Source organism: Pipistrellus hanaki, assembly GCF_964339955.1.
Source record: "Pipistrellus hanaki genome assembly, chromosome: 5".
In the NCBI taxonomy this organism is placed as follows: Eukaryota; Metazoa; Chordata; class Mammalia; order Chiroptera; family Vespertilionidae; genus Pipistrellus; species Pipistrellus hanaki.
Window position 1 is genome coordinate 99,620,106 of NC_140507.1, and position 141,159 is coordinate 99,761,264.

General features: G+C 50.4%; 4 protein-coding genes across 17 annotated transcripts; 2 read left to right on the forward strand and 2 right to left on the reverse strand.

Annotated features, from left to right (window-relative positions):
• The first annotated feature begins 2,132 nt into the window (after positions 1–2,132).
• On the forward strand, positions 2,133–35,276 carry AP1AR (adaptor related protein complex 1 associated regulatory protein). Of its 4 annotated transcripts, none has more exons than XM_084883340.1 (10): positions 2,133–2,347; positions 13,124–13,172; positions 14,615–14,641; positions 18,263–18,288; positions 20,005–20,101; positions 21,375–21,473; positions 23,308–23,366; positions 23,964–24,037; positions 25,346–25,474; positions 33,536–35,276. In XM_084883340.1, exons 1-10 carry the CDS (start codon positions 2,223–2,225, stop codon positions 33,811–33,813), a joined length of 963 nt encoding a protein of 320 aa, XP_084739466.1. In that variant the 5' UTR covers positions 2,133–2,222; the 3' UTR covers positions 33,814–35,276. The 4 variants fall into 4 exon arrangements, with proteins under 4 accessions (XP_084739466.1, XP_084739468.1, XP_084739467.1 ...); XM_084883341.1 differs by having other exon boundaries at positions 2,134–2,347; positions 23,311–23,366; XM_084883342.1 differs by lacking the exon at positions 21,375–21,473.
• A 1,985-nt stretch (positions 35,277–37,261) lies between these two features.
• TIFA (TRAF interacting protein with forkhead associated domain) lies at positions 37,262–43,302 on the reverse strand. 2 transcript variants are annotated; one of them, XM_084883344.1, is made up of 3 exons: positions 39,823–42,317; positions 39,226–39,776; positions 37,262–38,391 (listed from the first exon to the last, which is right to left on the reverse strand). In XM_084883344.1, exon 3 carries the CDS (start codon positions 38,374–38,376, stop codon positions 37,807–37,809), a length of 570 nt encoding a protein of 189 aa, XP_084739470.1. In that variant the 5' UTR covers positions 38,377–38,391; positions 39,226–39,776; positions 39,823–42,317; the 3' UTR covers positions 37,262–37,806. The 2 variants fall into 2 exon arrangements, with proteins under 2 accessions (XP_084739470.1, XP_084739471.1); XM_084883345.1 differs by lacking the exons at positions 39,226–39,776; positions 39,823–42,317 and adding an exon at positions 43,145–43,302.
• Positions 43,303–48,660: 5,358 nt separating this feature from the next.
• On the reverse strand, positions 48,661–49,525 carry LOC311622295 (small ribosomal subunit protein uS3-like). The gene is given in 2 exon segments (XM_084883268.1): positions 48,661–49,085; positions 49,087–49,525. Coding segments are annotated over 2 exon segments (750 nt in total). The 5' UTR covers positions 49,513–49,525; the 3' UTR covers positions 48,661–48,761.
• Positions 49,526–59,098: 9,573 nt separating this feature from the next.
• Positions 59,099–118,332, forward strand: ALPK1 (alpha kinase 1). 10 transcript variants are annotated; one of them, XM_084883324.1, is made up of 15 exons: positions 59,107–59,208; positions 73,778–73,875; positions 85,942–86,113; positions 89,067–89,221; positions 98,697–98,895; positions 103,483–103,542; positions 104,669–104,755; positions 105,547–105,623; positions 106,229–106,324; positions 107,705–107,809; positions 110,134–112,147; positions 114,039–114,192; positions 114,713–114,875; positions 115,382–115,568; positions 117,390–118,331. In XM_084883324.1, exons 3-15 carry the CDS (start codon positions 85,990–85,992, stop codon positions 117,587–117,589), a joined length of 3,621 nt encoding a protein of 1,206 aa, XP_084739450.1. In that variant the 5' UTR covers positions 59,107–59,208; positions 73,778–73,875; positions 85,942–85,989; the 3' UTR covers positions 117,590–118,331. The 10 variants fall into 10 exon arrangements, with proteins under 10 accessions (XP_084739448.1, XP_084739451.1, XP_084739456.1 ...); XM_084883322.1 differs by lacking the exon at positions 73,778–73,875 and having other exon boundaries at positions 59,099–59,208; XM_084883326.1 differs by lacking the exon at positions 89,067–89,221 and having other exon boundaries at positions 117,390–118,332.
• The last annotated feature ends 22,827 nt before the right edge of the window (positions 118,333–141,159 follow it).

The window sequence follows — 141,159 nt, forward strand, 5'->3', positions numbered from 1 at the left end:
AGTCAATTTTTTAATTATTTCTATTGATTCTGAGAATCATTCATAACTTTAACTGAGACAAAATTGACCTTTAATAAAGGTTTATAAAAATGTATAGGATCCACACCAGAGATATTGGATAGTCAAGGCCTTGTTCTTAGTACACCCGATGGCCAAGGCCACTTTGAATGTGGGAATTTTAGTCAGAATGTCCAAGGCTAAGATGCCACATGCAGGTGCAAGGACAGAAGTCTCATGGTACATTGCACACATGCACCTTTCCGTAGATAAAATGATTGATGTATCTTGGCAGGAGGCTCTTTTGTCTAAGTGATGTAGTACATTACTGACCAGCCAGTGTGCTGTGTGCAGGAAAGGCTGCAGAGGTTGGAAAATCTGCTGAGGCAGAGAGCTCAGGCGCTGCTCCTGATGGGGGAAATGAGACATTTTCCGGGGGTTAGCAATCCGAATCTGTGCCAGTAACATAACGCACATTCTTGTTAGCCTATAGTCTAGTCACTGCCCCTTCTTTAATTATCTGGTCCTGTAAGATCTGTTTACCTAAGTACTGCTCCCATTTTAGAGAGGCCTTAAACCATGAACAATACACAACCCCCAGACAGAGTTATCAGTGCTGGCGCCAGGCCAGGCCTTTAGGTGTGGTCTCATGGCCCCCACCCCAGCACGTGGGGCTTTTTGCAAAGCCTATGACAAGTCCAGAAGTATGATCCATATTTGGGGTATAAAGAAGCCAAAGGGGAGTAAAGGGAAAGCTTCCTCCGTATTGGCTTGCTCAGGATTTGGAGAGAAACAGCCTCCCCTTAGTCCTGTACTAGTCCATGAGAAACATCTAAAAATAAATAGTTTTTTCCTGTGCCTCCAGTAATCCTGTGTATTTTTTGGTCCCCTTTTGTAAATTCTCTACACTCCTATGTGGGGCAATGAGCCTAGGGGCAGGATGTGGCTGCTCAGATAATAACTGGGTGCAGAGACTGCTACGCCTGTGTGGGAAAGATGTATTCTTTTACTAGTATCAGCTGATGTGTAGCTGAATGTTTTATGGACTGTATAAGGTTCTCCCTCCTCCCAACTGGTGGGCGGTTATGGCATTACTGGCATCTGTCACAGAGACATCCCCAAGACATTGAACCACCAATCAGTGCATGCCAAAGTGTCCTGGAACCCACCCCTTTCTGTTCCTCCCTGGGTCCAACCCTCTCCTGTTCCTCCCCTTTAAAAGACCCCCAGACCAGCCCACGTGCTGCTGGTCCTCCATGTCCAGGTGGCAGTCCGGCTGGATCCATCTCCCCTCCCAAGTCCTTCAATTCTGATTTCTCTACTTTACTTTAAAATGTCTTGGTGGTCAGTTTCCTGTGCCTCAAACCTTACAGACTGCTTAAAGAACTGTCTTATCTGATGGCTATGTGGCCATTGGAATCTGAAATAAAGACTCCTCACAACTCCTCATGGCTTCTAAGACCAGGTATCCAAGAAGGTCCAGCCCTAGGCAGAGGGGCTGGGACCCAACAGTTCGTGCAGTGAGCAGAGTTCAAGAAGGGATCTCCCCTGACAATTGGCTAGTCCTTAGCAGAATTATTGGACTCGGAGCAGCAGTGCTCTGGCTGCTCTGACAGAATGCCTATTGGAACACGTGTTCATCGAATGCCCATAGTTGCATTTTTTAAAATTAAGGTGTTTTTTTTTTTTTACACATGCAGTTGTAAAAAATAAGAGAGAAATCACCTGTGCCTTTCCCCCTGTTTCTCACAATGGTGACAGCTTGGAAAACTACAGGCAATATCACAAATAGGAAATTGACACGGGCTCAACAGGGGCGACAGGTTTTCCCTCGGGCAGGGACCCACCCCCACTGCCTGGCTCCTTTCTATAGTTTTGTTATTTCCGGGAGAAGAGAGCTCCCCATCCGGTCAAGGTCCAACCAAACAGCCACCACCAGGCATCACGCGCGTCGCAGGGCGCCGGTTGCCCAATCAGGAGCGTGAGGAAATGACGTCATGTAATTGACGGAAAAGGCAGGGCATCCGTGGCCGCGCGCCCAATCAGGGTTCCGGAGAGACAGGGGGCGGAGCCTGGCAACCTTCGGCGGTGGGAGCGGCCCGCGGCGCGACTGAGGCCGCGGCGAGCCCGGCCCCGGCGTGCGGCTCAGCGGCCCGGCGGCGGCGGCTGGGCGGCCGCGGGAGGAGCGCCGCCTCTGCCCGGAGTCCCGCGTGGCCCCGGCGCGAATGCGGCTGCGGCCGGGCCTGCAGCGGGCGCGGGGGCGCCGGGCGGCCGCCATGGGGAACTGCTGCTGGGCGCGGTGCTTCGGGCGGCTCCGCCGGGAGGCGGGGCGGCTGCCGCGGGGCGGAGGGTAAGGGGGCTTCGCCGCCGCGGGGGCGAGGCGGGCGCGGAGGCCTGCGGGGCCCCGGGGAGGCGGGACCGGGCGTGGCCGCAGACGCCCTGCGGGAGGGGTTTCCGCGCCCGATTCGCCAGGTGACCGGCCCCTCCGGGAGCGGGAGGACCGGCCTGGGGCGCGGGCGGCCTGGCGCGGGGCTGGGTCTCCGCGTCGTCCGCCTCTTTGCCGACAGGGGCCGCGCAGCCTTGTCCCGTGGGTTTGCGGGGTTTGGAGAGGAGTGGCCGCTCCGGGAGTCCCATCCGCCAGGGACTGGAACTCCAGGGTCGTCCATTTGTGTGGCTTTGCTTTGGTAAGCTGCTGAGAAGGCCAGAGCAGAGCCCTTTGAAGTCAGCTTTGTTGTCGAATAAATGTGTCCCGGAACTCAAACTTGGAAATGTGAGCCCAGCCACGTTGTGTAGGAAGCAGGTGCTGACGCTCTCTGGAAGATATCACGAAGCTTTCGGCATCTGTCCCATTTAACCAACGTTATTAGGTAATAAGGTGGTGTAGCATGAGCCCTTGGAGGCCAAACGGCTTCTAAGTTGGGTCTTTGGACTCTGGATTCTGATGACGTAAGCCCATGCTTCCCTCCGGTCCGTCCTGCATCATGTCCCCTCCTGTGTCCCTGAATGGAAACCCGGGACTTAAATCCGTGGTGCCCATTTAGGTTTGGGCGTTCCTGTCCCCACAGCCGTGCTGTTGCAGAGGAAGGCGGCCAGTCACTGCGTTTACTTTCATGAGGTCTCGCCTAAGGACCACATGCGCAAAGTCTTCGGCTTGGGTCGCATTTTATTTGTGTTTTTGTTGCCGGGTGTTAAATTCTAACTGTAGTACGGGGATCTAATTATTAGATAGGTAAGCAGATATCAGGTACAGCGTGAGGCCAGGTAGGTGTACAGCTGTGAGACCTCAAACCTATTTATTCTTGTGGTATTATTGTTAACTAGAGGCCCAGTGCGCGAAATTTGTGCACAGGGGTGGGGGGGGGGGTCCCTCAGCAGGTGCTGACGGGACTGCACCCTCTCCAGTCTGGGGGGGGAGGGGGAGCATCCAACTAAACTGCAGTATGCTGTCCCTCTCACAATCCAGGACGACTGGCTCTTAACCGTTCACCAGCCTGCCTGCCTAATGCCCCCAACTGCCCTCCCCTGCCAGCCTGATCTTGCCCCTAAATGCCTCTGCCTCGACCCCCACCACCATGGCTTTGTCCAGAAGGAAGTGGGACATCTAGAAGGTGGCCGGTTGACCTGGTTTAATTAGCATGTTACCCTTTTATTATATAGATTACTGCATTTTCCATAGGAACCACTGTTAACCTACGTTTGCCCCCCTTCCCCCCCTCCCCCCCAATTGGACATTGGACTGCGTTGGTGTCTGGGATTTTTGTGCTCTCAAGTTGATTTTACAAACTGATTTCCTAGGGAATAGCAGTGACATTGCAGACTGCTCCCTGAGTCCGGGAGCTGACAGCGCAGGGAGCCCTGCAACCTGTGTCGCTGTCTGTGGGTGTGTGTGCAAACTGAGCCGTTGGGTCTGCTTTCTGCTTGTGGTCGGAACTCCTGTGACAGACTGCCCTGTTGTGGCCGCGGAGCTGGAAAGTCGGACGGTGCCCCCTGGCTGTTGCTCAGTTGGTGACAGAGCACCCTCCCGGCCAAGTGGGTTTCATCCTGGTCGGGGCATATGCAAGAATCAACTGATCAATGCATAAGTGGAACAGCACATGGATGCTTTACTCTCTGCTTAAAACTCAGTCAGTAAAATACATGGTCACATGATGCTGGTATTGATCTGTTTCTTTAATCCATGAATGTAGGTTTGCACAAGTTCCCTAACTTGAGTCTTCTAGTTAACATATTGTTTTACATCAGTTTTAATATTCTTTTAGCAACTTCTAGTAAGCATGCAGTAAGGTTAGGTTAAATTTGCCTCTCAATTTAAGAAAATATATTTTATTGATTTTTACAGAGAGGAAGAGTGAGGGATAGAGTTAGAAACATCGATGAGAGAAATGTGCCCGCAACCAAGGTACATGCCCTTGACCGGAATCGAGCCTGGGACCTTTCAGTCACAGGCCAACACTATCTACTGAGCTAAGATGGTTTTGGTTACCTCTCATTTTCATTACTATTTTTTTCCACCTGGTAGTTTTGGGTTTTTTTTCCAGTACTAGGTCTAGCTAGCTAACATATAAGGGCCAAAACTTCGAGGAGTAATAAAACTTGATGTGATTTATATTTGTCTAATAGCTCTCTATTCTGTAGATAGGTATTCAGTTGCCATTATCTCTCAGCGCATTATCTTGTACTTTGCCACTGGAGGATCTTAATGTATATGCTTGTTGACAGAACTAAGGAGTGCGGTTTCTTAAGTGTATCTTGGTCTTTTCACCTTCCCTTGCCTTTGGCACTTAATATTCCTTAAAGCATTCCTTTAACTCCTCAGAGGCATGATTGATGCCTCACTCAGGCTGACTTTGCTGACCCTCATTTGAACTTTCCTTCTCAGATCATGGTAGTTCTTAACTCGCTAGTGTCTGCCCTGTGACACTGCAATTCTCTTAGGTATATTGCTCAATTTTTATTCATTTGGTATTTAAATACATAGCTATGTCTCATTCAGTAACCCAGGGAAGTAAGAACTATCGGGTCTAGTAATAATTAATGTCTTTTTTAACATTCGTTTAAAATCTTGCTTGGCGTTGACTTGTATTGACATAACCTTCAAACACGTGGTATCTACAGAACGTGTGAAGTGCAATTAACAAGTTTTGCTTGAAAAAGTTTGTGTTTGGTTTGGTTTTTGTTGCAAAACTAGGGCTAAGAAGATGGCAGATGAAGAGCATATTCGCACTGCATGCTTTAAGAGTTCCAATTAGGAAGAAAAGCAAGTGAGGCTGCAAAAAACATCTGTAGTGCTCTTGGTCAAGATGCGGTTAGCGCCAGAAAATGCCAGCGTTGGTTTGAGAAATTTCGCGAGGGAAATTTTTCGTTAGATGACAAGAGTGGTCGAGGCCGTGTGTCCAATTTTGATCAAGAAGCTCTTCAAGCTCTTTTGGTGCAAAATCCTCAAATTACCCAACAAGAGCTTGCGACGACTTTAAATTGTTCACAAAAAACAATTTCCAATCAATTGCGTGCACTTGGCAAAGTCCAAAAGTTTGGAAAATGGGTTCCTCATGAGTTGACCGACAACAACCGTAATCAAAGAGTCACAATTTGCAGTTCGCTCCTCTCTCGTCAAAACCGTTTGCCGTTTTTAGAGCAAATTGTTACCGGAGATGAAGAATGGGTGCTGTATGTTAATTTGAAAAGGCGGCCTCAATGGTTGGACAAAAATGAGGCTCCGCAGCCCACGCCAAAACCTGACTTGCATGCGAAAAAAGTGATGTTGTGTGTTTGGTGGAATTTTAAAGGAATTCTTCATTATGAACTTTTACCATCTACCCAAACCATTACAAGTGCAGTGTATAGTGCCCAATTGGAAAGGTTAGCCCAAGCTTTAAGATAGGGGTGTCGAACTCAATCAGAGAAGGGGCCAAAATCTAAAATCCAGCCTAAATCGTGGGCCGAATGGTTTACTGAACAGTCATAAACTGACAATGTCATAAACTGACAGCGGAGTGCAGTGATGACAGCGCGGTGCGGGCCACATTGCAAGGCCTGTCAGGCTGGATTTGGCCCGCGGGCCTTGTGTTTGACACATGTGCTTTAAGAGAAAAAGAACCCACGCTGATTAATCGGAAGGGCGTAATTCTTCACCATGATAACGCACGACCGCATACCGCAAGAATCACTGCTGAAAAACTGCGCCAGTTGGAATGGGAAGTTCTCCCTCAACCTGCATATTCTCCTGATATTGCCTCTTCCGATTACCATTTGTTTCGTTCTTTGCAAAACTTTCTTCTTGGAAAAAAATTTAATAATGAAGAATGCCTCAAAAATGCATTGACCGAATTTTTTGCATCAAAATCACAAGACTTTTACAACAGAGGGATTAAAATGCTTCCTGAGCGTTGGGCACAAGTAGTAGAAAACAATGGCAACTATATTGTTGATTAAATTTTGTTGTATTGTTTAAATAAATTCGATTTTAAAAACTATTAGGAAACGACATTAATTATTACTAGACCTAATAGAAGGTTCATCTAGGTGCCAACATTCTAAAAGCAGAGGGTGGTCAAGGGTGTGATCAGAGCAGGGAGCCCGATCTTTTTACAACATCCTCTGTTTACAGCACATCCAATAGGAATGTGGGATACTCCTCACGGGGGGCAGAACACTCTGACCTTCCTGTGACATGATACCCTATATATGGAAGGAATAAGAGAAAAGATGCTGCACACAGATTGCAGGGATAAGTAAAAAGGAAATAGACATTTAACATCCTGTCTATTTCCCTCTAAGTCAGGCTCCTCTTGTAGGGCAATGGCTTTTTAAATCCATGTTTTCTGTCTTGGACATGTTTAGAAAGAAGATTTCTCTCTTCCTGGGCATAAAATAAGTTTCTGAACATCTGTTCTTCCTAAATTTGCCTTCATCAGAGAGGGGTTTGTTAAACAGTAAATGTTACCACTTTATTATTACCTCCTATGTCAAGGCTACACCTACTTGGAAAACCTGTTGATGGGTCATCCCTTGAGATTTGAATGGTTAAACCTCCTTTCAAGTATTGGATACTAATTGTAAAACGGTCTGTATATCATCTTTATTGTAATAATTTTTGCCAGGAATCTGATTGGTAACCTTTTCAATCTTTAGTTCAGACAAAAAGAGTCTTGGGAAGCTTTTGATTTTTAATAGATTTTGGAACAGTTTACTAAGGTTCTTCATCATTTGTTTATAACGTCAAACAGAAGGTAGAGGGAAAGACTTTCCTATTTTATTTTAACAATATATAGGAGAATATGAAGAAAAGGAACAATACTAATGGGTGATTTGTAAGAAATTTTCAGTTATATTTTACTTAAGTCATTTTGGTGTAAAAGAGTATTTACCTTCTATGCAAAGTAACATAGAACACAAAAGCCTGCATTTTTCAGCCTATTCTTGACAAGACTGATTTTATCCTTCATAAAACATGATCTTGACACCTGCCTGGATAATATGGAGGCACGAGTCACATTCGCATCACATTTGCAGATGTCTTTATAGCCACGTCATTCTGAGTTTGAGAGGCTGCTTTCCTGCCTTTCTGACATCCTTCCCATGTGGGAGTCGTGTTCACATGTCGCAGTAGCAGAGCAGACACAAAAACTTAGTCTGTTTCATTTAGAGATATCTCTCCGAACATAAGGTTAATGCATAAAGAAATGTCCATAGATGACTTTAGGCTGTTAAGAAAGATGGAAGATACTCTTTTTTTTTTTTTTTTTTTTTAAAGATCTTTATTGTTGCGAGTATTACAGATGTCCCCCTTTTCCCCCTTCATCGCCCCCCCCTCCTCCCAGTTCAAGCCTTCACCACCCTACTGTCTATGTCCTTAGGTAAGATCTTTGGTAATCTCTTTCTGCCCCACTCCCAAGCTGTGAGATTCATCTGTCTGTTCCACGCTTTCATGCCTTTGATTCTATTTTATTCAACAGCTTAGTTTGTTCATTAGATTTCTTTGTTTATTTGGATTTTTAGATTCAATGGTTGATAAATATGTGTTCATTGCCATTTTATTGTTCATACTTTTCCTCTTTCTTGTTCTTCCTCTTGGTAAATAATACCCTTCAACATTTCATGTAATGCTTTGGTGGTGATGAACTCCTTTAGCTTATTCTTGTTTGTGAAGCTCTTTATCTAACCCTCAGTTCTAAATGAGAGCTTTTCTGGGTAGAGTAATCTTGGTTGTTGGTCCTTGCCATTCATCACTGAATATTTCTTGCCACTCCCTTCTGGCCTGTAAAATTTCTATTGATAAATCAGCTGACAGTTATATGGGCACTTCCTTGTAGGTAGCTAACTGTTTTTCTCTTGCTGCTTCTGAGATTTTCCCTTTGTCTTTAACCTTTGTCATGTTAATTGTGATGTGTTTTGGTGTGGGCCTCTCTGGGTTCATCTTGTTTGGGGTTCTTCAAATAGGTTTTTAATATCTTGCTCTCCTCCTGGAACTCCTATAACATGATTGTTGGTACACTTGAAGTTGTCCCAGAGATTCCTTACACTATTTTCATGGTTTTGGATTCTTTTTTCTTTTTGCTCTTCTGCTTGGGTGTTTATTGTTTTCTCATATTCCAAATTGTTGATTAGATTCTTGGTGTCCTCTATATTGTACAATCCATGTAAATTATTCTTTATATTAGTAAGTGTATGCTTAATTTCTGACTGGTCCTTTTTTATGTCTTTGAAATTCTCACTAAGATCCTTGAAAGTCTCAGGAAGATCCTTGAGTAACACTATAACCATGGTTTTTGAACTCTGTATTCAGTAATATGTCCATTTCTTTTATTTTGATATTTGGCTGCTTTCCTATATTTGTTCCTATGTTTTAGGTAGAGCTGCTGTTTCTCCTGGAATTGTAGAATGGCCTTGTGTAATATGTGTCCTGTAGGGTCTTGTGGCTCAGCCTCTCCAGTCACCAGAGCTGGGCACTCTAGGTGCCCCTGTTTGTGGGCTGTGTGCACACTATCGTCGTTGAGCTTTGCTGTTGATGTCACTGGGAGGAGTTGACCTCCAGGCCAGTTGGCTGTGAAGACCAGCTACACTACTACAATGGGAAAGCTTCTGTGCAGGAGACACCCATGTGGAGCAGGATTCATTTCAGTGGAGCTTTAGTGCTTACTGAGTCTGCTCCTTAGTGTGTCCCTTGTGGATGTGTAGAGTTGTAATCTTTTATGGTCTGAAGCTATCCACTGGGTACAATGGCTCTGGGACCATTCAGCAGGAGCTACAGAGAGATCTGCAGATGGCTGCAACTTACATTGGTCTTGCAAGTGTCCTGGTGAGGCCCAACTGTGAAGTAAGGCAGGCTGGTACTAGTGCTGAGTCTTGGGCCTTTTATTGATTCTTAAGTTTGGGGCATGATGTCACCAGCTGCAGCTTGTTTAAGAGATTTTAGCAAAGTCTGAACCCTGAGTTGGGACAGGCCATTAAGATGAAAACACTGATGCAAACAGCTTGAGTAGGGCTGCAAATTGGGTGGGGTGGTATCTCAGGGAATCACCAGGGCAGAGCAAACAGTTTGAGCCAGGTTGATGGAGACTCAGATATGGCCCCTGCCAGTCAGCTCTGTGACCTGGGAGGTCCCAGCCCAGGAACAGTGACTGCTATGAGCACCTCTGTCTGGGAGAAAGCTGCCCTCGAGTTCCTGCCTTGACGCTAGAAAATCCATTTTCTCCTCATATGTCTGGGTCCTCCAAAGCCACTGGGTGTTGGGAGTTCAAGTAAGTCCATTTACTGACCCTTTAAATGGAACTGCCTGTGTCTCCAGCAGTCTCCATCTCACTCAGCACAGTCCCCACTGGTTTTTACAGCCTGAAATTATGGGGACTTCTCTTCCCAGCTCTGGAACCCTGGGCTAGGAGTACCGGGACTCTTGGTCCTCACAGATGACCTCCACAGAGACTATCCCCCAGTTATAAAAATGGCACATGTGGGTGTTAGGCCAGCCGTTCCTCCCCTCTGTCCCTCCTTCCAATCTCAGTGTTGCTTTCTTTGTTACTTCTCTAGTTGTACGCCTTCTATTCAGCCAGCTTTCAGGTGATTCTGAATGATGGTGGTTCTGTATTTTAGTTGTAATTTTGATGTGGGTAAGGGATGCGGTACATACCGTCATTTACCTATGCTGCCATCTTGGTTCTCTCCACTTGTATTTTTTTTAATCGTTGTTTGTGCAGTGTGTTTGTTTCATCAGTTCAGCTCTCCTCATAATTAGTGTACTTGAATGTATATATGTACAGGGTTGCTTTCCTCACCCAGTAGGAGCCCTCGGGCAGAAGAGATAGTGACTGAAACTCTGCAGGTGACACCATCTGATGGTCAAAGGAGCAATAATTCTTAAAGTGAAGGACACAAGTGGCCAAGCAGGACGGCGTCTGACCAACAAGAAGACAGGAGTCACGACTGCAGGAGAAACCACACTTCAGCGTAAATGATGAACACACGAAGCTCTCGCTGACTTTGGCTCCGTCCTCACTCAGGTCAAGTGCAGGCAGCAGCCAGCAAGTCAGGAGGCAGCTGAGGCTGGAAAGGCAGCCGAGGGAGAATCAGAAAAGGTCATCAGGAGCCCTGACGGGCCACAGAGACCAAGGCCGAGATCAAGGTGGGAAGGCCAGACAGTGGAGAGGCTGATGGGAAAAGCTGGTTCGTTTTAATCTGGTGCTAGAGAAGGCCCGGGACCACGAGAAAGATGAACAAGTGGGTCTTAGAGCAAAGACATGTCCGGAACAGATGACACATTGATGCTGTCCTGCTTCAGACGCCATGTGAGGAGGCAGGGTCTTTGGAAAAGACAACGATGCTGGGGCAGAGGCAGAGGAGAATAAGAGCCCAAACAGGAGGTGGAGGGACTCACGAAGGAGCCACAGGCTGAGCCTCCAGGCTCAGCAGGACCGTGAAGGATGGACACTGGACGGCACCATTCCAGTGTCCCTGGGAGTCCAGCTCAGTGGCACATCGACAAGTGCAGGGAGAGAAGGGCGGGGGTTGGGGTGGATGGAGAGTGCTCTCCTGCATCAGTTTTGGCAGCTGTAACAGAAACCACATTAAGTGAAAGTCATAATCTCCTTGTCCCTCGCTTAGGAAAGGACTTGAGTGGTTTGTCCTGTACTTATACTAAGTGGTTTTACAGTGTGGTTGTGTCTGGGGGGCAGATACAACAAACATGTTTGTTTTACTAATAGCAGAAGAGAATGATTCCTTTTTTAAAATGTCAACTTCATTGAGTGATAATTGAGAAAATTGTAAGATATTTAGAGTGGAGAACCACAATGGCATACACCTGTACTTGCTGCCTCTCACAACCACATCAAAACTACAACTAAAAGACAAAACAACTATAATCCAGAACTGCAGGAAAGCTGGCTGACTGGAAGTTCTGTAACTAGAAGGAAAGAAAAAAGCACATTGAGACTGGTAGGAGGTGCAGAGGCACGCATGGAACTGCCTGGCAACCAGTGCACTGTTGTTGTTTTTCAATCAGGAGGGAGATATAAGATCCTGATTGATATGAACTCCAGTTCCAGGCAAGACTCTAGGAACCCAGACTCCTCTGGGGAGAAACTGGACTGTCTGGCATCGGGCCAGAGCACCAGGGCAGCGCTCTCTCAGAGGTGCTCGCAGTGGTCACTGTGTATGTGTTCCTGCATGGGGACACAGGGCATGGAGATGCGGGGGCCTCTCTGGTGCAAGGCTGACTGGCAGCCATTGCTGTTTGCTCTGCTTTGGTGATTCCCTGAGACCCCACCCCACCAAATTTACAACCCCACCCAAGCTGTGCACAGCAGCTTTTGCATATGAATGGCCTGGCCTTTCTCAGCTTAAAACCTGTCAAACTGTAGCTGGGTCAGAGAGCCCCAAAGTTTCCAAAAGAAGGCCCAAGTCCTGGCAGCATCAGCCTTTCTTGTTTTACAGCTGGGTCTCATCTGGGCACTTTTAAACCCCATACAAAGAGGAGGAATCTGCAGATCTCTCTGTAGCTCCTGCTGGGTGGCCTCAGGCAGTGGATTACTTTGCACCTCCTTGGAGATCCAAGAGCCAGTGTACCCAATGGTCAGTGTGAGACCACACCAGATTATAACTCTTCAGATCCATAAGCAACACACTCAAGGGGCAGACTCAGTGAGCACCAAAGCCCTACTGAAGCAAGTCCTACCCTATAAGGGTGTCTCCTGCACAGCATTTCTTCCATTGTAGACACAGCTGAAAGCAGCAAGAGAAAAACTGTTACCTACAATATAAGGGAGTACCCATAGGATCATCAGCTGATTTCTCAACAGAAACTATGCAGGCCAGACAGGAATGGCAAGAAATATTCAAAGTGATGAATAGCAAGAACCTACAACCAAGATTACTCTAAACAACAAAGCTGTCACTCAGAATTGAATGTCAGACAAAGAGCTTCACAGATAAGAAAAAGCTAAAAGAGTTCATCGCCACCAAACCAATATTATATGAAATGCTGAAAGGTATTCTTTAAGAAGAGGAGGACGAAGAAAAATGTAAAGATAAAAGTTATGAACAACAAAGTGAAAACAAATACATATCAACAAGTGAATCTAAAAATCAAATGAATAAAAAATCTGATGAACAGAATAAACTGATGAATATAATAGAATCAGGGGCATAGAAAGGTAGTGGACTGACAGTTCTCAGGGGGAAAGGGATGAGGGGGTGCGGGAAGAGACTGGACAAAAATCTTACACCCATGGACGAGAATAGTTGGGGGTGAGGGCATGGGGTTGGAAGGTGGAGTGGGAACCAGGTGGAGGGGAACTATGGGGAAAAAGCACCTGCAATCTGACAATCTGTAATAACCTCAAGATTAAAAAATATATATTTAAAGTGTACATCATGGTGATTTGATATATGTATACACTGTGAATAGAACGGTTAAAATTAAAGTCATTATTTGGCCCTAGTTGGAAAAATTAACTCATAACTATCTGGACTATATTTATAGGTAAATTTGGTAGTTCGTTTTTATAAATATAAGGTACTATATGTTAAAGAATTTAAAGTTGCTCTAGAGAAAATGTTATTACCCCATCATATTAATTCAGTTTTAGGATTAAATTTGATTTTAAAGTTGTTTTTCTGTCTTTCTTCCCAGATCCAAATATTTTAGAACATGCTCAAGAGGTGAGCATTTAACAATAGAGGTAAGTAGAGTGAGTAATTTGATTGGCTATAGTGCTTTCAGGAGGGTGTTTTTTTTTAATTAAGGAGGAAAGATCAGGACTGTATATTTAAGTGTTATTGATGCTGGTGAAGAGGAAATAATTGCTTGGGGGGAGGGGTGTGCAAGGAAATGTGGACAACAGATTCATTTCTACTCAAAAAGTAGTTCCTTTTCCACTTCATGGCACAAGGCCAGATGCCCTCTTGTCAGTAAGGCAGTGGCTGCCAGGAGGTACAGGCCTGCCCCGTGCAGAGGGCCCTGGAATTAGAGCTCGTTCAGCAACTCCACCGTAGAATCCCTGAGTCACTTTGTCTTTGTGTGTAAAACATAATAATAGTGGAATCTACCTTGGACTCTGCCCTCCTATATACCAGCTACTCCACCACGGAGTTGAGTGTCATTGCTCCTAACCCTTAGTACTATCATAGTAAACATGTGGCAGTCATCCCATTTTATGGTTGGGAATTGGAGGCTTAGGCAGGTGAAGACAGTGGGCTCGCACACACAGCCTATAAGTGGCAGAATTTAAATTCCAGTCCTAACTGCTTGGCTCCAAAGCTTTGAGCACTGTACTTGACTTTTTTCTAGTCCTGAATTTTCTGAACCTTTCATGGTTTTCTTTTGTATTATTATTAATGTATTTTTATGGATTTCAGAGAGGAAGGTAGAGGGAGAGAGAGAAAGAAGCATTGTGATGAGACAGAATCATTGATGGTCTCCTCCTGCACACCCACATTGGGGATCGAGCCCACAAGCTAGGCATGTGCCCTGACTGGGCATCTCACTGTGACCCTCTGGTTCATAAGTTGATATTTAACCACTGAGCCACGCTAGCCAGGAAAAGCTTTATTCTTTCAAGTGATTATCAATTATTTATACTTAAAATACAATTATTTTTATGGTAATGACTTTCATTAGGTAATTTGACGGGGTCATTTCTATCTCTAGAAAGAGTATTGGGAGCTGTGACTCCCGCCTAGTAAATCTTCAGCAAATACTTATATGAATAAATAGATGAGTAAATATAAACATTATAAAATAAATTCTTGTTTGGGTATCTTTTCAGTCCCTATTTTTTGAATAATTTTCCTTCTAATAACATTGAGTTCATCTGAACTCAAGTGGAAATTCTAGCTGTGTGGGTTTAAAACATCTGTATGAAATGTTCAATTCAGATGAAAGTTTTGCTTATCTGTTTCTCTATGTAAAAACTTGCTGTGAGTCTCCTTTTTGTTTTTTATGTAAATTCATAAATGAAAAAGATAGCTTATCTTGGCTGTCTTGTAGGACTGTTAAATATATATCAAATGAACTGATGTATAAAAAGATATTTACTTTTTAGGTGAAAATGTGACATCATTATTTGTGGGATATGTACCTTAGACAGATATCTCTCCTAACATTGCTTTTTTGTTCTTTCAGTTTGAGAATCTAGTAGAAAGTGATGAAGTAAGTATTTCCATAATAATGCAAAGTCCATATCAATCTCATTGGTCATCTAATTAGTTCTAACAATTCAGGTTTTTTTCCTCAGTTTAATGTAAGTTTTAAAAATATGTTTTTATTGATTTTAGAGAGAGGAAGGGAAGGCCAGAGAGGAACATGATGAGAGAAAAACATTAATTAGCTGTCTTCTGAATGTCCCCTACTGGGGATCAAGTCCACAACCTGGGCATGTGCCTTGACTGGGACTCAAAGCAGTGACCTCTTTGTTCAACCATTGAGCCACACCAGTCGGGCAATTAATTCATTTTTATTTTTTATTTATTGTTTTAATATATTTTATTGATTTTTTTACAGAGAGGAAGAGAGAGGGATAGAGAGTTAGAAACATTGATGAGAGACATCGATCAGCTGCCTCTTGCACACCCCCTACTGGGGATGTGTCCGCAACCAAGGTACATGCCTTTGACAGGAATCGAACCTGGGACCTTTCAGTCCACAGGCCAATGCTCTATCCACTGAGGTTTCAGCTCATTTTTAAATAGTATTTACATCATTTACTTTTAAATTAGGATTTTTCTTTTATTTCTGCTGTTCTTTATTTTTGTCTTTCACTAATTTATATCAGCAAATAATTCAGAATTTTCTACTATAGAACATGTGTAATGCTATATATAATTTAATTTTTATATAGTTATGCATATTATAATATCAGCTATGTAACACAGGTTTTAAAAGCATTCTTTAGAACTCAAGGAACTTTAAAAAGGGATATTTCCAGCCTCTTGCCATAAGGTAAATTCCTCACAATCCAGAGTAGACTTATTCTTTAACCATTGTTCTCATGAATTTCTGAGGGTGAAATTTATACATGTTCATTCTACAATCAGTTTCTGACTTTTGCTGTTATCTTTTCTTTCAGTTACTTTTGGTTGATTTTTTGCTTTTTATCTCATCTAAAACTCGTCACTTTTAAGGTGCAGTCCAAGTACAGAAACATTATCCTATTTTTTTTAAGTACATTGTAGGGCTAGTGAAGCGGGGTGTCTGTCGGTGTGCTGGGGCAGTGAGAAGAGTTTAATTTACTGATGTTCATCCTCCCGAAGTGAATTGCGTGAGTTTGTGCCCATTACTTGCCCTCCCGCGGCCCCCACCCCACGCCTCTGAAATGAGTGAGGCTAGAAGAGCCTGCAGGCTCTGACCTGCTGTCCATTTTGTTTTCTAAGAAAAGAGGAAAATGTGTCGAACCACATTCAAGTCATTTCTCAGCCCAGCCTTTCCCAGCGTGTGTGGAGGCCAGTCTCGGAGTGCATGCTGGCTGTTGAGGGTCCTGAGGAGAGCTGTTGTGAAAGAGATCACTGAAGTCTGTTCACCTCAGCATTTCCCAGAGCAATCTGGTCTAAGTCCTTTTATAAATAGCAATACATACTAGTCATAGGATAGAACACATTTAGGAAGCTCTTCCCTCTGCTTTCCCAGTAAAATTTCCCCCTGATATTTGAATGTTTCATAGAACCTAGTTTCTTTTCCTTGTCATACGTCACTTTCATCTCCATGTTTGTTTGTTTGTTTGTTTTTATTAACACAGTGAAGGCCAACATCTAACCTGATATTTTTAAAGTTCTGACAAATGTTAAATGTACGAGTTCCTTCAACCTTCAGTATAGTTCAATATAGTTTTAAAATCAGCATCATACTGATTTTAAAATGTTTCTGAGAGAGAAGGGAGATATCTGTTGTTCACTTCTTGATGCATCCGTTGGGTGATTCTCCTTTGTGCCCTGATCAGGGATTGAGCCTGCAGCTTTGGCGCGTCAGGACCCAATGACAGCAGCCCCTGAGCTGCCTGCAGGGCCGCACTGCGCTTCAAAGGCATCTGTGGTCCCGTTTGTGCTGAAGTGCTTGTGTTTGGCTGCTTTTGTTTTTTGCTAAAAGCCTTTTCTCGCATCATAGTTTATGTTGGGTTTGGTTGAACTGTTTTGCAGTGCTATTTCCTAAATTTGTTTGGAACATGTAGAATTTTATTTCTGCTCTTCCTTAGCCATATATTGTAACTCTCAGATGTGAATAGTTTAACTATGTAAGACGGACACATGAGCCCAAATCAGTTTTGAAATCAGTTTTGAAATCAGTTGGGGTTTCCTTTGGAGGGGAAAAAAAAAGCTATAGCTAATTTCAGATCCTGTGGAAGAAAATGAAGACAGTGGATTCTCATTTGTGAGAATGAACTGAACCTGCAGGAACCAGAACACTCCTCCTCGGGGATATAACAGAATTAGGTGCCAAGGGTTCTCCCACAGTTTCATCTGTTAATCAGTGTGTAACCTTGTTTTATGTCTCTGCATGACACCTTATTTTAATACTACGGGCCCGGTGTACGAAATTTGTGCACAGGGGTGTTGGGGTGGGGAAGTGTCCCTCAGCCCAACCTGCACCCTCTCCAATCTGGGGCCCCTCGAGGGATGTCCAACAGGATCGGGCCTAAACGTGTAGTTGGACATCCCTCTCACAATCCAGGACTGCTGGCTCCCAACTGCTTGCCTGCCTACCTGATTGCCCCTAACCGCTTCTGCCTACCAGCCTGATCACCCCCATAAACATTTCCCTGCCAGCCTGATTGATGCCTAACTGTTCCCCTGCAAGCCTGTTTGTCCCTAACTGCCCTCCCCTGGGGGCCTGGTCACCCCTAACTGCCCTTCTCTGCAGGCCTGGTCACCCCTAACTGCTCTCCCCTGCAGGCCTGGGCCCCCCCCCCCCCCCCAACTGCCCTTCCCTGCAGGCCTGGTCACCCCCAACTTCCTTCCTCTGCCAGACTGGTCACCCCTAACTGCCCTCCCCTATAGGCTTGATTACCACCAACTGTCCTCCCTTAAAGGCCTGGTCCCTCCCAACTACCCTCCTCTGCTGGCTATCTTGTGTCCACATGGGGGCAGCCATCTTTTGTGTTGGAGTGATGGTCAATTTGCATATTACTCTTTTATTCAGATATGATCTCTGAAGACATAATAGTCTGGGCACTCAGTGTATATACCTATATAATGTGTGTGTGTATTAATATTTATTAGAGGCCCGGTGCATGAATTTGTGCATGGGTGGGGTGAACACTGTGGCATGTAATAGCTGTAAAAGGAACATAGCTGAGAGAGAGCTGAAAACAGAGGGCGAACCCTGTATACCCTGTCCTCCCCTCCTCCCCTTATGTGCATGCGGGCGTCCGTGGTGGTTGCTTTGCATGAGCCTGGGAGTCCTGCAGATGCAGGTGAGCTGGTTGAGAGGCTTCTGATGATTTGACCTGGGAGGTGAGCTTATACCCAGGGTCCATGAGGGATGAAGGCATGGAGAGCATGTCTGGTCCGAGTCATGGGTGTAGCGTAAATATTTGTTAGAAAATTTTTAAGAAATGTCCAGTAATTTATTGTTATATAATTAAGCTAGGTTATTAAACTGAATTTTTGCCTTTGCAAAATAGTAAAATTTTAAAGCTCTTAAATAACCAAACTTGTTCACCATGATAAATAAAAAAAAAGGTAAGTGGAATATTTTGGTTAAGTAAAGTTTTTATTGGCTTGTCTGAAATAGAATTAAGCTGATGAAGCATTTTGATTGTCTGATTCCTTTTCTGTACAGGGGGAAAGCCCAGGAAGCAGGCGCAGGTAAGGCGGGTTTTCCTCAGGAACTTGGGTTTGTGCTGCAGGAGCTCTGAGGGCCAGGCTGTCATCTGTGTGCTCTGAACGGCTTCCCACAGACCTGGCTCTTCTCCTGCCAGATTCAGGCAAATAACGCCCATCATGAAGGATGGCTGTGGGCATGAATGTAATGCACATAAGTGCTAGGTGCTTTCTTGTTGAACCTAAGTTGTTTTGTGTTTGTTTTTTAAAAACCATTTATATTTTCTCTAATTTTTTAAACTTTATCCTTTTATTTATGATGTTCTAAAGCTTCTCTTACTAATTACAGTTTTAAAAATCTAATTTATTTAAAATTAGTTGAGCTAAGTACTTGAAAAGAGCCATTTATCTTTAACTTGAATTCAAGAGTTCCTAACATCAAGAGAACATTTAAATGCGTTTCATATTTGAATGTGTATTCCTTTACCTTGTGCCGTTTAGCGAACGCTTATTAAGCACTGTCCTATGGCCGGCCACTGTGCTAGGCGCCAGATTAAAGAGTCCGTTCAGTATGGGGCAGGAAGGGCTGTCAGCATTGAAGGAGGCCTGGAGGAAAGGCGCTTTGTCCCCATGGGGAAGGAGGGCGAGTTCGGGATTCTGAGGAGGCACATCTGGCTCTCCTTGAAGGGTGACCGGTGGCTGTCCGCAGGGGGAGCCTTCCAGGAGAGAAGCTGAAGGGCAGTCATGAGCATTGACTGAGAAGAGGCTCGAGGCAACCTGGTGGAGATGGAAGGGTTCTCCTGGTGTTGGCAGCTACAGAGTGTACGGTTGTCCCACTGAACATGGAACATTTGTATTTTGTTTCCTATAAGTTAGACCTCCAAACAAACAAGCACACGCACATGCCCTGGCAGAGGAAAAGAAGTGAGGGACGTCACCTGTTGGGCTGGCTGAGACCGCGATCGGTCTTGGCATTGGCATCACCTGCCAGAGTGGGGGCCGAGGAGGGTGGGCTGAGGAGCCTGGGGGAGGCAGGGCACCAGCACGTGCTTGAGCCGAGGGAGCAGGTGTTCCCGCGCGGCCTTGGTGCGGGTCAGGAGTGAGGGCAGCGTGGCCTGGGCCAGGCCGGTGCTGCAGTGGGAGGAAGAGGGCAGGACATGGGGGGAGCGGCGGCGCTGCCGTTTCCCAGTCGCGTGAGGCTGAGTGCGGAGAGGAAGGCGCTGGGGTGAGGAGCAGGGAGTGTGTGGATGCCCATGGCCAGCGTGGACGGGAGGCAGGCGACCAGTGTAAGTGAGGGTCGCCGGCCGAGCTCAGGCATGCCGGGCCTTCTGTGTAGCTCTCAGCCTCTGCGTGTGCAAGGTGGTGGGGGCGGAGGGCGGCGTGCGTGCAGACGGGGAGTGCTGGGGAGAAAGCGCCTCAGCCCCACGTGGGCACGCACTGGCTGGAAGTGACCTTGGCCGGCACCTGATCAGACGGCAGCGAGGGGTGCTGTGGAGCACAGTGAGGAGGGCTTGGGTGCAGCAGAGCCAGGGCGAAGGCCCTGGAGGCCACATTTCTTCCCAGAGCACTCTGATAATGTGCCATCTTCCTCAGCTTCCACCACACGTGGCGTGTTAGGACGTGTGCTCTTTAACACAAGTTACAACATCAAATTGCGTTAATACACTTTGATAGTAAATTTCAGAATTTCCATTTTTGAGCGTTTTATTTGGACTCAGAGTCATCAGAAGTTTTCTTTTTCTCCCTCATTTTTCTGTGTAGGCCTCTGACTGAGGAAGAAATCATTGATCTGAGAGAGAGGCATTATGATTCTATTGCTGAGAAACAGAAAGATCTTGATAGGAAAATTCAAAAGGAGGTTAGTAGTCTTATATTGCTTTTATATATGTTACTATAAAGGGTCTTTTAATAGGGGAAAGTTGTCATTGACTAATATATTGGACCTATATTTAGATATATACACATGAAATTATTTAAAAGTTAAAAATTATTTCAGCCTATTATAATTTATTTCAGTTTAATTTAATTTATCAGCAACCATATACAGCCAAAAATGAAGAGAATACATGCACCTAAAGATAATATCCTAATTCATAAGTAGGGACTCCGGCAGGACAGACACATGCACCTGTGTGTTTAAAACGAACTTTTAAATTTTACTGCTTCACAGTAAGTGTGGTTTCTGAAAAGTCTTTTTGTTTGTCTCAGATTTATGTATTCTTCATTATAAACTGATGAACAAATAGATACAGAGACAGTAAATCATCAAACAGACTGTCAGATTACAGCGACAGACTGTCAGATTACAGCGGCATGGTTAGGGAGAGGTGGGGGAGATAAGAGATCAACCGAAGGACTTGTGTGCATGCATATAAGCATGACCAATGGACGCAAAACACTGGGGGTGAGGGATGTATGGGGGGGGAGAGACAATGGTAAGATATGTACACATATAATACCTTAATAAAAAATGAAAAATAAATAAATAAATAAATAAAAAGATGTATGTGTTCTTAGTGAATCAACTGCTTCGAACAGTCATAAATGCTGTATTATTTTAATGTACTCACAGAATGGCCTGTAATTACAATAGGTAATCTATACTAGAGAATATTAGCTTTAAAGAAAAAAAATGGTGTTGAAATGTGATGCTTAAGCTTTATTTGAAATGCAGTTGGTGGTCACTAGGGCAGTCAGTGTGCTGTTGGGGACGGCGGGACGGAGATGTGAGCATCGAGGAGTGATCGTCAGGAGGGGCTGGGCGCAGAGCCCTGGCTCCTGCCATTCTCGTGGCAGACGTCAGAGGACTGGCCTTGGACCAGACCCTCACCCCATCAGGGCCAATAGGCAGGAGACTGTTGGTGAGAATTCTGAGAAAGAAGCATTTCCATGTTTATGCAAATTACATGCTGCTGCTGCATGATTTTAGCTTCTAGAGAATTCTGTAATATGATTGGCTTCATTTGGGTTATTTTATAAAAGGAGAAGTTGAAACGAGAAATCACAAAAGTTTGAGTTCTGCCATGCTTTGAAGGGATCAATGTTTTATTTTTATGAGTAGAAGCATTTTGTTTTGAAAGCAGTTAGACAGGTTCTGATTCTGTTAATCCTCATGTTTTGTTCATGCACAGTTAGCCTTACAAGAGGAGAAGCTAAGACTAGAAGAGGAGGCTGTGTACGCTGCCCAGCGAGAAGCAGCCAGGGCAGCAAAGCAGCGAAAGCTCTTGGAGGTGAGGGACCCTTGCGATAGGGCGGCTCTTGTCCTGCTTCTCTCTGACCAGCCGTAGCCGAGCTCTTCTGTCCCCAACAGTTGGGGCTTCTGTGTAACAAATGTACCTCTGCCTGCATTTCTAGGAATTTAAGGCAAATTAGTTGAACTTTAACAGGTAGAAATGACATCCAATGATGCGCTTGATGCTGAGTGCTGTTTGCCTTCGGGTAGCAGGCGTAGCTCTTGTCTATCCCAAAGATCAGCTTCAGTTTTCTAAAACCCAGTATTCTTTTGGAAAAATAAACATACTCTTAGAAATGGGGCAAAACTAGCCTTTTTAAGTTTAATTTTGTCAAGTTTTTTTGTTTTGTTTTTGTTTTTGTTTTCAAAACAAGGCCTCGAGTTGCTAGAATTTCCTATCCTTCCTAGATGAGGTAAGCTGGCAGTTTTGCCCCCCGGGGATATTGTATATTTCTCATCTTCATTCTGTGTCTTTGGGAGATTGGGAGTTTGGCCTTGAGAAGACTTTAGCATGTTATTAGAGAAGGCAGGAGATTCGCCATACCTTACCAGTGCTCATGGTGTTTGGCAAGCATGTCAAACTCAGAGGCTAACACGGGGCCAAATAAACGAGGCATGAGGCCCATGGGCCATGAGTTTGTCATGCTTTGTATACGGCACTATACTGCCGGGAACTCACAGCAGCATTCACGGAGCCTGGCTGAGTGTCCGGAACTGTCCTCAGCAGGTCACAAGTCTTACCTGTTCAATCCTCCCAACAATCGAAGTATTAGGTCTAATGTTGTTATATGTTGAGTCCCATAGCAGAGGAAGCGGAGGGACAGAGATGAGGTGTATCGGCTGGGATCCTACAGCTCAGGGACTGCAGAGCCCAAGGTCAGCTCAGCAGACTCGGCCAGTGTCCCGCTCAGTGTCTCCCACACGCTTTGCCTGGATGGTGCTGTCTGCTCACAACCGGGGCAGAGGTCATGTCACAGACAATGACTGTAGCTCAGAGAAGCCAAAGCGCCGTGCCCGTGAAGGGCTGTGGGATTTCTGTGTGACCTGTGTCTTTTATCTTACTCGCACATGTGTGTTTCAGCAGAATAATAAACAGGAGAATGTCTTTTTTTTTTTTTTCTTCCATTTCTAAATAGTGTGAAAGTTTAAAAATAAACTCACCTCTACTAAGAATTAAAAGTATTTTTCTGGTTATAATATAGGCAACTCTTTTTACTGTAATCCTTATCTGCTCGCCTTTTAAAGACAAAGCATTGCATATGCAGCAGCTGGCGTTTCTCTTCCCAGACTGAACATTGCTACAGGAACACGTACAGACTCCACAGCCTACACAGCACACGCCCACACAGAAAGGTTCAGGGGCACGCGGTGCAGCAGGTCTTCACGGCAGCCTGGAAGTGTGCTGGGTGTTACAGCCTCTGTCATTTACAGATGAACAAACAGGAAGTCAGGGACTCCCAGGGACACAGCTAATCACTGTCAGCTCGCAGTCTGCCCCAGAACAGAGCTTCCTGCACTGTGCATGGTCCCTCCTGCCCGCAGCCCTCCCCACACTGGAAGTTCCTCAGGTGTGAAAGACTGTGAAGGATGTATCTTTTTAAAACACTGAATGTTAAAGATTATACACGGATGAATAAATTTAGAGACATAATCATAAATATGAGAATGTAGAAGTAACGGGTGAATTTAAGGGGAAAGACTTCAATAGAATAACTTCCTAAGTTTCTGTGTTTTTTTTTACAAACTACAAAAAAGCGCATCTTGGCATCGCATGGCTGGTCTTAACGCTCTGCTTGTGCGGCAGTGACTTTGTTCCGCTTCGTGTTTCCAAGCAGGAGAGGCTGGGCGCCGGTCCTGGATGCCGCCCCTCCAGCGGAGCCTCGTGCCACAGGTACAGCCGCGCATGCTCGGGTAGGAAGCGCTATCGGCACTGCGTGTCTGTGGACATCCCCACCTGCCTGCCCCCCAGGGATCGTTGCTTGTCAAAGACACGCTTTTGCAAGAATGCCAAGGACATTGCCTTATGTTGAAAAGTGATCCACTTCTTCAAATGGATTTTGTGGCAGTTTTAAGAGTGGCCACGTCTTGTGTATAGAAATGATGCCACAACACTGAATGCCTTTGTATCAGCCTTTTATGCCTGTTGTTTGTGTATCTCCTGAACCCCTCTGCTCTTACAATCTGATCATTTTTGGAGGAGTGTTTCCTACTCATTCTGAGCTCCTTTCCCACAGTGCATTCTCGTACATTGTGAAGTGGGAATTATGGCCAAGCTTGGAGATGTGACATCAGAATTAGCCAAAATCTTAGTTTCAATTCATTGCTAACATTAAGAAAATTAAGACCTCTTTTCATTGTTATTCTAATGGTGCAGTAATTATGAGTTTGTGTGGGACAGACCGTCAAGCCAAAATGGCAACATTAATTTAAACATGCATATGTTCCATCTACTATGAATATGCACAACAAGTGTTCCACTTTATTACAGCTCAGGACCAGAAGACAACTTTGAATCTTGTTTGCGAAATACAAAGTCACAGTATGAAGTTTTTCAAAGTAGCAGTAAGTCCTTAAAGCTTTCTGTGTACGTTTACATCTCCATCCCAGCTCTGTTTTGGGGAACTCCCACCTTTGGTTCCTGTTGCCCAGATGGTCAGTGCGAGTCCTTAATACACAACAGGAGTTGGAGAGAGCAGTCTCTGGCCCTTTCTGCAAATCTCTGTGTGGAGTCAGGACCTCGTGTTGTAGTTCTACTCTGACCCCAGCCTCCCCCGGAAAGAGGAAAGAGGTGGGGAGATGTAACTCGGGATTCCTGAGGGAAAGGCTGTTCTCCATGTTGCAGAGGGACACTCCCAGGAATGGCAGCATCGGAGTGTCCATCTTAAATACAGACTGCCTTTTTCACTTGCTTTGTCATTTTTATCTTTTCATTTGTTTTTGCCCTCCTTTGTAATGGATTATTATGAACTGGGGGTGGGGCATCCCTCAGCCTGCCTGTACCCCTCTGACTGCCTCTCACAATCCGGGACTGCTGGCTCCTAACCACTTGCCTGCCTGCCTGATCTCCCCTAACTGTTCCCCTGCTGGCCTGATTGCCCTTAACCACCTCTGCCTCACCCCACACCCAGAAGCCATGATTCCCTCCTCTGGCAAGTTGCAGGTACCCAGGACCCGGGTTTCCTTCCCTCTGCCTGGCCACAGGCACCCAGGTTCCAGGGCCAGCTTTGCCGAGGCTGCTGTAGCCATAGGGTACCATAGGCGGGCGGCTTTGCCTGGGCCACAGCTGCAGGCACCCGGGACCACGGGTGGATGGCTTGTCCCTCTCCAGGGCTGCAGGCGCTGGCTCTAGGGACGGTGGGGCAGGCGGCTTGTCCCTCTCCAGGCCACAGGCGCAGGTGCAGCCACTGGTGCCCAGCACCATGGGGACCGTGGGGTGTGAGGATTGTCCTTCTCTCAGGCCACAGGCTCAAGTGCAGCCGCTGGCTCCCAGGACCTCTCCTGGGCCGCAGTCTGGCTGGCCCTCATTCCTCTCGCCTCAGTGTTGAGTGTCTGAGCAGCATGGTGGCGTGATGACCATAGCATATTAGCTCTTTATTATATAGGATAATACATAGACTTCATTATATTTGAAAAGTTTATAATTTGTTTACATTTGCATATTTGCTGTGCTGCTAGATGGCAGAAACACAAAAAACAAAGGGGGGCTGTATGTTATTCTAAACAAGCTTACAGATGTAATGGTTTGTCCTTGTTTCTGTAATAATAAAAGGCATAGAAGTGTTTGGGGAGAGAGATTCCTGCAGAGTAAGTGGTTGTGGTAATGAGTACAGACGACCGATCACACTTAATTATATTTGGTGTATATTCCAGGACTCTCATCAGATGCCACCGTTTTGACACCAAATACAGAAAGCAGTTGTGACTTAATGACCAAAACCAAATCGACGAGTGGAAATGATGACAGCACGTCCTTGGATCTGGAGTGGGAAGATGAGGAAGGTATCTGACATTCACCATTTACCTGACATGCACAGTTTAATCTGTTAATTTATAGAAATCAACTTGGTATTTTACTTTTACTTTTAATTTGAATTATTTTTTATTGAAAGTATTACATGTCTCCTTTTTCCCCAATTGACCTCTCCCCAGCTGCTTCCCCTCCCCAGCACATGTCCCCGCCCCTTACTGTCTGTGTCCTTTGGTTTTACTTCTATGCATGCATACAAGTCCTTTGGTTGATCTCATATCTTCTCCTTCCCTCCCTGGCTTGATGGATGCTTCTGTGTCTCTGGATCTATTTTAATTCATCAGTTTATGTTGTTCTTTATATTCCACAAATGAGTGAGTTCATGTGATATTTATCTTTCTCTGACTGGCTTGTTTCTCTTAGCATAATATTCTGCAGGTCTATTCGTGCTGTTGCAAATAGTAAGAGTTCTTTTTTACCACAGCGTATTGCATTGTGTAGATGTACCACAGTTTTATAATCCACTTGTCTGCTGATGGGCACTTAGGCTGTTTTCAAACCTTAGCTTTGGTGAATTGTGCTGCTATGAACATAGGGATGCATGTATCCTTTCTGATTGGTGTTTCTAGTTTATTGGGATATATTCCTAGAAGTGGGATCACTAGGTCAAATGGCAGTTCCATTTTTAATTGTTTGAGGAAATCCATACTGTTCTCCACAGCGGCTGCCCCAGTCTGCACTCCCACCAGCAGTGTACGAGGCTCCCTTTCTCCGCATCCTCACCAGCACTTGTCGTTTGTTGATTTGTTGATGATAGCCGTTCTGACAGGTGTGAGGTAGGACCTCGTTGTTGTTTTGATTTGCATCTCTCTGATGATCAGTGACTTTGAGCAGGTTTTCATGTGTCTGTTGTCCTTTTGTATGTTTACTGTCAAAGTATCTATTTAGGTCTTTTGCCCATATTTTGATTGGATTGTTTATCTTCCTTTTATTAAGTTGTATGAGTTCCTTATAAATTTTGAAGATTAAACCCTTATCGGATGTATCATTGGCAAATATGTTCTCCCATGCAGTGGGCTCTCTTGTTTTGTTGATGGTTTCTTTTGCTGTGCAGAAGCTTTTTATTTTGATGTAGTTCCATTTGTTTATTTTCTTAGTTTCCATTGTCTTAGGACTGTGGTCGGCAAACTGCAGCTCTCGAGCCACATGCGGCTCTGTAGCCCCTTGAGTGTGGCTCTTCCACGAAATACCATGACCTGGGAGATTCTATTTTGAAGAAGTGGCATTAGAAGAAATTTAGGTTTTAAAAAATGTGGCTCTCAAAAGAAATTTCAATCGTTGTACTGTTGATATTTGGCTCTGTTTACTAATGAGTTTGCAAACCACTGTCCGAGGAGATGTATTGGTAAAGATATTGCTATGACATACAGCTGATATTTTGCTGCCTATGGTTTCTTCTAAGATTTTTATGGTTTCTTGTCTTACGGTTAAGTCCTTTAGCCATTTTGAGTTTACTTTTATGTATGGTGCAAGTTGGTGATTTACTTTCTTTTATTTACATGTATCTGTCCAGTTTTCTCAACACCATTTATTGAAGAGACTGTCTGGCCTCCTTTGTCAAATATTAATTGAGCATAATGGCTTGGGTCGATTTCTGGGTTTTCTGTTTTGTTCCATTGGTCTATATGCCTATTCTTGTTCCAGTACCAGGCAGTTTTGAGAACAGTGGCTTTGTAATATATCTGGTATTGTGATTCCTCCAATGTTCTTCTTAAGATTGCTGCAGCTATTTGGGGTCTTTTTTTATTCCATATAAAATTTTGGAGAGTTTGTTCTAGGTCTGTGAAATATGCTGTTGGTATTTAATGGTATAGGGGCCTGATGTGGCTGGGGCCAGGCATGGCGGGGATCTCCCTTTTCCAGCGTCCCACACGGAAAGAGAGATGAACAAACCGATTCTAAGCGGAGGCGGCCAGGGATTGAGAAATAATAGAAATAAAGGAAGAAGACGCAGAAATAGATTTAAAGCTGGGAGCTGGGCCTCCATTCTCTCTGATGGAGAGGCTGCTACAAGCCACACAGCATGTTTATTTTTATAGGCATAGATTTACATATTCTGTTGAAGTGTGGTCCCTCTATTCCCACTTTACTGAGAGTTTTTATCAAAAAAGGGTGCTGTATTTTGTCAAATGCTTTTTCTACATCTACTGGTATTGATATGATCATGTAGTTTTTATCTTTCAGTTTGTTTATGTGATGTATCACATTTGTTGATTTGAGAATATTGTACCAGCCTTGCATCTCTAGAATAAATCCCACTTGATCATGATGTATGATCTTTGTAATATTTTGCTGGATCTGATTTGCTAATATTTTGTTAAGGATTTTAGCTTCTGTGTTCATCAGGGATATTGGCCTGTAATTCTCTTTCTTTGTAATGTCTTTATCTGGCTTGGGGATTAGGGTAATGCTGGCTTCATAGAAAGAACTTGGAAATGTTTCTTCCTCTTGAAGTTTCTGGAATATTTTGAGGAGGGTAGGTGTTAGTTCTTCTTTGAATGTTTGTAAAATTCACCTGTAAATCCATCTCGTCCAGGGTTTATGTTTGCTGAAAGTTTTTAAGTTATTGCTTTATTTATTTGGTTGTTATTGACCTACTCAGGTTTTATTATTCTTCCTGTTTGAATTTTGGAAGATTGTATGTTTCTAGAAATTTATCCATTTCACCCAGATTGTCCAGTTTGTTGGCATAGTATTTGCTTACAATCCTTTATCTCTGTATTGTCCATTTTTATATCACCTCTTTCACCTCTGATTTTACTTATTTGTGTCCTCTCTATTTGTTTCTTGATAAGTCTGGCTAAAGGTTCATCAAGCTTGTTTATCTTTTCAAAGAACTAGCTCTTGGATTTGTTGTTCTTTTGTACTGTTTTTTTTTTGGGGGGGGGGGGTTGTCTATGTCATTTATTTCTGCTCTGATCTTTATTTCCTTCTACTTCTGGGTTTTTCTTGCTGTTCTCTTTCTAATTCATTTAGTTTTGGGGTTAGATAGTTTATTAGTCCTTTTTCTTGTTTCTAGAGGGAGACCGGTAGTGCTGTGAACTTCCCTCTTAGGACTACTTTCACTGTGTCCCATAGGTTTGGGGTGGTTGTGTGTTTATTTTCATTTGATTCCAGGAAGTTTTTAAGTTCTTGCTTGATCTCATTGATGACCCATTCATTGTTTAATAACATGCTAGTTAGCCTCCATGTATTTGAGTGTTTTTGAGTTTTTTAAATTGTAGTTGATTTCTGTGATTGTGATTTGAGAAGATGCTTGATATTATATTAATCTTCTTGAATTTGCATAAACTTGTTTTGTGCCCTAACATGTGGTCAGTCTTTAAGAATGTTCCATGTGCACTTGAGAAGAATGTGTATTCTGTTGCTTTGGGGTGAAATGTTCTGTAAATGTCAGTTAGATCCATCTGATCTGGTGTGTCATTTAAGGCCTCTGTATCCTTGTTACTTTTTTGTCTGAAAGATCTATCCAATGAAGTCAGTTGTGTATTAATGTCCCCACTATGACTATTGCTTTCAGTCTCTCCCTTAAGGTCCATCAAGAGTTCTTTAACCACCAAAACCGGTTTGGCTCAGTAGTAGAACGTCGGTCTGTGGACTGAAATGTCCCGGGTTCGATTCCGGTCAAGGGCATGTGCATTGGTTGTGGGCATATCACCAGTAGGGGGTGTGCAAGAGGCAGCTGGTTGATGTTTCTCTCTCATCAACGTTTCTAGCTCTGTCTCTCTCCCTTCCTCTCTGTAAGAAATCAATAAAATATATTTTTTAAAAAAAAAAGAGTTCTTTAAGGTCCTGGTGGGTGCAGCTGAGTGATGGTTAATTTGCATATCACTCTTTTATTAGGTAGGGTGGGTATTTATTGCCATTAATTTTTTTTGTTTTCTTTATGCCAATGATCCTCGTTCTCCCTTCCTTTTTCTTAAAGCAGTCCCTTTAACATTTATTGCGTTGCTGGTTTGGTTTAGTGGTAATGTACTCCTTTAACCTTTTTTTGTCCGGAAAACTTTTTATTTGACCTTCAATTTTATTTTTTTTTATTTTTTTTTTATTTTTTTATATAAATCTTTATTGTTCATATTATTACAGATGTCCCTCTTTTTTCCCCCTCTCCATTGCTCCCCTCCACCAGGTTCCCACCCCACCCTCTGCCCTTTCCCCACCCATCATTGTCCTCATCCATAGGTGCACAGTTTATGTTCAGTCTCTTCCTACACCCCCATCTCCCTTTTCCCCGAGAATCGTCATTTCACTCCCCTTCCATACCTCTGATTCTGTTATATTCAACAGTTAATATTCTTCATAAGATTTTTTTTTAATTTTTTTGGTTTTTAGATTCACTTGTTGATAGTTACGTATTTGTTGTTCATAGTTTTTATCTTTATTTACTTTCTCTTCCAAAAGAACCCCCTTCAGCAATTCATATAATTCTGGTTTGGTGGTGATGAACTCCTTTAGCTTTTTTTTATTGGTGAAGCTCTTTACCTGGCCTTCGATTCTGAGTGATAGCTTTGCTGGGTAGATTATTTTTGGCTGTATAACCTTCAATTTTAAATGATAGCTCCACTGAATACCGTAGTCTCGGATTTAGGCCCTTGCTTTTCATTACTTCAAGTACTTCATGCCATTCCCTCAGGCCTGAAGTGTTTTCATTGAGAAGTCAGCTAACATTCTATTGGGAGCTTCTTTGTAGGTAATTTTCTGCTTCTCTTGCTGCCTTTAAGTTTCTTTCTTTGTCTTTAATATTTGCCATTTTAATTATGTGTCTAGGTGTGGGCCTCTTTGGGTTCATCTTGAGCGGGACTCGCTGTGCCTTCTGAACATGTGTGACAGTTTACTTCACCAGATTGGGCAAGTTTTCTGTCTCTCTTTCTTTAAACAGATTATCTGTTCCTTGCTCACCTTCTTCCCTTTCCTGTGTTCCTGTAATTCGAATGTTGTTACATTTCATGTTGTCCCAGAGCTCTCTTAAGCTACCTTTCTGCTTTTTAATTATTTTTTCTATTTGCTGCTCTAATCTTTAAAATCTCTGATTCGGTCCTCAGCTTCATCCAGTTCTACTTTTAATTCCTTCCAGTGTGTTCTTCATGTCAGATACCATATTTTCCGGCGTATAAGACAACCCCCTAATTTTACAGTTAAAACATAGGTTTAGGCCTATATTCGCTATATAAGACTACCCCCCACTTCAAAGAAAAGACTTACTTTGCCGTCAAGATCTGCAGGTAATTTTTGTGCAATTTTGGTCTTTTGCCCCCGATTTTCGGTTGACTTTTTTTCGTTTCAAAAGTTGTCTTATACGCCGGAAAATACAGGTATATCATTCGGCATTTCTGTCTGGTTCCTGTTAATGGCCTCTATTTCCCTTCTCTTGTGTTGTAATTTGCACTAAGTTCCTTAAGCACCTTTATGATCATTGCTTGTCTCCATCTCACTTAGTTCTTTTTCTGAAGTCCTTCTTTTCTCTGATTTAGAAGCTGTTTCGTTGTCTCCCAATTTTATGTCTCTATTTGCTTCTATGTATTAGACAGGACTGCTATGCCTCCCCATCTTAGTGGGATGGCCTAATGTAGAAAGTGTCACCACTTTGAGGGATCAAGTGGTGCAGTCTCTTCATTTCCCTGAGCTGGATGCTCTAGGAATGCCCCTTGTGTGCATTGTTTGGGCTCCCCTGTTGTAATTGGGACTTGATTGTTGACGTCCCAGGTGTGGGAGGGATCCCCCCTCCAACTTGCTGCCAGTGAGGTTCAACCCCAGTGTCTTCGTGCCAGCTGTCCAGTCGTCGGGGCTCCTTACCTCAGGCTGGTTCTGCCTTGACTATCTTGATTGACATTGTTCTGGGTTCCTTCTCCCACACAGCTACTCCCACAGGTGTCAGCTGCAGGCACTTGGGCTCTTTTTCTTTTTGGTTAATCCTCACTCAAGGATATTTTTCCACTGATTTTGTTAGAGAGAGTGAAAGAGAGAGAAACATCCATGTGAGAGAAACACATCAATTGGTTGGCTCTTGCATACACCCTGGCCAGAGCCCAGACCCAGGGAGGAGCCTGCAACTAAGGTACATGCCCATGACTGGAATCTAACTCAGCACCCTTCGGTCCACAGGCTGACGCTCTATCCACTGAGCCAAAACCGGCTAGGGCTTAAATATTAATTTTTCAATCTAAGGGTTTTGTAATCCTTCCCATTGATCCTCAGTCAGAAGATTTGCTGCCCCCTTGTGGGCAACCTAAAGCCAACAGTTAATTATCTTGGTTCATGATCAAGAGCAGTTTGTAGTTCTCCTGGTATAAAAGTTGTGACATGGACTCAACTTTGATTTAAGCTGCATGGCTTCCTAGCTGTGGTGCTTTAGGCAGATTTCTCAATCTCTGCAAGCTGCAGTTTGTTTACCTAAAAGGGAGTAATCTACTTTAAAGAGTGATTTATTCCCTGCTTTGTCCTCACTACCTGGCAATAATAGGCAGCTGATAAATATTTGAAAAAAAAAAAAAAAGAAGATATTGTTGTGAAGATTAAATAAAATTTTTATAAAACACCCAGTACAGGGTGTTGCAAATAGTAAATACTCAAAATTAGAGCTAAATGTGGATTTGTTTTAAAAAGGGCTATTTCACTGCATAAAGCCCAAGTTTTCATTTTCATTTAAAGAAATAATCCAAACAGAAGAACCAATTATAGAACATAGGACTTTAAGAAAAATAATAAACATTAAATTCTTCAAAGGGTTTTGAGAAGAAGTGGACTTTAGATATCTTCCCATCAAAGCCTTTTGTTTCATTAATAAAGAAACAGATATGTCAGCACTCAGATAATGTTACCAAGGATTGCTTCTTCTCAGCTGAGTCCTGTTTCCCTGCTCCTGGACTGCGGTTATTGCATATTTGAATTCCAATCAGCAAACTTTATTTTTTTACTGTAGCATCTTGTTCAATCTGACCCAGAGCCTTTCAGTTATTTTATTCCTATTCTGTCATCCATGCTGCATGCTAATCAGATTTGTAGGTGACATGACTTTGGAGGTTATTCAGGTCATTAACTGCATTATTAATCATGTAGAGGTCAGGCAGAGCCCACTAGAAGCCTGCTTGTACACCCCAGCTTCCTCTGGCCAGTGCCATCCCATGGAATCCAAGCCCTCAGAGTCCTGTTAGCATCATCTCTGGTTTGTGTCTGGTCTGTAGAAATGACTTGCTCTGCTATGTTGAGCCTTTGTGATTTTTTATGAGTGACAGACAACAGTGATATGCATCTATATTTAAATGTTCTTCTGTTACGTAGGGTTTGATTTGTTACGGTCAGAAAACAAAATTATTGAATGTGTCTAGGGGAATTTTTCTAGTCCTAGATGTTAATTCTTTTTAAGTATGTTGGTGCTACACTTACAAATTTGAATTTCTGTCTTCCCTCCCTCCCTTCTGCCAATAGAGTTACATTGTTTTTCTCCTAAGAATATGGGACTTTCCGTTTACTGGCCAGTTTCTTTCTGTTCAGAATGAGGTGTAGTCCCTGGCCCGCCTCTGCTCGGTTGTGTGGCAGAGCCGGGAGCCCGGCTTGGAGCCCTGACACAGGCCCCCATCTTCCTACCAAGTTCCCAGCTGTGAACAGAGCAGGGGGTGCCGTGTGCAACACACGTGCGTAATACACGAGAACATTAACGGGAAGCAGGCGGTGCTGGGCTAGGATGTTGTCATTATCCTTGGAGCCACTGCTCCCTCCGGGAAAGGAAGTTATTGCCTGGGGCGGAGAGGATTGGCAGGTGCACGGATTATATGACTAATGACCATTGAGGTCCTGCGTTCCTTCTGTGTGATTTATGGCTCCTAAGACATTCATCTCCTTAGTCCCAGCTGCCCTTGGGTGAGTGAGTGCATTTCTCTAAGGCGCGCTCCAGGGTGAGCCTTCATGGTGCTGGCTCTTCAACTCACAGATCAGGTCTGATTGTTAAATACAAACTAGACTGTTACCCTGGGAAGCCTTTTCACGTAGCTTTTTCATCTTCGCTGAGATGTTTAATCATCTTGGCCCCATCCCAGGCATGACTCGGATGCTCCCAGTGCGAGAGCGCTCTCGGACGGAGGAGGACATCCTGCGGGCGGCGCTCAGAGGTGGCCGGAGGCCTGGGAGCCACACTGCATCCGCCTCCGACGACTCCAACGGGCTGGAGTGGGAGAGCGACTTCGTGAGCGCCGACATGGATGACAACGGCAACTCCGAGTTCTCCGGCTTCGTGAACCCCGTGCTGGACCTGTCGGAGCCTGGTGGGAAGCCGGTGGGCGGAGAGCCACAGACGCGAGGGGGTCAGGTCTTGTGAACCTGCGTGGCGGGGGACCCGTGCTAACCCAGCGAGAAGGTGTAAATCCCGCTGAGCCTTTCCACTGGCGGCGGGAGCCCGTGTACGTGCTGTCAGGAAGGACCAGGTGGTGGCTGTATCTGAATTGCTTCAGAATAAGTGCAATTTCATCATCTACCTTCGCTTTTCAAACAAGTTCATGGTTCTGTCATAGTATCAATTACCTTCCTGTTTGCAATTTGTAGGTGTTCTTTTTAGAATAACTTTGTTGGTTTTACTTAGTATGTTTGCAGAATCTTATTTCAGTGTCTGGCTGAGAGTACTAAGGCTTTTGGTGTTATGTTCAGCAGACAGGAGGGAGCAGAGGACGGAGCATCCAGCTCAGACTCAGAATAACGGTCCCGCTCCGCATGTCTGTCCCACAGCCCACACTCACCACCAGTCGTAGCAGTTACTCTAGGAGGTAACTCAGAATGCTCACGTGTCATTCTCTGTCTACACTGACTACATATCCAAGTAGGACACTGTGAATCAGTCTGAAACAAAGGGAATGACATGACAAAGGAAGCTTCCAGAGTTTGGACACTTGAAATTGGTCATCAAGAGTAATTGAAGAAAATAAACATCCACTTCCTTTTACATGTGCTATAAATGAATTTTGACTTTAATTGATATATTAAATTTCTAGACATCTTTTTTTTTTTTTTTTTCTAGTGACTGGCTTTAGAAAGATTTTCTGTGCATCATTTAGTGAGAAAGGAAAACCTAACAAGGAAATACGGGTATTTCAAAGTAAGTAAATCCTTTCTGTTGGAAGGATCTGCTGCTTCTATTAAGTTTCCTTTGCCTTGTGTTACAAGGTGCACTAATGGGGTAGAATTATGTGTATCAATAAATACAGCCACTTTGTGTGGTAGACAGTGAGCTCTTTTCTCTAAGGGTTAGGCATCAACTTAAAAGGCCGAGGAGAGTCCTAGTGGCTTGTCTCAGTTTTGCTGAGGACTGACATGATTTTAATCAGCAAACTTTTTTTCCTAGTGCTTTTTCTTTTTCTTGTAACAATGACAGTGCATGTTCTCAAAATTATAGGAAGGTCCAGGTGTAAATAGTAACTCAGATTCTTGCTGCACTTAAAGCATCACATGGTCCTTTCAGTGTCCGAGCTGCTCGGCAATGGCATCTACGGCTCTTCCCTTTTATCTCCTAGATCTAAACGCAACACTAAATATGTAAACAGGGCCAGTCACCCTCTTCTTTATGTCTGTGTCACTAATTCACATTGCAGCTGTCTTGGCAGTATTGTAAAGGTAATCTATGTTCACACTGCCAGTTGTTTTCTGAAGTTTATATATATCGGATGTATATTGGTTTGGCATAACCTACTATTGTAATTTTTTTGACATTTTGTTCATAAAGAATTTTTTGAAGGGATGGCAGCTTGTTGAGGATTGTGAATAAACACATTTTTACATTTAAAAAACTAATTTTTAAAAATGACTGTATTCCATAAACATGCAATAATTCTTTATTTTATTTTTTTAATTGTTTAAGGTATTACAAATAGTAGCACATTTGTCTCCTAACTTTATTAAACCTGCTATGAAGATAAAAAGGAGTAAATTAAGAAAACAGGCTGGAACTACACTTGAAATGTTTGTTTTAGCTGCTATGAAAGGGATATTCAAATTTTTTTGTTGTTGTTAATCCTCACCTGAGAATATTTTCCCAATGATTTTTTAGAGTGAGTGGAACAGAGAGAGAGAGAGAGTCAGAGAGAGACACACACATCGATTGGTTGCCTCCCACACCTGCTCTTGACTGGAATTGAATCCAAGACCCTTCAGTCTGTAGGCCAACACTCTGAGCCCAGCGGGCTAGGACTAATTTCTTTATATGCTTATTTAAAACACTGGAAATAACTGGTTTATTCAGCAAATATCGGAGAGTCTGGCAGGGAGTTTGGGGGCTTGCAGGGAAAAGTTCCTGCTGTTTTGTTTACCTTGTGGCAAGAGAGACAAGACAATAACAAGCAACGGGAAATCACAGCTGGCAGCAGGACACACACAGAGGACAGGCAGCGAGGGGCTGAGGGGCTGGGTGTCACCAATCTGAGTCTTCAGTGAGGAGACAGGCCAGCCAGGGTCAAGGCCTGAGAAGGGTGTGAGAAGCAAAGGGAACCGCATGTGCAAGGTGAGGTGGGAGGGAGTTTGAATGTTCTGAGCATAAAAGACCACTTGGACTCAAGCATTATGGGGGCCAGTTATGTGAGGCCTATAGGCAATGGAGAAGGGTGAGTTTTCAAGAAACTAAACATTTTATCCTATCTAATAAGTGTAACATGCAAATTAACCATCACTCTGTTACACCCACAAGTCATGCCCACCAGCCCATCAGGAGTGAGTATGCAAATTAGCCCAACCAAGATAACTATGGCCGGAGTGAGCAGGAGGCTTGGGTTTCCCTGGCAATGGAGGAAGACAAGCTTTCCGCCTGACCTGGCTGGCCCAGGCCTCTGCTCAAGGCTACAAAGTTTCAATTATAGAAGATAAATAAGTCCCAGATACCAGGGCCTGGGGGAGGGGGGCGGCCAGCCTGCAAAACACCATAGGCCTCTTGCCCCAGGCCACCCCACACTCCAAGGTGACCCCCCTACCCTGATCCGGGACACCGTTCAAGGGCAAGCCAGCTGGCCCCCACCTGTGCACTAGACCTCTATCCTATCTAATTCTATCTTAATAAAAGAATATGCAAATTGACCATCACTCCAACACATAAGATGGCTGCCCCAATGTGGACAGAAGATGGCCTCCACAAGATGGCCAGCAGGGGAGGGCAGTTGGGAAGGATCAGGCCTGCAAGGGAGAGCAGTTGGGGGGAACCAGGCCTGCAGGGGAGGGCAGTTAGGGGTGACCAGGCTGGCAGGGGAGGGCAGTTGGGGGCAAACAGACTGACAGGGGAGCAGTTGGGCATCAATCAGGCTGGCAGGCAGAAGTGGTTAGAGGCAACCAGGCAGGCAGGCAGGTTGAGGGAACCCCTCGTGGGATGAGGTGGGGCCGAGGCGGGAACGGCTGTGGAACGCAGAGCAGACATTTCAGAAGTGGCACCAACAAGGTGGTCTTTTGGGTCAGACATGGGGTAGGAGAGGGATCAGAGACAGCTTAGCTGCAACACCTCCTGTCAAACACCTTATGCAGCAGGCAGTCTCGAAGGAGAGCTGACTGGCAGAGGGCAGGCCCCTGGCCCTTGGGAGATCGGGTTCTCTGATGGATCCTGGCATCCGGTGGCCCTGAGTCAGCATGCAGAGTGAGGAGGCGGGGGAATGGCTAGGCCACACTCGGGCAGAGCTGTGTGTCTGAGTGCACAGCCTCGGCTCGGCTGCACTGGTCCTGTCCTTAGAGTTTCCAAGAAAATGGTTAGAGAATTAAAGTTAGATTTTATTAGTTGCACTGGTGCTGTTAACATTTGGAATTCGTGGAATTAAACATTTTAATAGGACATAAAAATCAGTTTAAAATTGGGTAAGAAAACATACTTCTGCATGTAGCACAGTGGTTCATTAAAATGTTTTAACTACTGATTATAGACAAGAACTTTATTCTTGAGAACGCTAAGCCATATTAAAGCCACAGCGATGCGCAGACACTATCACACACGCTCCCACCATGCCTGGTGCCCAGCGACCCGCAGGCTGCGTGCAACACCAGCAGCGATCACAGCCACCCTCCTGTAGCTTTGGCCTTAAAACCAACAGGTGCTGTGAGATAACGTTCCCAAGAGATGGTTCTTACAAAGCAAAGCATGGGACTAACATGAGGTGTAAAGAGAAAACACTGCCACCCTATTGGTCAGCACTCATCACAACACGCCGTGTGCACCAACCCTCAGTCCATCCAGTAAGCACCAGGCGACCAAGTCGGTGCCTCCCACGAGGGACAGGCCCCGGGCATCAGCAGGCCGCCGCCAGGCGCAGGCAGCTCAGTCTGCGTCCGCGCAGCGCTCCCGCCTCTAGTCTCGCTAATACTCGTTCTCATCCATTTCCGTGGGACAAGCGCTCAGGCAAGTGCTCTGGGCGGACCATGGCAGGGGCCTGCAGAGCTCGGGGGTGGGCTTGCCTGCGGGCCAGCCGTGTTCCTGCAGGAGGGGTCTGGGAGACATGGTGAAGAGAGTCTCGAAAAACTCCAGGGACTCCCCGTCTTGCTTCTCCACCAGGAGCTGGTACTCGCCAAAGCGGACCACGCACCTGTAGGGCAGCTCCACCTTGTTGAGGTAGCCCAGCTCCGTGCCGCCCACCAGCAGGCCGGTCCTCCTGCTCATGTTCTTAATTTCTAGAGAGAGGACGGAGCTGTCGAACTTTTTAAACAGCTGCAGTGAGAACTGAACTCGGGAAACCTGCTTGTCCTGAAAAGTATAGCGACAAACGGTGGAATTTCGGCCGAATTTCACCACTTCGCTGGAAGGGAGCTTCTCCGGGTTAGAAAACCTTATCGATTGGAATATCCCACTTTGCGTCTGGCCAGGATGGTAAATGGTGACCCGCAGACTCGTCACTGTCTCTTCCGTGTCCGCGTCTTCGAAACTGGACATGGCGGCGGCACCAGTCTGCAAGTCAGCAGCACATTAGTTCACGTCCCCCTCTGGGTCCTGAGACCTTTTCTTAAATAAATAAATGTGTGTTTGTGAGTGTGTGAGAGTGTGTGTGTGTGTGTGTGTGTGTGTGTGTATATATATATATATATATATATATTTTTTTTTTTTTTTTAACTTGAGAGATAGAAACATCAGTGATGAGAGAATCATTGGTCAGCTGCCATCCCCACATTGGGGATGGCAACCCAGGGTGTGCCCTGCCCGGAACTGAATCGTGACCACCTGGTTCACAGGTCGATGCTCCACCACTGAGTCATGCCAGCAGGGCGAGGCAATGAGATCCTGATGTTTGATGAAAATATTCTGATAGGTCATTTAGATTTTAAGTTAAGAAAACAATACATAGAATCATTTCAATCAGATGTGAAACTGTATTCCAGCTCTGTAAATTGGTGTGTTACCCTTTCCTACATCTTTATTTTTCATTTCTAGTTTGATGAGACCATACATGTAATCCAACAACAAAAGAAATAATCGTTGATAATACAGTGGTTTGTGGGGGCATAATGACACCTCGGTTTCCTTCTCATTTAAATGGAGCTGCTGGGCCCAGACACACGAGGGCAGCTGTGCTTGAAGGGCATCGGGAACCAAGAGGCTTCCCTTCGGTCTGTGTCCTCTGAGAAAGCTATCCTTCATTTACTGTTAAAATTAGATGTGACTTGTAAAGCCTGACTGAAGGAAGATTAAAAAGTCATAATTGCAACAGTTACCTTGATCATTTGTACTTCTAGCAGGTAAATGGTTCAAGATAGTAAGCTATTTAAAAGGTTATTTTACTCTTACCGTTTTAAAATGTAGACATCACATAACTTTAAAAAGTCACTCTGACGTAGTTCTGAATAGTCGCTACTCCACGCGAGTTGTTTGTTTTGTCAGGACCCCAACGGCTGGACAGCTGTCAGGAACCACGGGCGGCGCCCAGTGCTGTGACCACCCAGCCACACCTGCGCCCGGCCCCTCCCTGCGGGACAGCATCAGGGGGAGTGTATTCACAGGGCAGGAGGGTTGTTACCAAAACCCCTGGAGGTTATTTTGAAATGCCGTTTTAAAACTTTAAAAAGGGTTACATGCACATGATTTCAAAATTCAAACAGTAAAGGCTTTTTTAAAAAGTATCTTCCCTCCACCCTCATCCTGTTTCCTCTTCTAGAATCAGCAGCTGTAAAGTTGCTTTTACCCTTACAAAAATCCTTTACACATACTAGGCCTTGCATTTTTCAATCAATAATAGAGGGATGTTTTTTCCACTCTACACGTCAGTGCAGCGCATTCTTCAGCAGCAGCATCGGATCCTCTGAGTCAGTGCTGGGAAGCCCCCGGCGGCGGCGGGCTCGCTGCCTGCCTCCTTCACGCCCTGGGCTGGCTGCGGCTCTGTCTTACGGGAGGCTGGTGTGTGACAAGTGTTCTGTCTGCCGCCTGTGTTAATGTTAACATCAGAGCTGTTAAAAGACAGTGCTTTCGTTCCTTTCTATGGCTCCTGGTACTAACAGACCAAGGTTTTGTTTGTTTCACAAAGTCATGCTGCTAAAAATCAAATTGTCAACTTACTCAACAAATGACATAGCTAAGCAGATTTCATTTTTATTCATTTGGAATCATGTTATCTAACTTTTGTAACCGATTCTTCATGAAGGTTTTTACACCCTATTGCATTAGTGACAGAGACATTTTAAAATGGTAAGAGTAAAATAAGCTTTTAAATAACTTACTATCTCGAACCATTTACCTGCTAGAAGTGCACATACATTACCTGCCAAGAGACACATACATTAGCTGGAAACAGGAAAAGTGAAAGGAACCCTTAAGATCACGGGCCCATGTGAGGTAAAAATTACAATGAAATCAAAGACAGCAAGAATCAGCCCACAACGCTGTCGGTGAACCCACCCTAGGCTGTGATTTGAAGACACTGCAGTTGTGACACTGGCGGGGAAGGGAGCAGGAAGGCGTGTGTGTGAGAATCAGCTGGACACCAGCTGGAACCTGGCACCGGGAGGGACCTGCTGGGTCCACTCCCGGGTGTGAGGATCTGGTTCCTACTCGCTAGTGATGGGGCAGGTTGTTAGGGTAAATCATGGTCTCTGACCTCAGCCCAGAGTCACCCAGGGGGCCATGCATGCCAGCAGTTCCCATGCTTTCAGCGTGGCCTTCAAGGTGGCCTGCGCCCTGCCATTTCAGATGTCAGTGGAAAAAAGAGAGAAGACAGAAACTAGCCAAAAACCACCCTGAAAGTTAAACTAGGTGGGTCTTTTCTTTAAAACACGTACTAGCCCTAACGGTTATCTCAGTGGATAAAGAGTAGGCCTGTGGACTGAAGAGTCCTGGGTTCGATTCTGGTCAAGGGGACATGCCCAGGTTGTGAGCTCATCCCGAGTGGGGGGCATGCAGGAGGCAGCCAGTCAATGATTCTCACCATTGATGTTTCTATCTTCCTCTTCCTCTCTGAAATCAATAAAAAAAAAAAATATCCTATATGATAAAAGTCTAATATGCAAATTGTCCCCTCATCATTCGACCAGGAGTTCAACCACTATGATGTGCACTGACCACCAGAGGGTGGCACAGAACATGGCAGGTGTTGGCGACACAGCGCTGGCAAAGGGTGGCAGCGGAGGTGTTGCTGGCCCCAAGGAGCCCCAACGAGAGTGGGACCATGGCGGGATGTATGAGCAGGGGCCCAATCGCCCTGCCAAACACCCAGCAGACTGACCAGCGCTGCCAGGCTCCCAGACACTGAGGGACTCAGGCAGGGGCCCTGGCCCCAATCAATTGTCACACAGGCGAATGGTGGAGCAGGTGAGGGGGTAGCACCAGGCCAAAGTGGGGTGCCAGGCAGGGCTGTAGGGGTGCGAGCTGGGGCCCCGATCCCCAAGGGACCCCACCCATACATGAATCCATGCATGGGGCCTCTAGTATTTAAAATAAATAGCACACACTAGTGGCCAGGCGCTCAAAACAGCCTTTGTGCCATGTGCACTTAACATCTATTCAAGATTTCACAAATATTTTCTTTACAAAGTCGCAAACCATCTGATTTTATGGAATTACATGAAGTTGGAGATAGCTAAGTTTCATTCAAGTTGTAATCTGGTATTGGGTATGGGAAGGCTTGATACACAGGAATGATATCCCTCAGCAATGTCTGTGTCAGCAAATGAACTGGAATAAATAGATGAACAGAAATAAGGAAGTGGGCAGGAGGCAGCTGATCCATAATTCTCATCATTCCTCTCCCTCTCCCTTCCTCTCTGCAATCAATAAAAATATCTTACCTAATAATAGACAAAAATGTAAATTGACCGTACCTTTGCTATCCCCATAGCCAATCAGTGAGTATGCAAATTAACCCAAAAAAGATGGTGCTTAATTTGCATACATAGGCGCCCAGCACCTGTGTCCCAGGAACATCCTGGCACCCAGGTCACTGTGAGATAAGGCCACGTAGGCCCACAGCAGCCTGGGCAGGGCCAACCTGCAATCAGAACGAGGGGGCAGGGGCGGAGCCTGTGTTCACAGGGAGCTGGGGGTCCCCTCCCCAGGCCTAAAGCTTCGGCCAGGGCCCCACCCGCGATTGGTTTGAACTACAGAGGAAACACCTTTTCTGAGTGCTCATTGGCTAAGCTCCCTGTATGCCACTGGTAATATTCTTAGTAACTTGGGTAATAAGAACCCAAAAAGGTGATCTGGGGTTTTACCACCACACTTCTGGAGAAAAAAGCGAAGTCCCGCTGCCGGCTGAGAAATGTCATATCCTGCCCCAACCGGTTTGTGGATAATGCCTCAGCCTGCCGACCGCAGGGTCCGGTTAGATTCTGATCAAGGGCATGTACCTAGGTTGCAGGCTCCGCCCTGGCCAGGGCCCAGATCAGGGCTCATGCAGGAGGCAACCAATCAAAGTGTTCCTCTCACTTTGATGTTTCTCTCCGTCTTTCCCTTTCTCTTCCACACTCTCTAAAAATCAATGGAAACATATCCTCAGGTGAGGGGAAGGAAGGAAGGAAGGAAGGAAGGAAGGAAGGAAGGAAGGAAGGAAGGAAGGAAGGAAGGAAGGAAGAGAAAGAGAGAGAGAAAGACAGGCATATCCTATGAAAGACACATCTTGAAAACGCCTAAAGAAAGTTGTCATTTTTTCTTGCTGAAGGGACTGGGGTCCGTGTTGATGAAAACACCTTGGTGGCTGCAGCAGCAGGGTGATGGGCTGGTGCCTTCCCCTGATCAGCCCACTCGCCTCCCACAGAGGGAAGCCAGACTGCGGCTTAGGACATCCCCTGAGGGCTCCCAGTATGTGAGAGGGGGCAGGTTGGGCTGAGGGACCCCACCCCCAGTGCACAAATTTCGTGCACTGGGCCCCTAGTTTATATATAAAAGAGCGGCCTCCGTCCCAGAAAGCACCGCCCAGAAGCAGCGGCTGTGCCCCGGCGGCGGCACCGGCCTGGGATCTGGGGCTGGACGGGTCCGGCCTGCTGGCCGCGGCCTGGGCACCGGGCGGGCAGGGCGGGGAGAGCAGACCCGCGGCCCCGCGGAGGACGCTTCTGGTCAAAGGAGCCGGTTCATCGCTGCTAACGGACCGGGGGCAGCAGATTCCCGCGCTCCCCGCGTTCGCGGTGAGAAACGAGGGGCCGCGCCCAGGACTGCGCCCGGGAGGCCGCTCACTCCCCGCCCAGGCGGCTCCCGCGGGCCGCGCGGCCTCCGCCCGACTCACCGGCCTCCGGGCGCTGCGCGGGCTCCGCGTCTCCGCCTCGGCTCCGGCTCTGCAGGCCGTCCCGGAGGGCAGGCCGCCGCCTCCGCCGGAAGCGGGAGGTCCCCGAAAAGCCGCGGCGCCGCCTCTGCGTCCGCCCCACCGCGTGCGTCTGGCACCCCACGTCCTCCCACCCTTACCGCCACCCTCACCGCCACCCCTAAGCCCCACCCCCACCCCTAACTCCCACCCCTAAGCCCCACCCCCACCCCTAACCCCCACCTACACCCCCACCCCCACCCCTAGCCCCCACCCCTAACTCCCACCCCTAAGCCCCACCCCCACCCCTAACCCCCACCCCCACCCCACTTCCCGAGGCCCCGCGCTCCTCCTGTCCGTGACCGACCCCCGCGCCGCCTCCCCGCTCCAGGCTGGTGCGCAGTGACCAGCGCGGAGCAGTCCGGGGCTGTGGCCTGAGAGCTGGTCTTTGGAGGGAGCCGGTCACTTCCCTGAGGACGGCCCAGGGCGCAGGGGCGGGGGGAGCGCAGCTGTGCCGCAGGCGGTCCCCGCCTCCGGGCCGGGAGGGGCCCTGACAGGTGAGCCCCTGCCTCTCCCTGCCTGCAGTCTGCGGGCCTGGCCCGGAGGACCCGAGCACCTGGGTGTCCGGCCGCGGGGAGAAGGGGACTGAGAGCCTGGGAGGCCTCCGCTCCACTCCCCCGGGGACTCTCCAGTTCAGGGACAGGTCCGCGGAGGCCCTGCTCCTGGGGTCCGTGCTGGCTCCGGACAGCAGTGATGGGACACTGGGCAAAGGGGGTCTGAACTCTCAGGTCCACAGCGTGGACATGGACTTGGATCCTATCAACAAACTACAATAAAAAAGTCAGAACTGGAGTTTCTGATCTCTAACCTTTAAAATGCAATGTGTGACAATGCTCTATACCAGCGTTTTTCAACCGCTGTTCCGCGGCACAGATGTTGCCTGGTGTGCCGTAGGTGCAGACAAGACAAGAATTTTATAATTTTTCACTATTTTGTTTACTTAATATTTCATAATAAAGTAATTATAAAATACTTTCTTTGTGTTTATTTGATTCCTATTCAAGAGAATTACTTTATATATAGTCAATATAGGCACAGAGTTAAATTTTTTAACATTTTCTAATGGTGGTGTGCCTCGTGATTTTTTTCATGAAACAAGTGTGCCTTTGCCCAAAAAAGGTTGAAAAACACTGCTCTATACGCTGCAAAGAACTGGTTAGTAGGTGTCAATATATATAAAAGCCTAAGCGACTGTTAGGACCAGAAAGACCAGAACCCGTCCACCAGTCACTATGATGGGCACTGACCACCGGGGGGCAGACACTCAATGCAGGAGCTGCCTCCTGGTGGTCAGTGCGCTCCCACAGCTGGAGCGCGGTTCAGCCCAAAGCTAGACTCCTCCCTAGCCGCCTGACGCTTTGTGGGTTTTTTTGTAATTTCTTCATTGATTAAGGTATCACATATTTGTCCTCAATGCTCCATTCCAATCCCCCACTCCTCCCCACTCATGCCCCCACCCCATTGTCCTTGACCACTGGTTAGGCTCATATGTATGCATGTAAGTCCTTTGGGTGATCTCTCCCTTTTATCCCCACCCTCCCTCTGAGGTCCAACAGTCTGACCCATGGCTCCTTATCTCTGGGACTGTTCTTGTTCATCAGTCTGTGTTGTTCACCATTTCCCCTAGATGAGTGAGATCATGTCCTATTGGAAATATACTTATAAGAATCAAAAATGAGACAAGCAATAATTGTTGTGCTGAAAAGCAAATGAATCAGTCTGTAGTGAGTTTCTTTCTGGGCCAACAGTTCTTTTGAGACCCAATTTCAATGTCAAACAGTTCCTTATGTGTACATGTCAGCAATGATATTTCAGTTCTGGATGGTGGACAAATGGTGGTAATGCAGTCCACCCTTTGTCTGCTTTGGTCAGGGGCAACCTGCAGTGACACACAGCTGCTGACTGCTAGTATGGCAAGGTGTCGTCAGCGTCTTCCATCTCTGGGCTGCTTCTCTTCTGTCTTCATGGCTGGAGGAGTCCTGTCAATTCCTCTCTATTGCTGGAATCCACATGGTCTCAGAGTTGTTTCCTGAAAATATACAAACATATTCTAGACCAAAAGTTAATAAATGGATATTTTCTATAAATTTGACTTGGGATCCTTTCTCATTTTTTGCCCAAATGATTTTCTTCTGTCTTATTTGGACACCATGTGTGTTTTTCATGGGTGTCTTGCTGTTAGCATTACAATTATTTTTCTAAAGTACAAATTTTCTAGATGTATCTACAGGATATTTTTCCTTACATGATATTCTTCTACTTTCCCCCCTTTTTTATTTAAATATTAGGAGGCTTTTGAAAATTTTATAATGTAGTCTTGATAGCTTTTAAATTTTATTTTTTTTGCACTATAATATGACTGCTGTAGGTTCATTTCCTGTTGTTCAATTTTATCATGAGATGAACTACCAATAGAAATTTTAGTTAACAATTTAGGAACAGCTTTTTGTCCAGTACAATTAATTTTTCTAGAATATTCACTTATTTCAATTAGCCTATTTAAATTAGCCTGGAAACTTGTCTACTATTTTACTGTCAAATTTGTTATTCTAAAACAATCTTATTTTACTCTGTAAATATTAGTGAAAAGGATTATTTGCCTTCTTGAGTAGGCCCTGACCATTCCTAGTGGTAGGCTGGATTTAGATATCAAAAACCCACTTCCTCACACCATGGGTACAAGACAACAGAAACAAGTCTTGTTGTAGTGCGAGGGCAGCTGCTGTCGGCCAAGTCTTTGTCTGTTATCTGGGCCCGGTTTGAGCTGGGCATGGGAAGTTAATCAGCCATGGCCGCCTGCCGCTTTGGCACTGCTGTGTCCCTTGGGGGGATGTCAAACTGCCAGTTTCGGCCTGATTTGGCAGTCTGACTTCCCAGAAGGGATCCTGGATTGTGAGAGGGCGCAGGCCAGACCTCTAGTTAGTACCAATGGAGCAGGTGCTACGATTGCTAAAATGCATGATGCTGTGGTTTTGTTTCCCTTGAGTGACTCGAAATGAGACTTGAATGAGCTTTCAATTCTAGATCAGAATCTACTCTCCCTCTGATGTCTGCTTCTGGCACCTGGGTAAGCATCATGGCCTTAACGCTAACAGCACTTTGTGGCAGTTGAGAAACATCCAAGTGTGCCCACGCGAAGTTTCTGTTCCCTAAAGCCTTGAGTGACACTGGACAGGGTCTGAAGCTACTTAACTCTCTATTTCCCTTTCCCTTTTATCCTTACCGAAGGATATATTTTACTCATTTTAGAGAGCAGAGAGAGAAAAAACACACACACATCCATTTGGGCTGTCTCCCACATCTGTCCCCACTGGGGATGGAGCCCACAACCCAGGTATGTGCCGGACAGGAATCCATGCACAGGGCAATCCTCCAACCAGTGAGCCACACGGCCAGGGCTTGTATTCCCCTTTAAAACTCTGAGGCACAGACGTTCGCAGCCTTGGCTTACCCACCTTCCTGAAACGTAGCAGAAGGCCGAGGACCTCTAACAGCTTGGAAGAGCCTGAGCCAAAGAGATGGGTGCCCATTTCTTTCTGGTGATTTCTCCTTGTGAGTTTGCTGAAGATAATCAAGAAATATTTTTAAAAGAAGTGATTTTTAAATCCCTAATATTGTAACCAGGCAAAGTAATTTGTAACATATGCTTTATTTTATTACTGTTTCATTTTGTGTAAAACCACTAAAGATATTTTAGCCTGGCTGCTGTGGCTCAGTGGTTGAGCATCAAACCAGGAACCAAGAGGCTGCCAGTTCGATTCCCCATCAGGGCACATGCCCGGGTTGTGGGCTCCATCCTCCATCCCTCATTGATGTTTCTATCTCTCTCTTTCTCTGCCTTCCTCTCTCTCTAAAAATCAGTAAAAATATATTTAAATAAAAAATAAAAATATTTAAAAAATAAGATTATTTTGCAGTTTACTGCAGAGTTTACTTGTTTTATTCAAGGTGAAAGTGTAAACATCTAGAGTGATGATAGCATCGTAGGAGGATGTAAACAGCAAGCTTAGGGAATGTGAATGTTGGCTGGGGCCGCAGCAGTCGGACTTTGTTAGCAAGAAGTTCCTGGACGTAGCAGCCTTCCAGGTCTGTGTTACTACCCAGACCTGCTGAGGCCACAGGCTGCGGACACCCATTATGAATCCCAATCTGCAAGTTTTCTTTTTGAAAAGGAACAACACCCTTCTCCCCACCCTCCCCCCACCTGCCTACCTCGGGTGGTGTGTGGTTATATCATTTGACAAATCCATCCTTTGACCTGAAGTGGCAAAAACTTTTGCACTCAGGCCTTGTTTCAGTGGGGCTTTGGTGCTCACTGAGTCCGCCTCCCGAATGTGTCACTTATGGATGTGAGGAGCTGAAATCTGGTCTTACACTGACCACTAGGAACACTGGCTTCTGGATCTCCAATGGGGTGCAGTTCAGCTACTGTCTGAGGCCACCCTGCAGGAGCTACAGCGAGAACCACAGTCCTCTCCTCCCTGCTTGGAGCATCGAGGGTTTGGAGATGTCTGCACCAGGTTGCAAGTTTGCTAGGTTGAACTGCAATAGAGAAGGCCATTCATATGCAAAAGCCACTGCTGGGGGCTTGGATGTGTTCATAGAGTGTGTTTACCTAAGCCTCCATCTTGGATCCCCTGTTTTTCTTTTTATATATTTGTATTGATTTCAGAGATGAAGGGAGAGAAAGATATTGAAACATCAGTGATGAGAAAGAATAATGGATTGCTGCTTCTTGTATGCTCCCTACTGGAGATTAAGCCTGCAACCCAGGCATGTGCTCTGACCAGGAATCATACCATGAGCCTCACCAGCCAGGCCATCCCATTTTTTAAAAATAAATCTTTAATGTTCAGATTATTACAATTGCTTCTCTTTTTTCCCCCCTGCATCCGGTTCCCACTGCACCCTCTGCCCTTACCTTCCTGCCACTGTCCTCATCCATGGGTGTACTATTTTTGTCCAGTCTCTTCCCGCATCCCCTCACCCTTTTCCCCCTGAGAATTGTCAGTCCATTCCCTTTCTATGCCCCTGATTCTATTATATTCACCAGTTTATTCTGTTCATCAGATTTTTTATTCAATTGATTTTTAGATTCACTTGTTCATAGATATGTATTTGTTGTTCATAATTTTTATCTTTACATTTTTCTTCGTCCTCCTCTTCTTAAAGAATACCTTTCAACATTTCATATAATACTGGTTTGGTGGTGAATAACTCCTTTAGCCTTTTCTTATCTGTGAAACTCTTTATCTGATCATCAATTCTTGGTTGTAGGTTCTTGCTATTCATCACTTTGAATATTTCTTGCCATTCTTGTCTGGCCTACATAGTTTCTGTTTAGAAATCAGCTGACAATTGTATGGGTACTCCCTTGTAGGTAACTAACTGTTTTTCTCTTGCTCCTTTTAATATTCTCTCTTTGTCTTTTGCTCTTGGCATTTTATTTATTTATTTTTTTTCTTTTCTTTTAAAAAGATTTTATTAAAGATCTTTATAGAACAACATCCAGACTCCAGATCCAGCTGCCAAGGAGACCCTGTTATGCTGTGGGTACTGGCTGGGGCATGGCTGGCGGCTCTGGCTTCCCACCCTTCTGTTCCGAGATGGGGGTGGTGGGCAGAATCTCGTCTTTGGGTTCCACAATGCTCACATGGTCAGGCAGGGGCTTCTTAGGACCTATCTTACCACTTGGGTCCCAAGGAAGCATGATCTTCACTTTGATGCCCAGCACACCTTGCCTGAGCAGCACATGATGCACCGCAGTGTCAACATAGTAGTTAACAGGGTCCCCACTGTGGATCATCAGACCATCAACAAACTTCATGGATTTAGCCCTCTGACCTCGGAGTTTCCCAGACACCACAGACAACCTCACAGCCTTTGGCGCCGCTCTCCATGATGAACCGAAGCACACCATAGCAGGCCCTCCGCACAGCAAGGCCCCCTAGGAGTTTGTAACACAGAGACTCCGCCTGGGCAATGGCACACAGACCTCTTGTGGCCACCTTTTCAGCATAAAGTTCTACACTGCCCTCAGGGAAGCCGAACCTCTTCTGAACCACAGCAGTCAATTCCCGGATGTGCCGGCCCTTCTCACCAAGAACATTCTGTGTCCTGGTGGCCAGAATAATAATTTCTGTCCTGTTTGGTGTAACTCGGACCTCAACCCCGGAGTAGCCATCTTCAGCCAGCTCCCGGGTGAGAAACTCGTTCAGTTTGGCTTTGAAGATGCCATCAGCAACAAACTTCCTCTTCTTGGAAATTTGCACTGCCATCTTGCCGCCGTGCATCGCCGCAGAGAAAAAAAGTGCTCTTGGCATTTTAATTATTCTGTATGTTGGTGTGGTTCTCTTTGAATTCCTCTTGGGGTTTGGGGTTCTGTGCACTTCCTGGACTTGTAAGTCTATTTCTTTCATCAGATGGGGGGAGTTTTCTGTCATTATTTCTCCAAATAGGTTTTCAGTATCTTGCTCTCTTCTTATGGCACCCCCATAATTCGGATGTTGGTACACTTGTAGTTGTCCCAGAGGCTCCTTACACTATCTTCATATTTTTGGATTCTTTTTTCTTCTTGCTTTTTCTGTTAGGTGTTTTTTGCTTCTTTGTATTTCAAATCTTTGACTTGATTCTTGAGATCCTCTAGTCCGCTGTTGAATCTCTGTATATTATTTTTTTATTTTAGTTGGGTGTATGCTTAATTTCCAGTTTGTTCTTTTTCATATTCTTGAGGATCTCACTAAATTTATCGGCCTTTTCTAGAAAATTCCTGAAAAACCTTATAATCGTGGTTTTGAACTCTATATCCTCAATTTTTCATTTGTGACCTGTTTTTTGTCTCTGAATTTTAGCTGCTTCCCTGTGTTGATAGAGTGGATTTGTATGCTAGGAGTCCTATAAGACCCAGTGGCTCAGCCTCCCCAGTTACCTGAGGTGGACACTCTTGGTGCACCCCTTTGTGGACTGTGTGCACAGTCTTGTTGTAGTTAAGCCTTGATTGTTGTTGGTATCACTGGGAGGAATTGACCACCAGGCCAATTGGCTATGAGAATAAGCTGTGTCTACACTGGGAGAACTTCTGTGCTGGAGACACCCTTATGAGACAAGACTTGCAAATGCCTCTGTGCTCAGCTTGGATGGAGCGGAGTCTCGGGGCAGAGCAGACAGCAATGTCTTCCCATCAGCCATATCCTAAGAGGCCCCTGGGTCTCAGTGTCCCTTGGTAATCACTGCAAGCACCTCTGAGAGAAAGCTTCCCTTGAGTTTCACCAGCTGCCAGATAGTCCAGTTTTTCCCCAAATGAGTCTGGGTCCACAGAGTCTCACCCAGAACTGGAGTTTAGACAAGTCGGGAGCTTTTGTCTCCCTCCTGATTGAGAAAGCGAGCCACGTACTCAGTTGACAATCCTCTCCATGTGCACGCCTCCGTACCTCTGCCTTCCACAGCTCCTGTGAGTCTAAAAGTGCTTTTTTCTCTTTCCTTCTAGTTGTAGACTGTCAACTCAGCCAGCCTTCCTTTGGTTCTGGATGTTGCCCATTTTGTCTTTTAGTTATAGTTTTGAAATTGTTGTGCGAGGCAGCAGTTTAGGTGTTTACCTCTGCCACCATCTTGGTTTCTCCTCAGGCCATCCCATTTTTAAAGCGTTGTTTTCTCATGGTTTCTCTACTCCTGTCCTGGGCATTGTTTCCACACCTCCTCTGTGGGACCCTCTTTTTCTGCCTGAACCCGGAATTCCCACATTTTCTCTGTGGTCTTCCTTTCACACTCTGCCTTGGTCACCTCTACTACAAATATCATTGTGTTACTGCCTCTCTGTCTACCACCAGACACTGGTGAGAGGTGTGCCTCTGTCACCTAATGGTTCTCCCCTTCCCTTTATTTCTGACATTTCTCGCACTAATTAAGCCTGGTCATTACCTCTGTCTAGATGACAGCAGTGTTTTTTCTCTTGTTTTCCTAACTCTCCTCTTTTCTTCTAACCCATCTACCACCATGATCTCTCCCAATACAAACTTTGTTCCATAATCCAACCTTCTTACCACAATGATCTCTTTCTAAAATAGTTATATGGTTTTATTATCATTGTTAGGATTTGGTGGGTGATGTGGGCTGTGAAAGAAGTCAAACTAAAAGAAGGGAAGCAGCGAGGAAGTTTATTTACAGGCTGGCAATAAAGAGCAACCTATTCTTTAAGTCCAGGCAGTTGCTAAGCAACAAGGAAGGCAAGGGAATTCTGTTAAAGTGGAACAGATATCTGGGGCTGCCTTGAAAAGTTACAGTTTGTTTACTTTCCAGGGAACAGTCTGGAAGATGTCCTAAGGACCTGTCTTATCAGTATTTTTTTCCCAAGACTATAAATCATTCTTAGAGCAAAAGAGTTTGAAAGGGAGAAAGGGAGCTTGGATTTGAAAGGGAGGGGGAAGGGCACTTTTTAAAAAATATATATTTTATTGATATTTTAAAGAGAGGAAGGGAGAGAGACAGAGAGCTAGAAATATCGATGGGAGAGAAACATCAACCAGCCGCCTCTTGCACACCCCCTACCGGGGATGTGCCCACAACCAATGTACATGCTCTTGACTGGAATCGAACGTGGGACCCTTCAGTCCGCAGACTGATGCTCTACCACTGAGCCAAACAGGTTTCGGCGGAAGGGCACTTTTTGCTAAAGAGAGATTCCTTGGTGTGAGTTAGCCCTGAGTTGTGGAAACAGCAGGGAGGAGAGGGGTGCAAGAATGCAGGCTTGAGAGTATCTTACCTTGCAGTTTGAACAGAGGGGTTGTCAGAATCAGAGGAGCCAACAATCTTGGGGTTTAATTGCCAGGAGCTTCTCATAAATTGTGGAAGGCCACAGCAAGGAAAAAGAAAGACCTTTTTTCTTATCCTTATAATCATAATCCTTAATATTTTCTATTTCCCCAGTGTTTTCAAGATAAAAGCCACAAATCCTAATTCCTTTGAGTGAAACACAAAGCCCTGATATTATGAGCTAATGCCTTTTTTCTAGCTAATTTCTAGCTGTGTCTCCATGACCCACTCATCACTATGGTTTCTTCAGAAGTATTGCTTTTGTAGTCAGTCTGAATCCATGTAGCACTTGGCACAAAATAAATGCTCTCAACAGGAATAAATAATATCAGCTTGTTTCAGCAATTTATATTTGAGATGATAAAGCCTAGACAATAAAAATGAATATGATGATGCAACCATGTTTTATTTTTTATTTAAATATTTTTTTATTGATTTCTGAAAGAAGAAGGGAGAGGGAGAGAGAGAAACATCAGTGTTAAAAGACAATCATTGATCAGCTGCCTCCTGCACGCCCCCTACTGGAGATCAAGCCTGAAACCTGGGTATGTGCCCTGACTGGGAATGAAACCATGACTTCCTGGTTCATAGGTCGATGCTCAACCCCTGAGCCACACTGGTCGGGCATGCAACCATGTTTTCAGAGTGGTCACAATGTACTTCTTTTATGCATGTGTGTATCTCAATTACTTATTCCAGCATGGCTTTGAGATATGTCTAGAGCTCAGCATTGTGATTCTAAGGGAGACATTCTTTCTTTAGGTTTCCGTGAGTCTGGGGGCTTTCCCAGCCTGCTCTGTTAGAAGAGGCTCAACTGTCCAGATGGTAAGAAAGGTAACCGTCTCCTTATTGCATTTCCCAGTAAGGATGATGGCAATACCAACACTCTTTTCCCTCTCTTCCCAGGATCTTATGTGAGGCCCTAGAACAGGGGTCCTCAAACTTTTTAAAGTGAGGGCCAGATCACGGTCCCTCAGAGAGCTGGAGGGCCGGACTATATGAACTACTAATTCCTACCCACACTGCACATATCTTATTTCGCAAAAAGGTAACAAATACAATATAAATAAAATGAAGAACATTTATAAATAAACAGATCACTTACCAGTATTTCAATGGGAACTGTGGGCCTGCTTTTGGCTAATGAGATGGTCAATGTCTGGTTCCATATTTGTCACTGCTAGTCATAACAAGTGATGCAAGTGGGCATCAGTCAATCTTGATCTGGTTGGAGATTTCAGATGTTTCATTCTTGAAAAAGTCTGTTCACAGACATAAGTGCTACCAAAGATGGTTACCATTTTGAGTGCATGGTTCCTGATATTTGGATATGTCTCAGAGGGGAGAGATGCATAGAAATTCAGAAGGCTACTTGACTTGAATGCGTCTTTCAGAGAGTCACAATTCTGCAGTTCAGCCAGTTCCATTTGGTAAATTGTAAGGACATTTTCAATCTCAATAGAAAATGGGTTACGAAAAAGCTGTATGTCCTGTTCATGGAGATGAAGCTCTTTGAATCTAAATTGAAACTCCTTTTGCAACAATTCCAGTGAATCCACACATGTTTTCTTTGGGAATGCAACCAATGGTTTGTCCGCTGACAGGTTTTGAATTGTTGGGAGATGGCTGAAGTTTTCCTCCTTTACTTGTTTGATGAGAAGGCCTAATTTTACTTCAAATGCTTTCACATGCGATGCCATATCACAGATGAGCTTCCCCTTTCCTTGAAGTTGCAGATTGAAACTGTTGAGTAGTTCTGTTATATCTGTCAGAAAGGCAAGGTGCCATTTCCATTCTGCATCATTGAGCTCTGGTACTTCTTTGTTTTTTGAAAGTAGAAAAGCTGTAATCTACGGAAGTAAGTCATAGAAACATTTCAAAACTCTCCCTCTACTCAGCCAATGGACTTCTGTGTGGTACAGAACATCCTCATGGGCAACATTTAGCTCAGACAGAAATTCCTGAAATTGTCTGTGGTTTAGTGCATGAACTCTAATGAAATTAATACAAGATACCACAATTTTCATAACAGAGTCCCACTTCAGTGATTTAAAACACAGCGCTTGTTGGTGGATGAGGCAGTGTATGGCAATTGGATGAGGATGGTTATGTTTGTCCATCTCTTGTTTAATGTGAGCAATTACTCCTCTCTTAGACCCCACCATGCTAGGAGCACCATCAGTTGTCACACTGGCTAGTTTAGCCCAGTCCAGCTCCAAACCATTCACAGTTTGGCAAACCTTTTCATATATATCCACTCCTGTGGTTGTACCTTTGATACTTTGCAGTGCAGCAAGCTCTTCTGTGACTTCAAAATACTCATTTTTCCCACGCATAAAAATGAGAAGTTGGGCAGAATCACGAACATCATTGCTTTCGTCGAGTGCCAAGGAAAAATAGCAAAGTTTTTTTGCAGAGTTTTGCAAATGGTGCTGCAAATTGTCTCCCATTTCTTCAATCCTTCGTGTCATTGTAGCTCCTGAAAGACTCACTGTACTAAATAAATCGGCCTTCTCTGGACACATCTCTTTGGCAACAGAAAGAAGGCATTCTTTAACAAATTCTCCCTCCACAAGTGGTCTGCCATTGCGCGCTATTAGCTTGGCAACTTGAAAACTTGCCCGCAGTGATGAAATATTTAGCTGCTTCTGCTTCACAAAAGTATTTTGCTGAGTTGTCAGTGTGTTTCAGTTTTAATATTTTATCTTTTCTCACTTCTCCGACCAAACAATCATATTTATTTTTATGTCGAGTTTGATAGTGGCATCGCAAATTGTATTCTTTGAACACAGCAACTATATTCTGGCATATCAGACACACAGCTTTTTCTTTGTACTGCGTGAAAAAGTAATCATAAGTCCACAGTTCTTTGAATATCCTACACTCGGAGTCAATTTTTCTTTTTCTTGACATCATTGTTTCCTAGGGATTCCAAGTTGCTATTAGTAAAATACTAATATGTGTGTGTGTGTATATATATATATATATATATATACACACACACACACACAGTGTATGAACTCCCATTAGTAGGTCTCTGCCCCCGAGGTGGACACTTACCTCTTGCAGGCTTTTCTAAGCAGACCAGCTCAGTCCCTTTTGGGGTTCGGTTATATCTCCCTATATAATGGCCAAATTGATATGTTCGGAATCAGCATGTGAACACTGAAAAGGAAATGCAAAATGCATATAAAATTTTTAATGTAAACCCCTTTAAAAGGCTTTAATCGTCTTTTTACACTGGAGTTGACTTTCTGGTTTGGAATGGGCCTGGCTATATTAGTAGGAAGATGCTATCAGGGTTGCCTCATGGAAAAAAAAAAGGCTGTTGGCTGGGGCGGCATGCTGTCAGTCTCAATTCTTCCACAAAGAGACTTGGTCCAAGTCCCCCCCCCCCCCACCTGGCAGAATTTTGATTTCTCATATCAGCACCGAACACCTTCCCCCCAAAACTGGCAGAATTTTCCATATGGGCAATTCAGCACCGAAGCCCTGACCTCCCAACCACCCCCCACCGCCCACCCCCCAACTGGCAGAATTTTGATTTCAGCACCGAATGCCCCACCCCCCCCCCAAAGGGGAATTTTCATATGAGTCACCAACCCCCCACCCCCCAATCAGGCAGAAACCCCCCATCTGGCAAAAATTTCTTTCTATGGCACTTTTGACCGACCTTTGGTGAAGGCAGTGGAGGGAGAGGAGGAGAACCTCACTGACAGGCAGGCACAGCACACAGACACCACGTTGCCTGGGGGTGAAGCGGGCGCCTTTTTACATCATTGCTGCGCAGCACAGCACAGACGTGCCTGTGCGGCGGCACGTCGCACGCTCTGAGCCCCAGCAGGCACTGTGCTCTTAAAGAGGCAGAGGGGTCAGAGCGGCCGTGCAGTGACAGTGTATATGCAGGTCCTGGCGGCCGAACTGTAACACCTTGGCTGCGCTCACTGCCCAAAAAACCTGGCGGGCCGGATCAGACTCCTCTGCGGGCCGCATGTGGCCCGCAGGCCGTAGTTTGAAGACCCCTGCCCTAGAACATTCAGCCCCACTCCAAAACCCTGAATGTCTAACATTTTTGCCCACCAAACAGAATTTTACAAAAACAATAACTCTCTCACACATTTTTAAAGTTATTATTCACCTTTTATCATGTTTAAATCGTTGCAAATGATCTAATTCAGTTGCTTAATAACTTCTAAATGTATCCAAAGGAAGTTATATATGATAGTGATTTGCTGCCCAGTCAAACAATATATAATATGTACAAATTCTTGTACACATAAAAGTTTAACAATTGGACCTATTATTTCTTTATCTCCTTAAACTTGTATTTTCATTCCACTTTCGCCATAGAATTTCCTCATAATATCATTAGATTAAATGCTTGTAAGTTTTTTTAACTATATTTTAAAAAATATTTTATTGATTTTTTACAGAGAGAAAGGGAGAGGGATAGGGAGTTAGAAACATCGATGAGAGAGACACATCGATCAGCTGCACCTCCTTCTGGGGATGTGCCTGCAACCAATGTACATGCCCTTGACCGGAATCGAACCTGGAACCCTTCAGTCCACAGAATGCTGCTCTATCCACTGAGTCAAACCAATTAGGGCATTTACCATATTTTTTTACATTAAAAACAAGTGGACATTGAAATGAAACATTTTTATTTCCACTAGCCATGACTCCTATGTATTAAAATTTTTAAATACTGACTTATACAAGTATTATAAATTCATAATTGAAAGATAGAAATAAATATTTTTAGGAATAACTACTTATGGAAAATGTATTTCTTTCTTAATGAGATTTAGGGGGTTTAAAGAAATTAAATTGGATGAATGTTACTGGTAGCTAAAATAAAACACCATCCACAGAAACACACAGACAGAGGCTTCACATAAATAGATGAAGAGAGTTTTGTTACAGCAATGCCATTTGGTTATTTTAACTTCTAAGGACATGTGTTAAGAATTACAAAGTGCTGAAACCGGTTTGGCTCAGTGGTAGAGCGTCGGTCTGCGGACTGAAAGGTCCCAGGTTCGATTCTGTTCAGAGGCATGTACGTTTTTTGCGGGCACATCCCCGGTAGGGGGTGTGCAAGAAGCAGCTGGTTGATGTTTCTCTCTTATCGACGTTTCTAGCTCTCTATCTCTCTCCCTTTCTCTCTGTAAAAAATCAATAAAATAAATAAAAAAGAATTACAAAGTGCTCGGCCAGCGTGGCTCAGTGGTGAGCCAGGAGTCATGGTTGGATTCCCAGTCAGACACACGCCTGGGCTGTGGGCTTAATCTCCAGTACAGGAGGCAGCTGATCCATGATTCTCTCATCATTGATGTTTCTTCTCTCTCTCTCTCCCCCTTCCTCTTTGAAATCAATAACGAATATATTTTTTTAAAGAGTTGCAAAGTGCACTATTATAAAATAATTAAGTGGTATGCTAAGTAGTGTTTGTAGTGCTTCAGTGTCTATCCACCCGCTGGCATATTCCTTCTTTCTTTGTTTGGAGGAAGAATTAGAAACCATCTGAGTTGCCATAGGATCCGTCCCCATTATTAGAGCCGTTGGGGGAAATGTACCAGAAAGCTTTCCCAAGACTTATCCCGTTACACAGAGCAACCCTCCCCCTCCACCAGGGGGCCTTTCTAACGCAGGCTCCGAAAGGACCGGGAAAGTAAAACACTGTGGACGTCAATAACTCCTCCGTGGATAAAGATCCCTGAGGGGGAATGTGGTGGGCCGTTAGCCACGTGCAAGCAGAGCAGGAACATCGACCAGGTACAGCAGTCACCAGGTGGAGAGCCCGGTGCCTAGCTACAGGCAAAACTGAGAAAACAGGACCTCACCCCATGGCGATCTTCCCTCCCCTGTCACAGTTAGACCGTCCCTGGCCTTTCACAGCGCTGTCACGGGGTTCGGACCCTGCCCTGGCCTTTCCTCCCTGGCATGTTGCTAGTCCTGTGGGTGAGACCCCTTAGGGTGGAACAAACAAGGGGGTGGAGCGTAGTCCTTAATCATCAAGCCCCAGGACATGAGGTTCTGACCCACATCAGATCCATCCAGGCCTCAGTTTTGTCTCAGCTCCAGGCCCAGGAAAGCAGCAAAGCCAGGAGAGGGATGGCTGACCTCAGGACTAGTGACCTTGCCCTGGGGCAGAGACCCACCTGAAAGGCACCCTGGGAGCTGCTGAGTGGACGTTCTGCCTGAGGCTTCCAGGTCAATCCTCTCTCCATGGGGACCTGGAGCAGCTCTCTGTGAGCAAGCCTGCCCCCTCCTAACAAACAACTTTTCCAATAAAATGTGTTAAACTTATACAAATATTTCCATGCACTTTTTCTTTTTTCTTTTTTTGTCAAAATGTGGAGCTGCAGATTCAGACGGTTGGACTGGGGATCACGCCCACCATGTAACCCTGTCTAGTCAGTTCAGTGAGATTTTTCATAAGAGAAATCCTGGCTTCATCGTTCAGTTCAAACAAACCTGGTAGCTCATGTGATCTGTGCCATCGCGCTCCTGCCTGCACTCTGGCTCCATCGTGTTCTGCAGCAGGGAGGCCCAGCAAGCCAGCTCAGGGTCTGTCTTTTGTTTTGGTTTTTGTTAACCCTCACCCTCGGACATTTCCCATTGATTTTTGGCGAGAGTGGAAGAGAGAGGGAAAGACAGAGAGAAACATCAATGTGAGAGAGACACATCGACTGGTTGCCTCCTGCACCAGCCCTGACCAAGACCCAGGCCGGGTAGGAGACTGGAACTGAGGTACATGCCCTTGACTGGAATCGAACCCAGGACCCTTCAGTCTGCAGACCGGCGCTCCATCCACTGAGCATGCTGGCCAGGGTCGCATGGCTCTGATGCTGCATTAGAACATGGTTCCTCCCTGACCCCTGCTCGCCGTGGCTCCCAGGGCACGGTTCTCTATTCTAAGTCCAAATAAGGAGTTTTCTTGCACTTTTCTTTAACAGAAAGAATTTTCTGTAGTAACACAACTCCCAGAATACCCTGCACCGAGGGGTTCCTACAGGGGTGTGTCCAACAGTGCCAAATTGCTGAGCATTGCACAATCCGGAGGCTGTGGCCGGTTTCCTGCTTCCTGAAACGGAGGCCGTTTCTGAGAAGCAGCGTTGCCAGGAGGCCAGGCCAAAGGGTGACGGTTCGGAGTGCTCTCCATCTCCTGCGAGGAAAAGGTGAGTACCGGCTTCGCACGTCCAACCAAGCTCGGCAGATGTGGGTGCAGAGAAAAAAGGCATGACATGTGTGATACGCAAACTACTGTCAGGCGGCTCCCCCCAGACTTTGAGGTGATACCGGCCTGGGATGTGGGGTCGGGGATGTGCGAACAGGGTACCGGGCCGGGGATGGGTGGCAGGGAGCGGCTGGGAGGTGTCCGGGAAGGGCTGAGGTGTGGGCACTGGTGTGGGAGACGGGCGTCTCTGGCCAGGGCCGGGGGGGTGGGGGGTGTCTTGAGTTTCGCTGGTCCTGGGTCACAGGGCTTAATTGGTAACACAATCTGCTGGTTTTCTTGACTATAGACGTGCAGCATATTTGTAGATAACTGTTTTACCAAACGCTCACCAGGCTGAGCTGCTTCGTATTTCATTACAAATTGTCACAAAATCAGAGGTGCAGACGCTGGCCACACTGTGAAATGAGGCAGAGAGCAGGCGTGTTGTCCAGGGGACCCTGCTCCTTCCTGCCAGTCAGACGGCTCTCTGGACCTCAAGGAGCACCGAGGTCAAGGCCATAACCATCATGCTGTGTGCCAATGGCCGCCAACACGCTCATGGTGGTCATTTCCTCTCGGGAATCCGTTCTAGGGAGGAGATGGTTGTGGAGATGGAGCACACACAGTCTCGTCACGAAGGTGTGTGAGGAGAGAGAACTGCAGGGCCCTGACAAAGAGGAAAAGCTAAGCGGGGCGGGAGTGAGACAGCTTCGACACAGACGGTGCTCACAGGCCCAGCTACCACCTTTTTAAAATATATTGTTATTATTGATTTCAGAGTAGAAGGGAGAGAGAAAAACAACAATGATGAGAGAAAATCATTGATTGGCTACCTCCCGCACGCCCCACACTAGGAATCAAACTGGAAACCGGAATCAAACCTCAGACCCTTCAATCTGCAGGCCAGTTCTCTATCCACTGAGCAAAACTGGCCAGAACTTCAGCCAGGATTCTTACAGCTACTCATGTAAAATGGGGAAAGTGTAACAGATCTTCTGAAGTGGATGGCATGTTCCAGTGGCAGGCTATTTCTCTCCCTCTGCTTCTCTCTCTCTCATTTCTCTCTCTCTCTTTCTCATTACTATCTCTCTCGTTACTCTCTCTGTCTTTCTCTCTTATTTCTATCTCTCTCTCCCCCTCTCTCTCCTCCATCACCGATGTCTATGTCGGTATGTGAACCTGAACCCATGTCTTTGTCTATATACTGTGATTGGCTGATTATATAACTACTAGAGGCCTGGTGTATAAAATTTGTTTACTGGGGGGTGGGGTGGGAGTGTCCCTCAGCCCAGCCTGCACCCTCTCCAATATGGGACCCCTTGAGGGATATCCAACTGCCGGTTTAGGCCTGATCCTTCTCACAATCCGGGACTGCTGGCTCCCAACCTGCTCCCAACCACTCCCCTGCCAGCCTGATCAATCCCCTGCCGCCCAGTTGCCCCCAACAGTCCTCCCCTATCCTTCCTCACTCTCTTTGGGACACATTTTTTAAATCTATTTCCACTCAGGAAAGTGGCCTCTGCTCACCTTATCCAAACCAAAGGCCACTTGGTGGACTTCACCTCTTTCTCCAGTCTTCATGCTGGATGGGTCTGTCTCACCACACACCCTGGCTTCCCCTGCATCTGGCTGCTGACCACTCAGATCCTCTTCCTGTCTGTTGAACACAACACCTGTTCCAGGTGCCCTATCCCATGTGGTGGGAGCCCAGGGGCGTGTGCTTTCTGCTGCCCTGTCAGAACCACCTGCTCCTTGGCTGTGGGACCTGACAGGGCCCTGACCCCTGGGCTCAGTATTCTCACCCCAACATGAGTCTCAGGAGGTAACTCTCCCATGTGGCTTCTACAAAAATCAAATGAGCTTTTGCATGGAGGGCCTCATGCCAGGACTTGATCATGACAAATGCTGCTGTTTTTAAGTCCTGTGGCATCCATGCAGATCACACGAGGCTGACACAGTCCTCGGTCTGTCCCACTGAATTTCACGAGGGTAAAGAGAGCATCATAGACTGTGCGTTGGAAGGGACTGTAGAGACCTTCCTGTTTGGCTGGGAATGAATTGGGAATGAATAGGTCACGGGCAGGAGTTCACGGAAGGCAGGACTGAAAGGTTGAATTCATTGTGGTACTGATTTGGTTAGCAAACATGCCATAGATGGCCACGTGTAGCTTTTATCATTGTTACTTGGAAACATCACCATTTTGAGATAATAGATTAGTGAATTTTTTTCCTAGGGTGAGTTCCAAAAAGATTCATGTATTTTTACTGAAATAGAGTTCAATTTACTGGTCAGGCAAATATGCATCACTGTTTCAATGTGTTTTTGTTTTGTTTTGTTTATTGTCAATTTTAACATTTCACGGCTTCTCCGGCTGCGCAGGCTCAGGACCTGAGCTCTTTGTCCTCCTTGGAGAATGTGTCTTTTCTCACAATGCTGCTTTGGGTGGGAGGTCCCCCCAGACAGCCTCACGCAGCAGGGGGCGTGGGAGATCAGGGCGCCATGCGGGGCTGGGCGTGGGCACGGGCGGCCCGGAGGCCGCGTGGCCCTTCTGTCCTGAGGACCAGCGCCTGTTCGCTGTGCTGGCCCAGGCGCCTCCGCCGTGCTAGGCGAGGCCTCCATTCAGCTCAGGGCCCCGCCAGCTGCTCCCAGCGGCACGGAAAGAGCTGGAGACCAAACACGTGTGCTGGGGGCACAGCGGGCAGGGAGGGGGGAGACAACGTGGGGGACGACGGAGAAAAGCCAGCTCGGCGAGGACAGCCCCGACTCACACAAACCTCCTCAGAGGAGGGAGAGGAGGGGCCGGTGTGGACAAGTCTCAAGGGGACCCCACGGCCTGCACACTCAGTCCCGCCCTGCCTCAGCACCCGGCTGTGAGCTGGCCATGGGCGCACCCTGCCCGGCCTCATCCTCCTGGGGCCCCACGTCCAGCTCGAGGAGGGCAGCTGCCTTCGGGGAGAGGCCACCGGTCACTGAGATGTGGCAACTGGAGACGCTACCGAGCACGAGCTGGTCACATCTCCGCTGAGCGTGCGCGTGGGCTGGACGGGACCCGCGTGGAAGGGGGCCCGAGGGCCGGAGGAGCTGGCAGTGGGGATGGCCGGGCCGGCCAGACAGCGGCAACCGGAGGCGGCGGGCACGGCACATGGGTGCTCGGAGAAACCGTGTGGCCAACCTGCTTGGCTACAGGCAGGTGTGTTTCGTTCACTCACAGGGGAGCCTCCGTGTGCGAGAAAGGGCGGCGAGTGATGAAAACGAGGAGCTGGTAGGAAGGGTACCGTGAGCAGCGCTGACCGGGAACCACTCAGAAGACAGCGGAAAGGCAGGGCCTGGGGGCGGTGGCCGCGCCCGGATGGTCAGAGCCCCGGCTTCCTGGCGGCCGGGTCCCCCTGCAGCAGGGGCGCCCTTGTCCCCGCAGCTTCATCCTGGAAAGAAGCTGTTGCTTGGACACTTACGTGCGAGAAAGCAGAGACTTCATAACAGTTTTGTGCAAGCTGCACACAGGGCAGGGCAGAGCAGGTTTACAGGAGTGAGTGCGCAGAATGGCGTTTACTCTTTTCTTCTGTATTTTTGCTGAGGAAGGGAGAGCGGGAGAGAAACATCAATGGTGAGACAGTCATGGATCAGCTGTCTCCTGCACAATCCATACGCCCTGACTGGGAATCCAACTGTGACCTCCAAGTTCATAGGTGGACGCTCGGCCACTGAGTGTTATTAGTTATTGTTGTTGTATTCTTTTTTTAATTTTAAATAAATCTTTATTGTTCAGATTATTACAAATGTTCCTCACTTTTTTCCCCTCTATATTGCTCCCCTCCACCAGGTTTCCACCCCACCCTCTGCCGTTTCCCCAACCCCCATTGTCCTCATCCATAGTGCACAGTCTATGTTCAGTCTCTTCCCACACCCCCACTCCCCTTTTCCCCGAGAATCGTCAATCCACTCCCCTTCCATACCTCTGATTCTATTATATTCAACAGTTAATATTGTTCATCAGATTTTTTAATTCCCTTGGTTTTTAGATTCACTTGTTGATAATTACGTATTTGTTGTTCATAATTTTTCTTTATTTTCTTCCTCTTCCTAAAGAACCCCCTTCAGCAATTCATATAATTCTGGTTTGGCAGTGATGAACTCCTTTAGCTTTTTTTTTTATTTGTGAAGCTCTTTATGTGGCCTTCAATTCTGAGTGATAGCTTTGCTGGGTAGAGTATTTTTGGTTATAGGTTCTTGCTATTCCTCACCTTGAATATTTCTTGCCATTCCCATCTGGCCTGCATGGTTTCTGTTGAGAAATCAGCTGATAATTGTATAGGTGCTCTTTTATAGGTAACTACCTGCTTTTCTCTTGCTGCTTTTAATATTCTCTCTTTGTCTTTTGCTCTTGAAATTTTAATTATGATGTGTCTTGGTGTGGTCCTGTTGGGGTTCTGTGCGCTTCCTGGACTTGTAAGTCTATTTCTTTCACCAGGTGGGGGAAGTTTTCTGTCACTATTTCTTCCAATATGTTTTCAGAATCTTGCTCTCTCTCTTCTTCTGGGATCCCCATAATTCTGATGTTAGTTCTCTTGAAGTTGTCCCAGAGGTTTCTTACATTATTTTCAACTTTCTGGATTCTCTTGTCTTCTTGCTTCTGAGGAGGAGTGTCTTCTAGCTTTTTATGTTCCAAATCTTTGACTTGATTCTTGCAATCTTCCATTCTGTTTTTAGGACTCTGTATAATATTTTTTATTTCAGAATGTATTCTTTATTTCTAGTTGATCCCTTTTTATTTCTAGTTGATCCCTTTTTATATCCTCATAGGTCTCATTTATTTTATCAGCCTTTTCTAGGAAATTCTTGAAAAACCTTATAAGCGTGGTTTTGAACTCTATATCGAGTCGCTTTTTGTCCTCCATTTCTTTTGTTTGTGATCTGTTTCCTTGTCTCAGCATTTTCAAAGCTTCCCTGAGTTGGTAGGGTGGCTTTGTGTGCTAAGGTCTCCTATTATATATGGTTCAGTGGGTCAGCTTCCCAGTTACCTGAGGTGGACACTCTTGGTGCACCCCTTTGTGGAGTGTGTGTACAGCCTTATTGTAGTTAAGCCTTAATTGTTGTTGGTATCACTGGGAGGAACTGACCTCCAGGCCAATTGGTTGTGAGGATCAGCTGTGTCTATGCCGGGAGACAACCTTATTCGACTAGACTTGGAAAATTGCAAAAGCCTCTGTGTTCAGCTTGGATGGGTCAGAGTTTCAGGGTGGAGCCTAAAGCCTTGGCTTCCTGTCAGCCCCACCCTATGAGGTTCCTGAGTCTCAGTGTTCCTCAGTGTCCTTTGGTACTCGCTGCTTTGGTACTCACTGCAAGGACCTCTGAGAGAAAGGTGCCCTTGAGTTTCGCCCACTACCAGACAGGCTAATCTCTCCTCCAATGAGCCAGGAACTGGGGTTCAGTGCAGTTAGGAGTGGGGTTGGAAGTGGGGTTCAGTGCAGTCTGGAGCTTTTGTCTCCTTCCCACTAGGGCAATCCAGCGGCACAGTCAACAGTCCATCCTCTGCGTGCAATGTGCGCACCTCCGGGACTCTGCCTTTGGCCGCTCCCCTGAGTTTCCGCCTTACAGCCCAGATTCCCTCTGTATGAGCCTGGGTCCCCAGGGTCTGGCCTAGAACTGGGGTTCAATGCAGTCGAAACTGGGGCTCAGCACAGTCCGAAGCTTTTATCTCCTTCCCGCTAGGGAACGCCAGCCAGGCACTCAGCCGCCCCTCCTCTCTGGCTCCATCCTCTCCACACGCGCGCAATGTGTCTCTGTACCTTAGGCTTTTACGGCTCCTCTTATTTTTCTTCTGGTTTTCTCTTTCCTTCTAGTTGTAGAATTTCCAGTCAGTCAACTTTCCTGTAGTTCTGGATAATGTCCATTTTGTATTTTAGTTGTATTTTTTTGAAATTGTTGTGTGAGGCTGCAGTTAGGCATTTACCTATGCCGCCATCTTGGTTTCCGAGTGGTTGTTGTATTCTTTTCCATGGGAGCCACTGTAACCCTACTTTGCCCTCCCCTGTGCATGTCACTCATGGACTAGACTGTAAGGTGCCACCACCAAACAACCTACGTGGTGTAGAGGGACAGGGAGGCAGTATGGCGGGGCGGTGTGGGCTGCCTCTGGGGAACCAGCTGTGTAGCTGTGCTCTCAAGAAGGGGCAAGAGCAGGGAGTGAAGGGGGGAGGCCCGTCTTTCCAGCCATGTGTCCTTGGTGGAAACCACACCAGGCATTGGTTATTGATTTGGCGCAGATATCTTCTCTGGGCCAGGGACCCACCTCCGTGCACCCCCTGTGGGCTCTGGGCTGAGTGCTCCTTGGCAAGCGCCCACCACAACAGCCAGCTGCTCTGGGCTGTGGTGCCAACGGTGAACTGTGGAAGCGCCCAGCACATCCTTAGGGCAATGCTGTGTGTGTCGCTGTGGGTGAAAGGAGCCTTTGGTACGTCCGAGGGAGGAGACACTGCTGTCGCGGGAGGGGACACTGCCAATAAAAGCCTGGAAGGTGGCTCAGGTCTCAGGCTCAGGCCATTTCCCACAGAGACACCTGGTCTCTCCCAGGCCCAACACAAAGCAGGGGCTTTTCTCAAGAAAGAGGTGTTTGTCCCAGAGGCCCGATGGCTCTGCTCGGCTCTGGCTGCACTGGGCCGTCTTCCCAGAGCTCAGAGCTGTGACGACTGTGCACACTGAGCCCTGGGCCACAGGTTCTCCCTGACCACTGTGCACACTGTGCCCTGGGCCACATGGTCTCCCTGACCACTGTGCACACTGTGCCCCGGGCCACATGGTCTCCCTGACCACTGTGCACACTGTGCCCCAAACCACATGGTCTCCCTGACCACTGTGCACACTGTGCTCCAGGCCACATTGACCCCCTGACCACTGTGCACACTGTGCTCCGGGCCACATGGTCCCCCTGACCACTGTGCACACTGTGCCCCGGGCCACATGGTCCCCCTGACCACTGTGCACACTGTGTCCTGGGCCACATGGTCCCCCGGACCACTGTGCACACTGTGCCCCGGGCCACAGGGTCCCTCTGACCACTGTGCACACTGTGCCCTGGGCCATTGAGTCTCCCTGACCACTGTGCACACTGTGCCCCAGGCCACAGGGTCCCTCTGACCACTGTGCACACTGTGCCCCAGGCCACAAGGTCCCTCTGACCACTGTGCACACTGTGCCCCGGGCCACATGGTCTCCCTGACCACTGTGCACACTGTGCCCCGGACCACATGGTCTCCCTGACCACTGTGCACACTGTGCTCCAGGCCACATTGACCCCCTGACCACTGTGCACACTGTGCTCCGGGCCACATGGTCCCCCTGACCACTGTGCACACTGTGCCCCGGGCCACATGGTCCCCCTGACCACTGTGCACACTGTGTCCTGGGCCACATGGTCCCCCGGACCACTGTGCACACTGTGCCCCGGGCCACAGGGTCCCTCTGACCACTGTGCACACTGTGCCCTGGGCCATTGAGTCTCCCTGACCACTGTGCACACTGTGCCCCAGGCCACAGGGTCCCTCTGACCACTGTGCACACTGTGCCCCGGGCCACAGGGTCCCTCTGACCACTGTTCACACTGTGCCCCGGGCCACAGGGTCCCTCTGACCACTGTGCACACTGTGCCCCAGGCCACAAGGTCCCTCTGACCACTGTGCACACTGTGCCCCGGGCCACATGGTCTCCCTGACCACTGTGCACACTGTGCCCCGGACCACATGGTCTCCCTGACCACTGTGCACACTGTGCTCCAGGCCACATTGACCCCCTGACCACTGTGCACACTGTGCTCCGGGCCACATGGTCCCCCTGACCACTGTGCACACTGTGCCCCGGGCCACATGGTCCCCCTGACCACTGTGCACACTGTGTCCTGGGCCACATGGTCCCCCGGACCACTGTGCACACTGTGCCCCGGGCCACAGGGTCCCTCTGACCACTGTGCACACTGTGCCCTGGGCCATTGAGTCTCCCTGACCACTGTGCACACTGTGCCCCAGGCCACAGGGTCCCTCTGACCACTGTGCACACTGTGCCCCAGGCCACAAGGTCCCTCTGACCACTGTGCACACTGTGCCCCGGGCCACATGGTCTCCCTGACCACTGTGCACACTGTGCCCCGGACCACATGGTCTCCCTGACCACTGTGCACACTGTGCTCCAGGCCACATTGACCCCCTGACCACTGTGCACACTGTGCTCCGGGCCACATGGTCCCCCTGACCACTGTGCACACTGTGCCCCGGGCCACATGGTCCCCCTGACCACTGTGCACACTGTGTCCTGGGCCACATGGTCCCCCGGACCACTGTGCACACTGTGCCCCGGGCCACAGGGTCCCTCTGACCACTGTGCACACTGTGCCCTGGGCCATTGAGTCTCCCTGACCACTGTGCACACTGTGCCCCAGGCCACAGGGTCCCTCTGACCACTGTGCACACTGTGCCCCGGGCCACAGGGTCCCTCTGACCACTGTTCACACTGTGCCCCGGGCCACAGGGTCCCTCTGACCACTGTGCACACTGTGCCCCAGGCCACAAGGTCCCTCTGACCACTGTGCACACTGTGCCCCGGGCCACATGGTCTCCCTGACCACTGTGCACACTGTGCCCCGGACCACATGGTCTCCCTGACCACTGTGCACACTGTGCTCCAGGCCACATTGACCCCCTGACCACTGTGCACACTGTGCTCCGGGCCACATGGTCCCCCTGACCACTGTGCACACTGTGCCCCGGGCCACATGGTCCCCCTGACCACTGTGCACACTGTGTCCTGGGCCACATGGTCCCCCGGACCACTGTGCACACTGTGCCCCGGGCCACAGGGTCCCTCTGACCACTGTGCACACTGTGCCCCGGGCCACATGGTCCCCCTGACCACTGTGCACACTGTGTCCTGGGCCACATGGTCCCCCTGACCACTGTGCACACTGTGCCCCGGGCCACAGGGTCCCTCTGACCACTGTGCACACTGTGCCCCGGGCCACAGGGTCCCTCTGACCACTGTGCACACTGTGCCCTGGGCCATTGAGTCTCCCTGACCACTGTGCACACTGTGCCCTGGGCCATTGAGTCTCCCTGACCACTGTGCACACTGTGCCCCGGGCCACAGGGTCCCTCTGACCACTGTGCACACTGTGCCCCGGGCCACAGGGTCCCTCTGACCACTGTGCACACTGTGCCCCGGGCCACATGGTCCCCCTGACCACTGTGCACACAGTGCCCTGGGCCACAGGGTCCCTCTGACCACTGTGCACACTGTGCCCCGGGCCACAGGGTCCCTCTGACCACTGTGCACACTGTGCCCTGGGCCATTGAGTCTCCCTGACCACTGTGCACACTGTGCCCTGGGCCATTGAGTCTCCCTGACCACTGTGCACACTGTGCCCCGGGCCACAGGGTCCCTCTGACCACTGTGCACACTGTGCCCCGGGCCACAGGGTCCCTCTGACCACTGTGCACACTGTGCCCCGGGCCACAGGGTCCCTCTGACCACTGTGCACACTGTGCCCTGGGCCACATGGTCTCCCTGACCACTGTGCACACTGTGCTCCAGGCCACATAGTCTCCCTGACCACTGTGCACACTGTGCCCTGGGCCACGGGGTCTCCCTGACCACTGTGCACACTGTGCTCCAGGCCACATGGTCTCCCTGACCACTGTGCACACTGTGCTCCAGGCCACATGGTTTCTCTGACCACTGTGCACACTGTTTCCTGGGCTACGGGGTCTCCCTGACCACTGTGCACACGGCGCCCCGGGCCACGGGGTCTCCATGGCAAGAGCAGCTTATTATCTAAACAATTTTTATATACTATTAAAATGACCATGTGGCTTCATGGCTGAATGTCAACCTATGGGCCAGGAGGTCAGGGTTCAATTCCCAGTCAGTGCACAGGCCGGATTATGAGCTCAATCCCCAGTGTGGTGAGTGCAGGAGGCAGCAGATCCATGGTTCTTTTTCATCATTGATGTTTCTCTCTCTCCCTCTCCCTCTCCTTTCCTCTCTTGAAATCAATAAAAGTATTTAAAACAAAACAAAAAGCTGAAGAAAAGCCTAAGACCTAATTAAGACTGAGTATGTGAAAAGATTGCCTATTATTTTTAAGTCATGCTCCCCAAAGTCATCGACACCTTTAATAAGCAGTAAAAATGCCATCAGGTAGGGTGCCAGAAGAAGAGAGAGAGCAAGATACTGAAAACCTACTTGAAGAAATAATGTCCGAAAACTTCCCCCACCTGGTATAGAAATAGACTTACAAGTCCAAGAAGCACAGAGAACACCGAACAAGAGGAATCCAAAAAGGACCACACCAAGACACAGCATAATTAAAATGCCAAAAGCAAAAAATAAGAGAAAATATTAAAAGGAGCAAGAGAAAAACAGTTACCTATAAGGAAGTACCACAGGATTGTCAGCTGATTCTTAACAGAAACTATGCAGAATGGGAGTGGCCGGGCTCTCAACCAGGAGTTCTGGAAGACAGTGGTTGGATGCAAGCTCCTCCTCCCCTCCTCTCTGAAATCTGAAAAATGGTGATTTATGAGACAGTAGATACATCAAAATGGTGGTTATTTGAAAAGGCCAATGAGTTGGCTTTTAATCTAAGGGATGACAGGAGAGAGAAGAATGTGGAAAATGGGATAAAGGCCATCACAGATGAGATCTTAGAAGGATGTGAGACTAATGAACAAGCCCACCTTATGTATCTGCTTCTAAAAAAAAAAAAACACAAGTTAAAACATTTACCAGCTTTAACTGTTTTTGGGGTTTTGTTTTTGGGTTTTTGAAATTGGATGCTGGCTCGTCTGCCTGCTGCTTCGTTGGGTATGTCCACGGTGTCTGTAGAAAATGAGCTACCAGAACTGTCGTCCCTAAATGCCACGTTGTCCCGTGGAGATGCGAGTAAAGGAAGAGGTCTGTGACCAGCCTCTGTCCTTGACGAGCGAGGACGCCAGGGCCCGGCCTGCGTGTGGCGTCCCCCCTCTTCACAGGAGCCACAGTGCAGGGCCATCTCCTGGTCATCTCCGAGGAGCAGACAGCAGACGGAAGGGACATTGAGGAAGATGAGACCAGCCAGCTCTCCCTGCACACAGGGACTCTCCTGGGCACCGGCCTCCTGCTCCTTGCAGCCGGGAGTCACCAGGGAGCACAAGGGGACTCTTCCCGCGCAGAGGTGAGCAGAGCTGTGCAAGGGGATTAGCCTAGCGGGCTGGCTCAGAGCCGGCTCCCTTCTGGCAGGAGGTTATGCTAATGAGGCGGGAAGGCTAGGAACACTGGGAATATTCCAAACCCCCTCCCGCTTTGTCTCGCGCAGTGGAAACCAGCTTTCTCTCTCAGAAGGAGAGCAGAAAAGGAACAAGCACGAACGCAGCCGCCTCTCGGATATGCTTCTGTGAAAAGTTCACTTAAATTTAGGTTTACATTTTGACTACGTTACATTTCAAAGTTGGCAGCAAAACCAAAGCCCAGCCCTTCGAAAACACCCTATGGGTCGCCACGAGACAGCCCGTCTTTGTGGAGAAGGATGCGCACAGGACAGGACAGGGCCTTCTGAGCCGTTCTGGTGACAGCACAGGTTTCCGCCATTTCACCCCAAAATTGCTTATTTGCAACTTTCACTTTTTCCTGCACAATGACCTTCTGCTCAATATGGAAAGCCCTGTGCCTTCATCAGAACATCTGCCTCCTGTTAACGCCTCACAGGAGGCGAGAGTGAGGCCTGATCCGTTTCTTAGAGCCGCGCATGTATTTAGTTCACGGGGTGCTATTCTCCCACACTCTGAACTGCAGCCCCGCGTCCACACGGGGCGGGGCTCACTGTCTGGTGTGTGACTCGCATGTTAGGATCCACACCGTGGCTCCTTGCACTGAAATCCCCGTCAGATCTCCCCTCCATCCCCACAGTCGGGCTGCAGCGTGTCCGGCGTGACCTGCCCTGGTGGCCAGCATGTCTGGCTGAGTCGCTCTGGGTCCAGGGGTTTGGCTGTTCGGGGTGTGCGTGTCCTGTCTCTGGGATTTGGGGGGCCTGTCTCTTCCTGACATAATGCACATCCATGACCGAGCACCTGCAGGCCCCAAGCTCGCACAGAGCGGGCGCTGCGACTGTGGGCCAGGGCCCTGCACACAGCCAGCCCCTGGCTCCTCAGGCCTGGCCTCCCCACACGTCCCCCCATGCTGTGCCAGTGCGGGTGCCGGTGCCGGTGTCACTGGGGCGAGGCTCCCTGCGGCCTTGTCCAGATAAAGATAGTTTCCTGAACGTGCGTTTATTTGCCCATGGGCTTGCAGGCCTAGGGGAAGTGCCTGGTCGTTGGCGGATTAGGGTTTTGTCACTTCAAAGGCATCTTTGATCTAGAAATATGTGCTGTACCAAATTCATTATGTCTGTCCCTGAAGAGCTCTGAAATTTATGTGTCTTCCCCTCAATTACCCCCCTTTCACACCCAGTGAGGATGGGGGAGCGGTGGTGGGGGCCCGGGAGAGCGGGCGCTGCCTGCGGTCACTTCTGAGGCCGCAGAGGGAACAACAGGTGCCTTTGTTCCTCGGCCTCTCCTCCCGCCGGTGGAGACAAAGGGCTCTGCGGCTGGCCCGGCAGGACAGCGTGCAGGGCTGCAGCCCGGGAAGGCAGGCTCTGCCACTGGTGAGAACACGGTGCCACACTCGCTCTTGTCCCGGTCCGTCCACGGTGACAGGAAGTTGGGGAGCGGGGCCTGTCAGTGGACCTGCTTCCCGAGAAGCAGCCGCAGACGGCGCCAGGCTCTGCTCACTCATCGAGGCTCACACTTGGGTCCTTCAAAAGTCACACGGAACCAGGCCGGTGTGGCTCAGGGGCTGAGCATCGACCTTGAACCAGGAGATCAGGTTCCGTTCCCGGTCAGGGCACAGGCCCGGGTTGCAGGCTCCATCCCCAGTGTGGGGTGTGCAGAAGGCAGCCGATCCACGATTTCCTCTCATCATGGATGTCTCCCTCTCTCTTCCTCTCCCTCTCTCTCTGAAGTCAATAAAAAGACATATTTTTTAAAGTCACACAGAGCAGAGGATACGGATGGGAGTAACCCTGCAGGGTGAGCTTTCCCAGCGGGAGGGCCTCCGGGCGGAGGCTGTACTTTTCCTGCAGCTGCTGTCTGAGCAGTTGTTGCACGAATTTCGGGACAAAGCTGGAGAAGCCTGCATCCAACTACTGTCTTCCAGAACTTCCCAGCGAGAGCCCGGCCACTCCCATTCTGCACCAAGAAGAGAGGCTAAAAATGTGGCTCAGCCCCGGCCAGTGTGGCTCACTGGATAGAGCGCTGGCCTGCGGACTGAAGGGTCCCAGGTTTGATTCCAAACAAGGGCATGTACCTTGGTTGAGGTACATCCCCAGTGGGAGGTGTGCAGGAGGCAGCTGGTCGATGTTTCTCTCTCATTGATGTTTCTAACTCTCTATCCCTCTCCCTTTCCCTTCCTCTCTTAAAAAAAAAAAAAAAAAAAAAATCAATAAAATATATTTTAAAATATGGCTTGACCCTCTCTTCTTCATCTAAATGTTTTTATTTTATTAGCCTCCCAGCAGGCTATGTCATAATTTAGCGACACCCAGCTGCTTTTGATAATTAGCAAGTTCATTACAGCAAATCATAGTTTCATTATAAAAAGAATGCAATTTTTTCTTTAATAGTCACCCAAGGAGTGAGGATATTTTTCCCATTGATTTCTTTAGAGAGAGTGAGCAGGGGAGAAACATTGATGTGAGAGAGACATTGATTGGTTGCCTCCTGCACGTGCCCCAACTGTGGGTGGGAACAAACCCAAAACCCAGGCATGTGCCCTTGACTGGGAATCAAACCTGAGACCCTTGGTAGAACACCGCAGTTCAGTGTTCTACCCACTGAGCAACGTTGCCAGGGCTGAAAAGCATGTAATTTTAAAATATAACCTTAGGTTTCTAGAAGAAGAAAAAAAAAAGTGTTTTTTGAAAAGTTCATTTTCTGAATTTCCACGAACATGTGGAGCACAGTGCTGTTCATTTTAAAAGACTGGGTGAGAGGCTGGGCTCTGCCCGGGGCCTCTGGACCCCTCTCCTCACAGTGCGGTGAGAGCGGCCTGGAAGCCATGCCAGAGGCACTTCCCCTCGGGACAGGATTCCAGGCTGAGTGCAAGGTAGACACTGCTTTGTTCTGTCCCACAGCCTGGGACACAGGCACACGCCTCGCCCCCCGCCCCCGGCCCGGGGCCAGCAGACATGGGCACTTGAATCCTGAGCCTCGGTTCTTGCTGTCGGGGCTGCAGGCCTGGGAGGCCTTCCCTCCTCCCTCTGGGACTAGAGAGCACATCCTGGACTCCTCACCTTGCCTCCCAGCATTCGCCCAGGCCCACCCATCCTGGTCCCTCAAGGAGAGTGGAGAGCGTGGGGAGAGGGGTGTGTGGATGGGGCAGGGTCCTGGTCTGGCCAGGCCGGGCCAGCTGCTCTCCTCTTGCCCGCCTCCCTCCGTCTCCAGGAGCCCCCTCACCCCCTCGGGTCGCCTTTCAGGGTCGCGGTTGTCACGACTCTTGACTTGGACTCAACCAGGAAACTGACTGAAACTTCCTCGTGAAAACGGGACGCCCCTTCGAGGAGGAAATGCACAGGTTTGGAGGAAGGATGTCCTGGGGAAGGGTCTCTGCGTTGGCCATACGTGAACGCACCCCATCACCGGCAGGCGGCAGCGCCCTCCGCCCGGACAGGGAAGTGGGCCTGGTCGCCAAGAGGCTGCCCTGAAAGACGGTCTCAGCACCAGGGCCGCTCCCAGGTCAAACCAGGAGCTGGCACACAGGCGGCAGCACACGCTCTCCCTCTGATGGTGGCCCAGGGCCGAGCCCCTCGGCCACGGCTCCAGCACACACGCACACACACACACTCACACACGTGCCCACACATGCACACACACCCACGTGCACACACCCAGCACACGAATGCACACCCACGCACACACGCACACACACGCGCGCGCGCACATTCAGCACATGCACACACACGCGCACATGTACACACACGTGCTCACATGCACACGCACATACATGCACACACCCACACACCCACACGCACACCCAGCACACACACACACACGCTCGCTCCCCCAGCCCCGGCCCCCAGGAAGTGGAGGCCACAGATGTCGCGGTGGCTTTCCAGGAGCACAGTCAGGCCCATCTGTTGCCGCCTCCAAGGCCCTCATTTAATTCTCATCAGAAAGCGATACAAATCCCGTTCCCTCGGAGGTCGCGGTGAGCTGTGTGCGGGCCGTTTACCCTCCACGGGGGATGAAAAGGACCTTTCATGTGGCCGTGCTGGCGCCCGCGGAGCGCCTCCAGTGGGGCTTCAGAGAGAAAACCCTAATCTCCCTCGTTTCTTCTTGGACAAGAGGGAAGCCGAGGGCCATCCTGGGAAGTGCGTCGCTGTTTTTAATTTCTGTAGGAGGCAGACACCCTCGCTGGAGAGGACAGAGCGGGGTTCTGGCCCAGGTTCCCGTTCAGGCCCGGGAGACCTGGTGGCACCCGCCCTGAGAACAGTGGCGCCGGCAGGCTTCGCCGCTCCTTTCAGTCGCCTCCTGGTCTGCGTGGAGGAAATTCAAGCGTCCGATGAACTTTCTTCGGCCCAGGCTGGGCAGGAGCTGGTTGACTAGTGAAGTGAGAGAGGACATGGGTCATGTATGTGTGTGTTTACAGACCGCTTTGCTGGAAGCTGAGAGTCCTGGAACCTCCGTTCGGCCTGTCTGTGCACACGGATGTGTTTGGAAGTATTCAGGGTTGTCGGTAGCTGGAAGGCAATGGTTTTAGAAACCCTGTGGGTTCTGACCCTGATGCCCTCATCTCTCCACTGGGAAGCCCGGAGCCTGCCTCTCCGAGTGCTGTGCGCAGGCTCGAGCCCCCCCAGGGGCTCCCACGGACAGTGCCCCCCATTACCCCCCCCCCCCGCCTGGTGTCTGTGATGATAAACTGGAATTTAAAATGTTATTGGGTCGGCAGCTAAGTAATTGCGGGTTTCACACATATATGGCTTCAGTTGAATTTTTAGTTTGCAGACGTAGTACAAATGTAAAACACATTTTGTTATTTGATAGTTGGCTATTCAGCTGTTAATCAGTAAAAAAAGTTTTTTGATCTGTTTTGTAGTTTTCGTTTGGCGTTCGTTGAAAAATGGAAAATCAAAAGGAACATTTTCGTCATATTTTGCTTTTTTATTTCCGCAAAGGGAAAACGCATCGCAAGCTCATAAAAAGTTATGTGCTGTTTATGGTGACGAAGCCTTAAAAGAACGGCAGTGTCAAAATTGGTTTGCCAAATTTCGTTCTGGTGATTTTTCACTCAAAGATGAAAAACGCTCTGGTCGTCCAGTTGAAGTTGATGACGCCCTAATCAAAGCAATAATCAATTCGGACTGTCACAGTACAACACGTGAGATTGCAGAGAAGCTTCATGTATCACATACATGCATTGAAAATCACTTAAAACAACTTAGCTATGTTCAAAAACTCGATACATGGGTTCCTCACGAACTGAAAGAATCACAGTTAACGCAACGCATTAGCAGCTGCAATTTGCTAAAGAAACGTAATGAAAATGATCCATTTTTAAAACGACTGATAACTGGCGATGAAAAATGGGTTGTTTACAACAATATCAAGCGGAAAAGATCGTGGAGCAGGCCAGGTGAACCAACTCAAACAACATCAAAAGCTGATATTCATCAAAAGAAGGTTTTGTTATCAGTTTGGTGGGATTACAAAGGAATTGTCTACTTTGAACTCTTACCACCCAACCGAACGATCAATTCTGATGTCTACATTGAACAACTAACGAAATTAAACAATGCAGTTGAAGAAAAGTGGCCCGAATTGACAAATCGAAAAGGTGTTGTATTCCATCATGACAATGCAAGGCCACACACATCTTTGGTCACTCGGCAAAAATTAATGGAGCTTGGTTGGGATGTTTTGCCACATCCACCATATAGTCCTGACCTTGCACCATCTGATTACTTTTTGTTTCGATCTTTACAAAACTCCTTGAATGGTAAAAATTTCAATAATGATGATGATGTCAAATCGTACCTGATTCAGTTTTTTGCTAATAAAAACCAGAAGTTTTTTGAACGTGGGATTATGATGCTGCCTGAAAGATGGCAAAAGGTCATTGATCAAAATGGGCAATACATTACAGAATAAAGTTATTTAGTTCCATGAAAAAATTGTCTTTGATTTTCTTTAAAAAATCCGCAATTACTTAGTTGCCGACCCAATACGTAGCTCTGGAGCCCTGGCCAGTTTGGCTCAGTCGCCTGTGACTGAAGGGACCCGGGTTTGATTCCGGTCAAGAGCATGGACCTTGGTTGTAGGCTCCTCCCCACCCGGACCCTGGTCGATGCACATGCAGGAGGCAACCAATGGATGTGTTTCTGTCACATCTCTCTCTGTGTGTCTTTCCCTCTCTCTTCCACTCTCTCTAAAGTCAATGTTAAGATATCCTTGGGTGAGGATTAAAAAAACACACAAAACACAGCAGTTATAATCTCAGTTCTTTAACGTTTGGGACGTGGGCCTATTTCTTTAAGTGACTGGAACACATTTCTCTCATGGAACCCACAAGCGGCCAAAGGAAAAGCCCAGCCCTTCAGCGTGGCTGTTCTCTTCTCCAAACGCCAGGACCGAGTCCTCTCTGAGGAAACACAGAGGGCAGGAGGTCTGGCGCTGTGTCTGAGCCCTCCCCTGGTCCGGAGCAGCCATGGCTATATGGACAAATCACCGAACTTCTGGCTGTTTATATCTTCACCAGGGCATATCCGTTGCCACCTGTCTCAGTGTGACCTTGTGAACATAAGATAATCCACCAATTCCTCTACTGCCTTTGGCCAGGATCCCATCTACCTTTACTCGTACAGTTGGGCTTAGAGTGAATTCTCCAGCTGGTGTCAGTGAGTCTGACTAGGGATTGGGGGCGGGGGGGGGGGGGGGGGCTGTCATTGAGGAAAAGTCTGCTCTGTTGCTCTGCAGCCTGCAAAGGCGTGGAGCACAGGACTGCCCAGCCCCAGCCCCGCCACCCCCTGTGCAGGAGTCTGCGAACAGTGCCCAACGTGTTCTAGTGCAGGCACCCGCGTGAGCTGGCAAAGCCAAGTGCTAAGGAATCTGTGGAAAACACTCTTCTGTCTGCTGTAATAGATGGTGTAAAAGCAAATGTGTTTCACTTGCTATTTCAATTCACTGTCCTTAAAGAGTATTTCTGTGTCGGAGATAGTTCCATGCTGGCGAATGTGCCTCCATTCGCTGAAAGCAAAGAGTAGAGTTAACAACACAGCTCCGGTCCCACCCGCCCCCTGAGAGAAAGGAGATGCAAGCATCCTTCAGTTCCAGGAACTCCCAACAATGGCTGCCTGCCCATCAGGCCAGCGACAGCACGTTCCCCACAGCACCGGACTCAGTGATGAGCTCAGCAGAAGCACACAGGCCTGCAGCTCAGCTCCTCGCTTCCACGTCAGCCTTGAGAAACCGGGGCCAGGCTCTGCAGTCCTGGAGAGCAGGGTGCCTGGGGGTCTGACAGAGTCTTTCTGGTCAAAGGAGCCAGGCAAGAGCCTGGTAGGAGCTGGCAGGAACAGGGAGGAGCTGGCAGGAACAGGGAGGAGCAGGGAGGAACTGGCAGGAACAGGCAGGAGCAGGGAGGAGCAGGCAGGAGCAGGGAGGAGCAGGAAGGAGCAGGCAGGAGCAGGGAGGAGCAGGAAGGAGCAGGCAGGAGCAGGGAGGAGCAGGGAGGAGCTGGCAGGAACAGGGAGGAGCTGGCAGGAACAGGGAGGAGCAGGCAGGAGCAGGGAGGAGCAGGCAGGAGCAGGGAGGAGCAGGCAGGAGCAGGGAGGAGCAGGAAGGAGCAGGCAGGAGCAGGGAGGAGCTGGCAGGAGCAGGGAGGAGCAGGCAGGAGCAGGGAGGAGCTGACAGGAACAGGCAGGAGCAGGGAGGAGCAGGGAGGAACAGGCAGGAGCAGGGAGGAGCAGGGAGGAGCAGGGAGAAGCAGGCAGGAGCAGGGAGGAGCAGGCAGGAGCAGGGAGGAGCAGGGAGGAGCAGGCAGGAGCAGGGAGGAGCAGGCAGGAGCAGGGAGGAGCAGGCAGGAGCAGGGAGGAACAGGGAGGAGCAGGGAGAAACAGGCAGGAGCAGGGAGGAGCAGGGAGGAGCAGGCAGGAGCAGGGAGGAGCAGGCAGGAGCAGGGAGGAGCAGGCAGGAGCAGGGAGGAGCAGGGAGGAACAGGGAGGAGCTGGCAGGAACAGGGAGGAGCAGGGAGGAACAGGGAGGAGCAGGCAGGAACAGGGAGGAGCAGGGAGGAGCAGGCAGGAGCAGGGAGGAGCAGGCAGGAGCAGGGAGGAGCAGGCAGGAGCGGGGAGGAGCTGGCAGGAGCAGGCAGGAGCAGGGAGGAGCAGGGAGGAACAGGGAGGAGCAGGCAGGAGCAGGGAGGAGCAGGCAGGAGCAGGGAGGAACAGGCAGGAGCAGGGAGGAACAGGGAGGAGGAGGAGGGAGGACTCCGCGTGTGTGTGCACATAGGCTGCTCTGTAGCCAAGAGATAGGTGAGCGTAACAGTAACCGCGCTCTTCTCTTATGCACGCTTCCTCCGAGGTCACACACACAACTAGGGAGAAGCACAATCGTCCTTGTTGGCAGAGCCTGGCTGTGGGGCGGGGCCTGCCGGTCGCGTGCTGAAGCGTTGGCGCGTGGATGTTTGGCCCTAAATGTGTGGGCACTGAGCAGGCGTCCCTCACAGGACGTCCACTCCAGGAGCACGAGTCCCCACTTGTTCCCGGTTTGCGGCGCTCCTGCGGAGACCCAGCTGTCGTCCACCAGGAGTGTGGTCTGCAACCCCAGCCAGAGCCCCCACCCGCAGCCTCTGGCACTTTAAGTATAAAATAAATAATGAGCTTTGTGTGTGAGTGGGAGCAAAGAGGAGGATCAGGGCTGGCGTTTCTGTCTGGGCTGGGAGCTGCCCTGGCCACTGGGGGTGGGGAGGGAGGCAGGGCCTCCCCACGCCTGTGCTGCAGCCAACAGTGATTAAACCTCAGAGGCTGGGCTCTCAGGTTTCATTTTCATGCAAATAACTCACATCTTTCTTCCTTAAAATGTCTTCCCGGTCATAGTATTTCAATGCTGGGCTAGGGTTTCTGTTCCTTACTTGCTGTGGATCTGGAGAGTGGCTGAGGGGGTGACCCCATTATTACAGGGCGATATGCTGGGAACAATGGCAAGAAGCTGGAGACTTGGCACAGCGAGCAGTTTCCTTTCTCAAACCCATAAACACCAAAGAAGCCAGCCAGGCACCCAAACCCAAGCAAACTAAAGAAAAAATTGGATGATTTTTTTAAAAAGGAAATTTTATTTTTTGAAAAAAATTAACAATAATATCTGATCCCTACGAAGCTCTTACTGCGTGATAGGCGCCTGCATTTGCATGTTAACTCACCTTATAGAACTCTGTGAGCCCTGGCTGTGTGGCTCAGTGGATAGAGCGTTGGCCTGCGAACCGAAGGGTCTGGTGTTCAATTCCAGTCAAGTTCACACATACCTTGGTTGCAGGCTCCTCCTTGTCATGGCATGTGCAGGAGGCAACCAATCAGTGTTTCTCTCACATCGATGTTTCTCTCTGTCTTTCCCTCTTCTACTCTCCCTAAAAATCAAAGAAAAATTATCCTCGGGTGAAAAATTTAAAACACACACACACACACACACACACACAAAAATAAATAAATAAATAAATAAATAAATAAATAAATAAATAAATAAATAAATATAAAAAACACAACTCTGAGGTTGGAACTATTCATCTGCCTTTCTCATTTCTGAGGACTTCGGATCTGGTTGGCCCAAGGCCAGTGGGGAACAGAACCCAAACCCCAGCTGAGGGCCTGAGGGCAGATCCCTGAGCTGAGCCTGTGCCCTTGGATGACAGGCAGTGAAACAGCAACTTTCATGTCTCTCCTCCTGTGCTTTCGGACCCTCTCACCCCTTTCTCCAGGACAGACTGTCCCAAGGCAGGCGGCTCTCTAACGTCAAGAAACCCGCAGGCTCTGCAGAGCCACTCCCGAGGCCGGAGCGGAACACAACTTGAAGGGTTTTGTTGCAAAATTAACTCTAATCCCCCATCACTGGCCTCAGGAGACAGGCCCCCTGCGCTGGCGAGTTCCCGCCGAGGGCCGCGCAGCAGCGGGTCCTCAGTGAACCAGCTTCTTCATCGCTGGTGAGGCCTCTCTGTTCCTTCTTTATTTTTCTTTTTAAAAATACTTTAAAAAATATTTTTATTGATTTTAGAGAGGAAGAAAGAAGGAGAGAGAGAAACATCGATAATGAGAGAATCGGATCGGCTGCCTCCTGCATGCCCCGCACTGGGGATCGAACCCATAACCGGGCATGTGCCCTGATGGGAATCAAACCCGGGACCCCTCAGTCCGCAGGCTGACGCTCTGTCCACTGAGCCACACCAGCCAGGGCTGTTCCTTCTTTTAAAGATGAACAGTTCCTCTTCCAGCAAAGCCCTCCCACTGTGTCTTCCGCCAGAACAGGCCTCCGCGTAGTAGGAAGCAGAGTGCTGCCTCCCGGGCAGGCCTTCCTGCCCGGCCTTCCTGCCCCGGCTGCCCCCTGGGCGGGCTGTCTGAGTGGCAGAGCCGCCTCGCTTTGGGGTCAGAGACACAGACGACCTCCCGGAAGAGGCCCGGAGCCTCCAACGGGCCAGATGGCAGCCGGGCTCACTGGACCCAGGTGTGGCTCTGGGAGCCGGGCCAGGTGTCACCGGTAACCGGAGCCGAGCGAGCTTTTCTTCTTCCTCTTCTCCCTGAGGCAGCAGGTGCCCCGCCCGTGACCCGGAACCCTCCCTGCCCTCCTGGCCCTCAGGTGTGACAGAGGGCCACGGGCAGGGCTTCCGTGCGGAGTGACCCAGCTGCGCCCTCCCTGGCACCCGAGAGCCGGGCAAGAAGTGCGTGCCCCCTGCAGCCTCTCCCAGAGGTGCTGAGAAACCGCAGCCCGCTCTCCTGCTCCCGGCACATGGCCGCCAGCGACGGCCACAGTAATGGCTCCGCCACGCATGCACATCCCGGGCTCTCCGCACCGAGAGGACCTGCTCCCGGAGGCTGTCCCCGGCGATTTCCGCCTGACCCCGCAGGCCCCTGCTCGGCCCCTGCCATGGAATCAGAGTCACACCCTGAGGCAGAAGTTCATGTTTATAACTCAGCCACACTCCGGGCCCAAGTTCCATTTTATTCTTTCTAAGGAGGTCAGGGCACATGCCGGGGCTGCGGCCTCGATCCCCAACAGAGGGCATGCAGGAGGCAGTGGATCAGCGATTCTCTCTCTTCATTAATGTTTCTATTTCTCTCTCTGAAATCAATAAAAAATATCTTAAAAAATGAAGTCTGACAGCTGAAACCGGTTTGGCTCAGTGGATAGAGCATTGGCCTGCAGACTGAAAGGTACCAGGTTCGATTCCAGTCAAGAGCATGTACCTTGGTTGCGGGTACAAGAGGCAGCTGATCAATGATTCTCTCTCATCAATGTTTCTAACTCTCTATCTCTCTCTCTTCCTCTCTGTAAAAAATCAATAAAATAAGTCTGACAGATATCACACAATTGTGAAATAGGTGTCATATGCACGGAGCATGATGGATACCCACAGATGGAACAATGAATACACGCCATCTGCAGGTCTCTGTGCTCACCCCTTCCCTCCCTCTCCCCTCTGTGAATCCTCTGATCTGACTTTTCTTAATTCATATCCCACTTGACTGAACTCAACATGTTTTTTTTGTTTTATGTCGTTTTTTGTTAATCCTCACCCAAAGATAATTTTTTTTCCCATTGATTTTTAGAGAGAGTGGAAGGGAGGGGGAGAGACACAGAGAGAGAAACATCGATGTGAGAGTGACACATTGGTCGGTTGCCTCCCACACATGCCCTGTCCAGGGCGTGGATTGAGCCTGCAACCAAGGTGCATGCCCTTGACTGGAATCGAACCCGGGACCCTTTAGTTCACAGGCCTAAGCTCTACCCACTGAGACACACTGGCCGGGGCTCAACATGTTCTGACAGCAATTACCATTCCATTAGAATAGTTTCTAATTTCCATAATGATGACTTCTTTGGCCTGCAGTGACCTAGGAGAGTATTTCTTAATTTTTTTATTGCCTTCTCTTGGAATTTTCATTTTTTTTCTTCTACTAGTTTTAAAGTTATGTCTTATTACAATTTTCTTAGGGATTATCTTAAAATTTTTGTCACAGTTCAAAGTTAATGTTTCCCCTCCTCCTAACCAACTCAAAGATCTGAGAACACTTTCCTACCCGCTCTCTCCTCCCGACATGGATTCTGTTGGTGTTTGTGCATACTTTTCTTTTTTATTCATCTCTGCAAAAAACCAATAAAATATTTTGAAGAAAAGTGAGGGCGCAGCTCACTCGCCGCTCAGTCCTGACCTCTCATCTCCAGCTTATTCCTCAGTCTCCACACTGACCTCCCTGGGTAGCCATGGTCCCGGGTCCGGGGAGCACCAGTCACCTCAGGCTCGCTCTGCTCCATTGACTGGCTCGCTCTGGACCCGGTACTTTGCATAGAAAGGCAGGCACACGGCCAGCTCGTCCCACAAAATGCTTGAGCTTAAAAGAACATGGAAAACCATCAGTCCAACAGCCCAATGCCCTGCATGGAGGAGAGAGCCTGACCCTGGCCACGAATGCTTCCTCAGGGCTCCCTGCGTGAGCACTCTTTCAGATAACCAGGCTGTTGTCGTCAAGAACTCTGCCAGTTCTTCCACACATACAGCGTCACTTTCCGTGAACAAGCCCGTGGCACCTACCCTTGGCTCAGTGCGTGTGTGTGTGTGTGTGTGTGCGTGTGTGTGTGTGTATGTGTGTGCTGGGCATGTGTTTTAAAACTCAAACTCTCCCATCCAGGTTAGAATGAAAAAGGCAAAATTTAGATTATACAGTCAGCTCACCCTTCATTTTCTATTCAAAAAATAGAAGAAAGATATTAAAAAAAAATTCTTGCTTTCAATTTCAAATTTAAAACCAAGATTTTTTGGTTGTTAATCCTCATCTAAGGATATTTTTTTCCATTGATTTTTAGAGAGAGTGGAGGAGAGGGGGAGAGACAGAGAGAGAAACATCATCAATTGGTTGTCTCCTGCACAGGCCCCAATGGATCAAGTCTGCAACCCAGGTAGATGCCCTTGACTGGAGTCAACCTGAGACCCCACAGTCTGCAGGTCAATGCTCTGTCCACTGAACCAAACCTGCTATGGCTAAAACCAACTTCTTTAAAAAAAAAAAATATATATATATATATATATATATATATATATATATATGTGTGTGTGTGTGTGTGTGTGTGTGTGTGTGTGTGTGTGTATTTATTGATTTCAGAGAGGGAGAGAGATAGAGAGATAGAAACATCAATGATGACAGAGAATCATTGATTGGCTGCCTCCTGCATGCCCCCTACGGGGGAGGGGGGATATCGAGCCCACAATCTGGGTATGTGCCCTTGGCTGGAATTGAACCTGGGACCCTTTTAGTCCGTAGCAGACACTCTTTCCAATGAGCAAAACCAGCTAGGGCAAAAATCAACTTCTTTGGGAAAAAAAAAAAAAAAATATATATATATATATATATATTTCAGAGAGGAAAGGAGAGGGGAGAGGGAGAAGAGATAGAACCATCCTTGATGAGAGAGAATCATGGATCGGCTGCCTCCTGTATGCCCCCTCCTGGCGATGGAGCCCACACCCCAGGCATGTACCCTGACTGGGAATAAACCATGACCTCCTGGTTCATAGGTCAATGCTCAACCACAGAGCCAGCAGGCAGGACTGCACCCAGCTGCTTGCAGTGAGGCCATTGAGTGTGAGACCGCAGTCTGCCTGGCAGCACACAGTGATCCTGCGGCGCTGTGTCCACGCACGATGAGATGGGTGGCGGCAGGCCCTCGGGTTTCCTTACTTCCTTTCAGATGCTATTGTCTGGTGATAAGATTCTACCTGCGAGGTGTCTACACCGGACTGCAGCTCACTCTCTTCTGGAGAGTCAGAAGGAGAGCAAGTTTGCTTGTATTGTTTATAATACACACTAGTGATCTGGTGCACGAAATTCATGCACAGGGGAGGGGGGCGGTGTTCTCCAGCCCAGCCTGCACCCTCTTCAAGCTGGACTCCTTGAAGGATGTACTACTGCCAGTTTACAGTCGTATATCTGCCAGTTTACAAGGGATCAAGTCTAAACTGGCAATTGGACATCCCTCTCACAATCTGGGACTGCTGGCTCCAGCCACTCACCTGCCTGCCTGATTGCCCCTAACCACTCTGCCTGCTGGCCTGCTTGCCCCCAACTGCCTCCCACTGATGGCCTGCTCACCCCCAACTGACCCCTCTGCTGGTCTGCTTACCCCCCACGGCCCCGCCTCCCACCAGCCTGATCACCCATAACTGCCATCCCATCCTGGCCTGATCAGCTCCCAGCAACCCAAGCTCCCAGTCCCTGCTTTTTTTCTTTCTTTTTTCAGCGCCTCCTTGAACAGAGGCCAGTCTCACTGGAAGCAAGTATCTGAGATTTATTTGTCTTTTATAATTGAAACTTTGTAGCCTTGAGTGGAGGCCAGGGCTAACCAGGGCAGGCGGGAAGCTTGGCTTTCTCCAATGCCAGGGCAACCCAAGCCTTCTGCTCCCTCCAGCTCTGTGGCCACTGCCATCTTGGTTGGGTTAATTTGCATATTCACTCCTGATTGGCTGATGGGTGTGGCCTGTGGGTGTAGCAGAGTTTTGGTCATTTTACATGTTTCTCTTTTTTTAGTGTAAATTCTTCAACAAAAGGAAGACAGAGAAAAAGGCTTGTTAATCAGATAACTGGCTGATATTTATTAGTCAGGCCTTTTTGTACTGTCAGTACATTATTTGCTCTTGAATGACCATGACCACAGTAGCTCATGACAATGTAGTCACGTTGACAGAAGAGGCATGTTAGCCACATGTCTGTTCAATTGCAGTGGGGAGACCTATTCATCGTACGACAGAGCTAGGAAGCTGGGTTTTCTGAGCTATCATCTCCCTCTTATTTGGGAGTGTGCCTAGCTGGGGAGAACTTTATATTTGCATCTGTCATTGACTATCTTAATGTATTATTATTATTATTATTATTATTATTATTATTAATCCTCACCCGAGGATATTTTTCCATTGATTTTTAGAGAGAGTGGAAGAGAATGGAAAGACAGACAGAAACATCGATGTGTGAGAAACACATTGATTGGTTGCCTCCTGCATGCGCCCCAGGGAGGAGCCTACAATTGAGGTCCATGCCCTTGACTGGAATCGAGCCTGGGTCTCTTTCATTTGCAAGGCCGTTGCTCTATCCACACCAGCCAGGGCTATCATTGCCTATCTTACTCCACATGCCACGGACACACGGGGGAAGTCAGCAATGGGCTCCCATGGGCTGTCTGAGTAGCAGGCACGTCCACCAGAAACTTCCTGGGGACTCCACAGGGGCAGGCGGTGGTGTCCCCAGAACCCAGGGGTGGACCGGAGGGGTTTGGGAGTCAGGTGCATTAGCTGTCTGCATCTTCCTGGTCTCCTCCAGTCTTACAGGTCTTGGATGCTCAGTGAATTACCGAAGAAGGGCCTCATTCACTGAGAATGGATGTCTTCTCCTAGGTGGCTGAGCCCGTGGACCAGGGACGTGCACCCGCATGAGGGAGGGGCATGGACAGACCGGGCACGGTGGCCACACAACTGCAGGAGTGCCTGCACCTGCTGCAGCAGCTGGCAGAGGCTCCGGGCGCACCTGCACGGGACCAGCGCAGGGATGAGGACCAGCCGCAGGGAGGTGAGCCCTGCCACCACCGCGTCCCCCCACCCCCACCCCAGCCCTCATCTCTCCCCAGGCAGGCAGATGACCCAGGGACCGTGGATCTGGGGCAGGAATGGGGGAGGTGGGACGTGAGGGCAGGAGGAAGGCCACTCTGTTGTAGTGAATCCCTGTCAGTTCTCATTTTAGGCTTCAGTAAACAGGAGGCCACAAGACACAGTGAGGTTCAAGGGGAACAAAGGCTCCGAGTGGGCTGGTGCCCGCACGTTTCAGTTATGAACAAAAGAAGGCAACTTCTCAATGGTGGCATGTACTTTCTCTCAAATGGGGCTTTTGTGCCTCATCCATTTCCTTAGATGTCTCTGCTTTCCATAAACGTGTCACCACATCAGGCCAATCTCTCTTGTCTGGATCAATACATTTCTTTCTCTCTTTTTTTGAAAATGTTTCTTGTTCATAGTTTTACAGCTGTCCCCGTTTTCCACCATTGCCCCCCTCCACCTAGTTCCTGCCACATCCCAGGCCTTCACCACTCTATTGTCTGTGTCCATAGGTAATATAGGACATAAATTCTTTGATTAATCTGTTCCATGTTTCCATACCTCTGGTTCTCTTTTATTCCTCCTCCCTTTCTTCCTCAAAAATATCCTTCAGTATTTCATATAATCCTGGTTTGGTGGTTATGAGCTCCTTTAGCTTTTACTTATCTGTGAAGCTCTTTTTCTGACCTTAAATTATAAATGAGAGCTTTGTTGTGTAGAGTAATCTTGATTGTAGGTCCTTGCTATTCATCACTTTGAATATTTATTGCTGCTCCCTTATGACCTGCATAGTTTCTGTTGAGAAATTAGTTGACAATCGTATGGGTGCTCCCTTATAAGTAACTGTTTTTCTCTTGGTGCTTTTAAGATTCTCTCTTTGTCTTTAGCCCTTGCCTTGAGTTATGCTGTGTCTTGGTGTGGGCCTCTTTAGGTTCCTCTTGTTTGGGTTCTCTGTGCTTCCTGGACTTGTATGTATGTCTATTTCTTTCACCAGGTAGGGGAAATTTTCTGTCATTATTTCTTCAAATAGGTTTGCAATATTTTGGTCTCTCTCTTCCCCTCTGGCACCCCCATGATTTGAATGTTGGTACGCTTGAAATTGTCACAGAGGCTCCTTACACTATCTTCATATTTTTGGATTCTTTTTTCTTTTTGCTCTTCTGATTAAATGTTTTTTCTTCATCATATTCCAAATTGTTGACTTGACTCTCAGCACCCTCTACTGTTGATTCCATGTAAATTATTCTTCATTTCAGTTAGTGTATGCTTAATTTCTGACTGGGGTCCTTTTTCACGTCTTCGATGTTCTCGCTGGTTTCTGTGGAATGCATGCTGAGAGGGGCATGGCCTGGAGACCTGTGGGTGCTCAGGAGAGCACCACAGGCATGGGAGGCAGGGGGGCTGACAGGAAGTGGCATGTTTGCCTTGAATGCTCTTGGTGAGCCTGAGATTGGTGTTTGCCTTGAATGCTCTTGGTGAGCCTGAGATTGGTGTTTGCCTTGAATGCTCTTGGTGAGCCTGAGATTGGTGTTTGCCTTGAATGCTGTTGGTGACCTCAGAGGGCTTGGGAGAGAGCAAGCAAAACAGAGCCAGCAGGTGTGAAAACTATTAAAGAACTCGGTGCAGGCCCACTCCCAGCCACCTGTGCTTCAGAAAACTAGGATCAACAAGGCAGAAGATGGGGTGGGCAGTCAAGACTGGAGGCAGTGAATTACTCCTAGTGAAAAGGGAAATGGCTTCAGAACCCACAGAACTTGATACCCATTTAGACTCAGAGAGAAGAGAGAACAGGAAGCCCAGGCTGACTCCTGGTGTCCAATCCGGGGATTGGGTGAGTGGGGAGCAGAGAGTAGAATGAGACACAGCTGGAGGGAAAGCGACAAGCTCTGTCAGAGGGATGCTGCGCCTGCGGTGTCTGCACAGCTCACACCTGGAGAGGCAGAGCTGGTGACACGGGCTCCGGGATCCAGAGGCTCCCAGAAGGCTAGGAGGCACTGCATGGCATGTGGCCTCTGGATGCCCACATGCCAGTAGGAACTGGGCGGCGACCAGAGTCAAACAGGAACGTTTTTACAGCAAAATTTTTCACTGAGCTCACTCCATAGGATAAACACCACCACCAGTGGCCTCTCATCACTTCAAGCTGCTTTAGGCATCAAACTTAAAGGTGCGCCCTCAAATTCCCAGAGCTTTCTGACCTCACTGCGTTTGGACAGAAGAGTGTGGACAGGTGTGCTAGTTAGATGTGGTGGCCCCAAAGAAATTAAATAGCCCTAGCTGGTTTGGCTCAGTGGCTAGAGCATTGGCCTGCAGACTGAAGGGTCCTGGGTTCGAATCTGGTCAAGGGTGCATGCCCATATCGTGGGCTCGATCACCAGTGTGGAGTGTACAGGAGGCAGCAGATCAATGATTCTCTCTTATTATTGGTGTTTCTATCTCTCTCCCCTCTCCCTTCCTCTCTGAAGTCAATAACAATGCAAATGTATTTAAAAGAGATTAAATAGATCGACTCCGAGAGGCAAGGGCATTTCACAGAAGACTGATGCCCTTTCACATTCCACTTGGGTTTTCCATGTTCTTTTCTGCATCCAAAACCCACCGCAGTGAGAGTGCAGGCGAGGGAGGTGGGTGCCAAAGGCCCAGGTGGTGTCTGCGGTGCAGCCCCAGGCGCTCCCGGACAGACCCTTTCTCACGTTTCAGGGAAACGATGTCTGCTTCACGCAGAGCTGCTCACAGGAGGGCTTCGCTTCCCCCGAGCCTCCCGTGCCTGCTGCGCCGTCTGCCCGGGGGGCAGGTTGCTCCTCGCTGCTATCCTTGGGGCCCAGGGGCTGGGGCAGTGTTTCTAATGACACCACGGAGGCACTTCATCACAGCCCAGGGCCACCGCCTTCCTCTGGAGCCATTCCTCACCTGAGCTCTGACCTTTCCAGCTGCGCTCCCGGACGAGCTGCGGACCCTCCTGCGGGAGGCCAAGGGCATGGCGTGGCCCTTCGTGCCCGAGAAGTGGCAGTACAAGCCCGCCACGGGCCCCGAGGACAGAGCCAACCTGCAGGACCTGGTGGGCGCCGGGCTGCAGCAGCTGCTGGTAGGACACCCCACCTGCTCCCGCCCCCCCGGGCGCGCTGCCTTGAGCACCGCCGTGGATGGAGAGTCTCTGAGGTCTAAGACAGCCCCTCTCCGTGGCCCCTCCGCAGCTGCCTAACGGGAGGGAACAGCTTTTAGAAAAGCATCTTGAGGTCAGGTACCTACATACCAGGCCCAGCGAGGGGAGGAGGGCATAGTGAGGCTATGCAGACGCTCCCCTGCCGCCGGCCAGAGCTGCGGTTCGATTGCACTGTGCCACGTTGCATTCTCGTTTGAAATGCTTCTTACTGAAAGTTGGGGTGCTGAAATGCCCAGACAGTGAGGCTCAGTGGTTGAGCGTCAACCTAGGAACCAGGAGGTCACGGTTTGATTCCCAGTCAGGGCACAGGCCTGGGTTACGGGCTGGATCCCCAGTGTGGGGCGTGCAGGAGGGAGCTGATCAATCATTATCTCTCATCATTGATGTTTCTCTCTCTCCAGCCTTCCCTTTCTCTCTGAAATCAATAAAAACATATTATAAATACATAAATAAATAAAAGTTGGAGAGCTTAAATACGGGAGGATGGCAAAAGTAAGTTTACAGTTGTTTGTATGGAAAATAATCCTATATAATAATGGCCTAATATGCAAATTGTCCCCTCAATTGGGAGTTTGACCCGGAGTTCAACCACTCATTATGATGTGTGCTGACCACTAGAGGGCAGCATGGAACAGGAGGGCATCAGCATGGTGTGCTGGCAGCAAGTGGCAGAGGAGTCAGAGGAGCTCCGATGAGAGTGGGACTGCGGTGGGATGGTAGAGCAGGTGAGCAGGTGGTGCCAGGCCAAGGCGGGTATGAGAGGGGCCCAATCACCCCACCGATCGCCCTGCAGATGGTGACCAGCGGCGGCGATGGGGAAGGGCTGCCGCCAGCTCCCAGGCACTGAGGGAGCCCTGGTGGGGGGCTGATCACTCAGGTGGAGGGGTGCGGGAGGGGCCCTGGGGTCCAGCTGCTACCCAGAGCCCAGAGGTCAGCAGGGACCTGCCCTTCCAAGCCAGACGCTCGTGCTACAGTCGCTGGCCAGGCATAGGAACCGCCCCCACGCGTGAGTTCCATGCACTGGGCCTCTGGTACATAAATAATAATACAAAGTAGACTCTGCATTTTATGTGCGCACAACTGTGGGCTCGAGTCTGCCTCCCCTGTGGACACACTCCCCACCTGTCTTCAGGGCGACATGCCATCTGAGCTGCTGGCCTGGCAGACTCCACCCAGACTGCGCCCGTCTCCTCGGGATCAGGTTGAGGAGGGAGCATCACCCAAGGTCGCTGACACACTTAGTCCCGCACTCACAGACCGGAGCTAATGACACCACTGCCTCCACCGGGGGGCGGGGGACAGTCTGGGGTCGGAATTCAGCTCTGGATATAAAGCCCCAGGGCTTGCTTTCCAGGAAGTTTCTCACCTGCATTGTCTCGGCTGAGTGTCAAGGGAGAGACTTTGTGCGCGTCTATGCATTTTTTTCTCAAATGAAATATGTCTGGAGAGCAGGAGTTACAAGCAATGACAATACCCTAAACTTTATTTATTTATTTCATAGGCAAATAAATGTATAGACGTTGTCTTTTTTAAGTATACTTTTTATTGTTGATAGAATTACAGATATCTCCCATTTTCCTCCCTTTAACTCCCACCTCCCAGTCCCTACCCCCGCCCCCAGGTCTTCCCCACGCTGTGGCCCATGTCCACGGCTGTGTCTATCCTATATAGTAAAAGCCTAGTATGCAAATAGACTGGATAGTGGAACAACCGGTGGAACGACTGGTCACTATGATGTGCACTGACCATCAGGGGGCAGACGCTCAACACAGGAGTTGAGCCAGCTAAGATGGGTGCCAGCAGCACTCCCCTCCCACCATCACCCCGAAGATCAGCCCTAATTGCTGGCCAGGCCTAGGGACCCCACATGCATGCATTTAGTGCACCAGGCCTCTAGTAAGTATATAGGTTCTGTGGTTTATCTCTTCTTGTCCCTCAGCCCCACGTTAAGGTATGGCAGTCTGGTCCGTGCCTCCCTGCTTCGGGTCTTATTCTGTTGGTCAATTCATTCTATTCATTAGATTCCACATATGAGTGAGGTCATGTGATACTTGTCTTTCTCTGACTGGCTTATTTCACTCAGCACAGTGCTCTCCAGGCCCCTCCATGCTGTCCCAAAGGGTAAGAGATCCTTCTTTTTACAGCTGCATAGTACTCCATGGTATAGATGTACCACAGCTTCTTATCCACTCGTCTGCTGGTGGGCCATGGACTGTTTCCAGATCTCAGCTATTGTAATTTGCGCTGCTATGAACATAGGGGTTCATTCTTTCTGGTGGTTTTTTTTTTTTTTTTTTTTTTTTTTTTTTAAGGATATATTCCCAGAACTTACATATTGTCTTTGCCTTCTAAACAAAAACCAAGGAAAGACCCTGAGCTGCATCCCAGCCTCTCCGCAGCATTAATATAAGCAGCAAATCCCCACCTTCCCACCCGCCAAAGCCAGACACACAGACCCCCGGCCTAAGCTGACGGGTCTGCAGCTGAGGGAAGCGGGTGGCTGCGAGGATGCAGGAGAGGATTAACACCTTGGCCATGTCAGTGGCCGAGAGGTGTGGAGGAGTGCCTGGTATTCACACATCCCTGTGCAGTCTGCAAAGTGCACAAGTGCCTTCTCGTTAATTCTCAGAACTGCCTCCAGTGCTTCCCCCTCCTCCCATTGTGACAGCAAGGACATGGTGCAGGGAGCTGACCGTCCACCCGGGGACAGACCACTGAGGGGAGCAGTCTCACAGCCCTCTCGGTCCCCCGGGGTCTCCCTGGGGCCCCGGGAGCTGGAGGAAGCTGGCTGGTGGGGCCTGGCTGCCCGAGGGGTCAGGGCCAGCACGCGGGGTGGGACACACTGAAATGTGGCGCGTGAGGCTGGAGAGCTGGATTTTCTCATGAGTGTGGCTGGCACAACAGGCAGCGTGTCTGGAACTGTGCCCTCTCCCTGGGGCGGGTCCCTCCGGAGATGCTGCCACTACTCGTTGCTAAAACATCTGCGGACACGGCAGTGCCCGGGGAGGCCAGGCGCGTCCCGGGGTCGTGAGCTGCAGGGACCTCGGGGGACCTCGATCCTGCCTCGCACAGGTGTCCCGCCGCCTAGGGGCGCCCCCTCCTGGTCCTGGGGACCACAGTCCAATCGCCCCACCTTTGAAGTGTTCTTCTGTCTTCATGGTGATGCATGTCCCAGGCCCTTTGTGCTGGGGCATGGGGCGTGGTGGGGGGTGGGGCGTCTGTGCTCGAGGTGATTGCCACTCGCCTGACATGCTGGCTCGTCTGTCATTAGTGCTGGTCAGAGAAAGGACTTAAACATGGAATTTCAAGGGAAAGTGAGCTCTCCTTCAGCTCCTTTTCTCAACACCATGTTTACGCTGCGTGGGGGGAGATGGAGTGCGGGGCAGCGATGGGGTTCTGAGGTGGGCAGCGGCCTGAGAGGCAGGCACTGCGACGGGTTTCTCTCAAGCGTTGGCGGCGTTTGCTTCTGTGACGGCATGACGGCGGCGAGCAGCGTCCCGGACCCGCCTGCGCGGGAGCTTTAGAGGACAGGGCGACCTCTGGTCCACCTTTGCTTCCAGTGACGTTCACTTTTCTGGAAGAACCATTTCTACACAGTGAGACGAGAGTATGAAAATAAAGCTTTTAAAAAATTTCTTTATTGATTAAGGTATCACATATTTGTCCTCAACCCCCTATTCCAACCCCCTACCCCTCCCAACTCATGCCCCCAACCCCCTATTGTCCTTGACCACTGGTTAGGCTCATATGTATTCACACAAGTCCTTTGGTTGATCTCTCGAGCTTTTCTGAAAGTATATATATATTTTTTTATTTTTTTATTTTTTTATTTTTTATTGATTTCAGACAAGAAGGAAGAGAGAAAAACACCAATGATGAGAGAGAATCATGGATCGGCTGCCTCCTGCATGCCCCACTCTGGGGATGGAGAACACAACCCGTGCTTGTGTCCTGACCAGAATTGAACCGTGACATCCTGGCTCATAAGTCGACGCTCAACCACTGAGCCACACCAGCCAGGCAGCTTTGGGGTTTTAATCAGTCACTTAGATCTTTCCCATCAGGGCACAGAAAGCAAAGTGAATGCAAGCCATATGCCTTCCTTCATTCAGCAAAGCTTTGTTGTCGGCAGTGTCAGGCATTTGAGTTCAAGCTCTGACATAACTCGAAGAACCAGGAACCCTGCCCACAGCCTGGAGACCACTCCCAGCATGGAGAGATGGGCCGCGCAGGTTGAAGAGCTGCTTGTTGGAGGCCACCATGGGTTGGCCACCTGACCTGTGGCAGGTGCTCCAACATTCCTCAGGCCGTCCAGGCGTGGCCACGTGACTGTCTCAACCGGTGAAGTGGGATCAATGGTGACAGACAGAGTCCTGTCCCGCAGCTCCAGGAGCCTGGTGAGTCTGGGCGTGAAGACGCTCCCTCCCTCCGCCTCGGCCTGGACTGAGGGTGAGAGACGCCCAATCTCGGAGCCATGGCCGGGCTGCAGCGGAGGGGTGAGCTTGTTATTAAAGCTCATTCTTTTCTTTTTTTAATATATTTTATTGATTTTTTTATAGAGAAGAGAAGAAGGGAGAGGGACAGAGAGCTAGAAACATCAATGGGAGAGAAACATCGATCAGCCACCTCCTGCACACCCTCTACAGGGGATGTGCCTGAAACCAAGGTACCTGCCCTTGACCGGAATTAAACTTGGAACCCTTAAGTCTGCAGCCCACGCTCTATCCACTGAGCCAAACCAGTCAGGGCAAAGCGCGTTCTTTAATAGCATGACAGCGAGCCTAGCTGGTGGGTCAGGGCTGGAGTGTCATCCCTACACCAAAACAGCTGTGGATCTGGTTCCCGGTCAGGACACAGATGTTGTGGGTTCAATCCCTGGTGATGTCTTTCTCTCTCTCCCTCTCTCTCTCAAATCAATAAACATATCCTTTGATGAGAAGAAATAAATAAAAAAATAACATGGCCCTGGCCAGTATGGCTCACTGGATAGAGCGTCGGCCTACGGACTATAGGGTCCCATGTTCAATTTCGGTCAAGGGCATGTACCTTGGTTGCAGGCTTTTCCCTGGCTCGGGCCCTGGTTGGGGCGGGTGCAGGAGGCAACCAATCAATGTGTTTCTCTCACATTGATATATCTCTCTCTTTCTCTCTCTTCCACTATCTCTATAAATCAGTGGGAAAATGTCCTTTGATGAGGATTAAACATGACAGTGAAGGGTGTTGGCAACAAAACCATTTTTTATGTCCATACTCCATAGTTTGGTTGTCTGGGGTTTTTTAATGAGGTCCTATTAAAGCAAGGCTAACCCTTATTGATTAAACCTCTATCTCTACTGTTTGTATAAATGTGACTCTGGAATTAGAAAACTCTAAAGTGACAAAACAGTTTCATTGGTTTCGAGGTGAATCAATACAAGAAAATGGTTTTAAATGACTGCTGTTTTCAGAATTACCAGGACAGCCGCAGGTCACGTGACTGAAAAAGGCGGGGTGGCTGTCACCCCCAGGTGCTTGGGAGTTTGAGTCAGATGAGGGACAGTCAGTGTCACTGGGTGGGGATTGCCGGTGCCTTAGGGTGGGCTCAGTAGGCAACCCCAGGGCAGAGGTCAGGGTGGAGGGGTGTCTATTTTGGGATTGCTTTCTCTTTCCTTAAACAGGCGGTGTCATGTACAGCAGATTTGGGAGAGGGCGGGTAAAAGAGTAGGTGTACATGATTCAAAGTGTTATATACTGTATATCTGTATTGATTTCAGGGAGGAAGGGAAAGGGAGAGAGAGAGAAACATCAATGATGAGAGAATCATGGATTGGCTGCCTCCTGCACACCCCACACTGGGGATCTGCCTCCTCTTCCCTTCCTCTCTCCCCCCTTCCTCCTCCTCCTCCCTTCTCCCCCTTCCTTTTCACCCTTCTTCCTCCTCCCTCCTCCCCCTTCCTCCTCCTCCTCACCCTTCCTCCTCCCTCCCTCCCCCCTTCTTCCCCCTTCCTTCTCTTCCTCCCCCTCCTCTTCCCTTCCTCCCCTCTTTCTCCTCCTCCTCCTCCTCTTCCTCCCTTCTTCCTCCTCCTCCTCCCTCCTTCTCCCTCTTCCTCCTCCTCCTCCCTTCTCCCCCTTCCTCCTCTCTCCTCCCCCTTTCTCCTCCTCCTCCTCCTCTCCCCCCTTCCTCCTCCCTACTCCCCCTTCCTCCTCCTTCTCTTTCTCCTCCTCCTCATCCTCCCCCTCCTCCTCCTGGCAGGCCAGAGCAAGAGGGAGCTAAGTTATGCAGCTGCAGGCCAGCCCTCAAGGGTTCCCTTTGGTTCCCACAAAGCTATTGAAGTGCTTATTTTCCTCCTGAAGAGACACAAACAGCTGCAAACTTCTGTAAACACTTTAGAAATGAATCTGGCGCTTTGGCCTCTCAGCGGTGCTCAATGGCGACAGAAAAATGTCTAATTAGTGCAAGTGGGAAGAACGGCCCCTGGGCCCCTCCACCCAGGCTCCTTTCCAAGGAGCTCAAAGGGCCTTTGTCCGCGGGTCACCCTCTCTCGGGCTTTTGTGCTGGGTCTGTGGAGAGTGGGGGCGGGGGATAGAGGAGCCATGGCGTGTCCAGGAGGAACCCTGGTGTTTGCAGCCTGGGCCCAGGTGTGGGCGGGCGGGCCCCATGGGCGGGCCAGGGCAGGGGCCGCTGCCCATCTCCGCAGCCAGTGACGGCTGCTCAGAGTGGCGGACGGAACAAGGTGCTGAAACGGCAGGTGCAGACAGTTCGGTGATGAGCCTCCTGGGTGTCGGCTCATGACTTTATTCCCTTTTCACCCCATTGAAACCCCCTTACACCGCCGTTTCCTTACACACGGCCGTGGGGACACACGAATTGCCTTTTCCCCATCTCCCCCGGTTCCCTGTCCTGTGCACGGCCCCAGGAGGAGCCAGCTCCGTGCTGAGCGTCCCCGTTCTCTGAGCCTGGAGCAGCCAGGCCTCCACCATAGCACCTGTCCTCTCACTTTTCCAAGGACCTGGAGAAGGCAAATCCGTAGAAACGGAAGTAGAATGGTGGTTTCCGGGGCTGGAGAGAGTGGGACAAGGGTCAGTAACTAAAGTTTAGAGGGTTTTTGGTTTGTTTGTTTGTTTGTTTGTTTTAAATGTATTTTTATTGATTTCAGAGAGGAAGGGAGAGGGAGAGAGAGATGGAAACATCAGTGATGAGTCACTGATCAGCTGTCTCCTGTATGCATACCCTGGGGATCGAGCCAGCATGTGCCCTGACTAGAATCGAACCCGGGACCCTTCAGTCCACAGGCCAATGCTCTATCCGCTGAGCCACACCAGCCAGGGCAAATTTCGAGTTTTGTATTTGCCAGATGAAAAGTTCTGGATCTGATCCACAGCCATGTAACTGCACAAGACACCAATGATCTGGACACTTAAAATGGTCAGGAGGGTAAATATTATGCTCTGACCACAATAATGATAATAACAATAATTAATAATATAAGGAAGAAATATGGATTTGAGTTTCCTCCTGACTCTGACCCTTTTGACTTTGTAACTTGGAAAGTCATGGAACCTCTCAACCTGTTTCCTTATTTCACTTGGATTTTTTAGTGACAATAAAATGAAAAGAGATAGTGATGGTAGAAACCCAAAGTTCTGCAGAAAGTGTTTCTGTGTGCCCCGAGGAGGAAGGTCCCCAGAGACAGCTGGGCAGACACAGAACCACCCCTTTCTTCTTCATCTTTTTAACAAATCCTCACCCAAGGATCTGCTTGTTGGTTTAGAGAGAGAAGGAGGGAGAGGGAGAGAGTAACATGGATGTGAGCGAGAGACATCCATTGGCTACTTCCTGCACGAGCCCCAACCAGGCTTGAACCCGAAACCTAGGCATGTGCCCTGACTGGAAATCGACCCTCAACCTTTTGGGTTATGGGGTTGATGCTCCAATCAACAAGCCAGAACTGTTTGCCACCTGTTAGCTGACAGTTTACATGTGAACCAGCTCTTCAGACAGACGTTTTCCTGATCCACCCAATCTGAGTTCTGAACATCCCCGTGCTTGGTGGTTCAGTTGGAAGGAAGAGGCTCAGGCAAACGCAGAGCACGGCTGTGTTTTCTATGAAGGTACGCACGCCACTGGAGGGGCCAGATGAATGGGAAGGCAGGTTTGCATGCCGTCCTCATTCCTGGATCTTCGGTCTGCTGTTGCCCATAAATCTGTTTCAGCTACACCCTCCTTCCCGGTCCTCTCTGTCCTGTCACTGGCAAACTTTCTGTTTCTTAGCTCAGATGAATAGATTTATTGTTTTCAAGCCAGGCCAGAGAGCCGTGAGCCCAGCATTAGGCGGGTCCTCATAGCTTAGACGTGAGCTGCCTGTGAGGGGCAGACATAGGGTCAAGGTCAGGGAGGTGGGGTCAAGGTGTGCAGGCATAGAAACATCAATGATGGAGAGCTCATCACTGACTGGGGGCCCCTGGACAGATGGGGGGTCAAAGTCAAGTACAACATCACGGCTGCTTTAAAGGGAGCCATGGCTCTCGAGCAGTGGTAACGATGGGGCCCTTGGAGGATCAGACAAATGACATCTCCTTCCACTCCTGGGGTCCAGAGGCGGAAAGAGGTTCTTCAGCAAAAGGCTTAGGCGGACAGGAGACTAAGCTTTACCTCCAGCTCTGGCGCAGGCTGTTGGAGAGAGAACTTTGTACGTAGTGCGGCTCAGGGTCTGCTCCGGGGTCCGGGGTCCTGTGGGCATCTGACTCGTCACAGGAAGGAGTGGCGGCTCTCCGGTGAGACGGTGCGGGAGAGGAATCTGCGAGAGAGCCACCAGGTCTCCCCCGACGTGGGGCCAGGAGTGGGGCAGGAAGGAGCGACATGATGGAGAGGAGGGTGGGAAAAGGGGGGTGTTCCATGCTCACCTGTCGTGTAATTTCAGGAATGGAATGGGGAAATAGAGAGAAGTATTGTCATTCTCGCAGCTGAAATGGACTTTTCCTTAAGTTTTTCTTTTGGCTCAGTTGCCTAATACAGTCTTTCTTCTTCCCCCCTTCCCTCCCTCCCTTTCTTCCTTTCTTTTGTTTATTAATCCTCACCCAAGGATATTTTCCCATTGATTTTCAGAGAAAGTGGAAAGGAGAGTGAGAGACAGAGAGAAATATCGATGTGAGAGGGACACATCCATTGGTTGCCTCCCGCACACGCCCAACCACTGGAGCAAGGGATTGAGCCTGCAACCCAGGTACATGCCCTTGACTGGAATTGAACCCAGGATCCTTCAGTCCCCGGGCCAACACTCTATCCACTGAGCCACACTGGCCAGGCACAGTGCTCCTTGTTTGATAAAAACACCTGAAGACCAGGCTTCCTCCCAGCCCCCTTCTCTACAGGCAGGTGCCACGTATCTCAGGCTTATTGTCCCTGTATGACCTCCAGGTGTCCCTGAAGGTCGCCATCCTCGACGGGGACAGTGCCACAGCAGCAGCCATCCTGTTCCTGAGTGACCGGCTCCTCTATGGGCTCGACACATCCCACCAGCTCCTACGGGTGGCCAAGGCGCTGCACTGGCTGTGGCCCGCCACGCCCATGGCCCCGCAGCTGGTCATCCGTCAGGCCCGCGTGGCACTCAATGCAGGTAGGCGCACCTGCCCGCCCGTCCTGGCCAACTTGACCCTGAGGATGTGGCCAGCCCTGCCACGCCCTCTCGCCTGTCCCCCCTCCCTCCCCTGGCACAAAGACTGGCTTGCAGGGCCAGAGTGCAGAGAAAATCATGAAAGGGTGAGAAATATACACTGAGTGGCCAGATTATTATGATCTGGCCACTCCGTGTATATCCTATATAATAAAGGCTAATATACAAATTGTCCCCTTGATCAGGAGTTCTACTAGTAGGCAGGCCAGTCAACCACCGATGTTCCCTCCCCTGGCCAGACTGGCTGGACCCCACCCATGCACGAATTCATGCACCAGGCCTCTAATACTTTATATAATAAAGAGGTAATATGCAAATTGACCATCACTCCAACACACAAGATGTCTGCCCCCATGTGGACACAAGTTGGCCACCAAAGATGGCCTGCAGGGAGGACAGTTGGGAAGAAACCGGCCTGCAGGGGAGGGCAGTTGGTGGCAATCAGACCTGCAGGGAAGGGCAGTTGGGGTGACCAGGCCAGCAGGGGAGGCCAGTTGGGGGCAATTGGGCAGGCAGGGGAGCGGTTAGGCATCAATCAGGCTGGCATGGGAGTGGTTAGGGGTGATCAGGCTGGCAGGCAGAAGTGGTTAGGGGCAATCAGGCAGGCAGGCAGAAGTGGTTAGGGGCAATCAGGCAGGCAGGCAGGCAGGCAAGCAGTTGGGAGCCAGCAATCCTGGATTGTGAGAGGGTTGTCTGACTGCCCTCAAGGGATCTAAGATTGGAGAGGGGTTCAATATTATTCTGTACTAGAGGCCTAGTACACAAAATTTGGAAGTGTGCAAAAATTCCATGCACCAGTATGTGTGTGTGTGTGTGTGTGGCTGTGCTGTGGCTCTGGCTGGGCTGTGGCTGTGGCTGTGCTGTGACTGTGGCTGTGCTATGCTGTGGCTGTGGCTGTGGTTGGGCTGGGCTGTGCTGTGGCTGTGGCTGTGGCTGTGGCTGTGGCTCTGGCTGGGCTGTGGCTGTGGCTGTGCTGTGACTGTGGCTCTGGCTGTGGCTGTGGCTGTGGCTGTGGCTCTGGCTGGGCTGTGGCTCTGGCTGTGCTGTGACTGTGGCTGTGCTATGCTGTGGCTGTGGCTGTGGCTGTGGCTGTGGCTGTGCTGTGGCTGTGACTGTGGCTGTGGCTGTGGCTGTGCTATGCTGTGGCTGTGCCTGGGCTGTGGCTGTGGCTGGGCTGTGCTGTGACTGTGGCTGTGATGTGGCTGTGGCTGTGGCTGGGCTGTGGCTCTGGCTGTGGCTGTGGCTGTGGCTGTGGCTGGGCTGTGCTGTGGCTGTGGCTGTGGCTGGGCTGTGGCTGTGGCTGGGCTGTGCTGTGACTGTGGCTGTGGCTGGGCTGTGCTGTGGCTGTGGCTGTGGCTGGGCTGTGGCTGTGGCTGGGCTGTGCTGTGACTGTGGCTGTGGCTGTGCTGTGGCTGTGGTTGGGCTGGGCTGTGACTGTGGCTGTGGCTGGGCTGTGGCTGTGGCTGGGCTGTGGCTGTGCTGTGACTGTGGCTGTGGCTGGGCTGTGGCTGTGGCTGTGGGTGTGACTGGGCTGTGGCTGGGCTGTGGCTGTGATGTGGCTGTGCTGTGACTGTGTGGCTGTGCTGTGGCTCTGGCTGTGGCTGTGGCTGTGCTGTGGCTGTGGCTGTGGCTGTGGCTGTGGCTGTACTGTGGCTGGGCTGTGGCTGTGCTGTGACTGTGGCTGTGCTGTGGCTGTGGCATGGCTGTAGCTGTAGCTGTCCATGGCTGTAGCTATCCATGGCTGTGGCTGTGCTGTGGCTGTGGTCTGGATTACCCTGGTCTTTGGGAAGTTGATGCCTTTGCTCGTTGTCTTGGACAAGGAGTTGCACCCACCACTGCCCTAGGCAATGCTGGCTGCAGAGAAGACTGAGCTGCTGGGACAGGCCATGGGCTTTCAGCATGCCAGGCCCTCAGTCCCCCGTGCACTCAGCTGGACCTCCATGTACCCATGTCTCCTTATTTACTCTGCTAGAGGGATGGCGGGGACAGTGTTGACCTTAGGAAAAGTCGCTTTCTTTCCGTGTCCCTGATATGCAGCATTTTATAGCATGTGGGGTCTGAGGGACCCCCACGGACCGAAGTCCCTGCTCATGGCAGCAGGTGGCCATGCCATGTGGGGAGAGCCCTGTAGGGACACAGCTGGTATGGCACCTTTGTGGTGTATGGTGCTGCTGTGGGGTGGGGTGGGGTGGGAATGGGGTGGGACCCATGTGAGCGGGGCCTCATGGGAGTGGGTCCCGTGGGGATGGGATCCCATGGGGGTGGGGTCCCGTGGGAGTGGGGTTCCATGGGGGGTTGATGCACTGACAACTTTGCTTTACGCGTCCTAACTTTTGCCTTTTTTAAAGTTATTGTTATTGATCTCAGAGAGGAAGGGAGAGGGAGAGAGAGACACCAATGATGAGAATCATTGACCGGCTGCTTCCTGCATACCCCCACTGGGGATTGAGCCTGCAACCCGGGCCTGTGCCCTGACCCTCTGGTTGAGAATTGAACCCTGACCTCCTGGTTCAGAGGTCAATACTCAACCACTGAGCCATGCCTGCCAGGCTGACGTTTTGCTTTTGTTTGTTGTTTGGCTTTGCTATTTCTGTCCTGTCTCTGTAGAGCTGTGCTCCATGGAGATTGTCTGGTGATGGCCAGCATGGGGGCCCCAGGAGCCATGCCTTCAGGCCGTGTCCCAGCATGAGGGCCTCAGGCTCCATGCCCACAGCCGTGTCCCAGCATGGGGGCCTCAGACAGGGCCCGCAGGCCGTGTCTGGGATAAGTGTCCCATCTTACTCCCCTACAGTTGTGCTGTTTTGCCTTGAGGATACTCTCCGAGGGGTAGAGAGACCTCACAGCCCAGTGTTGGGTGCTTATGTCCAAAGCCTGCCCCTACCGTCTCTGGGCTGCACCTGTCCGGGCGTCCCGCGGGGACCGAGGAGGTGCTGTCCTGGCTGCAGGCCCCGTCCTGGGCCTTGGGGAGCCCCGCAGAGGAGGGGCTCTGCATTGTCACAGGGTGACAGGGGTAGTGTGATATGAGGGGACGGCATGTCCCCTGTTGTCCCTGGACCCACCCTTCCTGGCATCCACCTGAAACACACCCCAGAGGCCCAGCGGTCAGTGTGGTGGGGGTTGGGCCTGCCCCGCTCCCAGAACCTCAGAGTGATGCCTCTCCCACCAGACCCAGGTCCCACTCAGCTCCCTCCACACGGAGGCCTGCATGTGTGGACCTTCCCGGCCACAGACAGAGCGACTCAGACGTCCGAGCACCTGAGACATGGCAGGTTCAGTCGGAGCAGCAGATGCGGAGACACGTGGTCTGGGCCCAGGAGGCAGGCCGCTCTCTGTGCGGGGCAGGGTGAGCCGCGGGCTCACGAGGCGTGAAACACCTGCAGAAGCTGGGATCCTTCCAGGCCTGCTCAGCCCCCGCCCGCCACGTCTCAGTGCAGCGTGCAGGCTGCCCTGCGCTGGGTGGAAAACTAGATCAAGGACTGAAATGTCCAAGGCCCGGCAGGGCGCGTGCCAACCTGGGCTCCAGAGAAGTGTGCCCAGGGCTGGGGGTGGGTGTGAGGGGGGACCGCCTGCCAGAGGCGCCTGAGGTCACAATTCACAAGCAACACGCAGGGGCACAGCACAGACAGCAGTCAGGGAACGCGGCGCCCCAAGAGCGGAAAAGGACAGAAGTAAACACAAGAAACACGTGGCTTACAAATAGTCTGCCCAGCCCAGCCGGCGTGGCTCAGTGATTGAGTGTCGACCCATGAACCAGGACGTCAGGGTTCGATTCCCGTCAGGGCACGTGCCCAGGTTGTGGGCTCAACCCCCAGTGTGGGGCGTGCAGGGGGCAGCCGGTCCATGCTTTTCTCTCATCATGGATGTTTCTCTCTCTCCCTCTCCCTTCCTCTCTGAAATCAATAAAAATACATGTTTTTAAGAATAGTCTGCTTAAAGCACAGGGCAGGGTAGGGAACAAGCATGAATTTACTGGTTTGGCCACATCAGGTCCCAGGAACAGTTTAGCCGGAGGAGGAGACACGCGAGTCCCAGCCCTCGCCGAGGAGCTGGCAGGCCCCACACAGAACGGCGGCGCGTGACCTGCTTCAGGGACAGCGCGCAGCGCCAGGGGCACCGTGTGCCAGGGCACCGAGGCCGGGAGGCCTTAGCCACAGTCCCGGTCATGTTTCCACGGATTGAGAAACAGCCTCGGGAGCTGAGGCCCTCCTTCGTGGCAGCCGCCAACCCCCGCGGGAAGTTTAGAAAGAACCTCCCACGCCACCAAAGAGCCTTCCTGACAGTGAACCCTGCAGCCAGCCTGCTCGCCCGCCCGCGACGCTGTCCCACGGAGGTCGGCCACGCCACGCAGGTCGGGATCCGTGATCCGTCCTTACGCACGATCCTGACCGTCATGTCAGACAGGACGTCCCCCTCCCGCCGCCCGAGAGCCCGTCCTCTCCCCTGTCTGTGCTGACGGGGCTGATGTGGGACGGACATGCAGCTGTGATGTGTCCAGGGTAGACTGTGTGTAAAGCATGTGCTTCTTTTCAGGGAAACTTTTAAAAGCCGAGTACATCCTGAGCAGTTTGATCCGCAGCGAGGGAGCCGCAGGTGAGAGCGCCCGCCTCCCCGCCTCCCCCTCAGGCCTCGGCTCCAGCCGAACAGCTTCAGGACCTGTGTTTTTTAATGTGTATTTTTAATCCTTACCCGAGGATCCGGTTTTTCAATTGATTTTAGAAAGAGAGGAAAGGAGAAAAAAGAACATCGACGTGAGAGAGAAACAGATCAGGTTGCCTGCTGTACGCTCCCAGACTGGGAATCAAACCCACAACCTGGGCACGTCCCCTGACCAGGAATCAACCCACAGCCTCCTGGGGGTACGGGATGGCACTCCAACCAATGGGCCCGGCCAGGGCGGACACTGACTCCCCCATGAAAGCAGTCCCCGGGAGGCAGTTTGAAGCACAAGCACTGACCCACAGCCCTCAGTGTGGCCATCACCACAAGCATACAGCATGCACTTTTCTCATCTACTCACTGCACGCACACAGAGACATGTGTACACACGCATGCATGCCCACACGCAAGTCTGCACAGACACATGTACACATGTGCATGTGCCCTCAGAGAGACACATTACTACACATGTGCACGTGCCTGCACACAGACATGCATGCACCTGCACACATGTCCAAACTTCTACATGCCTGCACACCGATATCCACATGCACGTGTGCCCACACACATGCCTGCACACACAGAGGCACATTGTCCACACATACCCACATGCATACAGAGGTATGTAAGTGTGCACCCAGGTACGTGTGCATGTCCACACACATACGCCTGTGCATGCACATGTGTGCACACATGATCACACACACCGGGATTAGAAGTTGGGTGAACACAGAGGTGACATGACGGGCTGGGGGGGAGGGTGTCCCAGTGGGTCTGAGCTGGCTGCTTCCATGCCTGCCTCCCTCCCACTCTGCTCGTCCGTGGTCTCAGGGGGCCTCTCCCCAGCCCAGGCTCTGCAGAGAGAGCCACAGCCCTGTCCTGCCCAAGGGAGGAGGGGGAAGGGGAGGGGTGCAGGGGCGGAGGGGGGTGAAGGGACAGATGAGGGGATGGCAAGGGAGGAGCCGCCCTGGGCTCCCTGGGGCACACAGGTGCCCAAGGGCTCCGAGCCTCCAAGGCAGTGGCTCCCGGCCGCCATGCTGATGGAGGCTCCCTGTCGCAGGCTCCTGGCTGTACAGACACGAGAGCGACAGGGTCCTGGTGCAGTCTGTGTGCGTGCAGGTCCGAGGGCAGATCCTGCAGAAGCTGGGTGCGCCCCCTGCTCCCCCACCCGACCACCCCGTCTGGCAGGGAGGGGTCTCACGCTGTCTGGTTAACCTGCCCCCTTCCCTCGGGCCGTCGAGCGGAGACAGTCCCCAGAGGCCGAGGCGACAGTTGCTGTGAGCATCGCCTGGGTTCTCAATGTCATCCAGGGTCTGACCCTCAGGCCAGCAGGTCTCCCCACAACCTGGCGACATCTCACTCCTAACCCCTGACCCTGACCGTCCACCCTGCAAACGCTCAGAACCGGGTGAACTTTATAAGCGAGCAGCAGCACTGGCAGGAGGGCTGTCCCCGCGTGTGCAGAGGATTCTCCGCCTCTGTGCCCACCTCGGGGTCTTTGGTCACCCTGTGCTCCCGGGGAGGGGCTCATGGGTGCAAGCCAACCAGGCGGTGCTGTCCACCAACACCTCTCCGCCCACCAACCCCTGTCCACCAACCCTGTCCACCGATGACCCCTGTCCACCGACCCTGTCCACCTGCCGACCCCTGTCCACCCGCCGACCACTGTCCACCCGATGACCCCTGTCCACCGATGACCCCTGTCCACCCGATGACCCCTGTCCACCAACCCTGTCCACCGATGATCCCTGTCCACCCGATGACCCCTGTCCACCCGATGACCCCTGTCCACCCGATGACCCCTGTCTACCCGATGACCCTTGTCCACCCGATGGCCCCCACCCGGTGCCTGTCCACCTGACGTGCTGAGGACGCTCCTTTTGGAGGTTTTCAGGGTGTCTTGTCTGAGGGCAGACTCTAGTGGTCCCCCTTTTCCAGGGATGTGGCATGAAGCAGCGGAGCTCCTTCGGACCTCGATTGTGGGCTTCCTGGCGCTCCCTCACCCGGATAAGAAGGTGGGCTGTGCCCGTGTCTCCTGTCTGTTTGCCCGGGTCCTCTCTCAGGTTGTCAGCGTGGCCTGCGCACAGTCCCTGGCTCAGCCGGTTTCTGTGCTCACGTGTGACTCTCCCCCCGCCTGACCCCGTCCTCTTCGCTTTGGCTCCCATGCTCAGCAGGAGGGCAGCCCCGTGGGAGCGTGGGAGTGTCCGAGTCCAGGGGCAGAGACGGGCTCGCCGTTTCCATCGAGTCGTCACTGGGGACAGAGAGCAGGGCTGCGTCCCTGCCCGAGGCCTCGTGTCTGTGACGCCCCCGTTCTCTCGGCTGTGGGCACACGCCCCAAGCTGCCCGGTAGCCCACCGCCTCAGCAGGCGGGCCCTGGACCGTCAGGCCCGGGCAGCCTCCCACGGACACGCCGGCTGCACCCCAGCTGAGCCCAGCTAGCAAACCGTGTGCTCCCACGGGCTCCTTGCCTCAGGGGTCGCAGCTCGGCGTCCCAGGCTCTGGCATCCGATCAAAAGCATTTCCAGGCCCCGGCCGTCACACTGAGATAGGCCGTGGTTGGCGTGGGGGCGGGAGGCCGGGCGTGCGGGAGCCAGTGTGACGAGAATCTGTTTCCTCCCAGGGCGTCTCCGCCTCCCTGGGGATCCTAGCCGACATCTGTGCGTCCATGAGCGAGCAAGACTACGAGAAGTTTAAAAACCACCCCGACGTGGCTCTGGTAACTGTCATTTGACTCTCCGGCCAATCCCGGGGCCAGGTGGCAGCCCCTATAGCCGGTCGGCCCTGCGCTCGGCCTGGGGGGGGGGGGGGGGAAGCACAGTGCCGCCCCGTGGCCCGACCTCGGGCTCCCAGTTCCCCAGGGACCTGGCGCTCTGGTGTCCCAGCCTGGCACCCTGTCTGCTCGGACAGACATGGGCGAGGGAGCCGTGACCTCACTGCAGCGATGCCTGCTGGGAGCTCGCTTCTAGCCCTCACTTTCCAACCTCGCCGAATGCAGCGCCCACACCGGGCCATCTCAGCGACCAAGTAAAGAGCAACAAGTTTAAAACCCATCGTCTGCTCACAGGGGGAGCCTGCCCTCAGCAAGAATGGCTTCTAATAGTTCCACGTGGTCGCAGCTCAGAAAGGCTGTGTCCACCTATGTGATCCCCAGCAGATCCTACGAGCAAAATGCGTGTCCCCGTTACAGAGGAGCGGCGAGGTCCAGAGAGGCCACCAGGAGGCAGGGCCGGGGCTCTGGGCTGAGCAGGCCCCGTGGGGACAGTGACCTGCTCCGTCCTGCATGGAAGTTGAAATTTTTAAAAATATTTTTATTGACTTCAGAGAGGAAGAGAGAGGGAGAAATATCCATGATGAGAGAATCATGAATCTTCCACCTCCTGCAGGCCCCACACTGGGGATCGAACCCGAAACCTGGGCCTGTGCCCTGACCAGGAATCGAAATCTGACCTCCTGCGGCCTGCCGCCAGGCGGAAAGGGAGATCGCTATAGGAGCCTGATGTCGCGACTAAGTCCTGAGTGACGGCAGGCACGCGCTCAGCGCTGTGCGTGCCGCTGAGAAATCCAGCCACCGCTCTTGCTGTCAGACAAACAGCGCAGGGCTCCTCCTCCCGGGCCCCTCGCTGCAAGCATCTCACCTTCCCTGTGTCTGACCCCGCCCTCAGCAGGAAGGCAGTCCGTGGCAGGCTCCCTGCGTGTCCCTGTGCCTAACAGTGCCTGACGCACAGAAGCAAGCAGCACGAGTTTCCAGAACAAATGGGAACCCTGATTGCCATGAGATCATAAACTCTCCACGGAGAATGCCCCGGAAGCCAGCCAGTAACGTGGCTGCAAAGTGGGCCTAGTCCCCCAGGGGGTCTGTGGGGAGGAAGCCGCTGGCACCTGAGCCCCTCCCACGCGGCTGGACGGAAGGCTGGGCCGGGGGGCGGGGGGAGCCCTCTCCTGGCACAGCTCTGAAACAGTTTGCTGGCAGCTAGGGCGTCCCTGGGAATCTGGAAGAGAAGCCGGGGGGTGGGGGGGGCCCACGGGGGTCACGGTCTGTCTTTGGCTGATGGATAAACAACTGTGGGCACGGCCCGTGGCCCCCACTCTCTTCCAGGGCCTGACGAGGGACTGTACACACCGCCTGCTGTTGGCCGCTGAAGCCTGCAAGCTGGCTGCTGCCTTCAGCCCCTACACGCCCCTCTTCGTGCTCACAGCCATGGTGAGGAGGCGGGTGGGCCTGGTCGGATAACGCGGTCAGATGCCGTGTGGGAGATGTCTGGGGCGGGTGGTGCCACCTGGTGGGGGCTCCCCAGCACCCAGAATGGCCCTCCCAGCTAGTTGTTTGATTGATTGATTGTTTGTTAATCCTCACCTGAGGACATTCTTCTCACTGATTTTTAGAGAGTGGAGGGGAGAGAGTGAGGGAAACATCGATGTGAGAGAGACACATGGATTGGTTGCCTCATGCATGTGCCCAGAATGGGGCTGGGGATCAAATTTGCCCCAAGACCCTTCAGTGTGAGGGCAGACGCTCTAACCACTAAGTGTGCCAGCCAGCCCATAGGAGCCTTTTTAAAACACACCTTCCCAGGCTCCCTCAACCCTGTATATGCAAATTTCTGGGATTCCCAGAACGCTTATTCTTGAAATACTACTCAGGTGACTGAAATGCACTGGGGCGTGTGAAAGCACTAGCCTATCATGTTATTATTATTGGATAAAGCATGTTTAAACACAGCAGCTTTATTTGCATAGAGAAGCTTTCATGTCCATGTCCCAAGTGTAGACTCTGCTAAACCAACAGTAGCAACAAATGTAAGTAACACCTTTAATCAAAGAGTCTGGAAGGAGTGGTTCATAGGCAGCTCTTAGCAGCCACTCAGACCTCCTGGCCCCCCTCCCCATCACCAGAAAGACCTCAGGTTCTTTTTTTTATACATAAACTAGAGGCCCAGTGCATGAAATTCATGCACACGGTCTCTCAGCCCAGCCTGCACCCTCTACAATCCAGGAGCTCTCAGGGGATGTCCTACTGCTGGCTCAGGCCCTCTCCCCATGGTTCTCTGCTCTCTGTGAGCCTGGGGTCTTGCTGCAGCCCTGGAGATGAAGCCCCATGCCCTCCTGACTGCTCTCTGCCTGCTGCCATGTGCCATTCGAAGGAAGCCCCAATGCCCTGCAGGGTGCTCTGTCTGCCAGGCCTGGGGCTTCCCTGCTGCCTCCGCACTAAGGAAACCTCCATGCCCTGCTGTCCAGGTTCTGACTGCCATGACTGGGGCAGATCAAAAACCCTTCTGGAGGCAGATCCAGTCTCACTGCTCCTGTGGACAGGCTGGGCACTCCAGCAGTGGAGCTGAGGGGACTGGGCGCTGCCATCTTGTGGCAATGGGGGCTGCCATTTTGTCGCGGAGTGATGGTTAATTTGCATATTACTCTATTAGTGAGTGACCTGGTGCACGAAATTCACGCACATTAAAAGGGAATTAATTAGAGGGAATATTTTAATATAGCTATTTGCCCTTTCTCTATAATAGAAGTGTCAGAAACTAAAGAAAATTAGTAAAATGTATATGAAAATCTTCCTCCTGTCAGAGTGTGGGGCACGCTGCAGGACCCAGAGTCAAGTCCCCGCCCACCCACATGCACCTCGAAATAGTGAGAGACCCAGCCCCCGCCAGCCCCACCTCATTGGGCTTGATCCAGACCTGGCCGGGCCCATCCCCATCAAGCCTCAGGTTGCCTGGCCCGATGCCAGGTGGGGGGCACGGCCTGAGGTCCCCCTGCCCAGGCTAGCAGTGTACCTTGAGGTCCCCATCAAGCCTCACCAGGCGGTGGGTGCAGCCTCAGGTTCCCCAGCCAGGGCCCGGGCAGGGGGCATTACTTGAGGTCCCTGTCAAGCCCTGCTGGGCAGGGGCGTGGCCTCAGGTCCCATGGCTTGGCACTAAGGCGTGGGGTTCAGCCTCAGGTCCCCTGGCCCAGCCCAGTGTCACACAGCCTCAGGTCCCTGCTGATTGCTCGTTAAGGCTCGTCAAGGCTCGTTAAGACTCAGCCTCTGCTGTGAGTGCAGCCATCTTGTGTTATGGATCCCCGCCTTTACTGTAGGTGCAGCCATCTTATTGTGGCATGATGGTCAATTTGCATATTCTCTCTTTATTAAATAGGATATAATGTTATGGATTTCAGAGAGGAAGGAGAAAAAGAGAGAAACATCAATTATGAGAGTCATTGACTGGCTGCCTCCTGCACCCCTACCCCTACCTCCCCACTCCCCTCACCCCCGGAGATGGAGCCCACACCTGGGCCTGTGCCCTGACCGGGAATCAAACCTGACCTCCTGGTTCACGGGCCGACGCTCACCCGGCCGGACAAGACCTCGGGTTCTTCAGTGGTCCTTGTGGGTTTCCCCCGGACGGCGGTGGCCCGAGGTGGCCCACACACTGTTCATCTTCCCACACGTCTCACCGCTGTCCTCCAGGAGCGAGAGGTCTCCCGCTCCACCTGCAGCTCCCAACGCCACGTCTACCTCTGTGCTTGGTGTCTTCCCAGAACATCCGGGGCGCGTGCCTGCTGTCCTACGCCAGTGCGGGCGCCTGTCCCCCCGGGATGCGGTCGGCGTGTCTGCGAGACGCCAGAGAGGCCTTTGAAATCGGCCTCCTCACCCAGCGCGGGGACCAGCCGGCGCCCGGGAGGCAGGGGCTGCACGGCCTCCTCCGGGCCTCGCTCGGCCTCTGCACGGCGCACCGCCGGCTCCACGGGGACACGGGGCCGGGCCGCGCCGCCCGCCAGCTCTGCCGCCAGGCCACGGGGAAGCTGTACGCCCTGGGCGCGGCCGCGGCCCCAGACCCGGCGGCGCTCTCCCGGGAGATCCTGCGTGGCGTCGCGCAGGTGAAGGACCTGCTGCCGGTTCGCAGCTGCCCGAGTTGGGAAGACGGGGCGTACGTCCCTGCTGCCTTCATGCGTGGGCTGGACAGGCCCCTCCTGCGGGGGCACATGGCCTTCCGGACGGCCCTCCAGGCCCATGCGCAGCACCACACCTCGGTGTGTGGGGCGTTTGAAAGCTTCTGTGGAAACAAGAAAAATGAACAGGAGGATGCAGGCACAGGCGTCTGCATCACGGCACTGAAAACAGACACCCGGGGCCCAGACACCGCGAGTGCTGAGGTCGGGCCGTGCCGCCACCCAGGCAGGGGACTGTCTCCCTCCCGAGCCGCTGAGAGGAGTCTGGAGGCGCCCCAGCGGGCGGGGAGGAGGGCCTGGATCCACCCGGACACGCTCCGCGTCCCCCGGGACCCAGACGTGGAGACTGAGGCTGCGTCGCAAGGCCACGGCAGCGGGGACGCGGCTCCGAGCGGCAGCCGCAGCTCCAGCCCCTGGAGTAGGCTGTCGGGGCGCAGCTTCTCCTCCAGCTGGGAGGAGGTGGACACCCACGTGGACAGCAGGTCCCCCAGTCACATGCCCGGCCGGGGACGCCCTGTGGACACTCAGGGGCCTGCTGCCGGGGCGGGCGGGCCGGGCAGCCCTGGGAACAGCGCAGCTCTGCGTGCTCTGTCTTCAGAGCTTCGAGGTCTCTCTTTCCTGGAGCCCGAGGATGGCCCTTCCGAGTCCTCTCGGAGCCACATGTCCTCGGCCACCTGCCCTCCTGGGAGCACCGCGGGCACTCATGTGCCTTCCGGGGCGGGGCTGGCGGAGGGAGGCCCAGAGGCGAGGCGGGCAGGCACAGCCCCAGGCCCTGGAGGTGCCTCTTCTCAGGCCGGGCCCTCACTGGGGTCTGCGTTTGGGTCTTCTGGTTCCCGTTGGCCCCAGAGTGTGGCCACACAGCCTTCATTCCAAGAAGAAGAAACCTTTGAGATCATGGATGAGTGCCCGGCGGCCGGTGGCGGTGCCGCACACGGGGCTGGAGAGGAGCTGGGAGCGGGACGCACACGAGTAGCCGGCCCTGCGTGTAAAGGGAGCCCCTCCCGGGGAGCCCCGGAAGAAGCCGTGGAATCCCACAGAGTCCTGGGCGATTCTCTGGGTGCAAGCGCCGCTTTGGCACGTCATGCTGCCATGTCACCGTGGCCCGTTCAACATCTGGAATCAGCACCCAGCGGGGGCCCCGTCCAAGAGCAGCAGGTGGACCCTGATGCCTCTACTGTGGACGAGGGGGGACAGCTGCTGGACCCCACCGGGCCGCGTGGCTGCCCCAAGCCGTGCACTTCGAGGCCGCCCCCTGCCTCCGGGAGCCACGAGGCCTGCACCACCACAGAGGAGGGGAACGAGCCCGCCCACGTGCTCAGCCTCAGCGGCAGCGGGAGTTCCGGCTCCTCCTGGGGCAGCTGGTGGAGGCCACCCACTGCGTCCAGCGGGTCCTTCGAGGGGAGCACGCCCTGGTCCTTCCTGAACTCCAGCGAGAGTTCCTTCATGTCTTTGGCGGGAGAGACGCGGCAAGAGATGCTCGAGGCTCGCACACTGCAGCCCCATGACCTGGAACAGCTCCTGGCAGGCGTGACACATGACTGGCTGCTCCAGAGGCTGGAGGGCACAGGGGTGTTTAGGCCCAGCCAGCTGCACCAGGCGTATGGTAAGTACACAGCCTGTGGCAGGTGCATGGCCCCGGAGAGGGGTACATGGCCTGGAGGTGGGTACATGGCCCTGAAGGGGGGTACATGGCCCCGGAGTGGGTACATGGCCCCGGAGAGGGGTACATGGCCCTGGAGGGGGGTACATGGCCCCAGGAGGTAAGTGCATGGCCCAGGAGGTGGGTACCTGGCCCAGGAGGTGGCTACATGGCCCTGGAGTGAGTACATGGCCCCAAAGAGGGGTACATGGCCCGGGAGAGGGGTGCATGGCCCCGGAGGGGGGTACATGGCCCCAGGAGGTGAGTGCATGGCCCAGGAGGTGGGTACATGGCCCAGGAGGTGGGTACATGGCCCCAGAGGTGGCTACATGGCCCCATGAAGTGGGTACATGGCCCGGGAGAGGGGTGCATGGCCCCGGAGGGGGGTACATGGCCCCAGGAGGTGGGTACATGGTCCCGGAGGGGGGTACATGGCCCTAGGAGATGGATACATGGCCCCAGAGGGGGGTATATGGTCCAGGAGGTGGGTACATGGCCCCAGGAGGTGGGTACATGGCCCAGGAGGGGGGTACATGGCCCTGGAGGCAACCGGTGATCAGAGAAGGCAATGCCCCATCACACCTCTGCTGGTGCCACTGCCAGAAGCTCAAGCTTCAGCCAGCCCTGGTTACCTGAGCCTTGGGTGGCCCTGGGTGGCTAGGGGTGTGAGGGGACTGAGGGACTCTGGAGGTAGGCGCCCTGGCAGGGCTGAGGGGACTGGGAGCCGCCATCTTGTGTCTGTGGGTGCCGCCATCTTTGTGGGTGGGGCAGTCAGTTAGCATATTCCCTCCTTATTGGCTGTGGGCACCACCATCTTTGTGATGATGTGAGGGTCAATTAGCATATTCCCTCCTTATTAGATAGGATTTATTGATTTCAGAGAGGAAGAGAGAGGGAGAAAGAGATAGAAACAATGATGAGAGAGAATGGGGATGGAACCCAAAACCCAGGCATGTGCCCTGACTGGGAATTGAACCATGACCTCCTGGTTCACAGGTTGACACTCAACCACTGAGCCAGGTTGGCCAGGCTGTTCTTCATTCTTTAAGATGAAGACAGTCCTTATTTCTTCATATCTTTTCCTTTTCCAGGTGAGTTCACATCTTTGTACAGTAGCTATATTTTCTCAAGTAATTGTTGAGCTTTTCCAAATTAAACAAGTCAAGGAAGAGAAGCTGAGGGTGTGCTTCAACATGTAATCTAGGATCCTGGGAATGCAGGGACCGCTGAGGTAAAGCATTATGTATTTCGGTCCACAGCACCTGGCACATGTCATCCAAAGAAGATAAGCCCATAGCACATGCTCCAGTATGTCTCTGAAGTGTCCCTGCTTAGCCCGGCCCGCGTGGCTCAGTGGTTGAGGGTCGACCTATGAACCAGGAGGTCATGGTTTGATTCCCAGTCAGGGCACAGGCCCGAGTTTCTGGCTCAGTCCCTAGTAGAGGGCATGCAGGTGGTAGCTGATCAGTGATTCTCTCTCTTCATTTATGTTTCTCTCTCCCTCTTCCTTCCTCTCTGAAATCAATAAAAATATTTTTTTAAATAAATAAATAGCCCTTTATTCTCCTCTCATTTCATCCTGAAACCCTAGCCTTATCTTCATGTTGCCACCACAAACAAGATTCTGTGAATCAAAGGCTAGTCTTTGTCTTATTTGTGAAGCTCTGCTAATTTATTGTACTTCACTAACTTTTATTAGTCTCCATGGAAGAGGCTAACCTTTGAGAGATGTATACAGAAGCTGAGGATTTCAGATCAGCTGAACTAGGCCCTGAGCCATTTCAGCTGTACTCGTGACTGTGCCGTCCTGGCATAGGGAGGAGCCCAGATCCGTTTTCACTGCTGTTTTTCCCAGATGCTCTTTTGTTGAAATATTCCAAGAAGTCGGAACTGTGGACGGCCCAGGAGACTGCTGTGTACCTGGGGGACTACCTGAAGGTGACGAAGATGGGCAGACAGAGAAACGCCTTTTGGGTTCATTATCTCCATCAAGAAGAAGCGCTGGGAAGGTACTGACTGACATCATTCATGGGAAAGGGCTGATGATCCAGCCGGTGTAGCTCAGTGGTTGAGCATCGACTATGACCTAGGAGGTTACAGGCTTGATCCCCAGTTAGGGGGTGGGTGGGATGCAGGAGGCAGCTGATCAGTGATTCTCTCTCATAACCAATGTTTCTATCTCTCTCCCTCTCCCTTCCTCTCTGAAATCAATAAAAATATCAACTTTTTAAAACATCCTTGAGTGAGGATTTAGAAAGAATAAATGCTGGTAAAAGTCTAGTTCAACTCTGAAAGCCACACTTAGAGTAAACAAATGAGCCTGTGAAAAAGGCAGGACAACCATCTTAGGCCGGAGATGAGGCAGCCCAGGTGTGGACCTGAGCGTGAACCCTGGACACCTGCCCAGAGGGCGGGGCGGGGCAGCGGTGAGGCGGGTGCATGGGAAGGGGACAGGTTCAGAGGCCCCGCGTGGAGCCGGATGCGGAGGCCGCCTCCTCGGGGGCCACCGGTGGTTCTGTCTAACGGCAGGTACGTTGGGAAGGCATATAAGGAGCCGAAGGCGCTGCAGCTGCACTTCTCCGACGTGGAGCGCCAGGGGACCGCCCAGCACTACGTGACGGAGTTCAACAAGCGACTCTTTGAGCAGAAGATCCCCACCCAGCTCTTCTACGTGCCCTCCGCGGCGTTGCTGGTGAGAGGAGCTAGGGCTGGGGTGGCCCAGAGACACCTGTCAGGCCAGGTTTCCTTATTTAATATGTTCTTATCGATTTCAGAGAAGAAGGGAGAGGGAGAGAGAGACACATCAATGATGAGCCTGGCTGGTGTGGCTCAGTGGATAGAGGTTGGCCTGCACAGGTTTCTGGCTTGCTCCCCAGGAAGGGATGTGCAGGAGGCAGCTTATCCATGAGTTTCTCTCCTCATTGATGTTTCTCTCTCTCTCCCTCTCCCTTCCTCTCTGAAATTATTAAAGATATATTTTTTTAAATAAAAAAAAAAGAAACATCACAGCCCAAGTTTGACATGAGCATTCGGTGAAAGAAGAGTAACTGCAGGTTCTATGGTGTTCCGTCCATGTGACGCACTTCACATGCAAATGAGGGAGCCAGGTCCTGAGCCGCGAAGCCGGGTTCACAGAGCACGGCCCGTGCCACCCCTGCCCTCGCTGTAGGGCACACGGCCTCCCCTTCTGTTTTTCAGATTTTAGAGGACGAGGTGATAAAAGGGTGTGTCAGTGTGGAGCCTTACATTCTGGGGGAGTTTGTAAAATTATCCAATAACACAAAAGTGGTGAAGACGGAGTACAAAGCCACCGAACTCGGCTTGGCTTTCGGCCACTTCTCCTACGAGTTTTCCAACCACCAGGATGTCGTCGTGGACTTACAAGGTGTGTGCTCAGCATCCTCTTCCTCTGCAGTGCTGTCCGCGTGTACATGGGAGGCTTTGCAACTGCCTGTACCCAGCCCTCTTCCACAGATTGTGCGTAGCCTGCTTGGAGTTAAATTAATTGATTTGAGCCCTGGATAGTGTAGCTCAGTGACTAGAGTGTTGGCCTGCGGACAGAAGGCTCCCAGGTTCGATTCCAGTCAAGGTCACAGGCCTGGGTTGCAGACTCGATCCCCAGTGTGGGGCATGCAGGAGGCAGCTGATTCATGATTCTCTCTCATCATTGATTTCTCTCTCTCTCTCTCTCTCTCTCTCTCTCTCTCTCTCTCTCTCTCTCTTTTCCTCTCTGAAATCAATTTTTAAAACACTGTTTAAAATAAATAAACAAATGAGCATCTCCAATTTAAAAGAACACACACAGATGAAACGTGACTTGGCTTTAAACAATTTTAATTAATGGATGGATTTGACTCTAGGGAGCAAATGCTGAGATGTCGACTCCTCCATGAAGAGATGGGGCTCCCTTCTGTGAGGCTGTCCCCTGCCACACACACCCACTTTCTAGGTTTCCGAGTGAAAACTCTCCCCCTTTCCTCCCTCCGCCTTCGCCTCCAGTGCAGGGCGTGGCTGCAGGCACCCTGGGGCGGGGCGGGAGCCCGGACCTGTGTGGCCTCAGGGCACAGAGCTGGTGTGCTTCAGTCTGACTCCCTTTACGTTCTCGGCATTCACGTCTAAATTCTGTTTCTGTTCATCCAGGATGTTATTTATCAGAATTTATTAGCCAATCCTCTGCACTTTTTAAAATTTTTTTATTGATTTCAGAGAGGCAGGGAGATGGAGAGAGAGATAGAACCATCAATGACGAGAAAGAATCATTGATCAGCTGCTTCCTGATGAGGATCGAGCCCGAAACCCGGGTATGTGCCCTGATTGGGAATCGAACCCAGGACCTTTCGGTCCACAGGCTGACGCTCTATCCCCTGGGCACACCAGCTCAGGCTCCGGTTGTTTTACTGCTACATGAGATTTATTATCACTACTCCTATGACCACCCCCGTCCTCTCTGTGTCCCACAGTGCCTGTCCTCACGCTCTGTCCCTCATGTTATTCTCACTCGGGTCCCTTAGCTCCTGTCCATCCGCAGCGTTAGCCCCACAAGCACTCTGGTGGCAACAAGCTCGTCCCCACAGGCCCGGCCGAGCACTGTGCTGTCAGGGTCTGTGCTCGCTGACTGTTATCACACACATGAAGATGCGCACGAATGACGGAGGCACCAGAGAGTCAGTCCTGTGCTTCCATCGTGATGCAACTGCATTTTATTCTCTCTGGGGCCTGGGGCACCACTCTTCGGGTGTGCAGCAGGAGACAGATCTCATTACCCAACATTCCGTTCTCCGTCTGGCCGTCGTCGGCGTGCCTCCCCCCCCCCCCCCCCGCCCCCTCCCCGCCCCTCAGCAGGACTTTGTCACATGTGGAGCCCAGGACAGCTGGGCTCTCTTTCTTTCTATTTTTTAAAATATATTTTATTGATTTTTTACAGAGAGGAAGAGAGAGGGATAGAGAGTTAGAAACATCGATGAGAGAGAATCATCGATCAGCTGCCCCCTGCACACCCCCTATTGGGGAAATGCCCGCAACTAAGGTACATGCCCTTGACCGGAATCAAACCCGGGACCTTCCAGTCTGCAGGCTGATGCTCCACCATTGAGCCAAACCGGTTTCAGCACGGCGGGGCTTTCTGTTTTACTAAGCATGTAACTCTTTCTGGGACGTGTTGCGGACGCTCCAGAGGCCTGGTCCTCAGACCCGTGCTTCTCCGCAGGCTGGGTGACTGGTGACGGGAAGGGGCTGCTCTACCTGACGGACCCCCAGATCCACTCACTGGGCCGCAGAGAGGTCACCACCAACTTCGGGAAAAGGGGCATCTCTTACTTCTTCGACCACCAGCACGCGCAGTGCAACGACATCTGCAGGCGTCTCTCTCTGACAAGACCGCCGACTGAGACACCAAACAGCCTGTAGGCTTTCTGGGATGCAGCAGCCCCAAGTCACCCACGGGGGCGGCCCACTCAGGTGCGCAGGGTCAGCACAGCCTCGGCCGGGCCTGGGGCCTGGGGGGGGGGCCTGGCCAAGGATTGTGAGAGGAATTGATGAGTCCATTTCAGGCTCACACTTAGACCCGGGCCAGACCTGGGGTCTCTCTCCGCCTTCCACTTACCCCAATGAATGTCTGTACGTCTACCCCCTTCTTGGTATTTGCTTAAGAACCCAGACTAACATGTTTGTTAAAGAAATAGGCCCTAACCATTTTGGTTCAGTGGATAGAGCATCAGCCTGTGGACTCAAGGGTCCCAGGTTCGATTCCAGTCAAGGGCATGTACCTTGGTTGCGGGCACATCCCCAGTAGGAGGTGTGCAGGAGGCAGCTAATCGCTGTTTCTCTCTCATGGATGCTTCTAACTCTCTATCCCTCTCCCTTCCTCTCTGTAAAAAAAAAAAAAAAAAAAAAAAAAAATCAATAAAATAAAATAAAGTTTAAAAAAAAGAAATGGGAAAAAAGTCATCTTATTAACAAAATAAAGGGGGAAATTATAATATCAAATGATACAGAAAAAATACTTATAATTGAAAGTCAATTCATAGTGAAAAAACAAACAAACAAACAAACAAAAAAGCGCGTTGTGCCTGGCTCGCATGGCTCAGTGGTTGAGTGTTGACCTATGAACCAGGAGGTCACAGTTCAATTCCTGTCAGGCACCTGGGTTATGGGCTCAACCCCCAGTGTGGGGTGTGCAGGAGGCAGCCAGTCCACAATTTTCTCTCATCATGGATGTTTCTCTCCCTCCTCCCCCTCCCTTCCTCTCTGAAGTCAATAGAAGTATGTCTTTAAAAAGCGAGGTGTGAAGGGCGGGATGTCAGAGGCAGAGGAAAGGACATTCGCGGTGGCAGAGCCAGGAGAGCGGAGAGCGAGCTGTGCAGCTGCACAGGCTGCAGCCCCTCGGGGGAGTGTGGCTAATCCTCTGGAGCCCAGCCAGGCTTTGTCCCGGCTCCGGCTCCCGTCAGGGCGGCGTTCCCAGCGCCTCCGTCTGCCCCCGCACTGCCCGCCCTGCGGCTGTGCAGCGGGACAAGCCGTCCGTCACCGGCCCGGGCTTTCCCAGAGAAACGTCCCGCGGCTGGGGCCGCCCGCTCGGCCCATTAGCGGCGTGCGGGCGCGCTGCTCCCGGGGCCGCAGCGGTGAGCTCGCCGTGTGGCCCGGCAGAGGCCCTGGGGACGTGCAGGCGCTGAAAGGAGGGCGCGGAGGCTGTGACGGGAGAGCAGGCCTGGACGGTCGTTCGTCTACCGGCTGCCCCGGAGACGACTCGGGGACACAGAATCCACCGGAGAGGCCCGCGTGTCGCCAGCGATGGACGCCGACTCACCGTCTCCGGCCACAGAGCAGCTCACCTCCCGGCAGCTGGAGACCCTGCAGCTCCCGGCCGTCCCGGGGCTCTGCGGGGTGCGTGCGCACAGGAATCACGTGTCCGATGAATGGCATACAGACGTGAGCTCGAAGCCTGTGAGTCTCGAAGCCGGAGCCAATGGTATCCTATTACACAAAAAGGTGTTTTAAAATAACCGAATCTTGCCTAAACCAGTTTGGCTCAGTGGATAGAGCGTCGTCCTGAGGACTGAAGGGTCCCAGGTTCGAGTCCGGTGAAGGGCATGGACCTTGGTTGTGGGCACATTCCAAGTAGGGGGTGTGCAGGAGGCAGCTGATCGATGTTTCTCTCCCATCGATGTTTCTAGCTCTCTATTCCTCCCCCTTCCACTCTGAAAAACCAATAAAATATATTTTAAAAATAATTAATTAATTAATTAATTAATTAATAAAATAACCAAGTCTGCAGCCGAGCTACGTTTGCTTTTGGAAGTGAACTTCAAAAACAAGAAGCAACGAAGTCCACTGGGTTTCACTTGTGGTTGAGTAATTGCACTGATACAAATGAATGGGAGAAAAATGCCTTCGTACTCACAGACTTTTAAAGGTAAAGTAGCTCCGGGTTTGATGTGTGCCCCCACCCCCGCCCCCGAGTGAGCTGTAGGCGGCGCTGTTACTGGAAATGTCGGCATGGGGCCCGTCTCTCTCCGAGCACAGCCCGTGTTCTGCTCACAGGGCCCGAGAAGCACAGGACGCCTCGGTCCCTGTCCCTGGCTACCAGTCCCTGTTAGCGGCCGTGAAGGGAGGGGACTGAGCCCGCATCAGCCTCCTCTCCCTGCACAGCCCCCTCCCCCAGCAGAGGGCCCGGGAGCCCTTTTGTGAGATTGGACACGGTCTTCTCCAAATGCCAGAGGCCCACGCGGCTGCGGGCGCATCCTCTCGGGCGGCACCTGGGCGTGTGCGGCGTTCCCTTGGGCTGGACCGCAGCCCCAGCGCCTGCACGGCGGCCTGGGACGGGCGTCCTGCAGCTGCGCCTTCCCAGCCTCCAGGGCGTGTGTGTGCGCGCGTGTGTGAGTGTGCGCGTGCATGTGTGTGCATGTGCGTGTGCATGTGTGTGTGTGCGTATGCGTGTGCCTGTGCCTGTGTGAGTGTGTGCGTGTGCGTGAGTGTGTGTGTGTGTGTGTGTGTGTGTGTGCGCGTGTGTGAGTGTGTGTGTGTGTGTGAGTGTGTGTGTGTGTGTGTGTGTGTGTGCTCGCGCGCCAGAGCTGATGGGCCTGGCAGTCACAGGCCCCTCCCAGAACACTTGCTCTTCAGTGGTATGGAGGCTCGGCGGGCGTAGTGGAGGCCAGGAACCCTGTGCAAAGACTCAAAGCCATAAATTACTCTGACAAAGAACTTTTAAGATATCACAGTCCGCCCGTCTGGCGTGGCTCCGTGGTTGAACATCCACCTATGAACCAGAAGGTCAGGGCACAGGCCCGGTTTTGGGCTCGACCCCCAGGTTGGGGTGTGCAGGAGGCAGCTGATCCAGGATGCTCTCTCATCATTAATGATTCTCTCTCCATCTCCCTTCCTCTCTGAAATCATATATTTTAATATATTTTATTGATTTTTTTACAGAGAGGAAGAGAGAGAGAGTTAGAAACATCAATGAGAGAGAATCATTGTCTACGGCCATACCACCCTGAACGCGCCCGATCTCGTCTGATCTCGGAAGCTAAGCAGGGTCGGGCCTGGTTAGTACTTGGATGGGAGAGAGAATCATCGATCAGCTGCCTCTTGCACACCCCCACTGGGCATATGCCCGCAACCAAGGTACGTGCCCTTGACCGGAATCGAACCTGGGACCCTTCAGACCGCAAGCCAACGCTCTGTCCATTGAGCCAAACCGGTCTCGGCAGTATATATATTTTAAAAGATGAACTGAAAAGACCCTTGAGGAAAATTAGTGTGTTATAAATTCTAAAACTCAATCCAGCTCTCAAGGAAGTATTGTTTTCGGGAAGCATTCCACAGTCCGGTCCCACTGCAGGAAGAGCCGCTGGGTCTCCGCAGCTATGGGTGTGATTAATTGCGTTCCACCCTGTTGGAGAGGAGTTCCCTTCGTCCCTAATGAAATAACTCAAGTTGTTTTCTCTTTCAACAAAATTGTTTCTTTTTTAAAATATGTTTTTATTGGTTTCAGAGAAGAAGAGAGAGAGAGGGAGAGAGAAGCATCCATGATGAGAGAGAATTATGGATCGGCTGCCTCAGAGCCTGCAACCGGGAATCAAATCGTGACCTCCTGGTTCCTAGGTCGACCCTCAACCACTGAGCCACGCCGGTCTGGTGATGTCGTATTTCCTGATTACACATTCCTTCCTGTGCACGTTTTAGGGAACAAAGAGAAGGTCGTCATCATGTGAGTAACACAGCTCTATGTGGCCATTGGCGGGAAGCAGTTTCCAAGTGCCTGTGGTGGGCCCAGTGTGCACTGCGGAGCCGGTGGGGTCTGCCCGGGAGGCGGAGAGAGATCACCCCAACCTGCTCCTTGACTATCCCTCCCTCCCCACCTCCCTAAGGCCAAAACCATGGACAGTGAAAAGCAAGGACTGCTGGTGAGCTTACAGAACTGAAACGGCCTGTGGCTCTCCCCGCTCGGGCCACGGCAGGCGCGCCAGCGGCCAAAACAGAGTTCAATCCCTTGTGGCTTCTGTCCCGAGCAAGAACCGAAGAAGGCGTTTCAAAGCCCCTTCCCACAGTCGCAGGAAGATTCTGTCGTCTCCTCCTTCCAAAGAGCCGAGACAGAAGTACAATGTTCGGTCCCTGCCCTCCGAAAGGATGACGAAGCTCAGGTTGTCCGAGGGCATTACAAAGGGCAGCAAATGGGCAAAGTAGCCCCGGTTTACAGTACACTGAACACGTGCCACCGGAAAGCTGACGGTGCCACGTCCATACGGCGCCCGCCCCAGCACGGCGGTGGCCATAGACTAAAGCGGGACAAAGACTAGAGAGAGATCCTGGACGCAGAGCCAAACCTCGCCGAGCGGAAAGGAAAAGGGAACACAAGGAAGACAGTTGAGAAGGTTCAGGAATAAAGTGATCTTACATACAACCTCCATTACAGACTGAGAATGAAGACAAGGCGAAGAGTCTGGCACGGAAGTGGCTCCTGGGCCACCCCAGCTTCTGGCCCCACCCTGCGCCCGCAGGCGGCAGTGGGATAGCAGCCACACGGCCGCCGGCCGGCGCGCGGGTTCAGGGAAGGACAGGCTCTATCTTCATTGCCACCCAACCGCGTCCCCCAGGAGCCCAGCGCGAGCCCGCTCCCCCCGAGAGACTGCGGCCCTGCCTGTGTCCTCGGAGTGTCCCCAGGAAGTGATTTCTGAGCAGCTGCGGAGTGGGGGCGCGAATGGTAAAAACAAAAACGATGCCGCAATGTCCTCAGGACGCCTCATTATCATGTCACCTTGAAGTGTTATTAAAACCCTAGCGATTCACTATTTTCTAAGTCAAACCAGCCTAATATTGGCAAGTTCATATGGTTTGGCCTATGTAGCACCCAACATGGCTCCTCGCTCCAGCCTCACCTCCAGGGGCCCCCACCCTCGCAGCCTCTCCTAAGAGCACTCGCCGAGGGGACATGTTTGCCACGGCTGCTTCCTGGGCCTGGAGTACCCGCCCCTCTCCTGGAGCTCCCACTGGCCCTTCAAGACTCAGCCAAGTCCCACCCCTTGGACCCTCTGCTCCTATTTTACTCTAGTAACATACACACACACACACACTCACACACACACACACTCACATGCATGCATATACTTGCTCACACGCACATGCTCTCACACATGTATATACTTGTATGCACACATGGTCATGCATGCAGATGTGCTCACACAATTGCTCGCAGATACCTGCCCATGTGTGCTCATACAGAGAACTCACATGCTCACACGTACACACTCATGCCCATCCATGTGGATGGTCATACACACATGCGCACACACACACACACACTCGTGCGTACACAGGCGCACACAGACACGCACGTACATACATACGTGTGCTTATGCACCATGGTGCACGCACACGCACGCATGCAGGCACACACATGCTCAGGCACACACCTTGGTGGTGGAACTCCATTGCACAGTAATCACTTGTTTATGCCTCTCCCCCCTCGACTGTGAGCAGGAGCGCAGAGCCTGAGCTCAGTGCGTCACCCCTGTGGCAGCCCAGCCCCTGGTTGTTAATAAGGCCTCGTTGAATGAAAGAATTAAATCATTAAAAACCACAAGATTAATTAAGAGTGGGTTTTATGAGCGGCTCAGCGCACGCGTCCCGTGGATGTGGAGGCCTGAATGAGAGGCGGCGGCAGGTGAGAGCCTCTTAATTAGATCCAGAGGGCCCTCTCCATTTGGAGAGTCAAACAAGAAAGGGTCTCAGGCCCTGGAAAGAGCTGGGCCCACGTCTTTGTTTCTCAAAAGGCTCGTCTGAATGATAATGAGTGTGGAAAACGGATTAGCTCCTGGCTGGACAGGTTTTTTGTTTGTTTGTTATTTGTTTTGTTTTTTTTGTCTAGAGAAAGAAGTAAAAATGTCTGGGCTTCATTGCTTAGGGACATCCAGTCCTCTCTTGTTTTCTGTGATTTTTATTTTAGTGCTTATTTAATTAAGACAATTAAACAATTTGGGGTACCCAGATTAAAATTGGTAAAAACACACACACACACACACACACACACAATTGTTCCCAGTTCCGTATTGATGTCAAGTTTTATTATTATTTCATGCATCTGCAGCTCCGATGACTGGCGAAAGTGCCTGCCATCTGCCCGTGGCCTCAGCAAGGGCTATCCCAGGAGCACCCGCTCCTACGTGGCCCAAATGTGTCAGTGCCTCCTTTTCTAACCTACATCGTCTGTATCGTTTCAGCACATGCTCCACCTAAAGCACCAACCACTGTAAAGATAAGAGCTAAAGGAGGCCTCATACAGGTCTTGGCTGGGAAAACAGGTGCTTTTAAGAGCAATAAATAAGGGGTGTTTTGCAAGTTTCATGAACCAGAGACATTTTTTAAAAAAAAGAAAACATGCTCGCCGAAACCACTTTGGCTCAGTGGATAGAGCGTCGGCCTGCGGACTGAAGGGGTCCAGGTTCGATTCCGGTCATGGGCATGTACCTTGGTTGTGGGCACATCCCCATTGGGGGGTGTGCAGGAGGCAGCTGACCGATGTTTCTCTCTTATCGATGTTTCTAGCTCTCTATTCCTCTCCCTTTCTCTCTGTAAAAAATCAATAAAATATATATTTTTTTTTAAAGAAAAGAAAGCATGCCCTTTTTAAAATTTACCTTTATTGTTGGAAGTATTACAAATGTCCCCTTTTTTCCACCATTGACCGCCCTCCTCCCCACTCCCATTGCTCCCACTGTTGTCCATGGGTGATGCACAGATGCACACAAGCTCTTTGGTTAATCTCCCTCCCCGCCTTCCCTCTGAATCACGCACTCTGTTCCCTGCCTCGATGTCTCTGAGTCCACTCCGTCCATCAGTTTATTTTGTTACTTAGATTCCACATATGAGTGAGGTCATGTGATACTTGTCTTTCTTCGACTGGCTTATTTCACTCAGCATAGTGCTTTCCAGGCCCCTCCATGCTGTCCCAAAGGGTAAGAGATCCTTCTTTTTACAGCTGCATAGTACTCCATGGTGTAGATGTGCCACAGCTTTTTTATCCACTCGTCTGCTGATGGGCCATGGGCTGTTCTCAGATCTCAGCTATTGTAACTTGTGCTGCTATGGACACACGGGTGCATACATTCTTTCTGGTTGGTGTTTCTGGTTTCTTGGGACATATTCCTAGAAATGGGATCACTAGGTCGAATGGCAGTTCCATTTTTAACTTTTTGAGGAAACCCCATACTGTTCTCCACGGCGGCTGCCCCAGTCTGCACTCCCACCAGCAGTGCACGAGGCTCCCTTTCTCCGCATCCTCACCAGCACTTGTCATTTGCTGATTGGGTGGTGGCAGTGTTCCGGCAGGTGTGAGGGAGGCGCGTTGTCATTTAACGTGCATCTCGGATGACCAGTGACTTTGGGCATGTTTCATGTGTCTCTTGGCTCCTGTATGACCGCTTTGGAGAAGTGTCTACTCAGGTCCCCTGCCCATGTTTTCATTGGATTGTTTATCTTCCTTTTGCTGAGCTGCATGAGTACTTTATGTGCTTTGGAAATTAACCCCTTATCAGATGTGTCATTGGCAATTATGTTCCCCGCACAGTGAGCTCCCTGTTCATTTTGATGCTGGTCTTGTTTGCTGAGCAGAAGCTTTTTACTTTAATGTCATCTCATTTGTTTATTTTCTCCCTTTGTTTCTCTTTTCCTGGGAGATATATCCACAAATGTGTTACTACGAGAGATGTTGCTGCCTATGCTTTCTTCAAGGATTTTTATGGTTTTGTGACTTACATTAAATATTTTATCCATTTTGGGTTTATTATTGTGTATCATGTAAGTTGGTGGTCTAAGTTTCATTTATTTACATTATCTGTCCAATTTTTCTAACACCATTTACTGAAGAGGCTGTCTTGACTCCATTGTATACTCTTATCTCTTTTGTTAAATATTAATTGAGCATAATGCCTTGGATCTATTTCTGGATTCTCTGTTCCTTCCATAAATCTATATGTCTATTATTGTGCCAGTACCAGGCTTATTTGTTTAACAATGGCTTTGTAGTATAACTTGATATCTGGCTTTGTGATCCCTCCAACTTTCTTCTTATTTCTCAAGATTGTTGTAACTATGTGAGGTCTTTTGGGGGCTCCATATAAAATTTTAGAGAGTTTGTTCTGGATCTGTAAAAGATGCTATTGGTATTTTAGTAGGGAGTGCATTGAATCTATAGACTGCTTTGGTAGTATAGATATTTTGATGATGTTAATTCTACCAACCCATGAATATGGTATATTCTTAATTTGTTTATGTCTTCCTCTATCTGTTTTTTCAACATTCTATATTTTTCTGAGTACAGGTCTTTTACCTCCTTTGTTAAGTTTATTCTTAAGTATCTTAATTTTCTTGTTGCAATTTTAAAAAATATTTTTATTGATTTCAGAGAGCAAAGAAGAGGGAGAGAAATAGAAACATCAATGATAAAAGAGAATTATAATTTACATCTCTCTGGTGATTAGTGATAGTGAGCCTCCTGCACACTGCCCACCTGGGATTGAACCCAAAACGCAGGCATATGCCCTGACTGGGAATTGAACCATGACCCCCTGATTCATAGGTCAAAGCTCAAACACTGAGCCACATTGGTCAGGCTTTTGCTATTGTTGTTAATCCTCACCATGTTAATCCTCAATATTTTTCCATTGATTCTTTTTAACACAGTATAGGTAGTGACTTTATTTTTTTAATTATTTTGAATCAAAATGGGTTTTTTTATTCTTTATTGTTTAAAGCAGCAGTAACAAACCTTTCAGACCTCACAAATATTACATATAATATTACATATGTCTCCTTCCCTCCCCCCTCCCCATTTCCATTGATTTTTTAGAGAGAATGGAAGGCAGAGGGAGAGACACAGAGAGAGAAACATCTATGTGAGAGAGATACATCGATTGGTTGCCTCCTGCATGTCCCCTGACCTGGCCCGGGACCAAGCCTGCAAGCAAGGCATGTGCCTTTGACCAGAATCATTAGTCTGCAGCCCAATGTTTTAACCACTGAGAAAACTGGAGAGGATGCAATTTTAAATGGGATTATTTTTAATTTATCTTTCTGAGAATTCATTATTAGTGTATAAAATGCCAATGACTTCTGGGTGTTGATTGTGTATCCTGCACATTATCAAAATCACTTATCAGCCAAAACCTGTTTGGCTCAGTGGATAGAGCTTCGGTCTGTGGACTGAAGGGTCCCAGTTAGATTCTGATCAAGGACATGTACATTGGTTGCGGGCACATCCCCAGTAGGGGGTGTTCAGGAGGTAGCTGGTCAATGTTTCTCTCTCATTGATATTTCTAGCTCTCTGTCCCTTTCCCTTCTTCTCTGTAAAAAATCAATAAAATATATATTTTTTTAAATCACTTATCAAATCCAGTAGTTTTTTGGTGGAGTCTTTAGGGTTTTCTAGGTACAATATCATGTCACCTGCGAATAATGACAGTTTTACTTCCTCCTTTCCCATTTGGATGCCTTTTATTTCTTCTTCTTGACTGATCACTGTGGCTAGGACTTCCAGGACTATGTTGAACAGGGCAACTCTATCCTGTTCCTGTTCTTCGGGGAAAAGGTTTTAGTTTTTGCCCATTGAGTATGATGTTGGCTGTAGGTTTGTCATAAATGGCCTTTATCATGTTGAAATATGCTCCTTCTATTCCCTCTTTACTGAGAGCTTTTATCAAAAATGGAGCTGGGCCCTAATCGTTTGGCTCAGGGGCTAGAGTGTTGGCCTGTGGACTCAAGGGTCCCAGGTTTGATTCTGGCCAAGGGCATGTACCTTGGTTGCAGGCACATCCCCAGTAGGGACTGTGCAGGAGGCAGCTGATCCATGTTTCTCTCTCATCGATGTTTCTGGCTCTCTATCCCTCTCTTCCTCTCTGTAAAAAAATCAATAAAATATATATTTTTAAAAATGGAGCTGGGTTTTGTCAAATGCTTTTTCTGTATCTATTGATATGATCACGTGATTTTCTTTGTCTTTTGATTTGTTCATATCATGTATCACATTTATTGATTTGTGGATATTATACCAGCCTTGCAACTGTGTAATACACCTGGTCATGGTGTATTATCCTATCTAATGAAAGAGTAATATGTAAATTGACCATCAGTCCAAGACAAAGGTGGCCACCAACATGTGGTCAAAGATGGCATATAGGCCAGGCTGGAGCAGCAGCAGCCAGGCCTTGAGCATCCAGGCCCAGAGCTGCCAGGCCCAGAGCAACAGCAGCCAGGCAGGCCCGGAGCAGCAGCCAGGCCCAGAGCAGCCAGGCCCGAAGCAGCAGCCAGGCCTGGAGCAGCAGCCAGGCCCAGAGCAACCAGGCCCGGAGTGTTGTGGGGTCAAACTCTGGGTTCAAAATGAAAGGAAAGAAGGAGCAATGTAGCCAATTCGGGTACCAGAGTCTTAGGTCCGTCATCACAATGGATTCAGAGAAGCTCCTGTGCCCCTTCACCCAAAAGGACTGAGAGTTGCCCAGACGACAGCAAAGTGGGAGAAGAAAACTGAAGGCTACGCAAGGGACTGAGGTGCCAACATGGAGTCATCTGAAGAAATTAAAGACTGAAGTGGAAGCTACTTCTTTAATCATGTTCCTGCTCAAGCTAGCATCTGTTAGCTTCCAGTCTTCTGCAAAGTCTTGTGCAGCAAGTCCAAGGACTCTGAGTAAATCTACACCAGCAACAAAAGAGACTCATTTAGTAGCTAAAAATAATAATATGTCCATAATTCTGATTTCTCATTTTGTTATTTTGCATTGGCATTGTTGTTATTATTTAATAGCCAGAGTTTTGCTCTTGACATTCAAGTTTTGAAAATAACATGTATGTGGTTTAGTTTTTGCATTGGCATTGTTTGCAATTGTTTTTAATTTTAGAGCCCTATTATTGATGTTTAAATTTTATTTTAATTAGTAAAAAAAAGGGTGTAGAGAGCCGCCTGAGAAGGCACATGGACATTCTTTTAATTCTTATCAGCTGAGATGAGGGCACTGGAAGAATCCTCTTATCAGTACTGATTTCTTAATCCATGTGCTTGGAATGAGAACAAATAGGACCTGGACTCACCCAGGTCTAGATATGCTAAATCTTGTACCAAAAAATAGGGAGCTTACCCAGATTTTGATGAATAGGATCTGGGCACACCGGAAGCTCCTTTTGACCTTAAACTCCCCTTTGGAAGCCAATAAACAACAACAAAAAAAAACAAACAAACAAGGGAATTAAAAAACCTGATGAACAATATTATCTGTTGAATATAATAGAATCAGAGGTATGGAAGGGAGTGGACTGATGATTCTCAGGGAAAGAGGAGTGGGGGGTGCGGGAAGAGAATGAACATAAACTGTGCACCTATGGATGAGGACAAGAGGGGGTGGGGAAAGGGCAGAGGGTGGGGTAGGAACCTGGAGGGGAAAAAATGAGGAACTTTTGTAATAATATGAACAATAAAGGTTTATTAAAAAAAAAAAAAAAAAAAAAAAAGATGGCCTATAGGGGAGTGTAGTTTGGGCAGTCAGGGGTGACCAAGCCAGCAGAGGAGGGCAGTTGTGGAGGACCAGGCCAGCAGGGAAGGGCAGTTGGGAGAGACCAGGTCTGCAGGGGAGAGCAGTTGTGGGCTATCAGGCCAGTAGGGAGGGCAGTTAGGGGTGACTGGACCAGCAGAGGAGAGCAATTGGGGAGACCAGGCCTACAGGGGAGGACAGTTTGGTGGCGGGGGGGGGGGGGGGGGGCAGGCCTGCAGGGGAGGGCAGCTGGGGGAGACCATGCCTGCAGGGGAGGGCAGTTGGGGGGACCAAACCTGTAGGGGAGGACAGTGTGGGGGACCCAGGCCTGCAGCGGAGGGCAGTTAGGGACAATCGGGTCAGCTGTGGAGCCGTTAGGCCTCCATCAGGCTGGCAGAGGAGTGGGTAGGGAGTGATCAGGCTGGCAGGCAGAAGCACTTAAGGGCAATCAGGTAGAAGCAGGCAAATAGTTGGGAGCCAGCAGTCCTGGATTGTGAGGGGGATGTCCGACTGCTCATTTAGGCCGGATCCCACGGACCTAAATGGGCGGTCGGACATCCCTCAAGGGGTTCCAGATTGGAGAAGGTGCAGGCTTGGCTGAGGGACACCACCCCCCATGCACAAAGTTCGTGCACGGGGCCTCTAGTCTTTTTAATATATTGCTTGATCTGATTTGATATATTGTGAAGGATTTTAGCGTCTATATTCATCAGGGATATTGGCCTGTAGTTCTTTCTTTGGGATTAGGATAATGTTGGGCTCAGGAATAAAGCTTGGAAGTCTTCCTTCCTTTTGGATGCTTTGGACTAGTTTGAGGAGCGTAGGTGTTAGTTCTTATTTGAATGTTTGGTAAAACTCCCCTGTGAAGCCGCTGGCCCAGGGCTTTTGTTGGGAGGGGTTTTTTTAATTCCTGATTCTATTTCCTCAGTTGTCATTGGCCTGTTCAGGGTTTCTGATTCTTCCTGGTTCAGTTTTGGGAGGCTGCATTTTTCTAGGCATTTGTCCGTTTCATGCACACTGTCCAGCGGGTTGGCACACAGCTGTGCATAGTGTTTGCCTCAGTCCTTTATTTCTGTGGTGTCAGTGGTTACTCATCGCCTTTGCTTCAGATTTTATTTATTTGGGTCCTCTCTCTGTTTCTTGATGAGTCTGGCTAATGGTTCATCAATCTTGTCTTAGTTTCATTGGTCTTTGTATTGCTTTTTAAGTCTCTATGTTATTTATTTCTGCTCTGATCCTTATTATATCCTCCCTTCTATTCACACTGGGTTCTTGTTGCTCTCTTTCAGCACCCAGCACACAGGTTCTTTAAGTTATAGGGTTAGTTTATTAGCAATTGTTCTTACTTGTTGAAGTAGGCCTGTAGTGCTATGAACTTTCCTGTTGGGACAGCTTTTGCTGTGTCCCATAAGTTTGGGGCTGTAACTAAATTAATAATTAAAAAGCAAACCAGCCCACCCAATGTGGTTCAGAGGTTGAGCATCGACCTATGAACCGGGAGGTCACAGTTCGATTCCTGGTCAGGGCACATGCTCAGGTTTTGGAGCCTGTTCCCAATAAAGGGTGTTCAGGTAGCAGCTGATCAATGATTCTCATCATTGATATTTCTATCTCTCTCTCCCATCCTTCCCTCTCTCTAAAAATCAATAACAACATTTAAAAAAGAGAAATGTTTTAAAAAACAAACAAACCAAAAACCACACACAAGTCACAGCGTATAAAGGGAAAAGGTCGTTTTGTCACTCTGCCCTCTAAAGTCCCTGCCTTCCGGGACAGCCACAGCTCCTCGGTGACACGCCAGTGGCTCTGCTCTGGCTGGCGGAGGCCGGTGACAGGACTGCTGGTTGGCCAGCCTTGGGGAAAAGGCATCGCTCAGACCAATGCCATGCCGGGAGCACCTGGTTCCCAGAAGAGAATAACACTCCACACCCCCACGCTGGTGCCTGCTGCTCCCAGCACAGCAGCCCTCACGTTAATGGAGTTGCTTTGTAAACAGCACCCACCCCCCCACCAACCCCCACCCCCACTCTGCTCAGTGCACAGATGCGGCTTTGAGCTGACTGGCCAGGCCAGGCGGGTGAGCAGCCAGCCCAAGGAGGGAATTAATGAAGGGCGAGGAATAAAAGGGCTCGGGAAGGCCTGGCTCACTCACTCCAGCAGTAATTAACTTTTATTTCTTTCTTTTTTAGCTCATGAAGATAAACATGCCCACAGCACTGGCCCAGTCTAGCTCTTCTTTATTAAAAAGGAGCCAGCAGAGGGGTTCACGGTGAGCCGAGGCTTAATCTGTTTTCCCCCAAGAGGAGCAATTTTAAATTCCTCGTGTGATGTGTGGGCAGACTGGAGATGCCCATCAGACTCCTCAGCGCAGGGGAGGGGGAGGGGCAGAGAGGAACGTCTCCGACCAACAGCAACAGTCCTCCTCGGCCTGAAAGCAGCTTACAGGGTCTTTTAAGGGTTTTTATTTTATCTTTTAAAATAAATCTTTATTGTTCAGATTATTACAAATGTGTTCCTCTTCCCCCGCCCCCTCAATTGCTCCCCTTCACCAGGTTCCCACCCCACCCTCTGCCCTTTCCCCAACCCCCATTGTCCTCATCCATAGTGCACAGTTTTTGTTCAGTCTCTTCCCACATCCCCCACTCCCCTTTTCCCTGAGAATTGTCAGTTCTCATACCTCTGATTCTATTATATTCACCAGTTAATATTGTTCATCAGGTTTTTTAATTCCCTTGGCTTTTAGTTTCACTTGTTGATAGTTACGTATTTGTTGTTCATAATTTTTATCTTTATCTTCTTCCTCTTCCTAAAGAACCCCCTTCAGCAATTCATATAATTCTGGTTTGGCAGTGATGAACTCCTTTAGCTTTTTTTTTTTTTTTTTTTTTTTTTGTGAAGCTCTTTATCTGGCCTTTGATTCTGAGTGATAGCTTTGCTGGGTAGAGTATTTTTGGCTGTAGGTTCTTGCTATTCCTCACCTTGAATATTTCTTGCCATTCCCGTCTGGCTTGCATGGTTTCTGTTGAGAAATCAGCTGACAATCATATGGGTGCTTCTTTGTAGGTAACTATCTGCTTTTCTCTTGCTGCTTTTAATATTCTCTCTTTGTCTTTTGCTCTTGGAATTTTAATTGTGATGTGTCTTGGTGTGGTCCTTTTTGGATTCCTTTTGTTTGGGTTCTGTGCGCTTCCTGGACTTGTAAGCTTATTTCTTTCACCAGATGGGGGAAGCTTTCTGTCATTATTTCTTCAAATATGCTTTTGGTATCTTGCTATCTCTCTTCTTCTGGACCCCCATAATTCTGATGTTGGTTCTCTTGAAATTGTCCCAGAGGTTCCTTACACTATCTTCAACTTTCTGGATTATCTTATCTTCTTGCTTCTGTGGAGGAGTGTCCTCTGGTTCTTTGTGTTCTAAATTTTTGTCTTGATTCTTGCGATCTTCCAGTCTGTTTTTAGGACTCTATGTAATATTTTTTATTTCAGACAATGTATTCTTTATTTCTAGTTGATCCCTTTTATTTCTAGTTGATCCCTTTTCATATCCTCATAGGTCTGATTTATTTTATCGGCCTTTTTTAGGAAATTCTTGAAAAACCTTATAACTGTAGTTTAGAACTCAATGTCCATTCTTTTCTTTTCCTCCATCTTCTTCCTTTGTGTCCTGCCTCTTGACTGCATTTTAGCTGTTTCCCTGATTTGATCGAATAGCTTTGTGTGCTAGGTGTTCTGGTAGAGCCCAGTAGCCCAGCCTTCCCAGTTACCTGATGTGGACAGTCTTGGTGTAGCCCTTTGTGGGCTGTGTGTGCAGTCTTGTTGTTAAGCCTTGCTTATTGTTGTTATCACTGGGAAGCGTTGATCTCCAAGCCAATTGGCTGTGAGGATCAGCAGTGTCTCAGCTAGGAGGGCTTCTGTATTCCGCTTGGATGGGGCAGAGTCTGGGGTGGCGCAGACAAGCTTTGGATTCCAGCCAGGCCCTCCTTAGAGAAAGCCAGCCTGGGAGAGCTTCTGTGCTCAGCTTGAATGGGGCAGAGTCTCGGGTTGGTGCAGACAAACTTTGTTTTCCCTTCGGCCCCTCCCCAAGTCCCGCAGTAATGGCCTCTGGCTTCACACACCTCAGAGAGATCTCTGCCCACTGCCTGACAGTCCGGCCTCTCCCTGACGAGGGCCGTCTATCAGAGCAATAGGGTGATTCTGTTTTCCTCCCAAACAAGGAAGCCAGCCGCGCATTAGCTGTCTGCCCTCTCTGTGCGCCAGGAGTAAGCCAGCAGCGAACGCTGGAGCCGCCTTTTTGTGCTCACAGTTCTCCATACCTTCACAGTTTCTGAGGCTCAGCGTGCCTTCTCTCTGCTTCCCGGAGGGCAGAGCCTCCTCTCAGCTAGCCTTCCAGAGCTTCAGGGCAATGCCTCCCCTGTTTTCCAGTTCTAAATTCAAATTTGTTGTGGTAGGCTGCATTCGGGTGTCTACCCTATGCCGCCATCTTGGTTTCTCTATCCTTTTAAGGGTTTTTAAATGTTTTTTAAAGTTTGCTCTTCCAAACCCAACACACAGCACGCAGCACACAGCACCCAGCACAAAGAACCCAGCACACAGCACAAAAGGCACAGCACACAGCACACAGCACACAGCACACAGCACCTAGCACACAGCACACAGCACACACCACCCAGCACCAGCACCTAGCACACAGAACATAGCACACAGCACACAGCACACAGCACACAAGGCACAGCACACAGCACACAGCACACAGCACCTAGCACACAGCACCCAGCACACAGCACACAGCACCTAGCACACAGCACCAAGCACACAGCACACAGCACACAGCACACAGCACCTAGCACATAGCACACAGCACACAGCACCCAGCACCAGCACCTAGCACACAGAACACAGCACCCAGCACACAGCACACAGCACCAGCACCTAGCACAAAGCACACAGCACACAGCACACAGCAGACAGCATCCAGCACCAGCACACAGCACCTAGCACACAGCACCCAGCACCAGCACCTAGCACACAGAACACAGTACCCAGCACACAGCACACAGCACCAGCACCTAGCACACAGCACACAGCACACAGCACACAGCAGACAGCATCCAGCACCAGCACACAGCACACAGCGCACAGCGCACAGCGCACAGCGCACAGCACCAGCACCAGCACCTAGCACACAGCACACAGCACACAGCACCAGCACACAGCACCCAGCACCCAGCACCCAGCACCAGCACCAGCACCAGCACCCAGCACCCAGCACCCAGCACCAGCACCAGCACACAGCACCCAGCACCCAGCACCCAGCGCACAGCACCCAGCGCACAGCGCACAGCGCACAGCACCAGCGCACAGCGCACAGCGCACAGCGCACAGCAGTGAGTTCCAGCGCATGGGCTCTGATGCCATTGTCCGTGGGGCACCGACAGCTCCACTTTCTCAGGCCGCCAGCTCCCCGGGCTGGAGACTCAGTCATGAAGGCACCTGACAATGTGGCTCTGCCATCTCTTGTTGACACAGAGAAAAGGGGACAGGGACATGGCTGTTTTCAAAATAAAAACACTGGCCCTGGCAGGTTTGCTTGAATGGATAGAGGGTCAGCCTGCAGACTGAAAGATCCCGGGTTTGATTCCTGGTCAGGGCACATGCCTGGGTTGCAGGCTCAATCCCCAGTGCAGGAGGCAGCATATCTATGATACACTCTCATCATTGATGTTTCTCTCTCTCTCTCTCTCTCTCTCTCTCTCTCTCTCTCTCTCTAATCAGTAAAATATTTTTTAAAAACAAAACAAAACAAAAACCCACCCGTTAGTGTAAGAGGTACAAAGACGGTCAGGCTCAGAGGCACGGAAGCACCGCGGTTGCCATGGCGGAGGAGGGCCAGTGCTTGTTCTATGGGCAGAGTGTCCGCTTGTGAGATGAAAAGCTCCAGAGATTGCGACTGTACTTCATACGCCTGGACGGAAAACTTCACAATAACGAATGATGGCTTCTTACCAACCACCTTAGGGTGGCGATAGCTTTGGAAAACGAAGCTTGGCTGTGTGGCCAGAACATAGAATGGCAAGTGTAACTGAGTCTTCACGCTGTTCAGAGGTGAAGCCCTTAGTCAGTTCTAAGACTTTTTCTGCTACAAATACATTGTATAATCTCAGATAAATATGCATCCTTATTAATTTGAGTGTGACCTTATGCACTGACAGTCATCAAATCTTAGTGGCTTTTATTTTTTTTTAATTGATTTTTCAGTTTTGAGAGAGAGAGAAAGAGAGAAGAGAGAGAGAAACACTGATGAGAGTATCATCGATCGGCTGCCTCCTGCACTGGGATGGAGCCCACAACGTGAGCATGTTCCCTGACTGAGAATCAAACTAGAGACCTTGTGGTTCCTATGTCGACGCTCAGCCACTGAGCCCCACCAATGGGGATCTGGGTGGCTGTTAACTCACAAGTTTGTCCCCCTCGGGCAGCACCCCGGGAAGCAGGGTCCCCCGGGCCACTGCTCCTCGCAGGGTCACTCAGAGCCCACGCTGCTTCGATGCTCTGACTGAGGGCTGGGCATGCCCAGGGGGTGAGAGCCTCCGACAGGGGGGCTGTGAGGAGCCGCAGAAAAGGTGCAGATGGGAATGATGAAGCATGTCTCCTGGAACACACACGCATGTTGACTTGTGTGGGGGGCACTGTCAGGACAAGGCATGTTCTACTCCCACAGGGACACATAGCTGACGGACAGCCACCGACGACACGGATTCAGGGGGACACAGTGAGGGTCCCTGGGTGGGACCAGACCCAAGTGTTTCTTGCTCAGAGACTCCCAAACCTTCCAACGTGCTGACACATTTCTAAAATCCCAAAAGGGCCATCAACACAGAAGCGCTGTGAAGCCCATGGATGGCCCCGCGTCTGAGATGCTGTAACAGCCCTGGCCGGCTTGGCTCAGGGATAGAGGGTTGGCTTGCAGGGGCTTCAGTAGAAGTAAACGGTTATGCCAGGCTGGAGTTCAATGCTGGGGGTCTTAATACAGCATCTAGAAGGGTTCAGGAATCTGGAGAAGTGCTGTGTGTAAATAAATCAAGAGTCCAGAGATGAAACATAATTTTGGAAGGCATTTGGGGGGGTGGCCAGAGAAGCTTGGCTAAAGAAACTAAGTTCTCCTTTCTCTCTGGACCCCTTGCTTTTTATTAACACAAATTATCTTCAGGCCAGGGTTTAGTATACAGCATTGTCAGACTGGAGAAAAACCACCTTTGGCTGTTCATGTGTTTGGCCAGAAGGAGGCAATAACATTTAGATTGAAATGCCCTGAGCTGTCTGGCAGCAAGCAATCATTTATGCATTCTTTTCAGGTTTGGGGAAGTGCTCTCAGCCATTTCCAGATGATTCAGCCTGCTGACATATTGGAATTGGCTTCCGGCAGGAGTTGCTCAGTGGTTAAGCATTGACCTATGAACCAGGAGGTCATAATTCAATTCCTCGTCAGGGCACATGCCTAGATTGCAGGCACTATCCCCAGTGGGTGTGTGCAGGAGACAGTTAATCCACGATTCCCTCTCATCATTGATGTTCCTATCTCTTTCTGCCTCTCCCTTACTCTCCGAAATCAATAAAGATGTTTTTGGGGGTTTTTTTTAGAAGCAAAGGTTGAAAAAATATAAAGTCAAATGAAAGTTATCTCAGGAGCCCTCTATTTCCATGCATAGCCAGATCCATGTCCAGTTGGAAGAAAGCAGTGATGGCATCCAGGTCTCCCCCACAGACACTGCATAGGGAGCCACAGACACTGCACAGGGAGCCACAGACACTGCACAGGAAGGTACAGACACTGCACAGAAAGCCCACAGACACTGCACAGGGAGCCACAGACACTGCACAGGGAGCCACAGACACTGCACAGAAAGGTACAGACACTGCACAGAAAGCCCACAGACACTGCACAGGGAGCTACAGACACTGCACAGGGAACCACAGACACTGCACAGGGAGCCACAGACACTGCACAGAAAGCCCACAGACACTGCACAGGGAGCCACAGACACTGCACAGGGAACCACAGACACTGCACAGGGAGCCACAGACACTGCACAGAAAGCCCACAGACACTGCACAGGGAGCCAAAGACACTGCACAGGAAGCCAAGACACTGCACAGGGAGCCACAGACACTGCACAGAAAGCCCACAGACACTGCACAGGGAGCCACAGACACTGCACAGGGAGCCACAGACACTGCACAGGGAGCCGCAGACACTGCACAGTGATCCAGAGGCCACGGTTCTGTCTGCCCCCCCTCCCCCCCCCCCCGTCAGGGCACCCGGGTTGCGGGTACATCCCCAGGGAGGGGTGCGCAGGAGGCAGCCGGTCCACACCTCTCTCATCACCGATGCTTCTCTCCCTCTGCTTCCTCTCTGAGACCAATAGACATACATACATTAAAAAATAAATTAGAAGGGATTGTCCAAAGGTCCCTTAGGTCCAGCCATGCAAACCATGGGTGGTTCTTCTTGGATAAAAAGGGAGTTGCTGGCACACCGGCATCAGACGGTCTCCGCGGGTGGAGAGAGGTCTGCAGACGCCCGGGGAGAGCAGGGCCTTTGTGCAGAGGGAGGTGAGCCCAGACCAGAGCAGAGAGGAAGGCACGGGCAGGAGGCTTAGCAGCCACTCTTCTTTGCAGATGTGATTTCTGGAAGCTGTGTTGCCATGGACAGCCTCCCTCAGAGGGCTCGGACCTCCAATGTGGCCAGCTTCCTTTCACTGGCCATCTCTGACCCAAGGCCAGTCAAAGGTCATGTGTTCCTGCTTGGGGGCTGAGGTGCAGGCTTAGAGCTCTGTGGCCAGGAACCCGGGAAGCCACGTCTGCCTTTGGAGACATTTCCACTCCAAAGTTCTCCCAGCAAAGCGGGAGGCCGAGCGTCCTGGCAGCTCAGCTGTGTTTGCTCTGCTCTGGGAGTTCGCCTTCCCAGCCAGCAGGTGTGTGAAGACAGCGGACACTGCCACCGCTTCCAATAAGAACTTGTAGGCGGTCAGGTATCAGGTGCCGAGAGCCCTGGGAGAGCCGAGTCCCTCTGCTCAGGGACGAAGGGGGAAGCCCAAAGAGTGAGGAAAGAGCCACATCTCCTCGCACTCCACCAAGAAACCTCACTTCCGCAGGGTTTTAAAGTCGGGGGTTGTGAACTCCGGAGCTTATTGTGGCTTCATTATTTAAACTACCCCCTTTTCACTCGTCTTGTTTACCCAGAAATTGCTCTCTTAAAACCCCGTTGTGTTTGTGCCGAGAGCGCCACCCTTCAGTGTTTCAGAGGGAGCCCAGGCTTTGCGGCCGCTGTCAGTGTCACCGCACACAGAGCGGCCGCTGTCAGTGTCACCGCACACAGACGTGGTGGGAACACAGGGACTCACTCTGAATAGAAAATGTTCCAGGAAACTGTGACGTACTCTGCTTAAAACCACACAACCAAGAAAAAGCTACCACTCCATAGACAAAGATTATGAAAATTAGATATTTTATTTATCGTTTAATCGCAAGAATAATATTGCCCCCCCCAAGAGGCAAATACATACTAGAATAAACTCTGTAGAATATACAAAAAAATAGTTTTCCATGAACAGTTTCTTTATAATAAATAGAAGGGAATGCGTGTGTGGCAATCCATCGGAGGAGCTGCGGCCCAGGCCTCAGCCTGTGGTTTACGTTTAATCTCTTCACAGAGCGGGAGCTCCCTCTCGCCTCAAAGGCCGACGAACAATGCACCGAGCGAGGCCCCTTCCCCTTCCTCCGCGTCCTTTCCCCTCGGTGCGAGTTCACCCAGATTTCCACGCTCGCATTCAGTGGGCACAGAGCCTACAAATTAAACAGTGACTTCTGACCTGGCCCCCGGCGCCACGCCGCCTTTCCAGCAAACCATCAGGGGCAGATGGCGACGCGGGAAGCCAAGGGGAAGGGGAGACAATGGCGCTGCGACGATCTGCCGCGGAACAAAGTGCACGTCAGGGCCGGTGGGTCTGACAGCGCAGCTCCCGCAGCCCGGGGGGCGCAGGTGCCATCCCGGCGCAGCCCCGCGCCCGGGGCGGAGGGGAGCAGCCGCCCAGCCGCCGCCTCCCTGCGCCCACCACCCTCCGGACGCGGGCTCCGTCTCCGCTCCGTCTGGATGTAGGAAGGCCTCGCTGCGGGACCCGCAGACCGCGACCAGCCGGCGGGCGTGCAGGGGGTTCGGGCCGAGCGGGGCGGAGGGGGCCTGCGCGCCGGGGCTGCGCCGGGAGCGAGGCTGGCGCGCGGCCTAGGCGCACCCCCCGACCGCGGGGCGGCGAGGCGGCCAGCCATCCGGGGCCGCGCCGGCGGGGCTGGCGGGGGAGCGGGCGCAGCGGGCCGGGGAGGCGGCCGCGGGCGGCGCGGAGGGCGGCGCGGGGCTGTCGGTGCCGCTCCCCGTGGACGCGGGCGACGGGCTGTGCCCCGCGCTGCCGGGGGCGCCGGCCGGGGACCGCGGCGGGCCGGGCAGGCGCAGCGCGGCGGCGAGCGCCCAGATGTAGTTGTGCGCGAAGCGCAGCGTCTGGATCTTGGTGAGCCGCGCGTCCTCGGGGAGCGTGGGCAGCGCCGCGCGCAGCGCGTCCAGCGCCGCGTTCAGGCGGTGCATGCGGCGGCGCTCCCGGCCGTTGGCCTTCAGCCGCCGCGTCCTCCGCAGGCGCTGCGCCGTCTCGGCGGCCCGGGCCCCGCGGGGAGCGGCCCGCGCCCGGGAGGGGCGCCGCCGGCGCTCGTGCCCCAGGCCCGGCGGCCGCGGTCCGGGTGCGGCCCCCGGCGCGCCCGGCTCCCCGCGGTCCTGGTCCGCGCCGGCCCGAGGCGGGGTCCGCGCCGCCGCCGGCGACGCCACGCGGGGCAGCGCCAGCGCGCCCGCCGCCTCCGCAGCCTCGGACCGGGCGAACATCCTGCCGGACGGCCGGACGGCCGGTCACGCAGACGCCTGGGCACGTGCGTGAGGTCCCGGGGACGCGCGCCCGAGAGCAGCTCCGCGGAGAGGACCCCGCGCCCTCGGAGCACCCGGGTCCGCGCGGGGAGAGGCCGGTCCGCCCGGGGAGAGGCCGGTCCGCCCGGGGAGAGGCAGCCCGGCCCAGAGCTCGGCGGGCCGGGGCGTGTGCGGACGGACCGCCCTCCGCACTCACTCGCTGGCCGCGGCGTGCGGTGCGGCGGAGGCCGTGTGGCTCTGCCTGTCCGTCTGCCACTCGCCCCGCCGGCACGCGACCCCGGGCGCCCCGGTGAATGCGGAGCGGCCCGGGGCTCGGTGGCTGCGTGTCTGGCACACGCCTCCCCTTAAAGCCCTTATGTACCCGGGACAATCGTACCCGCCTTCTCCTTTCACTGCTTCAGCCGCTTCAGCCCTGTCTCCGCGCCCCCCATCCTCCCCTCCTCCCCACCCCGCGCTCCCATCCCCTCCCCGCGCCCCCATCCTCCCCATCCCCTCCCCGCGCCCCGTCTAATCTGCATAAATGGCTCCGAGCTCTGGCTGCGCCTGGCCGAGCGGAGACCCGGGGCGCAGCCCTGCGCCCTGATTGGCGCTCGCGCCTTCGGAGCGTGCCGCGGCCGCCGCCACCAGGGGAGGGGGGGGCGTGCGCAGAGCTTCTGGGTCTGTTTTAAGCATCACCCGGTTCCGGGAGGCGCGGGCGGGGGGGGGGGGGGGGGGCTGTGGGGCCCGGGCGTGAGCTGGGGGGCCGGGGGGATGGGGGGGCCAAGGGCGCGGTCCCGGGAACCGGTCCCCATCCCTAGCCCGCTCCTCGCCGCCCGCGCTCACGCCCACCCGGGGGGGCGGAGTGCGGGGAGGGGGCGAGGCGGCTCAGCCCCTTCGGACCGAGCTCGGGGAGGGGGGGCGGCGGGATGGAGGGAACGGAGGACGAGGTGAAGGTGAGACCCACTGGAAGCAGTTCTGCAGCCGCCTCCTTCCTGCTCTTTTCCAAACTGTCCTACCGGCCTCAGAGAGGAA

What these genes read in the sequence shown, in the direction of transcription:
- ALPK1 (XM_084883322.1), top strand. Translation starts at nt 85,990, where the DNA reads ATGGACAGACCGGGCACGGTGGCCACACAACTGCAGGAGTGCCTGCAC. An exon ending in CCGCGTGGCACTCAATGCAG is followed by an intron (nt 98,896 to 103,482) that starts GTAGGCGCACCT and finishes GCTTCTTTTCAG; the next exon opens with GGAAACTTTTAAAAGCCGAG. An exon ending in CAAGAAGAAGCGCTGGGAAG is followed by an intron (nt 114,193 to 114,712) that starts GTACTGACTGAC and finishes GTCTAACGGCAG; the next exon opens with GTACGTTGGGAAGGCATATA.
- TIFA (XM_084883345.1), bottom strand. Translation starts at nt 38,376, where the DNA reads ATGTCCAGTTTCGAAGACGCGGACACGGAAGAGACAGTGACGAGTCTG.
- AP1AR (XM_084883340.1), top strand. Translation starts at nt 2,223, where the DNA reads ATGCGGCTGCGGCCGGGCCTGCAGCGGGCGCGGGGGCGCCGGGCGGCC. An exon ending in CGGCTGCCGCGGGGCGGAGG is followed by an intron (nt 2,348 to 13,123) that starts GTAAGGGGGCTT and finishes CTTTCTTCCCAG; the next exon opens with ATCCAAATATTTTAGAACAT. An exon ending in ATCTAGTAGAAAGTGATGAA is followed by an intron (nt 14,642 to 18,262) that starts GTAAGTATTTCC and finishes TTTTCTGTACAG; the next exon opens with GGGGAAAGCCCAGGAAGCAG.